The 144179-nt window shown below is 35.7% G+C and overlaps 2 protein-coding genes across 2 annotated transcripts in view; both read left to right on the top strand.

Moving 5' to 3' along the window:
* The window catches only part of LOC108671903 (homeobox protein Hox-B1), a 3246-nt gene extending 1917 nt beyond the window's left edge, over nt 1-1329 (top strand). The window contains exon 2 of the mRNA XM_018159499.2: nt 1-1329. This exon is cut by the window's left edge and continues 340 nt beyond it. Within this exon, the coding sequence (XP_018014988.2) occupies nt 1-1147 (1147 nt within the window). The 3' untranslated portion in view covers nt 1148-1329.
* Nucleotides 1330-47010: 45681 nt separating this feature from the next.
* LOC108671902 (homeotic protein proboscipedia) lies at nt 47011-110134 on the top strand. Its single transcript, XM_018159498.2, has 5 exons — nt 47011-48078; nt 85060-85128; nt 105537-105578; nt 107162-107313; nt 107903-110134. The coding sequence occupies exons 1-5, from the start codon at nt 47859-47861 to the stop codon at nt 109712-109714; spliced, it is 2295 nt and encodes a 764-aa protein (XP_018014987.2). The 5' UTR covers nt 47011-47858; the 3' UTR covers nt 109715-110134.
* The last annotated feature ends 34045 nt before the right edge of the window (nt 110135-144179 follow it).

Below are 144179 nucleotides of genomic sequence, written 5' to 3'. Positions count from 1 at the left end.
AATTTCTAACAACTCTCAATCTCCTTCACTGCCCAGTGAGTTATCTGCGTGCCGTTACTCCGCAGATATTCCTTTGACTTCAACTCCATCCAATACTTCAGCTGTTAATTCAACAATCGCAGTGGATTCAACGCAAATCACAAAAAATCCTAAGCTAAAGAATCAAAAGCGAAAAGATCCATCGACCCAAGCAGTTGGCTCGACAACAACAAAGCGCCAGCGAACTCAATACAGCACCTTCCAGTTAATTGAACTGGAAAAGGAATTTCACTACAATTCTTACTTATGCCGGCCTCGGAGGGCCGAATTGGCCAAGACTCTCAACCTGAGTGATAGACAAGTCAAAATTTGGTTTCAAAATAGAAGGATGAAGGAAAAGAAGACAAAAACGACACAGAAAAATTCCCCCGCCGTGAGTTTAAAAAAATCAAACGAAGTAGAAGGTGAGCGAAAAGTTGAGCATAGAGACTGCATGGCTCACTGTGGCCCGGAATCCGTACAATTTTTGAAGAAGGAGAAGAATTCGGATAGCAGTTTGATTCCAGATCATAATCACGCACAGACGAATCATGCTCAACAAAACATGCATGCAAGCTCTCTATCCCTGCAGCCTCCGCAACCATTTTATCATTTCGACCAACAACGTGGAGGCAATGGATACCTGGGTTTTTCACAGCAGTCTTACCACAGTCACGGATCTCATTACGAAAAATTTACTCATAAGTCAAATATGCGTTACGGGAATTGCCCTGACGAAGAACTGCATTTTAACCCTACTCATATGAGACCGTGTGCCGACGCTCGAAACTCTTACGGCCTTGCCGGTCCGGATTCACAAGAAAAATCGACGGAAATAAGACACACCACTTTTGATTCGTATTCTCGATATCAATATTCAAAGAATGATGCTGTCGGAGAGGCTTTTTCCTACGGCGGTCCTTTTGGATTTGTGTCTAACAATTGCTCATTGACGCTACCAAGTTGCATGGCCTCATCTCAAGACGGGCCGAACTATATTTCAAATCCTACGACATCGGTTCAATGGGCGCAAGATCTCCCTCAACACCAAGCGACTATTAAAACCAACTCAAAATCTGCTTCACACTCCCCTTCTCCGGTGAACGCGGAGAGCAGTCATTCTATCTAAGATACCTCATTTCCAGCAAATATTTTTTCCCGTGTACCAATTTCAAGTGTCTATCGGTAGCGACCGAACGAAACCATGCTCAATAAGTCTATTATTAATGATATTCAAAAATTTGCGCAACTTCTAGAATATCATTTTGACATATATTTCAAAACAATAATCATACTCTATAGAAGAAGGAAATTCAGAATATAAATGACCGTTCCGAAAAATATGGAATGAACTTAAAAAATATTTCTTTACCGAGTAAAACATCTCATTATTATCATAATATCATAATTACGATTCATTTTATCAAGAAGTTTCGACAATTTATTGGTTGGAATTTTGTTAGCTACTAAAATATTGATAAATATTAAAGATATTTTGCTAATAAATTGCGACCCAATTAGATGAGTGATGTGCAATATTACTGCTTTCAATAATTCCGCCATTGATGGAAAACACCCCGTTATTTCAACTGCACGACAATTAACATAAGAATAGCACATTCAGCTTCAGTTACAGATTAATGATTGTAAATATATGAGGTTAATCAGCCCTTATGCAGGTTAAAATTATATAATATCTCAAAAGAAACAGGGTAATATTATTATAGCTGTAATAATAACATTAAGCAGACATTTGCATATAAGGGTGTAAAGGTTGTGTATAAGTAGTAAGCAATTCAAGCTTGAATTCTATTCAGTATTGACTTATAAACTACAAGCCTAATTTTAATATATACAGCTTTTGCACATGAAGTAAAAATCACCGCGTGAAAAATAATTAAAAGTAAATCCTTAGCAGCAGAGCAACACCATTGTGCAACATGCATAAAATGAAATGGCATGATCCTAGTACTTCTCGAAAAATTCGAAGTTTGTCACACAACAGAAATAATGTGCAGAAAAAGCATTTATATTATGTGAAAAAAGCATTATAAATAAAATAATTGATGATTAAAATAATAAATTTGGAGTTGATATATCTACAACATTACCATTATTTCTGAACAAAAACAAAAACACTATTCATCATGCTGAATTCTCGTTCAACTTAACGAAATTCTATTATTTTTGTTACATGTACGAGATTGTATTTGATAATTAATGTATTTAGCGGCACAGCATGTCAACATTTCATGTATATTTTTTCATAAATTCCGTTGTAGAAAACCAATATGTTAACGTGTTTAAGCGTGTGTAATAATATATCTCAATTAACGATAAACTATTTTCAGTATCCTTCCGTCATAGGCAACTCAAAAATTTATTCGCGCTTAGGGCAAACGTTATCTATTTAAAGAAACCAATTTATTTATTAATGCATTGCGAATTTTTCCCTCTAAACCAAAACTTAATTCCATTTTCTACTCTCAATTTAATATAGTTGATCGAACTCGTGAACATAAATGAGTTGCCGTAGATTTTATCAACTTTAAAAATACCAGAATTACAAAGTTTTATATATTTACTCCCCACCACTGGACACAGATTCTGTATGAAAAATCGATATCTGTCTATTTCTTATACTTATACAGCAGTGAGTTTTGTGTATGATGTAGATGAAAAGTATGACAATTAATCACAAAATTTTCAATTTATGTAATAATGTTCGAATTGAATGCTTATCTATCCACAAGAAATATAATTTAAAAAATGCGTGATTTTTCAAAACGATGTATAATATTAAAAACAACCATTGTTAGGGCATAGGATATGATTGACCAGCAGTGGATTAAATAGTATTTCTTGTATAGTAAACTGCTTACTAGTATTTCTTGAAAACATGTTGTAATATAAAGAATCACTCATACGGCAACGGACACCAACACCCAGCAGTTCTTCTTTCCTCATTCGATGCAAAAAGTAAAAAAAACTCTTTTGTCCGGTAGAATTCGTACAGAAAAAGACAGAACACTGAGCCTTCCTCGCCCTCTGAGTGATCAGTCAGTAAGCATTGACATCCCCTGATCTGTGATCACTTACAAGAGTCGAGCTGAACACTTCACTGCCTGCGCACGGCGAGCGTTCAGATTAGTTTCATTGCTGATATTTATACAATGATAATAAATTAATTTTCCTTTATTAATACATTTCATTACCATTTAGCCCAACATGATCAATTTTTAAACAAGGCTTGTAATTCAGGGGTTATCCATGTCGAGGACATCACCGGCATTGAGTTAACGCAGGCGAAAATAACGCAGCCATTTAAAAGCAGCACAAATGGTCTAGAATGTACAATTTGGCGAACGAGTGGATTATTAAATCAAATAGTAGCAGATTGAACTTATTGGATTGACAATCGACGCAAATTGCTGAGTTTCAGACGTCATAGTCATTACATTAAATAAATGTAATAAATGAATTACATTCAAGCTTTCCAATGACTGCAGAACAGGAAAAAAAGTTTAGACAAAAAGTTTAGTATGAAATTTTCTTGAGGTTTTGCCGTCATTTTTGCGCTCAAGTCAAGGGAAGCAAATGGCGCGATAAGTTGTCCTGATTTCGACAAATATCTGCCAGTCGGCCGACCCAAATCAGCTCTTATGTAAATCAGACTCTATAACGGAGACCGGAGACGCTGCCATAATTCCTGTTGCTCTTATTTATTCTGAAGCTCTTAGAGGAGCCGTACGAAGCTCATGACTCTTAAGGAATCTTGAGGAAATAACAAAAATTATATCCAGTTATCTCACTTTGATACCTGCTGGCTTGAGTTGAATTGTGCATGAGCTGTGACTCATTTTCAAAATAATTAAAACAAATGTAATCGTTTAAATAAATTGAAAAGGGCATAATGAGTTAATTTAAACTTAGTTTTCAGATGGAAACAAAAATTTCACAATAATATTTACTCAGGTCTATCAGCAAAATATTTTATTTTTGTGTTAAAAATAGTATTTAGGCAACATCTAGGCTCAGTTCTTGAAGCCAAATTGCAATTTATATGCGCACAAGCGGCGCATAAAGAGCGTAGGCAAACAGCAGCGTTTACGGCGGCAGTCACATCAGCAGCTTTACTGTTATTGTATCCCGAATTGGCAGCTATAGAAACCCTAATAGAAATCCTGAAGCAAGTCTCAGTTAATTTTTTCTCGGTAATTGTTTTTCATTTAGATAGATGTCAAAAATGGGGGCCAGTTAAACGGTTAAACATTGTAAAAAAATGCATATTCATGAATAAAAAAGCCCCAATAAAATGCCCTAATTTTTCATCTTAAAATTTTATGGTCAATTTGACAGTTGCTTCCACGTGTATTGGACACCGAGAGCTTGGTCAAGCTTGCCGTCCTGGACATATCTTAACTCAATGCTTTCTGCAATTGTCCAATTTTGAAAAAGTTATTTCCTTGGATTGTTTCCCTAGAAAGTGGTCAAGTTGGTTTGATGCTCAAAGTAAGTATAAAATGTATCCAGCAATGTTCAAATAGCATTACAAGTAATAATTTAATTTTCTGACAAGCTTAAAAAACTTTTTATAAAAATACTGGTATTTTAATCTATTTACATCCAGTCAATATTTAACAATAATAACTCAGCTAAATAACGAGACGTAATTTTTCACATGCTGGTTATCCAAGTTAGTTTATGATAGTGCAAGAGAATACAGGTAATCGTACCACAGGATGAAAATACGTCAAATTTCCATGATGTTGAAACTGAGACTCTTGCTTCAAAGCCCCTAAAAAAATGAAATCCGTTCAAACTTCCAGCAATATCTCACAAACACAAAGATAACGACAATGTCACTTGTAATTTCGTCATAGTTAGATTAGAAAAACTTTACTTGATCCAGAAGAAAGGGGAGAAGGAAAGTCGGCGTGGACGGGGGCAGCTCATTTTTGCCCATCCATCAGCTCTCTCTGAGGCCAGCATCGACAGTACACGACTCCCCATCAATAAATATCTGCTCTTCTTGACAAAAACCACGACCGATTGAAGGCGTTCAGCCAGCCGAGAGGTGTTCACAATTTGGTAGGGAGAAGGAAAGCTTGTGAGTTTGTATACTTACAGAAAGAATGACGGTTATTAATGGCATCAGTAGCCATGCTGCGGGGTAACGCTTGTGGATATTAAACCTCGGGAACATAACTGTGGCAAATAATGGTGCAGGTTATACTGAACTCGCGAATTTATACAGAGGGAAATTGAAAGACACGTTTTCATTGCCGTAGACTTTTATATTATTTACGTTGCCTATCAGGAACATTGTTTTTTCTCACGAACTCTTGTATGGTAAATTTTTACTCTTTGTGTCTCCATTAATTCATAATTATTTCTGTAGGCTACGTTCCTATTGTATAATATTTTCGCTTCTAGCGACCAAACAAAAAATATATTCATCGTACAGGAAAATGGCAATGATTGATAATTTCATGACACATGATATATACCTCCCAAACATCAATGCTTATTGGACCCGACGTAACATTATCTTTGCAAACTCCATGTATTTGAAGGCTGGTTTTGCTGAGCGAACGGCCGGCGGTTTTTTTCTTTGTTTTGAGCAGAAGTCATGGAGGCTTCAGGCAGCTGCGCCTGACAGCCCGGTGATCGATTGCAATCAATGCTGAGCTGGGCACAATAGTCTCTTCCAAACAGTTGTGAAGCCATTGTCGGGAAACCTATGGAAATTTAGTACGTATACCCCTTCAGTGTGCGAGCAGATTGAGCTGCTTGCTCTTGGAGAACGAGCGGCAGTAGCTATGATTATCTTGAGATGAAACGAAGATGAAGGGAGGTAGCATCTTGTACTCGAGAAGGATTAAATTAACGAATTAGCATTTTTTTGTTCAGAACAGGTGAGAGTAAATGAGATTAGCATGTTAACTAATTAAGCAGTCAAAGTAGAATAACTTAATGTGTGTGTTTTATTGAATTTGGACATTAGCTGAAATAGCAATGAAAGATTCCCAAAACATCCGTTAAAAGTAGCTATTTGAAGGCTGTTAAGGAGAAATATAAACGAGTCTCTTTCAAAGTCATCTTGGTCAGACAAATCGTACATATTTACAATTCAGGTTACCAACATTGAAAACTTTTCTGTTTATTTGAATAGGCCCAAAAATTATTTCAATATTTAGGTGATGATTATTTTCAGGATCTCAGATGGACGGAAACATATTATAATGTTAAATTTATAGTTAAAAGTCATGTACTAATATTAATAAGTATAAATAAAAATACTTATAAGTCATGCACGATATCATTTGAAACGTGACATTAGTTTCGAGGAATGGCATTGGGGATATCCTTGCACACAAACTATCCCTCATTGTCCACCGATATCAAGTACCCATGATTATATCCGCATTGATTAAATAGGAAAATGTACAGTATCGATATCTATCCACACTTACAGCTTCTAAGAGGCAAGCAAACACTCATGCGAGTCCCTCTATGTAGCAGTTCAAGTTACAGCTTCCTGTGACACTCGAACCCCTGGTTCAGAGGACGAAAGCTCTCAAGCGCCCTCTTCGCAAACATGGTATGGCTCGTACATCATTTTTAGGCTGCATAATTACATCAAGTTGCTGCATAATTCTGCTTTAGTAGAGTAAATCAAAAATGCAATAATTTTTAGGCTGTGAACTCAATTGTGAATCTGTGAAATGCATTAGTGAATAATGATTGAGAGATGCTTCATTTTCTTACAGAGATATTAATTCATAACAAATTAATTCTTATTAATTCCTTAACTAATTCATTTCAGTAGTAATTACCCTAGTAATTAATTACCTTAACAAATTAATTTTGTTACGAATTAGAGATGTGCAGCCTTCGGGGTACATTTAGTCAATAATATTGAGTAACAGAAATATAATTGATTGTATAATTTGTAAGAGTTGCTGCCGGCTTAATTTGTCTGTGCTTCACCCCACGCTTCAAACGTTTTTTATATCATCGTTTATATTTATTATCGGGATTTTAACATATTTAATTTCACGGTATGTCTATTATTGCTGACAGGCAACATATATTTTTCAAGAATCATTGCATCGACTAATTTCTTGTCGTAAGTAAACGGTCTGACATCTATATGCCTGATCAAACATCGAATTCTAATTAACGCTACACAGCGTTGAAAAATATCTACAACTGCTCTCGATTAAATATGATTTATTATACATATTAATCACTAAGCAATTTATAGGTATAAAGGCTCTACTAGAATGAATTTAATATATAAGAAACGTCTGTAACGCTTTTTTGGTTAAACGGTTATCTTTTAAGAGGCTTAAATACTTATTTCCTATGGATAATCTACAGAAGATTTCATGAGTAAGAGTGCTAAATATCTCATAAAATATATAGACATATTATTACAAATTACATCAATGGTAAATCGATACGTCGATCCTTGACTAATACTTAAAAATCGAAATAATTTATTTATTCAAATAAAATCTCGATCTCGTTCTCAGAAGCATTCCTTGAAACATTTCATGCTCATAGTTAATTTAAACTTGTTTATGTTCTAAAGCTTGTCACTTGCCACCATAAAAAAACTATTCAAATAACGGCGTTATTAATAATATATCAACTCCATTATTATATCTTTCAATTTCGACTGTTTTGCTGTCAAATGACAAGAAAAATTTGTAAGATTGATTTTAAACATACCGAGATTGTAGGATGCAAAACTGAAATTGTACTGATCGAGGATTTATGAGCGGACTTAATTTTCTTTCATCCCTTCGTGAATGTAAAAGAATATTTGAATCTGCTACAAGGTGACTATATAAGTAATAATCATTTAATAGAATCTGTACTAATATATTATATATAATATATATGAATATAATATATATTAATAATAATTGTAGTATTTGCTCATTCCAGAATCATCAGTATAACATTCCACGATGACTCCAATGATTTAAGGAAGTTTCATCAAATTTAATCATAACTTTTACCTTCTACCTCTAAATATTTATGTAATTACACACTTAATAATTTGTTCTCAAAGATTAACTCAAATTTTCCACACTCAAACGCTCGTTCAACTTAAAACATCCGACGAATTTGATACACAGCATTTAGTTGAAATATCCCACGATTGGCATGTGAAGTATGAAAAGGACTGTTTAGCGACGCCCCAGCGTAGTTTTTTCGTTGAAAATCTTTGAAAAGCAATCATGGCCGTAGAAGGGGAGATGAGTGAGCGAGTCGCTGATTGGTCGCAGACTTGCACTTGATTGACAGCTGCCAGAGCCGATCTCGGTCGCGTAATGGGCGGCGAGCGATCTCCTCGAAACGTCGCTCCCGAAATTCCCAATCAACTAACGTATTATTGTTCAGTCCAGCTGCTTTGCAATATTAATGTATGTAGTCATCGGAAATTCGCTCCCAACATTTACAATCAACTAACGTTTTATTGTTCAGTCCAGTTGCTTTGCAATATTACCTTATGTAGTCAAAGTATGTACTCTTCGGAACGTCGCTCCCAACATTTCCAAGCAACTCATGTATTATTGTTCAGTCCAGCTGCGTTGCAATAGTAAAGCATGTATTCCGTTGACTATGAGGAAGCTGTTCAAAGGTGTAACGACGATAATAATTATTTCCGAATTATTAAAAAGTAACAGATAATTTGCCTGCCATTATATTATCATTATTTGCGTGAGGGATAAAATAATAATAAATAACATTGATGTCGGTTAATAATTACATTGATGTCGGTTCACATTTTTTGTTGTTTATGAGTCGTTCCGTGTTTGAATATCGTGAATTAGGTTGTTTTCATTATGCCTATAGTTATTATATATTATGATTCTTATATTATGCTGTCAATGAGTCCATTTTTCTTGATTTGCTTAACAACAGTATTTTAGATAACGCCACAGGGGGCAAAAATTTTACGAAATCATGAAAGGAAATATTTTCATAAAGCCACTACTTAGCAGAACATAAAATTTGTTCACATAAATAAAGTAATGTGAAATTTTATACCCATAATTAAGCAATATTATTGCCCTTTTGAGGTCTCGTTCTTCTTAAATGGACCTTGATGATAAAAAAGTGTATTTTGTCTCGTCGTTCTCAGATCTATCTTGATTTGTACGTAATTTCTGTTGATACTCCATTCGATGACGCCTTAATGAAAGCGTGGGTGCCAAGCAACCATTAGCAGAACCTTTATTGTTGTCGCAAATCCTTGATCGTGATCAGATCCACAAGAAGCGAGACTCGTTTTTTAGATGACAGATTTTTGCAATACTGCTTTCTTGCTTGTAGAAAACTAGTTATATTGAGAAAATACAATTGCAATCGCCAGATATCATTTTTTCTGTTTCTGCTGAATGCAGCGGTATGACAATATTCGATCTCGATTATTTAGAAATTTACGACATAAAAAGTTTTTGAGGCAAAACTGAAAAATTTAATCAACACGATTTTTCAAATTTATTTTATTTTATCAAACATGTTATGACACATTATAAATCAACCACGTATACACCAGTTAAAAATTTCCCGACCTGGAACAGTTTTCTCAATCCAGATTCAGCGTCCAATCTAAATCTAAATTCATGCCATTCGCAGTGATGTTACGATGTATTATCTCCCTAAACGATGCCGGGAATGCGATTGGACTCTTCGCGTTGATATCGCAAAGCACGGCGACGTTCCTCCAACCGCGGTTCTTGATGTTTGCCAATGTGCCATTCTATGGGAACCGCCGAGTGAAACTTACGAACTACCAGAGGAATGTTCTAAATAATGTCACTTCCCTTATCCATCATGCGCCAAAGTGCAAATAAGCAAAAGTTTTGCCGGTCCATTAGCATCCCAAGTTTAGGGTATTCGGGATCACGGGCTTAGATGCCGCCTTGATCTCTGGGCCGCCTCAGCCCCTTGCTTCGAGCTGATAAGGACGCCAAAGCCAACTTGGCGGGCCGTCGGAGCCTTCGATTTTACCACGAGCTGTGTTACAAGAGCAATTTTGTCCGATTGGTGTTCCTCATTCTGTAAATTTGAAAAGTTGCTACTCAATCCATGAGTAAAAATTTCAACTGGGTTTTGAACACGAAATGAATTTACTTCTTCCAAAAATTCTTATCTACGAATTACTTCCTGCAGAACTATTCTGAAAAGATCAGAATATGGTAATAAAGCCCAAGGCGAGTGATAGGATTTGGCATGGGCTACCCTAATGCAGCGTCAATTACGGCTTGAAGCTCCGATGCCACTCTGCTACTTGCAGTCTTTCTGATCCCGGTGAAAGTAGGAGGAAAGGTGAGACTGAATAAGGCAAAAAATTATTGTCAAGTGCATAAATGAAAATCCGTTACCTACACACGCATTTCAGCAGGTTCGAAGAAGACGAACGTATAAAAAATTTATGGCAAGTACGTAACTGAAAATCCGTTGCTTTCACACGCGGTTCTGCAGCCTCCCATATAAGATATTAAAAATGCCTTATTCGTTGAAAATTTAACGTGATACATTTTTGGCATTCTTCGTGATGACTGCTTTATGTTGCTTTCTTCATGGTGCATTTTTCTTGATGCTTACTTCATGATTCCTTCCTCATGGTGCCTCCTACATTTGAAGCCTTTTTCATAATGCCCCCTTCGTAGTGCTTCCATCAAGATGCCTTATTAATGTTGATTTATTTTTGACTCCATCATGATGCTTTTGGGTGCCCTCTCATTTTGCATATTTTTGCTCCATCGGGTATGTACTTATGTTACATTACATGTAATTTTATTCAGTAATTTTAGCTTTAATTCTTCCGATTAACCCGTTTAAGTTTGATGTAAATAAACACGTTTATCCGCTTCTTATGCATTGAAATCAGAAAGATTCGATTAGTATAGATGAGTATTTGAAAAAGAATATACATATCATCATAAATTGATTGATTGTTGTGAATAATATGGAATGTTATTGATATTATTATTATTATTATTATTATTATTATTATTATTATTATTATTATTATTATTATTATTATTATTATTGGCGGGCCGTCGGAGCCTTCGATTTTACCACGAGCTGTGTTACAAGAGCAATTTTGTCCGATTGGTGTTCCTCATTCTGTAAATTTGAAAAGTTGGTACTCAACCATGAAGAAAAATTTCAACTGGGTTTTGAACACGAACAGAATTTACTTCTTCCAAAAATTCTTATCTACGAATTACTTCCTGCAGAACTATTCTGAAAAGATCAGAATATGGTAATAAAGCCCAAGGCGAGTGATAGGATTTGGCATGGGCTACCCTAATGCAGCGTCAATTACGGCTTGAAGCTCCGATGCCACTCTGCTACTTGCAGTCTTTCTGATCCCGGTGAAAGTAGGAGGAAAGGTGAGACTGAATAAGGCAAAAAATTATTGTCAAGTGCATAAATGAAAATCCGTTACCTACACACGCATTTCAGCAGGTTCGAAGAAGACGAACGTATAAAAAATTTATGGCAAGTACGTAACTGAAAATCCGTTGCTTTCACACGCGGTTCTGCAGTCTCCCATAAGACATTAAAAATGCTTTATTCGTTGAACAATTAACGTGATACATTTTTGGCCTTCTTCGCGATGCCTGCTTTATATATGTTACTGTCTTCATGGTGCATTTTTTATGCTTACTTCATGATGCCTTTCTCATAGTGCTTCCTACACATGAAATCTCTTTCGTGATGCCTTCTTCGTAGTGCTTCCATTAAGATGCCTTATTCATATGTTGATTTATTTTTTATGCTTTTTTCTGACTCATTCATGATGCTTTTGGGCGCCCTTTCATTTTGCATATATTGCTCCATCGGGTATATAGTTATGTTACATTACATGTAATTTAAATCAGTTATTTTAGCTTTAATTCGTCCGATTAGCCCGTTTAAGTTTGATGTAAATACACAAGTTTAAACCGCTTCTTATGAATTGAAATCAAAAAGATTCAATTAGTCTAGATGAGTATTTGAGAAAGAATATATATAGTATTTAGGCTTGGAAAACTGGTTAAATAAAATAATTATTAATTGATTGATTATTGTGAATAATATTGTATGTTGTCATTATTATAAAATTCCTGTGATATTTGCACAAGTACAGAGTATTCGTCATCACCTGGAGGCTTCTGAATATAACTTAACCCAAATTCTAACTTGTAAACGAGAGTTTAACCTGCTTTCACAGAGAAAGTTCAACCTGTTTGCTACCACTCATACCTGGAGGAGAGCAAAGGACACTTGAACGCTCGTAAGGATACAATACAAGTAACCAGTGAAGCTGACAATTGGTGGCCAAAATAAAGTTAGCTTGTGCGGCCGAAATCCGAGAATTTTATTTATTCGTTCGCAATAAACAATCAAACAAAGGGAATATTTTCTGGAGTCAAAAATCCCCCAGCAATCCCTTAGAGGAGCAGTGGGATAAATTTCCAAGGCCCCAGACGAACAAAACCTCTGTGATGACATATTGGGAAGTTTTTTATTGTTGGACCTGAAAACCTTGGCCCTTTGTATAAAGTCCATCACGTAGCCGGTGAGCACGCAATTCTTGCTCTTATATTCTGGTAGCATAAGGCTTTGATCGGTGGCGCGCAAAGTTGTGGTTAGTGAGAACTGCTGCAGGAATTATTCCTGACATGCCAGTGACTATCTGCAAAGAAAACGCTAAGGAAGTATATCGATATGAGAGCAGGAATTTTCTTGCGCTCAACTGTCACGAGGCCATGAGTGTGGAAATCGTCGATGTCCTTTACACTTCTTTCTTGCAAGTACAGCCCTAATTTTGAGCAAGCAAATTCTAATTTTTACAAAGTTTGAAAAAAAACTTTCGATTACATGCTGGAAAAAAATGCATGTTCCCAGACGGTATGAAATTATTTTGCACATATATCTCGTTAGTGCAAATTATTAACAAAATGCATCGGACGTAAGTTTACTCCAAACGATTGTAGCATTATACTGTTTTCTGATATTTTCTTTGGAAAATGTTATTTAAAACACGTGCAATGTATTTCTTTTCATAATGTCCTTTTAAAGGAAATTTGAGATCAGATCTATAAATAAAATAGTATTCACTGATGGCCACTCAAATTACTTTCACAATATTAAAGTCATTAGGTTCGATACTTTTTACTGTATCAAATTATTTTCATTCGCCGTGTGGGCAATAATTCACATCACCGAAGCTTGCATCCACCGAGGCAAATAATTGCCTGCGCCGACGGACGCCTGACATTCTATTATAAACTTGGCTTTATTTTTTTTACCACTGAGATTGGGACACAAAATTCGATCCAGCAACTTTAAAGTCTTATTTTATGACGTCCGAAATAGCAAGAATCTGACAACTGTAGATTATCCCGATCCTTCATCGCATACAGAAGCGGAAACCAAGCTGTTCTCTCAAATTTGCTTACTGAGCATCTTTGTGACCCGAACAGGATTTCTTGGCGCGGAAACTTGACTGAGGAAGAGTCCTCGACAACAATTGTGGCAAAGAAAAAAGGAAGTGTTGCACCCAGTTGACAATAGGCGACCATGGAAGAAAAGAGAGGCCACCTTAAGATCTCTGACAGACGATTCTACGACTGAATATAACCCCCACATGGTCAAAAGAAGCTCAATGTTTGTGTCAGAAGAAGACTGTTTCACGGTGATTCGTTTCTGTCTATTATGAATTGTGTTGCAAGGAAATTTCTATTGCAAGGAAATTTCTGTCAGAATATGAATCAAGTATTGTTACGTCACGCAAGGATTGTTATAAATTTTTCTGATGAAAGATCGAGTTGAAGAAAATATGGGTCATATTGGTTTATTCCCATAATTTAAAATATTTGAGAATAATATTTTTCTTGCAAATTCATGAATATGAGCAAATTCTCTTGAACTGATGTGTTGATTTAGGAGTGTGCGACAACGCATTTCCATGTCAGATTTCTCAGTCGAAATTGTTTCAACGACGACGATATCCTCTGGACCATATCCTCGGAGAGGTACCGTTTTCTAGCATTTTTTTTAATTAAACCAGCATCATGGTTATCACGACCCTTCACGTACGGTTTATAATTAAGAGTGTTCAAAATTGGTGTCTGCAGAATAATTGTGTGCGAGGAGTCTGCACACCTCAAACAAACTGAATTAAGTGCATAATAACTTCATATTAACTTCTTACGATTATGATTTTCGACCGAAACCATAACCATTAGTTCATATCTCGTGCACATCACACATTTGTCATTTCTCACGAGTTATTCCGCAAGCAAACTTTTAAATCTATTCTGAATTCATGGAGAGTTTTTAAAAATTTGAGCGCCACTCTTTAAATTACTTTACTTACTGACCTTTTTATTAAATGTACTTAAACTATAAATTTGTAATTTAAATTACTTACATAATCACTGTAAACCCTTACAAATTTACTTCGGGGGATTGTTAATAGACTTCGGAGGGACTGCATAAGCTATCAGCCAGATATATTTTCAACTATAAAGACTCGAAAACATCAAGTATTTTTCAACGCAACTCGATGTCCAGATAATATTTCAAGTCAACGTCTCGGTTCACCGTAGACACGATATATAGCCCGACTTCATGTCGGGCTAGCCCGATCGTAGACACGATAGCCCGATAGGTCGGCAGCATGCACGCTACAAACATTGTGTGCCGGTGGCGGTAGCTGCTCTCGTTCAAATGCTAAACACTTATCGATAATCATTTACATATCGGCAGACGGGCGGTCTGTAGCATCACACAAACTGACGACCTCGCCGCTCCTGTGTGACGTCCTAGCTCGGTTTTGCTGCTTCAAAATTGGGATTTATTAATAACAGGAAAAGATCTTCTTCGACGTTTACCTTGAGCTATGAAAGATTATTGGTTTACCTCGAGCTGCTTCCTCACAAAATCATTTTTTAGTTGGAAAGCTGTAAAGTATATTCGTGTAAACAATGTCTTCAGAATTTTCAACCGTTGATCAGCGTCGGATGGAAATATTTTCCGTCTGTCATTTATTCATGACATCCGTAAGAGCTTAAACTAAAATGAACAAATGCAGTATTGAAAATGTCCTAAATATTGGCAACTGGCAATGAGAAGATTTTCTAACGGCATAATTTTTCCACATCCGCGGTAATTTTTACGTATAAATTTTATAAAAGGGCAATCACACATGTCATTAATCGTTATTAGATCTTGGGGATGAAATAAATTTTTGTAATGTTCAACATAAATAAAGTTGGAAATTCTTAGAAATTTGCTCACCTGCATCATTTTATCCTAAAAAAAGAATCATTGCATCCTAAAAAATTCACCCATTAAAACGTCCATGAAAACGTGAATATTAGAAATCTTGAACTACACTACGGTTTATTGTGCTTTCTGCTGAATCACAAGCATTGAAACACCTCAGTGAAAGTGTCATTATCGTAAAANCATGAAAACGTGAATATTAGAAATCTTGAACTACACTACGGTTTATTGTGCTTTCTGCTGAATCACAAGCATTCAAACATCTCAATGAAAGTGTCATTATCGTAAAAATTTTGTGAATGAGTCGTTAACTCACCATAAGTACAAATCACGAATGTATCGTAAAGCATCAACATGTGTTAAGCGAACTGCCACCAGATCGTTGAGGTAAATCCCACTGCACGCACAACGACTTCTTGTTGAAGTCGTAGAAATGGTAAATGAACACAAATGACGGAATATAAATGTTTATAGTTATGTCATTGGGGAGTTAAATTTTAACGGGTCCATATAGAGCTGAACTGATCTGCCAGTGATATGCAGTGAGACAGGAAACTACCGATATTTCAATGTTAAAATTGATGTGTCCCTTATTCTTCTTTGAACAGCTAAATGAAAATCTGAACCACCGATGATTTTGAACGTCATTGTAATGATTAATTTTTTTTTCAAAATGTTTACTCGTTTCACAATATTATTTGCATTGTATCATGTTTCCAAATTAACTATTGATAGCTAAATTAATGTTTATATTATAAATTGTCGGCTTTGACATTATTCATCATAACACATTGTTCACTTTATTGTATTAGTAAAGGTAATTTTTCCAGCACACAGTTAACAGGTAATTTTCTGAAAAAAGAAATTAACTTTTATGGCATAAATTGAAACGATTTTTAATTTAGTAGTCGATTATCTATTTACGTCAACGCTACACGTGCATTCACTGCATTTTTGAATTCTATCATTAACATAAAATTCAATTATATTGTAATTCACTAATTCTGCACTCATTGTAACTCACTAATTCACAGCATGTTTTGATTTAATCATCATTGATAATAGCATTTGTTCACATTTAGAGGTTCCCGGCATAAAATTCTCTCGAAATCTTGTAATTACTCTCACATGAGGCAGCTCAAGCCTCACAAGAAGGCCCCTCACATGATGTGGTGCGAGCCTCACAAGAAGTCCCCTCACATGGTGTGGTGCAAGCCTCACAAGAAGTAGATGTGGTGCAAGCCTCACAAGAAGTCAACTCACATGATGTGGTGCAAGCCTCACAAGAAGTCCCCTCACATGATGTGGTGCAAGCCTCACAAGAGCTCTCCTCACATGATGTGGTGCAAGCCTCGCAAGAAGTCCCCTCACATGATGTGGTGCAAGCCTCAAAAGAAGCCTCCTCACATGATGTGGTGCAAGCCTCACAAGAAGTCCCTTCACATGATGTGATGCAACCCTCACAAGAAGTCCCCTCACATGATGTGGTACGAGCCTCACAAGAAGTCCCTTCACATGATGTGGTACGAGCCTCACAAGAAGTTCTGTGAGGCAGACTCGCTCTTCATATATCAAAGTTCCCGCTGGCTTTCATAAACACGCTTTATGTTAATTGCAAGACTCTGAAATAATTAATGTTCTGCAACCTCGTGCGGTGTTAGCTTATAAATATAGAGTCCCACTATTTCCAATACTATTCAGCTACTCTAATTTTTTTCTTTTTGCCTGTTGTCATAGATTACTTAATTATTCACTTAGTATTTAAATTATTGTTTTAATTTTCACCTTTGTTTCAGTTTTCATTAGAATCAAGTTACGAATTTGCTCCACGAATCTTCTCGACGAACGTACTTCAACCCATAAACTAAATTGGAAAATTTAACTTGATCAACATTTATTTTTCAGTCTAAATTTAATATTTTACCTACGTCACTTTCACTGGATGCCACAACATCACCACAATTATGTTTATTTATGGATGGCCACACACACATCATATGGTTATTTATTTCATTTTTTACGAATTTTAACTTTAAGATTTAAAGTAATTCATTTTTAAGCGAGGTAACGGTCTCGATCGTCCTCGAATAAAATCATTTTACAATCATTGTAGAACAAGGTGTTAATAAAAGATATGTATTATATCTTGACATATATTTTGTTACATTCAACGATATTAAATTAAAATTCTTCCATACAAAAAATTAATGGGGACATTTTTTCTTCATAATCAATTATAATAATCTTTATAATAAATTGTACATAGATCATGATCCTGAGAAACTTTGCGAATTTCTTTCTTTATAATCAGTTGTACATAGATCATGATCCTGAGAAACTTTCCGAATTTCTAATTGCGATTTTCGACGTAACTATGACAAGAGTCGGATTAAATGAAACGTTGCTCCCGAGTATCCACAATTACTTAAATCTGTTTGGCAGCAACTCGTGACGTCCCGTTGCCCAGTCCAAAATATGGTCTCCTGAATAATGAACATCCTCGGCGACGGTCTATGGACAATTTTTGGCCCATCTCGTCGGTTCGATGGTAGTTAGTTTCCCCATCGATGACATCTTTATCAAAATATTAGAAGCCCACGACATGGTATCACAAGTAAAAGCCTCCGTATCATCCCCCTTCACGAGCAACAGCGTCGCATGGAATCCAGTGCTGTCGGCGCCTCCAGGTTCGAATTTGTGCTGGCCCCGTTGAGATTCTCTGATTTCCAGAGGATTCCTGAACAAGTGAACGGGAACGAAGGAAAGTCGCGTCAGAGAGCTTATAGGGTCGGTGTATCGAGACAGAAAGGAAACGCAGTCCCTCCCTTCTCTTCGGTGTCTCCGTTAAGAGGGAAAAAGGCATCAAGTTGTTCAATTTTGACCGGTCACGACTTTGTTTAAAGAAATTCATGGCCTGTTTTCAGCGAATTTTCTCATTTATGAAAAAATGCACTATTGTGCTCGCCATGTCTGTCTGTCCGTCCGTCTGTCTGTCCGTCCGTGACTTCACGCTTTCGTCGACGAGAAAATGCGCTCTCTGTCACTCACTGCAGTGCTAGCTGAGTTATATTTTTTAATCATACCAACTATATATACTTTCCATTTCCGAAAATGTAATTACCTACTGACTTGCGTTAAATTTTGGGAAATTTTTCAAAATAAATCTATGAAAAAATATGAGGAATGAATGAAAATTTATTTACATAGACTAGGAAGATTACAATTTCCACTAAAAAAATCCAGCGAGAACGGCTGAGTAGGATGAAGGAACAGGCCACTTATGCAAGGCACAAAAAAAAACAAGTCTTGAAATGAGGTGAAGATTTCTCTCTCACTCTCTGAGCAGCCCACCTAACGATCTATTGCCGCGCTTCTACCGTCATTGCTCGTGGTCTGATCTTCCATGGATCTCGTAGATCCAGGAATCGTCTGCATCTACACCTCGTATTGCTCTTAATATGCAGATTACACGGACCGTCGAAGAGCTCTAGTCCGCACTGGCTTCCATTACGTCTTCTTTGAAGCATAAATGCATGTGTCTTTGGGGCGAGCTGCGAGAGGGAGCTATGGAGCAGTCAGTTCATATGGTAAGCTATTTACTAGGTATAACTCATAAAATGAAGCGGCAGTGACTCGTAAAGTACAGTGGACGAGCTGCTAGCATATCCGGGTCTTGTTTCCAAGCTCCTATATCTCCGCGCCGGAGTTTCTCTAGCCGCTTCTAGCTCTTCGCTCGTCGCCAGAAACCAGAAGCGTATGCGGAAACCAACAACTTTATGGAGCGGTAAAAAAAAGTCGCAGAAGAAGAGCTAGAAGTTTTCCCAGTTCCATAAGAAGATGTTTCTGGAGGTTGGGGTTTTCTGTGGTTGGAGAGGCACAAGCTGTAAAGGGTGAATAATGGCATATTTTATTGGGTGTTCAGGACACGGAAAGGCTAGATGTCAAAACGTCAAATCTGCCCCATGAATGTTGATGTGCTTCTTACGGGTTAGTTTTGGAATATGCATTGCTGTTTGAAGAACACTTTGATGGCTGCATCGTACTTTTATTGTGCGGTGAACCATGAAAGACGAGCAGGCGGCTTTTAGAGACAGAATTTCGGACCTGTTTTGACGAGTGGCAGTAAAGTGTCGAAGCAACACGCATGAATTGGGAAAATTCGATGTTCAAGTTAAGCAAAATTCAACGGACGTAGATTTATCTCGACTTTTTTTAAATTTTATACCAAAATATTCGAGAAACGATTAAACAAGATATGATTAAATGTGCTAGGAGCTCCACGATCTTGATTTAATATATCGCCTAAAGTAACAAATGTTTCCATTCCATTATTCCTTTCCTAGAGTTAATAACAAGAATTTTATTTAAATCCACAAGCAAAGTAAGAAAATCCCAATGAACTGCAGGTCCTCCTGACCGAAAGCAACTCGAAGTCGCAGTCTCCGGGCTCACTAAAATCAGACTCTGAAAATATATGATCGTCTTTCGCGAGCCTTGCATGTTAGCATATCGACCTCGAAGATATTCGGCCTCTGCTTCGTTGGTTTTTGGTGTTTTCTCCTTGAATATTTTCCTTGGACTTGGAAAGAGGCAAGTCTTCCTTAAGGTCGTTCCGTCACAGCCCACTGTCGCAGAAGTCAAGAGGCAGAAGCGAAGGCGAATTCTTTTAGAAAAATCTTATGTTTATAGGAATGGTTTAAATTTAAGCAGAATTCAAAAAGTTAAATGTGAATAATCAGAGATTATTTTAATTTTTTCTTGTATTCATGAAATAATGAGCCAAGAAACGGGCACAATAAGTTTAAACTTTTAAGATTGGTCGCCATAATTTTGAGTACCAATCAAAATTTCATTGTTCTCTACCTACGTCGATCGTTACTCAAACGTTGAACTCACAGTCACAGAAATTAATCAAATTTGGCGGGTTCACTGAGATTATAGGTTTTAAAAATTATCAAAATAAATATTAATTAGTAATATAGTGGACATCATCCATCAATTTTAGGTCCTCATCCCTGGCATGAATGTCCACAGCGTTGAAACAGAGCCGATTTGGAGATCACAAACACTGGTCCGCTGGAGCACCGCGGCATATAAATGACTCCATCATCTCTACACATAGATGCGTGCACAGTTCTGCAGATTGATTTCTGCAGTCCCAACAAGAGCTATAGGTGAGAGTTTGCGTCTGCTTCTGAATATTCATGTGGCGGCTGACAGAACAGACAGCATTGTTATGAAATCCTGCGACTCGCGATTCAAACTATTGCTTCTCGCCAGCCATGCGCTGCACAGGCAAGCTCTGGGTTCACCGTTGTCCTGGTTTCTAGATATTCTGTTTGATTTTATTATTACTATATTTATTTTATCTTTCATTAAGAGTAAATTTTTCTAGTTCGAAGATGTTTGGTTTCAAATCAATGAAATTCTTTCTCTTGTTGATATAAAACGTTAGAGAACCCTAGGTATGTGTGCAGATTTTGATTAATTTTCTTCATTTCCTGCTATAATTAGAACATTTTACACGAACAATAAATTTGCTTTGCCCCCATGACGCTAATACATTTATCTATGGAATACCTGTACAATATCTTTCTATTGACCTTAATATATATTGAAATATTAAATCTTTATTTCTGCATATATTGTCTACCTAACAAAATGATCAAAATTGTTCAATATTTCATCAGAGTGGCATGGTAATTTAGGACCCGTGTGTGATTGGAAGAAAAACACACCTTGCATACTGCTAAGACAAATGCCATTTTATTCTAAAAATCACAAGTGCGGCTTCCGGAAACTTCTCCTGTGGCGGTCGAAATTTCTCCATAAAACGTGCTACTAAAATTAAAACTAAAACCGGAGCATGAAAAGTTCCGTCCCCTAAGAGGGAATTTCCTTTAATTTGCATAGATATTAAATTACCTGCGGCTGCCATAGAGGTGTGCGTGGCACAAACCATGCAAGCATCGAAATTATACCACCATACTTTAATTATATTGATTATTTATTAATTTTTTGAAGTAGGTATAGAATTCGCTGTCAATTGTTGTTGTGTCATATAAAAAAACTTACCAAGATAGAATAAGTTAGTGAAATTATTCAAGTACAAATTGCAAATGCCTTTGTATTATTTACCGATCGTCTATAGGTCAGGTTGCATTCAAATACTATCATTAACTAGAACTTAAATCCATTAGCCTTAAATTTTAATCTGGTTTACTGCAGAAAAATTGTAAATCGTTTAAATGATTTTTCTTCTACGTCACAGTTTGTTTATGACCAAAATTTTCAGAATAATTAATAACTTCTTAAATATTATACAGATTCTGCTTTACCATCAACACAATTTTATAATTAACTGTCAAATTACATGCATATATCACCAAACCATAGGCATATACATTAAATTTTACCAATAAATCATCCGTGCCCTAATCTTTCTTGCTAAAGCGTAATCGTTCTAACGAAAGTAAATTAGAAGAGCCTTGAGTCAATCAATATTTATGTGCGAATGATCAATGAATTGTAAATACAGGTAGAGTATAACTTTAATTCATACATATTCTTTCGATTCGAGAGTGAATCTGCCGTCAGCGACATATACGTATAAGCTGCCACTCGAACTGATATTGTACTTATGTAATCCACCGCTCTTGAATAAAAACAATCAATGATACCGATTAAAAGCATTATTTGTTATGTATTATATCTTTCTATAAAGTTCCTGTTCAGTTTTGTTGATGAAATATATCGTTTCTGATGGAGGTCAGAGAAAGGCGATGTGGCGACGAATCAAATGTCTCTAATGTTAGCCTATAAGTAAATAATGCAAAAAAAGATTGACTTTCTATTATTCCTAGACCATTAGATGTATTGACTTGCACTGACTTGGTTCAAGTCATTAGATGAACAGAAATTCTTACGTCACTTCATTCCAATCCCGAGACAGTGTTTACGAATAGAGACGAGCACGTCACACTAAATATTCACTAAATTATATTGTCAGATATTTTTGAACCGTACGAAACTGACTTTTTCCGTTCAATATCATTTACTCTATTAACTTACCATGATTTATTCTATGGCATTAAATCTCCTATTTTGAAATTTTGCTTTTAAAGGCAACATTATTTAGTGAGCCGAAAGCAATGCCCAAGTCAGCAATAAAAATATTTGGTGGGATGATATCACTGAAATTCCGACGCGCTTCGAGAAGCATGTAGAGTTGAATGTTCCCATGTCGCTCATACATTTTTTTGAAAGTGAAGCAATTCATCTACTCTGAATAACAAGTAATGGTATCAGTAGGTTACGGTAGAGGATTTCTCGGAACACTAAGAAGACAAATGTTTCGACCTAAGATTTGAATTTTATGATGAATAATTAATTTGATAATTACTGATTAACATTCGCCTAAGAAAGTTTTTACAAAAAGATTATGCATTTTTTCTCTGTTCAATCTCAATTTAAATCTATTGATATCATTAATGGTGGTGATTCTGTAAACATCACGGGATGGAGGTAGTCATTCAATTTGTTACATACATAATTTTAGCTTATGTTTTGCTCCCGATTTCCGGTATAATATTTTACAAATACATATTAGCTTCTCAAACATGCACCAACGACACTATTTCAAAAATAATAGAACCACGTAATAAAGTTAATATAGAAACACGCAATGAAGAAACACGCAACAGTTCCCCGTCTTCCTTGCAAATTTCATTCTTCAAAACAAAACTTAGTGAAATGCTAAAAATATTGAGGGCGTTAAGATATTATTTCGCTTATGAACCCCAGCTCCAGTCTTACGTATCCAAATCATATTTCTCATTAATTGATTTTGGAAAGAAACAATCATCTCATTGTGATTACAAATCATAGAATTCAGGTATTCACAAATGCATTTCAATCTCTAACATTCTTCGTTTACTTTGGCTATGGTTAGTTGAACATTTTAGCGGCATAAATACTCTACACGTCAATTTAAGCTTAGTGGCAGTGGTATTTAAGATTAAGGTTCTAAAACTTTAACTTAAAAACAGCGTGCGCTAAAAGAATTAAGTCCGTAACAGGACCTCATGTGTGATCGCCGTAGCTCACGCCAACATTTATCCGCGTATCAGATTTGGGCCACCCTTCGTTGGTCCGTGCAAGGAAGCAACCGTAAGAGGATCATGACTCTGAACTTTTACAAGAACAATTGTAATTCTGACAGATGACAGTCACACCTCGCTCTCGTGAGATTCTTGCGGCACTATTTCGATGGGAGCGATCCTGTTGTTGCGTACACTAAAGATGCTTATGAGGACACCGAGGCAAAGGCTTCACATGCAGAAATCTGCTTAGTGCGCGACTTCGTTCCAGAGCCTTGCACCTTGGACTCCCGTTGAGTGAAATGAAGGCATCTTGAGCTTTTACCAAAGAAAAGTCTTTCTTATCACAGGTACAGAGAATTCTATGGTATATTTTTGTATCAGAGTTGTTTTGAAAAATATAACTGGGCCGTTAATTCGTATGCGATTCACTTTAAAGTTCTGTACTTATATATGGAATGTTTAAAACTTTAATCCTTTACCTTCCTTGTTCATTACGACATTTTTAGAGCCCATCTCAATGTGATTTAAGTGGGTTATAATTTTTCACTATTTACTATGGTTTATTACAATTTGTCATACACATTATTTTACAACTACTGGTCGCGGTTTAAAAGTCAATCAAAATTGAGGATTGAAAAGAATCCGTCATAAAATTTCCCATTCACTACACAGAGGAGATAACAGGCAAAGGAATACTTAGTTCTACCATTGTCGGCATATCGGTACGAACCTTTAAAATTTTCAACGTAGCTACAAGTTTTTTCATTTCATTTAGTTTAACGGACGTGCTTATGAGTTTGTTCAAGTTTTTGGTTTCAGCGTCTAAGATTTATTGAGAAAATTCATAATAACTGTTACTATTGCGTGTTTTTATTATACTTTGCACTCAACTTTAGTGAAATGTGGATTTTACAATAATGATAAAATTGGATCGTAGTATAATTTAAGATTTCTTCACTATCATAAATTTAACATAATTCATGAAAAATTCTGAATTTTTCGCACTCTTCTTCACTACCTGACCTAAACTTTTAGCGTTTATGATTTATTTCCCGATTTTTAAATTGCGTTTTAACGTGTTATTTTATTTTTTTTAATATTATCACATTCTCTTACCTACTATTTTCACTAGTTTCAAAGGAATTTTCTTCTAATTCTCAGGAAACGTTCACGATCTGTCTCGGTTAATTGCAGTCACGATAGCCGCAGAAAGTCTGTGTCAGAAATGTTCTCTGCAGGCGAGATGCTCACGAATTACGATGTCCAACCAAGACTGGAAAATAGCGAGTCTTGTGCGTGGCGAGGCGTGTAGTGCATGTCAATCACTCGAGTAAACTGAGTAACCATGTTCACTGGTATTCTAATGGTAATTTCTACTTGTTTTCGTGAGCTGTCGAATTCAAAATTTGCTTTTATTTCCGATGCTTAGTTCAGTCATTTGTTCTACATCGAGAATTCCTGGCTTGCAGTGACTCTAATACTACCTTTATTTGTGGCGAGCCTAACTACCACAATATAAACGGTCACGAAATTAGTATTCATTCCATATGTTCTGAATAATTATCAACATTAAGAAAATGTCGTATATATAGGATAGATAAAATGGTAATTAAAAAACTATAATCATAATCAACTATCCCTAATAAAAACTCATATATATGAACCATGTGTTCCCTAGGCACATGTCCTAATTTCGGACTCAAGATTCGGAGCTTTTCTAAAATGCATATATAATCATCAATAAAATACTTGTATCAATCTAACACTAAATAAAGAATAGAACACATTATTGATAGAGTAATATGAATAATGATATTCATATCACCTAAAAAACACCACTATATCAACACAGAAGATCAACACACAATAAACTATCCGAATACTAAACACATAGCTCAGTGGTGGATAAATAAAGTACATTACATACATCCACGAGGTCACGTCAAAGGTGACTTAAAACACTAAATGAAAAGTTACGCTTATCCTAACTTTAATAAAAAACAATTGTTGCCCTACATTCCCTAACAACATTAAACGGGTTCACTTCTTTTATTACAACTTATAGTAATATATCTCTCTACACCTGATGATTAACAACTAAGAAGTCTGGCATCATCAAGTTTATATATTTTATTTTAACATTGAATTTTGTATTTTCGTTTGAATTGAGCTCACGAAATGACTCAAACTATTTAACCTAACCCATCCAATCTGACCAATCAAACTACTTAATCTTAATCAGTTTTCTAAATAGGTTATTACATCAATGCGATTGCGATCTGGAACAAAAAAATCACCCGTCGTCGTAATCTCGCTTAGAGCGTATCTAGGTATCCTGATTTTCCACGAAGCCTGGACGTTACGCAGGATTTTTTACAAGATCCCCACAAAAGCGTGAGCGAGAGCTGAGTGAATGCATGCCATTCCAGTGTCCCGAAACTTTGCTGCATCATGGCTGCTTGTAAGCGATGCCTCGAGGGACCTATAGTCATGCCTTTACTCCAGTGTTCTCGGACACTGAAGCTCCATTGAATCTTCGCTTCTGTTTATGGGCTTTTGAAGAGCGCACTGACGCGCAACACAACTGACTGACAACTTGTACGGTTCCAACGAAGCCACACCGGCCTGTTTGTCAAGGGCTCGGAGATGCTCTATGCTCGTGTCCACTAAAGCTGGAGCTCCTTTGATATTCGACTGCTATTTCGATTGATTATTTCACCTTGAAATTGAACTGAAATACAAGTACTATATTAATTTTAACAGGAAATACCATTTTATAAGTTGCCGTATCCTATCAGCTATTGTTTTCATGCCGATCTGTATCATAATTACCGAACATTAATCCATATTTTGTTGCGCAATCCCTTAATGCATCAGCATTGGGCTCGCTGCACATTTTTTTATTTCGATTAACTGATAAAAAGGCATGAATGGAAGAAAGTTGTTGAATTTTAGGATTTTTCTCAAAACTTTTCAAAATTACCTTCAATTCTTCACACAATTAAGCGACATGCTTTATTTAATACGCTGTCGGTTAGAAAATTCTTACACATACTGAATACTTTTCTTTTCTGTATTTCAAATAGAACTGAGTTTGAACAACTGGCCGTTATTTATTAAGTACATGATTATAAAGTTCTCGTACGAAGTAAGAAACTAAAATGCTTCCATTTATTTGTCGAATGCTTATACGTAAATAATTGACTTGGAGAGTGAATAGCGATTTGAAAGAAAATTATAACAATCTTGTAGTACTTTTATAGCTCTGCAAACATCTTATAACATGCATTGAAAATAAATCATGTAGAAATATTTAATGTAACATTGAAGAATTCCCTCAGCCCAGAACACCATGATCGATCATTTATATTACAATGCAAAAAAATATCACTGCCCACTGAATTATATTGATGATCAAGACCCCCTGAAAGGAACAAGTCATAACCCGATGATGGATCTCGCGACGTGGTAAATTGTAATCTACAGAATCAAGTAGCGTGAGTTTTTATTAAGAGTTATATTGAATATTTTTTCCTACATTTTATTTCATGCCGCGTCTCAACGACGTTGGTTGATTGACGAGATGGACTGAAATAGTCAAGCTCTGCGTGATATTGCTGAAGTTCTTGAATTTATTAGGGTTTCCTATTAACGAAACTTATTATTGAGACTGCAGTGCTGCCATGTACCGAAGTAAAAGATGGAAATGAATGTTAAAGAATTATAACAATTTGTATTCAGAAATAGTTTTGGTAGGTTACACTTTCACTCAAGCAAAATCGTGGCGAAGTTAAATTGAGATTTAAACTTAAATTATTGTGTTTAGACTCGCACTTTTTTTTCCTGCATGTCCAGGCAATAAACAACTGGAATAGAGTTAAGTAACTGCTAATTAAATTTCTCTAGTTAGATTGCTATATATTATGATTCGACCGACGCTAATGTTATTTAATCTAATAAGGCATGTTTCATTGATACCATTTATATAATAAAACTGAGAAATTCTGTGTCCAATCACCCGTCATCTTCAATTAAACCTACACGACCGCTAGATCGTTCTTTACAACGAATGTTTGGTACCTTCACTCAATGAATATCCTTTCAAAATCGAGTCGCGCAATCTTGTGGCGTAACTTGATTGGATTCTAATCGCTTTGAGACGCGCAGCTTTATAGAGTTGTCTTCTATTCGAATTGGATCAGATCATGGGAGTGCAGGGTCTAAATCGATATCTGAGCTCCGTTGTAGATAACTGCTGGCAAATTTTACCAAATTTCCTATTAAGTTTTATAGACCTCTTCAAAAGAACTCTATATATGATATAATGATATATTGTGATTGAAATAACTCTATATAATAATGTCGCAACTTTCACAAGCAGCGTTTTATTTTGCATGTGTATATATTGCTCCGTTGTAGATAATTGCTGTCAATGTTTGCCGAATCTCTTATTAAGGTTTTCTAGACCTCTTTAAAAATCACTCTTTATATAATTTAACAATATATTGTGATTAAAATGACTCTATATATGAATGTCGCAACTCTCAATAGCAGCGTTATTTATATGCATGTGTACATGATGCACAAAATTCTTCACAAGTTTGCTGCTTTTGTTGTTCATTTTAAAATGTGCGCGGTAATGAGCTTTAAAGTTTAATTCATAATTTAAAATAAAAAATTTGTTTGTAATTCAAAATTGAAAAACAAATATGACATTCTGTGCCTCACGATTGTAAGTTTCATTCTAGATTGGGAATGCGACCTTGATGTTTTATTCGAGTTCGGTTGCGGCAAATTTAGTCATTACATTATAAGTTGAACCAAAATTAAGATTCCAAGGAATGCTGGATAATGGTTTAAGTTAAAAAAAACAGAGGCTTTCCAATAATTACTTAACTTTATGACGTAATTAACCTATAATTAATCGAACAACCTATAGTTATGTTTATATAGTAGTGAGTTTTGTCATTTTATTTAGGAGTATGTTTCATTTACCGTTATTCATCTTTGAATATATTGCTATACTTAACTTTAATTTATTTTTACTTGTTCAATAATTAGGTTAATTACTGCCCAAAATAAGTTTCAATACATTTCCACTTCGCTGAAGCTTTGAATAGGAAGCGAGGGAGTTCCTAATAAGGTTTCCCCGAGTTCTCATCACTGGCTAAAGATGTTATCAGTTGGGATTGAAAAGCCTAGTTCGTCTAACTTTTCTGGGTCGAGGATGTCATTTGCAAGGCCTCTTTTGTGGAGGCTGAGTTTAGACAGCCTAAAATCTTCGGCGATAAAACCGACGGCAGCGCGTCATTCAAAGCATTCAAAAGTTTCAGAGCTGAAATTTTGACATGTGATTTTGCGGTGTCCATTAAGGTAGTGACGGTTAAAGAAGGGATCCAGCACCTCTTGGATTGTGGCAGATTACGAGCTGATCATCTTGAAATCTCACCGCCCACCAAATTGGTCGCAGGCTTCTTGTTGGACGCGTACATATGTGAATGTCCTTACACATCAGAGAAGGATGTGAGGATGCCAAAGTACTTATACGTACTACGGATCAGAATAACATTATTCATCTCTTACAGTTTCATGTATTCAAATTTCTTTTTTATTTTTTATGTAGTTTTTGAGAAGCGTAATGCATTATTGAGCTTTTAATAGCTAATATGTGACGTCAACGACCAATATATTCAGTCCAATAACGACTGAAGTCCAAAAATTTGCTTGTATTTCAATAGCCTCACACTGTCGAATTACATTGTCTAAAAAAATCAGCCGCGGTTTCATGCAAAATTGAACCATCTCCTCACTTTCTCCAAATATCATGATTATTTATGAATTAATATAAAATTAGCTTTTTCATACGATGCTGAAAACTATTTAACATCAGAAGTTTAAGCCGAGAAACCTACTTTAAGCCCTTACAATATGTTCTAATGTTCTTCCTATGTTCCCATTATGCTTTTCAGAAGTTAAATCGATGTCCTTACCACCAATTTCTAAGCCTGATGTAATTTATATTTTAAATCTTCATATAATAATAATAAATAAATTACTGCAGGACAACTAATTCGTTGAATTAATTCACGGGAAATATTACAAATAGTTTGTAATTGGAATTATTAGCTGATAATGTAAGTAAGAGTAAAAAATCATTTCGTTGCACAGCGACTATATTTTTACTGATATAGGATACTTTTTAACTGCAGTGATAAAAACGAATTTACTCGCAAATTAACCCATATTCGTTAGTGTTGCAAACGATCGATCAAATCTTAACTATTGAATCAGGCCGATTAAAAAAATTATTGAAATCAGGTGACTTGAAATTTTTAATTTACGTTTTTCGTACTATCACATTCACCAAAAAATGTGTGTGAGAAATTTATTTTCAAAAAATTTTTAGTTTTTCGATAAATTCTTATTCATAGGATAGTGACAAAAACAAAAATCGTTCAATTTAATGCGATCGCGCCAAAAAATATTTAAATCCAGTTGATTACATGTTATACGATGGTGACGGTAAGCGGTAGCAAAAGCGTTCTATACCGCAGCTGATGACCCGTAGGCACTCTTGGTAAACAGTGGCAGGGAGACCGCGTCGGCAGCCTTTATAGTGTCATGCCTGTCAAACATCCTCGATACAACATGACGTTTGACGAACCTGACCTGTCAAACATCCTCGATACAACATGACGTTTGACGAACCCGAATCGTTAAATATCCTCGCTACAACGGTACCTACTGTTTTCATTTCTTCATACATAATAATAATATAATTATGACATAAAGTCAAACATCCTCGATACAACATGACGTTTGGCGAACCTGAACTGTCAAACATCCTCGATACAACATGACGTTTGACGAACCTGAACCGTCAAACATCCTCGATACAACATGATGTTTGACGAACCTGAACCGTCAAACATCCTTAATACAACATGACGTTTGACGAACCCGAACCGTCAAACATCCTCGATACAACGGTACCTACTGTTTTCATTTCTTCATACATAATAATAATATAATTATGACATAAGAGTAAAATTATAGAAGTAAAAAAAGTTAAAAGTGCAAGACTTTATTTTATTGGAATTAAAGTTTAATCTCACTGTGCCTCATTCTTTCATCACCACAGACGTACAATAAAAACGTTCAAGAAAAGTTTACGAATGTTCCGAACTTACATTCATGAAAAAGTATTTTTATACATGTTAAAATTGAGTATATCAAACTGTCACTGAATTTATCATCATGAGTGATCTAACACTAATTTCCCACTCGTATAACAGACAAAACTTTTTACTGATACGAAGCGGTAAATATTCAGCCCTAAGATAATTCTTAAGAGCCAGTATTAAGAAATATAATCATGTACAGAGGCAGCAATAAATCTCAGAGATTGTTATACTACTGCTCCCCTTTTGGCGCTTGCTTTACTGCTTTTGTGGCGTGCTCGCAGAATGGCGTTATTTACGATTATTCACGACAATTTACGATAGCTTGCACCCTTTCCGAGTGTTGGTGGTGGATGCGTGGGAGAGAACAGCTTAGGGTAACTCTGGTCCGGAAAATTCTGAATACCTTATCCTCTATATGTACAGTCAGGTCTGGTATATATATTTCTATATATGTACCAGATGTGTGGCGATTTTTAGTTATTTTGTGAATTTATTTACGAAAAGCATGATATAAAGAAAGACTCTAAGACTACTCGTAATTATGCGCATACGTGTTTTTTATCATTATAACAACAGAGGTTCGTAACCAATTAATACCCAATAACATTTCCTGACCGAAATTTCCAATTCAGTCGGAAATTTACCCGCGTTGTTGAGAATAAACTTCAAGAAGCTCCTTAAGCAGGCCCCAAATATTGTGAGTTTTGCAAGCGTCAACGTGATTGCTGCAGATTTTGAAAGCTGCGCCATTTTTGTTGTTAGACTTGAAACGCTGTAACCATTTAGGAGTTTTTCCCACTAACTTGCGAGGCCATATACAACACCTGCCTCTTAACTCCTTCAGAAACGCAATTTTTCCCAGCGGGTTCGAAATTTGCGGTCATAGCTCACTCTATCCCTCGCATATCATCTATTTTACGGCAACCTTTCTGGTGAGTTCTTTACACCCTGGCAACCGGATTTGTTGTGCCGTGATTCAGGCTTGCATTTATACTACTCAAGAAGAAATCGTTTTGCGGCCCCATGAAAAATCGAAAATTTTGCAATTTCATGCTAATTGTAGAGGTAACAACGCAATCAGGTGATTGATGAATGAATTCAAGATTGGGGAATGAAAATTGATTTGCCGCATTTATTGCTGTTTATTTGTTCACGTCTGAAAAATTCAACATTTTTACAAAACATAGAACTTATGCAATGAAAAATCAATAATATTGTCAATGTAATCACAGGAACGACTTCAGGAGGTAAGAAGGTGCAAAAAGGCTCGTGATCAAAGTTGCGGTGAAAGAAATGAAGTACGTTTAACGGAACTGTACTCTCTAGCAGCATTTTTATAAAATTAACTTCATCTTTCAGTGGAAAGTTTTTGTAGCCGATGCAAGACTTCGCAATTAAATTATTTTATCAAAAGCACTTTTTATTTTCCTTTCGTATTTGGCTTGATTGAATGTATATAGATGCATTTCCAGGCACTTATCTGGTCATTCTATCAGCACAAAGCAAATTTCAGGCAAGAATTAAATAGAGTGATCATGCGATGTCGATGAAATAATACTACTTAAGTTTTGAATTTCAAGAAATGTCACGAATAGAAATTTTTACGGCGTTTCTGATGTCTCATCTGCATTGACAAATTTATTCGAAGCAATCCACGAGAAATCTATGTAATTTAGTAGGATGATTGGTTCGATTTTTCAATTTAGTTTTTTTTACAGTGAAATTTTGCTTCATTCATTATTCTATAAAAATATGTTGAGTGAAATTTTACTTGATTGTTATGTAGTATGATTTGCTGGGATGATTTTGTTCGATTTTTCTATAGAAACATGTAGAGTGAAATTTCACTTCATTGATATGTTGAGTGATTTAATGGGATGATTTGCTTCATTATTCTATATAAATATGTAGAGTGAAATTTCGCTTGATTGTTGCGCAGTATATATAAGATTTACAACCCAGTCCGAGCTCACGTGCTGGAAATGTAACCTTCTTCAACGGGTTAATTTTAATCCGAGTTCAGGGAAGTTAAAAAAATTGGTACTTGCCGAAGATTCAATGCAAAACTATCCGGAAAAAGACAACTCGCATAAAATATTGGACAGTGGCAGTGATTTGTAGCCTTAGGACCGTGATGAAGAGCAAGTAACTTTTGGAGGACATAAGCTGTAGTGAGCAACTTAGAAATCACATCATATCCACTAATCCAGTATACTGTAATGGTATAGACTCCAGTTCTAAAGAATATTTAGTAATCGAAATTGTTAAAGTAAAAAAAAATATTATTATTTTTGTAATACTCAATTATTCAGATTTTTATTCATAGCAAATTGGTTGATTCATAATTAGTAGGTTCCTATTTATGTGTAATCGGTAATTTTATGGTGTTCTGCACCGGTGTGCGATGATTATCGCGTCACTTATAGGTTTGTGAAAGAGGAGGGATACGAGCGGGAGAGGCCAGATAGCACCGGACAAGAGACGAATGAGGTAACCGTCATTCACGATAAGAATTGCCTTACTACGAACCAAAAATGTAACTCGTGTAAAGACAGACGGTGCTGAAGTGTCCTTTGATGACGTGAATTATTTCTTTGTAAATCTTCGTGCTGAATTACGAATCGAATCAACTCTATGTAAGATTGCACATCTTTGAATATTAAGAGAGCTTAATAGACGTAATTGGCCGCGGTGCTGATTCCGTTGAATCCCCATCACCCGTAACGGTCCCGGCTCATCAAATGAAATCATCGCGATTGTGGGAAGAGTGGAATATTTACTTGAAAATTTGTCATTGAAAGAAAACCGCATCTATACCTATTTGTCATTGTATGATTTAGCTGCTAGCATCTGAACCACTCTGGAGACGTCAAGATAACCCCTGTAAGTTAAATATAGCATTTGAGACGATTGCTGTATTATAAAGACAATTGCTGCAGGGTGTGGATCTTCCGTGTGATTGAATAGAACGATTATTGTTATTTATTATATTGAAATAATTATCTTTTATTGCAATAAATGTTTATTTACTGAGGCCTTACAATAACCTTTGGTTTCAGCGTATTTTGTTCATGATTATGACTTCAAAACTTGCACCATGATCACTTTCAGCCAGGCTGGTGTCAGATTATCTCGCCAACGCAATGTATAGTAGACTAACGATCATGGTCAGTACATGCTAGTGGTTCCCCGCTACAATACGAATTAATTTCTTGTCGATGCTATATGCTAGAGATAAGAGTAAGAATAAATTAATATGAATGATTACACGGCACTTATAGAGCACATTGTGTTAATTTTGCAAATATTTTTATAATTCTGCTTCACATTTAATTTTGGAGCACATGAAGAAGATTATAAGCTTATTCGCAACGATAAAGTATGAAAAAAAAAATTAAAATTAAATGAATTGAACTACTACGGCATACTACCACTCGGTTGTACTACGTACCACATCAATATTATTAATGCAGTTAATTGCTTGCATTTCGGTCAAGAATTTTTTTACGTTTATAAAATAAATGTTTGCTAAAAAAATATGCACTTTATTCAATGCCTTCAAAAAAGAGTGTGGCACCGAAAGCGATAGCTTGTCTTCAGTCAGCATGCAGGCAGCAGCCAAAAGGGTCTCGAAAATATCACCTCTTCATGAAGTCGGAAAACGGCCCTTCGACTCAAGCCGGTCTTCCCTAAACACAATAAAAGCCGCAATATTGCGGTTCTAAATCTGAAAGTTTAATGCCGCCTCTCACATTTCTATTTGCATAAGACAAAGAAAAGAGCGACTTTCGAGAGATACATAACCTGCTGCCGCGCTCCTGTGATTTGGCGTCGTACGTTTGGATGTTATGATGTTTCTTTTGTCGAGGAAGAAATGACCTTTTTTAGATTCCTGGCGATGTTTGCAAGCCTTAAACATCCTTTAGTTTATTTGTGGTCCTATTAATCTTTTGAAGTTATTCGTTTGTGATATCGAAGTGTTTTTCTAACAGTGAAAACCACTAGATTACAACTCTACCTTTATTGTTCTTAAGCGAAAATATGTGAACTTGTTAACTTATTGGCAATTGTAAATTGTAATGTCCTTTGTAAGGATTAAGTCATTTATGTTACAAAATAGCGTGTATCTCGACATTACGGTAGTAACTGTATCGCGGACCGGAACTTACTATAGGGACGAGTTATTTTAGGTATTGAGGGGTTGTTGACTTTCGGAAGTCCTCGTCGGAAGTCTCCTTCTGATCGATTTCTTATTTGTACATATTGATTACTGCTGCTGTAATAAAGTATTATATGGGAGTGCGTGATCTATCTCCTATGTACTATGTGCCTAAGCGGAGGTGGAGAACCCAAATGAAGCACTACAACTCTAGAGCAGCCTTTCTTTGTTAATAATTCATATCTTATAGTCTAATTATTCTCTGAAAAGGAATTCCACTTAATGTGAAACAGTGGTAAAATTTACAGGCAAATTTTTTAAATAAAGTCCACCGGCCAAGTGAAACATTTATGTAATTAAACATTTTTTCAATTTTTTCATATGTGAATAATCTATTAACGAAATTAAGGTCCTAATACCCACATCCCCGTGTATTTACTTATCAGGGAGGAGTACAAACCATCAGATATAACGGCAGTGTTCTTCGGGATCTGTCTAGAGAACTTACGATAGTGGGCTTAAGCTCTTTCAATAAGTCCATTTTCAGTCGGAGTGCGCGATAAATAGGCAGAAAGTTCGGAAAAAATCGATGAGCCGATCGCGTGCGATGCCCCAATACTGTCGCGCCGGGCGTGCGCAAGAAACTTATCAATATGCAGTCGGTCACGACTTTTACAGCCGCTAACTGATAAGAAGGCGGGCCCAAAATCATAGGCTTTGATTAGTAGCAGAGGAAGATCGAGATGCTGCGTTCAACAGCCCTGGACATGGCGCATAATAAACCTTTCCTCCACTTAGGGCGGTGGACTAAAAATTCGTTCGCTCTCTGGCCCTCCATCGAAGTTTGTGATGAAGGAGGATGGTCGCATTGCAAGGGAGAAGGCAGTTATTATCGTCCAGATGCTCAAATGATTTAGGGTACACTAAATTAATGGCTTGACGAGGTGACAAACTACACGTTTCATTTTTGTTATTACCGCTATTATTTTTTCCTGTAATTAAGCACTGAAGACAATAATATTAATTATATATTTTTAGTTTATTATAACAACGACAGGCTTTCAGGGACTTATAATCATTTATTTTGGATGCAATAGATCAAAAACAAATTCGCATGGAAACACTTTACGATAAAGGATGCAATTTTTGAAAAAAAAATTTCATCAAGTATGGAGCTTCGGTGGATATTTTTAAACTGGAGGTAGGAGAAATTTCTGCGTTCTCTTTATATAAGACACAATTCAAAAATTGTTACGGTTCCATTGAGAAGATCACGGAAGGTCCTGTTGTTCCGATGATGCTTAGAAACCTTATCCTGAAAATTTGTTGCGACATCTAGGCAAAAATATTGAAAAAAATTTACGGATTCAATACACTGGTCGATACAAATTATAATATCTGGACCCAGGAGTGTCAAGGAGAAAGAACCTGCGTTTTTATTTATTATTTATTTTTTTTTTTTTTGTTGGAGGCGGGTGCTTCTCTGCCACTGTACTTGACGCGAGTGGCCGCCTGCGTACCTTACGGCAGACATTATCTTGGCTCCGCTCTACTAATTATAAGACCAATATTTAAATATTCCCTATACTTTACTTCCTTCTTAAGGAAATTCGCCATCACCAGCAATAATTGGCATTTTTGGAAAATATGCGTATTTTATGATGTCTTGAGGCGAGGTCTTCGAGCACCGCCAAAAATACGATGTGATTTCCCTTGAAACTTCCGAGCCATTTAATTTACAAAAATTCAATTTTTCTTATATTTTAAATTGTTGTATTGATTGAAGACAGTACATATGAGTTCATTGAACGTGTCTGTATATTAGGCATTATACGAAACCAAAAGGATCAAGCAAAATGTGCTGAAGTTCAATTCTTCGACATGACCTCTTATTGAATATTATATTATCGTAGAATTTTAGAATTTTGTTGGTTCAATTGAATGGACCGAATAGATGACAGGGCCCTTACGAAATAAAATGGCGCGACGTCTTTGGTGAATTGAAATATCATAGCAAAATACAGAGTGCAAGCCAAAACTACGATAACAAAAATACTATCGAAAGAAAAATGTCAATTACTCGGAGATTATAAGCTCATCAGAAAATGTTATTGCCCTCTTTCCAGTTATCAAATGTCACTGAAATGTGTGTAATAATTTGTTTCTTTCAATCACATGAATAAATAGAAAAAAACTATATACATATAAGCATTAAAAATTAAGAATACGATAAAATCTTGAAAAAGCATAAGGTTGAATCGTCGTCCTTGAAGGTTCAGTATAAGAGTCCCATGCCTTGTTCACCTTCTTGCGAGCTTGAGGGGAGATCGCCAGAGGGGCGGCGGGCTCCTGTCTCCAGATATATTGCCGCGAGTAGAGGGCCTTAACTGCTCTCTAGTTTGCATTTTAGTTCTTGGGACGCTAAATATATGCGAGCGCTGTTTTTAGATTTTTCCTGTCAACCATACGAGTTTTGCTTCGCGGACCCGCGCTACAAACATGGGCCAGGAGTCGGCAGCGGTCCGATACAGATACAGACCTGCTGAGTTTGTTGCGTTGGTGGCGCAGTTCAGGCAGAGTTTGTTGCGGTGGTGGTGCAGTTCAGGCAGAGTTTGTTGCGGTGGTGGTGCAGTTCAGGCAGAGTTTGTTGCGGTGGTGGTGCAGTTCAGGCAGAGTTTGTTGCGGTGGTGGCGCAGTTCAGGCAGAGTTTGTTGCGGTGGTGGCGCAGTTCAGGCAGAGTTTGTTGCGGTGGTGGCGCAGTTCAGGCAGAGTTTGTTGCGGTGGTGGCGCAGTTCAGGCAGAGTTTGTTGCGGTGGTGGCGCAGTTCAGGCAGAGTTTGTTGCGGTGGTGGCGCAGTTCAGGCAGAGTTTGTTGCGGTGGTGGCGCAGTTCAGGCAGAGTTTGTTGCGGTGGTGGCGCAGTTCAGGCAGAGTTTGTTGCGGTGGTGGCGCAGTTCAGGCAGAGTTTGTTGCGGTGGTGGCGCAGTTCAGGCAGAGTTTGTTGCGGTGGTGGCGCAGTTCAGGCAGAGTTTGTTGCGGTGGTGGCGCAGTTCAGGCAGAGTTTGTTGCGGTGGTGGCGCAGTTCAGGCAGAGTTTGTTGCGGTGGTGGCGCAGTTCAGGCAGAGTTTGTTGCGGTGGTGGCGCAGTTCAGGCAGAGTTTGTTGCGGTGGTGGCGCAGTTCAGGCAGAGTTTGTTGCGGTGGTGGCGCAGTTCAGGCAGAGTTTGTTGCGGTGGTGGCGCAGTTCAGGCAGAGTTTGTTGCGGTGGTGGCGCAGTTCAGGCAGAGTTTGTTGCGGTGGTGGCGCAGTTCAGGCAGAGTTTGTTGCGGTGGTGGCGCAGTTCAGGCAGAGTTTGTTGCGTTGGTGGCGCAGTTCAGGCAGCGTTTGTTGCGGTTGGGGCGCAGTTCAGGCAGAGTTTGTTGCGTTGGTGGCGCAGTTCAGGCAGCGTTTGTTGCGGTGGTGGCGTAGTTCAGACAGAGTTTGTTGCGTTGGTGGCGCAGTTCAGGCACAGTTTGTAGGCTGAGGATTTTAGCAGTAATCTTTCAAAAACTTTAAATATTACTTTTTTGTAATTGAATTCTTCACTCAATGACAACTTACAACATAGTTCATCGACTTCTGAATGAATGACTAAAATAAACAATTTCAACATCGGTAAATTCCCAAAATTGTAGTTTAAGGATTACCATCCCTAAATTTGTGATTAGAAAATTGCATCATCAATTTTACGACTCGGCAATTCGGACGTAAACGCTATAGTATTTTAATTTTTAGGAGATTTTTGCGTTTTGAATGAAAATCGTTAAATGAAATTTCGAACGACTTTGACATAATCCAAAGTCTTTGGTGCATTACAATTTATTTATGCAAATACAGGCTGCATTGCATACAAATAACTTAGTCAGATCCCTCCTGACCATAGAGTCGCTGATCATCGTTGTCGCATCAGGTGGCAGGTCAGGCCGGAGGCTTCCTTCTTCAACTTACATACAAATTGCGGTCAACTTTATTAGCCCAGGTAGGCTTTCTACGTGTCTATTTCAAGTCTTCGATAATATATGTGACTATGTAATATACGTGTAGGTATGTGACTGTTCTCAATGTTAAATATGTCATTTGATGCTTATTGAATTTATTTGTCCTCCTTCGTTTGGTCGCATTTATTTCCGATTTCAAAAATTATTACACATCTTTAGGAGTCCAGCATTCGTGGTGAATTTTCTGCTAGAATTTCTATATATGTTCTTACTGAAAGGTAATAAAACATCTGCTTGATCAGAAATGAAACGACAGAGACAGTACTTCTCAAATAGTGGCATTTATTTAACTGAGAGCTTGCTTCTACATGAAAGATTAACAGTTATTGAGGTTCAATAATATCCCAATGTCGTAGATTAAACGTTATTATATTTTTATGTATTAGACTTTTAGTAAATAAATGTATTGTCAATTTTGAATTAATCAGTGTTGGAATTTTAATAATAAATTAGAGTGTATTGAAACTGTGGTCAGAGATTGTAGATAGGAAAATAAAAGCAGTAAGAACGTGGACGTGAAGAATAAAAAAGCGTCACTTGTCATGTGAAACGTAGCTCCTTGAACTGAAGACTTTTAATTACCCGCATAAGTTTCTCGAGTGTGAACATGTACTACGTGTCTCATTTAATGCAGCAAGTCTGTAATAATGTGGTTTATGTGCAATAAAGTATTTAAATAAGGCTGTTGCTTTCACCTGTTAACGGAACCTGCCACTATACCCACAACAAATTAACCAAACGTAACATGCTTTTCTTATCAAATCCGGTCCTGATTAATGAAGCGAAATGTTTGGGTGCAGTCGATCAAAAAATTAGTGTTAATAAAAAATCTGATTATAGTACAGTTATGCTGGATGGACTGAATAAAAATTTTGCTCAGAAAGCGTTAGTTTTATCATTTCATGTTCAGACTAATTTAACCTTCATAAATATTAATCCCTGATTTTTGCATTGAAATGCACTAGAAATTCCCGAACTCGAGTAATTTTCACACAGTTTAATTGCCGTGCCAGATTTTTGACAGCAGTTAATTTTAATAATGTAATTGAATGGACTCAATTTCTTTGTAATTTCTTAATTTGCATCCGTAATGCAATAAGTTTACACTGAAATAAGGTGCAGCACGTTTCATGTATGAAATAATTTGCTGTAGTAATCATAATCGCAGCCACAACGCACCTGCGCCCCGGGCTCTAAACAAAAGTAAACACCGAAGTTGCCCCACCGACGTGTATATTCTATGAAGATTGCAAAGCCCGTGTAATCTTGAAAGTTTTCGCGGGATAAAGTCGCTCGTATCCCACACCTAATTATCATCTTAGGTATGAAGTTGTGATCAAAACTTTGCAATACGTATAAAAATTTAGTGTGCCAATTAAAGGATTTGTATGCCAGCTGGGCAAGAGAGTTATCGTGCACGAGCGTTCGCTGAATCTCCTCTTTCGAATACGAATTTCGAAAGTCAGCGAAAGACTAGGATTTACTTCGCTCGTGTAAGATAACTCATATAATAACTTTGTCCATATAAGTCTGGAAGTGAGGTTCTTAATAAAAGTTCCAGGGAAGAATAAAAATTATAGCTAATTCCCTTGCCCGCGTTTGAAATGGATTAGTTCGGTATTAACGACAGAAGATAAAAAAATTGTTTTCAAAAATATTTCTTGTTTCTGTAACACTCGCGTAATTGGTGGATTGGAGCGCAGGATGATAAGGTTTGCTTTGAAATGTGAAACTTACGTGTAAGTATATTTTTAAATACATATGTCAAATACAATACAAATACATAGTTAAAAATTCTACTGATTCGGCAAACTGGCTGCCGATTCCATAGAATCGGCTATTCCGCAATTTTGACACGACATCTCCATCATTGGTTTGCTTAAATCGCGAGTTCAACAAGAGTTGAACATCAAATAAAACTCCAGGTAAATTCTCCATATCTTCAATGAACAACTTTTCATTTAAACTATGGTGAATTTCGTTTTTTTTTATATTTATAAAAGTAAAGACGCTCTTCGCAACTCCATTAGTTAGTTGGCTTCCATTACAGAGTGAGGTTTGCAGCACACTCTCTCGGCAGAAAAATACTCCTCTAGGAAACTGCAATCGGGAGAAGCGTGAAGCCGGCCTGATACTTCACCTCGATTGCTGCCACCTTGGGAATTGTGTGGAGGCTCTGGAAACTTTAATGGATAGCTGAAATTATAGTTACAATGCCAGTTCGATTTGAAAAATCTTAATTGGAATAGCAATATTTTGCAATTCGCTATCATATGTTACAATGAATTGGGTGCCGACACAGCAGATATATCTTAATGATTATTACGCTTAATGATCATGATCATATTACAATTACCTCTCACGAGACTGACAAAATACCAACCAAAGTTAAGCTCATGCCACGCTATTTCACATCTTAAAATTAAAATATTGGCTTTAACATTAAAATAAATTGATTTTAACTCTAATAATATTCTAAATCAAGTAATTTTTAGGATTTTGAGGGGTATATGAATGAAATAAATTATAAGCACAATAATAGATAATTATTTTTTATTTTTTTGACCATTATTTATGTAAAAGTTGAAATCTAGAGTCTAAATCGAAACTGCAGTCTCGAATAAGTCCGATCGGGCGAGTCAAAAACCCGTTCAGTTATCGTTTTAGTTCGGAGATCACACGTGTCCTCTTCTTAAATTCACTGCGAAAATTTTTTCTTGCGACATATAACAAAGAAACATGTAAATGATGACACTTCTGATGTATTCTTATAACTTGTATATTTTAGCTCATAAAAACGTATGCAAAATCATAGCTTTTATAATACAGGATCTAAAATGACCATATTTGGTTTACGTTGAAACGCATCCAAATGATACTTGTCTCACGGTGCGTGCAGCGAAGGCTTTAAAGTCTAAGACATTATCCGCCCGCCATTGCTATTAAATCTCCCCTTCTGCGCTGAAATGTTTGATTGACAGCCGAGGAGGAGTTAACTCGTTCCCCTGAGTGCAAATGATTTGCTTTTCGCACCCTTTTTTGCGCTCGTGGTGACGACATGTTGGAATTTTTTAGTTCGTTCTAAAACGTGTAGCTTCATACCAGACAAGAACCTTAATTATTTCATGATAAAATATTTAAATTACCTAAATAAATATCCTGATTATTTGAGTAGATTTGTAGAATTTGTAAAAATTATTATTTGAATTATTTGAATTATTTGTAAAAATTTGTAGATTTTTAAGTATTTTGCTTATTCTGCGTATTAACTTTAAAATTATAACTAAAATTTCATACGGTCGGTAATTATAGTTTTAAATGCAGCCGTTTGCCTTAGTTCACGCTATCATTTACTTTGCATAAATCTGTAACGTATCTCTAATCTTCTTCCGCCATGTTATAGCGGCTCTCTTTTCAGAGAACCAATTTTCTGATCCTCATCAGCGAATTTTTTTTACGCCATGGATGTATTCTCATCGAGCCAATGATTGACACTTGGAAAAAGGGTGAATGGTGAAGCTAGAGCGATGTTCACGCTGGCGCTCTTTGAATCGCATTGCATTGTGACTGTATACTCGCTATATATGAGCTTAGATTCACGCTGAGATTAGCTACGTTGAAAGGAAATAAAACATTGGCTGATAGTTAAACGTACTCACGTGAAAATTACTTGTTCCGTAAAACAATTTCAGAAGAGAAGCGTTAAATTTTTCGCTGTCTGCTCAAAAATATGTATTTATATGATGAACTCTTATATATAGGCTGAAACAACTTCATAAAAAATAAACACTAAGAAATGTCATTTTATAATAAATTTCAAAATCTATTGTTACTAAATTTATAATAAATTCCAAAATCTACGCCAAGCCAATAAATTAACTAATTTGCCTGTTTAATTAAATTGCGAAAAAATTGAATAATTTCCATGTACGTCAAATAATGGCAAACAACGGCTAACTTTTTCTTTCTTAGACTCCAATATATATTAAAGCTTTCTCTGTATTAATTTCTTGTGTATTTGCCTTGAATGCACTTACTGTACGTCTCATGATTGCCTATTATAGCTTCGCGGAAAGTTATATGTCTATCATCCAACTACGTACTTTGCTTGTAATCCCGTGCACCTGACCAAAATGAAAATCAGAATAATTATGAAAAATTATTTGTATTAATATTAATTAATAATTATTCTCTGTTCATATTTTTGACTTCACATATTTTTCACATATATATGAATGTATTTCATTGCTAATCGCTTTCCATGTTCGTGCATATGCATGTTCCATCCATAATAAAAATAATATTACTGATAATCAGGAACTAATGTTACCTCATTCATCAAAACCCTGTTAGCCATGCTGAAAAAATCCCTTCATCTCTAACGAAAATTGTGAACACTTTATCAATTGGCAACGTAGAACCGCAAAATGTTATCGTTGGCAAAAAATCGAACGAATTCCGTTATGAATATTACAGTAGTTAAAGCCGATGAATAACAAACTTGCTTGCTCGAACTTATAATAAAGTAAGTTTATTGCACTCAACTATCGCATGAATGAGAAGAGTTTTATTTATGAATTCAGTTGTGCAGACGATCATTGAACGTACTGCATGAATGACGAAGAATTTTTACACGTCAAATTTTGAATTCACCTTCAATTATACTCATAATTGTAGTCTACCCACAAATTTTCCATTATACATAAATAATGACAATAGTTATTGTCCTTAATGAAAAAGATTAAAAAAACGATGATTTTGTTAATTATACTTAATAATGATTAGTTATTTACTATTCTTACAATTTCCTTAGCAATGAATTGTTTTCCAATTTTTAACCTCATTGCGAATAACTTGCTCTTGTTGCAAAACAAATGTAAAAATCTATCATAGATTTCTCCATGTTATGCACAAACTATATTAGAATAATATTTAATCAAATATATGTACGTTCTTTTGATTGTTCAATAATACTCAAACAAATACTTCAAGAAAGTATTCCTAAAAATCCAGCACGTGCACCCCACTAAAAGTGCAAGTCATTTGCGAAAATTAACTCTGCCCTGAAATCATAAGAAGTTTGCCATGCGATTTATATGCCAAATCCCACTCCTAATTTACGGAGACCTATAATAATGCTTGGCCATAACCTGCGATGCAAATGAGAAGAGGAATCAATCCCGAGTAGAAAATGATCACAAACATTTGAGAAGCTGTCAAAAGGCTCTTTGTAAGTGCCTCACGAGCCTAACTGTCCTTAATTTCCGTCTAAATAAATATCTTGGCTTCATAACTTATGAGGCCATGTTGGTATAATAGCTACCTGCGAAGGGTTAAGCGAGTTTTATGACCGTTAGATATTTGCGTACAGGGTCGATCGAAATGCTGCGAGCAGCAACGCGATATGTAATTGTGCGTACAGTTATAGAAATTAACCTGATTTTGATTAATATCTCGTCAGTTTACTCCTCAAAACCAGGTAAAAGTTCATGCTAGCAAAGATATATGTGTAAGCACTTCAATTCGGTGGAAGTATTTGATGTATCTCAGAATTCGAATTTGCTAAGTAAATTTTTTATTTGGTTATATATTATGTGCAGTAAATAGTATATTTCGTTGGTGAATTGTGCTTCGTTATGACGTGGAGAATGTTGATTAGTATTCACTAACGAGAATTAGTATATAATGAACGATTTATTGATGCTTACTTCCTAGTTTGTAGGTACAGAAATTGGAAAAAATTCCAAACATCTGACAAGAATTTCATAATAGGAATAAGTGTTATTTTCTGTGAAATTGAATGTGTTTTGATTACTCGTCTTCTATCTGACAATTTTTTCGCTCATCATACATCAATATATCTTAATCCTAAATATTAATCTGCATAAAACTCACTTAAAATTCTGTGAATAAAAAAAGGAAATCCATGTGCTATCAATGAGCACCAGTCGTTTTGATAGAGTGCCTATACCATTCGTAACAGGAAATGTCATAAAAAGGAAGTTTTGATAGAGATATATGCTATTTTGAACTAACATTTCATAAAAAGGAAAATTCTCATTATACGATGCTGCAGATAAACCCAACTAAAGAACTGCTTTATAATTTTTCCGTCTCTCACTGCTCGATCGGGCCCGTGGAACCAATAGATCGAAGCCTCGGCAACTCACTGTTTACGAAGACGTGATGCCGACGTGTTCTAATCCAGTGAGTGTTAGCATAAGACAGTTAAATTTGCGTGCCCCGGCGCATGTCGGAGGCAGACTTCGCCTATACCACGTACCGTCAATATAGATTGCAAGACCAATCCTTATATTTGCCAATGGAAATGACAGAATTCCCGGCACGATGTGTTGGCATCTTTTATTTGGTTCTCACTTTGATAGTTCAGACGATACGAGTGACCGAACCTGCGTAGCTGGAGTTTGGTTGATGAGTTCCGTATGAAATTTGTTATAAATTTCTCCCAATTAATTTTAATTTTGAGCTTTAACTTTTATTCGGATATTCTATTTCCCAATATTTCGAGAGAATGTTTTTATTATTGTTTACTAATTCCTTTGATGATCTACAGATGTTTCGGGGACATATCAATAACTTTGAAGCGGATGCTATAGCAAAGTATTCATAGTCTACTAGCATTCCTTGTTAATACGGTGAATAATAGGTAATCGGAACTCTTTATTTCTGCAGAATGGAGAGAAATGTCTGAATGAAAGTCTTAAATGTATGCTGACAGTATTAAGCCTAATGAAAGTTAAAAAAATCGCTGCATTAAAAAATAATTTTCATGAGCTCTTCAGAAAGCTATTCAAATTAAAAATTCAGGAAAATATGATCCGAGAGATATTTTTACTTCGTACATGGGCTGAATCTAATTATATCCATTGTAAGCTTAGTAGATGCATACATCAGAGAGGTCGTTTTTATTCAAGTTAGTTATTATTCTCATCTTCCAGATAACTATATTGAAGCGCAGAGTAATAGAGGAACCAATTTATTAGAGACAAAATGCAAATAAAGGAAAATTGTTCATTGAAAAGCTTCAACTATCCGCAAGAGTTAATGGGATTGTATCTACATCTACTCTGAAAACTGCATGACCGAACCATTTGATTATTTTACGATAATAATAATAATAATAGTAATAATAATAATAATAATTTTTAAAAATATGATAAAAAATGCCTTGCTTATATTTCAGGCTATTGTGTGCATAAAAATAAGCACAAGAAGTCATTTGATACTTAACATTTGATACTTAAAGCATTATTAGAGTTTTCTTCCCAGAATTAAGCACTTTTTCTTCTTTAAAGGTGCCATTACTGTTGTAGCGCACGCGTTTCATAGACCATATGTAGATCCTGCTGAAAAATATTTCTGGCATGGATCAACACATGCAGTCTTATGACATTTCCATAAAATTCATGTCGCCCATCAGGTGAAAATATACTCATGACTAAGGGACTCCAGCAAAAATATTTCTCATGGTTCGTTGTTACGCGCAAAATTTTAGCAAGAAACAGTACGCTCCTCTGTTACATGAAAATTCGTAACTTTATATACCGCGTATCGCGTTTAGGAACCCGTGTATCTTGAATACGAACATACAACATCCCTGTTCAGGGCATATACCATGTACAGCGATGCATGCTTGGAGTACAAAGGGTAAAATGCCGTGAACAGGGATGTGGATCAGGAATACGCAGAATATAACATCACTTTTTACGGCGTACCGTGAACAACGGTACATAGGGTAATACAAAAGGTATAATATTCCTGTTCACAGCGCAGTCTCGCACCGTTTTTATCAAGTATAGTGCATGCGTGCCTTGAGTACGCAGGTTAGAACATCCCTGTACCGTGTTGCGTCCCGAGTAAGGGTTAATCGGAAGCGCCGAGGTCCACTTTCACGAAGGAGGGACAAACCAGCGTGCGGCTGGAAGCGGCAGTTGCAGCTCAACCTGCCCCGCGGTAGCAGCGCGCCGGTCTCGCGTTCACCTCTGGAAGGCGTCGCGCACTGCATGGAAAGCCACGCGCGACTTCATCGCGGCACTGCCAGAAGCGCGTCAAATTTACCCCGATAATTTCGAAAGTATTTGAACGAGAGACGGACTATGATTCGATAAAAGTAAACGATTTTTGGAGTTTGTTGATGTTATAAAGTATTTTCGTTGACGAGTTTAAAGTAAGATACGAGTGAACAAAGCTAGGAACAAGCAGTCTGGATGCAGCCGTCAGGTGCATTCAGTTCTCTGAGACCACACGTTCAGAGCCGTGTTATTAGTGAAGAATATTTTATTTACAAATTGAAAACGAAAAATTTTCAGTAAAGTTCTAATAATAAAGTCACGGAGCGGTCGCGTTTTTGCAAGATTGAGTCAATTAAAGTCGTAACAATATTTTTATTACTAACTCAATAATACAATATCCGGCTCGGTGTGGTTATGAACTAAGTTTTAATCAGTATTTTGAAAATTTCTATTTGCCTTAAGTACTTGATAAAAATTACTATCAAGAAGTAACAGAAATGCGATCAAGTACCAGGCATGTGAAAAATACTGTGAAAATGAACAATATTGTTGTTAGATATTTATTAAACCACAGAAACCGTGAATTCAGCTTCATGTTATTTCAAATGTCGTACATGCTTACCCGTAAACATTAATTTATTAAATTTCTTCACGGCTCAAAAATGTTTAAGTCATAAAAATAATATGTTGGCGACCAAGCTTTTAAGAGATTCCTTACACAAATTTTTGATTGGCGGTCTGTTTTACTTGATGTATCGCTAATCGAAAAATATGCCACGATATCTCATTCATTAATTTTCTGATAAATTAAACGTGGAGACAAGAAGCTGACAACAGAAACTGAGAAAGGCTGATTTCGAATTTTATCTAAAAACTCAATTTCATAGCATTCAAAATGAACTCTTTAACCCTACCTGAACACATAAACACTCAAGAATGAACACATGAATTATCAAACATTTATGATCGGAACATCCGTTTGGATGGAGTGTGAACTAGGCAACGTACAGGCATGAGATGGAATCTTGCGTCTCTCAACATTACGTTCCCTCAATGGGTGAATACGTCGTACCTCACGCAGTGCATGTCACCCAAGACATGGGTGGTGCTGGTGGTGGGTGTCATCCACACGAGGGAACCATGGGGGCATACCTGGATGGCCTGGCACCCGGCATGGGTGTCCCGGAATATCCGTGGATGAAGGAAAAGAAGCCTGTCAGGAAGCCTCCTCATCCAGGTAAGCTCTAGGATCGGATGAAAATTTTATTTCTTAAGCTATTTGGGAAATTTTTAGTTAAATTTTATAGTTTTATTACCCATTGATTGACGTTGAAGCTGTTGATTGAAAATGTCAATTTCTTAGTTTTTTTTTAATGACACGAGACATTGGTTTTCAATATATCATAGCCCCCGGATTTATCAAATAGCTTTATTTACTTAGAATTCTATGGTAAAACAATCCCAAGGTAGTCCTTCGTTATCCTGTGACTTAGCAATCAATGATCTTCTTGCTGTTCTCCTTCCACAACATAATAGAAGTCATCAGAATAAGAAAGGCCCCGGACAATTATGATCCTTATTTCAGGCAAAAAGTTAGTTTAATAATTTCTATTTTTTTTTTTTTGAACGAGTTGATTGCATTAGTATTACAGATGTGAATTAGTCATGTTAATTCCTCATTACTTGTATTCCGATGCATTTCAAGCAATAATAAGTTCCGTCGTTTACATGTAGAACAAAAAACTTTTTCTCAAATTTTTGTTCGTCGTAAGTCGATGATTTACTTGAGTGTTCTTACTGCGAATTAAACCTCAACATTTATTCGTCAATTCACATAAAATCTTAGTATGATTATATGAAAAATTATTGAACCTGCTATGAATCAATGAAATTACACTTATACCCTTATCCAGGAAATCGAACTGAATTTCCCATTTCTTTAGCTGCGGTCAAATTAATAAAAGCAATTCTCGGTTATTTCATTTCACTTGTTAAAATTTCGATCGAAATCTAGATCCTAGATTTAGATTGAAATTTTTACCTACATTCGAGGTAAGAAAATTTTACCCAGAATTTTCACGAATAAAATTTATCAAATCCAGTTCTGAATTGGGCACATTATTAGGGTAAAGAAGCTCCTATGGATTCAAATAGCATCGACAGATTTTTTAGAGAGAATTGTGCCTCTAAAAAATTAATTAAATAGTTCAATGTTGGTATAAATGTATGAGCTAAACTTCCATAATTCAGAAAGTTAAGTAATAAAGCTCATTGCTTTTCTAAATTTATCCTTAATACAGATAGAAGTTACTTATGAAAATCTTTGCCAGACTGCTTCATTGCACTCAAGATATTTTGATGAAACCCTACAAATGCCTGGTCCAATAAATAATATTGGGAATATATTGAGCAAAATCGTTTATTTGGGCATGTCAGAAAAGAGTACCTGGTCCAACCCCAAATAATGCCCAGTAAATTGACAAGTGTTTCATCAGCGAATGCACAGAGCAAAACAAATTAGTATGTTATGCCAAACTGCAAACTTACTACATTTGTGTCTAGACTCTACTGACATATTTTTGATGCATTGATACCGAGTAAAAATGATTCCCGAAAGATATAATACTTTTACTTGATCGTCATGTATAAGAAGATTCAATCAAATTTTGTCTTCGCCTGAATCAATTCAGAACTTATGTTTGTTTTATATGTTACGTTGGATCATTCGAACTGAATACATAGCGTGAGAATTCAGCCTCGAAGATATTAGTGTGTCCGAACTATCCTACTTCAGAACACTGAACTTATTTACGCTCGTATTTATGAGTAGTATGAGTGTTTTACTCATATCGTCACTCATATCGTCACCCTCTGCAATTAATTAGGAAAAACAGTTTCTGACGTGATCTTCCATTAATACAATCTTTAGAGTTTTCGCGTAACCCGAATCGTATTTAATCTAAAATTAACAATATCTCTGCATTACAATACAGAGATAAACCGAAGAAACGTACTAATTTGAAAGTAAACGTACGTACCTCGCTTGAAAACTATCAATTAGATGTATGCAAATATTCAGAAGGACAAAGAACTTTCCAATAATAATCTCCTTATTCGAAAAACAAATTAAAATTCCTGTTCACAATTACTTGTTTGAATAAGAAGATATATAATAGACTTGTGATATAATAGGCTCATTTTCTCTGTGTAAGGTTGGTTCGAGCAGCAGGCTGATTCAGAGGAACTGGTTTCAGTGCTTCGAAATTTTCAAGTGTTTCAAAATACTACAAGCTTGTCTTTTTTTTCTTTTGAATTGCTACTTATGGGGAGGAATAATGGGTTCTAGAAAAGAACTTAATATAACAATCAAATATAATAAAAATAAACGCAAGATCAAAACATATTTAAGTCACATCGGCAGACTAACAAATAGCCATTCCTGTTAGGCCGACGGTAATTTTAAAGTAGAACCGTCACATCACTCGATGTGCCCGACTCAAATCTCTCACTATATTCTTCAGAACAGGATGCATTCCGTATTTTCTTCGGCTCGCATTATTATGTTAGTCTCTGCTTTGTATATAATTATAATATGTTTTTACTACTGCTTTTCACTTAGTTATTTTAATTGAATACTGTCAAAAAATTAAAATTGTAATTGCATATTTCATTTTTTTGCTCTAAATGTTTAGTTTAAAAAAAACCTCGTTGCCGAAGCGAATACAAAAACGTCTGTCACTCTGTTACATGAAGACTTATTAATTACAGAGAAGAAAAATCGATTTTTTTAATTGAAGAATGAAGAAGATTACTTAGAAACACTTTTTTAAACTCGCCTCATACATTTTCATCGGAAGGACACGTTGTCTCTCGGGAAGTGGCGTAAACATGACTATTGTACCTAAAATCGATTCACATTATAAAGATTCTTGATAAGCTAATTATTTACATTTCCAGGCAACCAAAATATATTTTTTGAACTTTTAAAGCCATCTAATTGTAGGAATTTTCCCATTGAATCTTTCGTATAAATCGTTCCCTCGAAAATTTTCAAATTGATCCAAAGTTCGGTACGGGAAATAATTTGCTTTTCAAGGGAGAATTTCATTTGATTATTTTTCTGTTTTTCGCTCCGGGATTTGACTCTTAATTAAAGGTAGGTGGCATCAGCAATAGATAAGCCTGGATTGTGACGGGCACACCATTAGTTAACACGATAAGCTGTCCCCACCATCACTCATTCAAATCTCATTCTCTCCCTGGCTCCTGCAAGCTGCCTTCACTTGCCACGCTCCGACTGCACTCAATTAAATGACTTAAATAAGAATAACCAACACATGAGAAATAAAGGCAGATGATTAAATAATTCTACAATTTTAATATAACTGAAGAAATAATTATAGTTTTACCGCCGAATAGCTCAGATTTATACAGATGATAAATAAGTCAGAAAAAATTATGAAAACGTAGCTGAAGCTTTTTGTTATTTTATAAAAAATACACTATGAAGCTTTAGCAAGCGATTTCTACGTAATCTTACATTTTGCATGCGCTGACATCATTACATGAACCATGTAATAACATTATTGATCTATTCCCGGTTGAAAGCTAACTGCTTAATGAAAGCAAACTGCTTGAGGTGAACCGTTAAGTGAATGCAAGCTCTATCACTAACACTACAATAGAGTGAAGCCAAGAGTGCAGCTCTCATACTAGCATAGTGATATCAGGAGTGTAAACCCTCACACTAATACTACAATTGAGTGAGGCCAAAAGGGTCGCTCACGTCACACCAACGCTACAGTAGGATAAGGTAAGAGTGTAGCCCTGGCACTAACACTACAATAGAGTGAGGTCAATAGAGCAAGCAATCAAACAAACTCTACAATAGAGTGATGTCAGGAGTGCAAGCTCCCACACTAACACTACAATAGCGTGATGTCATGAGTGCAAGCTCTCACACCAACACTACAATAGCGTGATGTCAGAGGGCAAGCTCTCACACTCACACTACAATAGCGTGATGTCATGAGTGCAAGCTCTCACACTAACACTACAATAGCGTGATGTCAGGAGTGCAAGCTCTCACACCAACACTACAGTAGCGTGATGTCAAGAGTGCAAGCCCTCACACTAACACTACAATAGTGTGATGTCAAGAGTGCAAGCTCTCACACCAACACTACAATAGAGTGATGTCAGAAGTGCAAACTCCCACTAACACTACAATAGAGTGAGGTAAAAAGCACAAGCAAGCTTTCACACTAATACTACAATAGAATGATGTCAGGAGTGTAAGCTTTCACACTAACACTACAATAGAGTGATGTCAGGAGTGTAAGCTCTCAGCACGTCTTTTCGACCACAGAGGAGCGTCCTGATTAACCTACACACTCAAAATATAGCAGCTACTAGCGGCAGCAATCGGACGTGTTATTGATTTCATTTATACTATCTTAGCATGGAGTAATGTTACATATAAAATATATAATAAAATTAAAATCCCCTCATTGTTCGCTGCATTTTCATATTGAAGTTAGGAGGGTTCACATTTTAAGTATATTCTCACATGTAATTCTTTTACTCTTCTTAAACTCCTCGCGTGATGAGGAAAATATCGAATTACAGATTATAAAGTTACCACTCAGCAAATCTGAACCTGGGGACAATTTATTTCAATTGCGGAAAGCGCTTACTTAATGATTTATTTTTTTCATTTGGGCAACTGTAAGGCAACATGACATGCAATTATCGAATTTTATTGAACATTGTTTACTTGGTCCAAATTTTGTTCTGGTACAATGTTTGTTGGTGACAATCCACCAATCACAATAGATGTAATTTGATATTAAAAATTAACGATTATCCACCTCATTCTCACTAATTTATCAGTTTTAAAAGGCTCAAATTTTACCTCCTAAGGATAAGTAAGCCCATGCAACGACAACCGCCGTTGAGTAAAGAGAGCACAGAGCTTCATTTGTCTCCGCGAGCATCACCGCTCTTAAATCTCCACTTGTCTCCAAGACAAGTCAGTTTTGGTCGATAATCTCGTAATTCCGCGCGCGCCTAGCAGAGGGTCGAGACTTTTCCCTCGATCGGACCGTCGACTGTTGATCAGCTGAGCGAATAATAGTAGATAGGCCCCTAGAGGGCGACACTTGAGAAGCTAGACGGGATCGCACACTTCGGATTTCGGGAGTTTGGTGTATCCGAGATAAAGCTCTTGCCCGCGCGTTGAAAGTCGATCCTTTATTGCTTGATCTCGGGGTCGGGAGTAGATGGTTTAGCTGGAGACTCTGAAAATTTTCCAAGTACACATTGCTGAGGATTCGCTAATGAACGATTGGAAATAAATTTATAGAGGACTAGAAATGTACTAAGAATTTCAGGCTTAGAACTAAATAAAATCGTAAGGTACTTACGATCGGTACAAAAATAACGGCTCGATGACTGCATTGGTCTATAATTAACGGCAAACTGAAATGGATTAGAAATCGTTCTTATTAGTTTTTGCCTAAAATATTATTTAATATGTCCTCGTACATGCATTTTTAGAGCATGGTGGATTTTGGACAATTGCTTCAAAAGATGAACATGGATTATGTGAACTTTTTCAGCATAATAGATCGAAAATTGTAACAGTAAGCTCGCAAACATTCAGACAAATGAAAATATCGTGATAGTTTTCTCCCAACTCTGATCTTTTACAATTCTGATCGCTTTTAATTTCTTCGTAGAAAACAATAATAATAATTTAATATTTTATTGCATTCCGGTTACACGAATAAGGAATATACTATTAATATCCGTATTTTTTATTGAAAGTAAAATGTGCATAAACTTTGTTTATAATCTCTACCATACTATTCCATTAGTGCATGTAGAAAATGTTCTAGACATTTAAATGCCTGTCTTATGTGCAGCAAACACCACGAGCCAGTTAGAACTGTAGAACAAGAGTGAAGACAAAAGTCGTGGCTTTGCAGAAGTTTACTCTTGAAAGTTTAGCCCTGACTTTTTTACCGGTTTTGTTATGTGCAAAGTCTTCAGCTGATCGAGTGGCCACCTCTAGTCTACTCACTAAACTATGAGTGAAAATCATGCAAGCCTTTCTGTAGCGAATAATTGTCGCTTCTATTATGAATGGACTTTAAAGTTCGTCTAAGTTCATTTATTCTTTAAACCCCAAGCTGGTGCAGAGCCAACGAGTGAATTCAGATGAATCGAAAAAACTTTTTCCAGCTAGGCACTTTGCTATCGTTCACTGAATTATCAGGGTTTGGAATACCTCTATTTAACGATGATATATTTTATAACATTATTTTTAATATGTATTCATTTTTTTTAATACACATTCATTTTTTTAATACATATTCATTATTTTTAATACATAATCATTATTTAATTATAGGTACATGCGAAGTATGATGAAGTTATATTGAGTTTTTATGCAGTAGATTTTACTGATGCACTTTAAGCCAAAAAATGCGCGAATTTTTAATCCCATTCGTGGAATTTAAAGTTCAAAGACAAAAGGCGCTAGTCTTCCATCACGCCGGCCTTCCACAAGACGCCGTCTTTGAAAACCAACCAGGGGTGAACACAAAAACTTCTATAGACGACAATAAAGTGGCTTTCATCCTTCCTTTCCATATGCAGCAAAAGGCATTGAATGCACAGAAAACGAACCTCAGATAAAGGTAAATTTATCACTTTAAATAAGTTCAAAATAAGACAGGAATTTGCCTGCAATATATGAAGTTACCGTAGCTAACTAGGAATAAGAAAAAATATAAATTTTATTGACGACGAGAAGCGGATATTTTTTAAAAGAAACTTTCGTACAGGCATGTACGGTATTTACTTTCTATTGTATGATAATTAGAATTGCGTATTATCCCTCCCGTGAGACGTGTTATTTTCGGCAGTGCATATAATTACTCATGTGAAAATATAGGACAAACGTTTTACAAGAACACTTTCTGATGATGTCTATAGCTTTGAATTCAAAATTTCTTCTATACTTAAGATAAAGAAAATTTATTCATGAAGAAGAAATTAAAGCCCATAGGTATGTATCGTCTCAACGAGTGGCGAAAAAGATATTTTAGTTTATCTTGCTCATATTTCATGCACGGAAATCAAACGGGAATTTTAATTTTAGCGCAAAAGTCACCTTACTTATTAACGCAGGATGATTTTCTTTGTAAATGGTCTTGTGAAAGCATCTTAAGCCTCGTAAATTAAAAAAAATCGAAGCGATTTTGACAAGTCTCATGACGACAATTTTTGTTTAATTTGAGGCGATGTGATCGTCATGGTCGACAATGGCCAATTTTGTTCATGAAGTTCCAATCATAAGCGACGTTCTATCATCTAGTCTGATTATTCCTAATTATTTGCCATATAATTAATCCGCAAGAAGCTCCTTCCGAGAGAGGAGGCAATTGCCATACAGGAAGTCCTTAAGATTGCTTCAATTTCTTGCCGTGATTTTCGAGCGTGTGATTAGTATTCTTATATATAACGAAGATTTTTATAAATTGCAGATTTTTACATTAAATCTAATTGATGATAGTTTTTTCCGATTAAAGTACTTTTAAAATGTACGGTTATTAAAACTATGTATTTATAGAGAGATGGAAATAATTCGAAGAAATTATCACTTGTTCGCATAAAAATTCTAATTTGAGGCTAAAATTGCTGTGAAATTATGTAATAAATAATTTTATAGCATTTCTGAAAGATATTAAATCAGTTACACGGTTTATCCTCAAAATGATTCCGAAATTGAATTATAACATACCTTTTTTATAAAAATATAATATCATCTGTCACTTGAAAAGAGGTAATTCTAAAAAAATAGTCTGATTTTTAATTAAATATTATTGTTAATGACAAATTTCACATTATATACTTAATACCATGGTCATTGTCTCCGTAAATTGAAATTAAATTACTTCTAAATTATTCTGCATTTCATTACTGTTCTGTCTATGTAAGGGATATCGAATTTTCTTACTCAGAAGACGACTCGGCATTCGTCGTATAAAGCAAGAATTTCGTTGGTGCAAATTTTCATTATGGGTTTTGAAAGATCAATTTGATTATAAGAAATTAAACCAGACTTTGAGAGTGAGAACTTTCAACTGGAAGAATAAGAAGTTCAAGTAGTCACACTCGTTCAATGAACTTTATTCATAATTTATTTCTCGACCAATCATCAGGTTATTTCCAGAGGCAAAATGATTATTTATCAATGACAGTTTTTAGTAGCAATATTACTATGCCGTTCTAAACTATATAAGCTATATAGTTTTTTTTATAGTTTACAAAGTTAACTACATAAACTATTGAGTTTACTAAACAAACAATCATAAGAACTTAGACATTCATTCTGTATGATTCGTATTAACCGGCCAAAAATTTGTGTTTATCTCTTTCAATGTCCAGAAGATATATTCATATGCCGCTAACACTTACAACTTCCATGTACGAAAAAAACTTTTTGTGGACTTTGCAAAAAAAATTCTGTAAAGAAACGACTCAACTTTTGGCGCTTATGCATCGCATTCACGCATGATTGCATTTACTAGTGAAATAATAAATTTCAAGTGAGTACCTAAGCAAGCCTCATTTCGTAGAAAATGGGAAGCCTATTGAGTGAAACTGACGTGTTTAACGAAATGTTTAGGCGTTATTATTATTTACAGTTTCAAAAAATCGTTTTTTTTTTTTTGTTATATTTCATTATTACATATTATACGTCAAAAACATAGAATGTTTAATATATTAAACATTATATGCTCATAATGATAGAGGTTTTAATTTAATTACTATTACATATAATTTCATTAAAACATTACTTTTCGAAATTTTCAACTGGAATCCATGCAGACTCATGTCCTCGGTGCTGTTCTATTCCGTCACATTCCTACGCAAAGATCAGCGTACGTATTCGCTCTATCTCGCTCCTGGAAAACAAGTCCTGGAAAGCAAGCCGTACAGGCACAAGAAAAGAAACGATACCTCATAGGATGCACGGCCTGGAGGCAGCGGTCGTCGATACAGAGCTATTAGTTATCACAGCAATGGGGCGGCGGAAGGAACCTCGTGATAGATAAGAGATTATACGACTCTTGGGCGGTGCCGACTGTGGGATACGCGTGCTACACCAGCAACCGATGTTTATGCGTAGATGTGTCGTATATTATAGGGTAACATAGATGTATGTGATATGTATCTAAATATGTTTATTCTATGTCAATATAACTATTCTATGAATAATATCTATCATTCAAATAAACCGAATTAGGAACAAGCGAGTTAATTCTTTATTCTACACCAACAACCGATGTTTGATGAGTAGATATGTCTGCTCATTAATGTAATAAATTATTATTACATGTAATAATGTAATAAAGCAAAATCTACCGCAAGAATAGGTAGGGACGAAATCTGTACAAGCGTGACACTCATAGCATCAAGTTCACAAAGCTTTAATTTGAGGACTGCAACTACTCCAAAATTAAATCAAAATAACTATTGCGAACAAAAAATTTTTAGCAGCGATACGTAAATCTGCTCGGCTGAAATGATCGAAGCCGTTTATTTTCATTATAATGTTGTTCATCATAATTCATTCTGTTGTTAATTTATGTAACTTCCATACCATGTTAATGGTAGGTAACAAATACATGTGAAATTTTTTATTCTATGTTTTCTCAGAATACTACACTAAAGAGAAATTTTTTACTTGGACGAAGGGGAATAATTCTCTCGTACAAATAATACAGTGCAATCAAGACGACAGCGCAATTTTTCATTTTCTGAATTTATTAAGAAATTTCTGAGCTTTATATGGTAAAGACTTTCGCCAATAAATCGGCCATTTCCGTGCCTTAGCCGCTGCTCCTAATTGCTCGCCTTTAAGCCATGAAAAAAAATTCAGGCGAGAACTCGAGATAAAAACTCCGTACCGGGAGGAAGACCTGACACTTGATGAAATTCAGCAAGAAATTCAAACGAAGGGGAGATATTTTCTTCGCTTACTAAATTTATGGCAACGCTCCTTCTTTGCGTCTGGTTCTATACTCAGCATTCAAAGAATTAAAAATGAGCCCAGATTTATGTATATACTTTTGAATGCGCAGAAAACGAGTATAGTTTGTTTTAAGGATTACATTTACATGATATAGTTTTTTGCATTGATTCGGCAAATTCAATTCAGTCCTATACTTTTGAAAGCGCAGAAAACTAGTACAGTTTGTTTTAAAGATTACATGATATAATTTTTTGCATTGATTCGGATAAATTTAACTCAGTCCTACTTCACTTATCAAGCCACCGGTTCTCAGAAGATGCCATTCCGCACTTGAAATTTTAAAATGGGTCATTCGTCATCAATCATTGTTCTTTCATCACATAAAACCGTTCCGATTCGAGTTGAAAACGGCGTTACTTTTTCAAGCTAGTCATAATTTTCCAATAATTTAATGCACTCATTGATTCGATAGTACATTGTTATCCTGTTAATTGTCAATATGACTTATGCACCAACTTAAAAGAGAGCATTATTGCGGGAATACATAATTAACCTATCAAACTGGTATTTAATATCGTTACGAACAACTCTTGCCAAAATTTGATTTATTTACAAGCGTTTAAAGCACGTCAACATTTCCCAGTCACATGAACTTATGTTAATTTCGCATGCGTATCAACATCGCCCCAAATTTCTGTTCATATCTGGGCACGAAATGGGAGAAAAGGATCACACGTTGCACTCTGCATATATTCTAACGGCTCAGGACCTAATCTCAATTATAACAAAGATAGACAGAAGCTGAATGAAAGAGGAATAAAAAGACGCATTTGGTAGCGAATGTCGGACTAGCGGCCACGGCGATGATTAATGAGTTTCGGATTGGCCCAGGGACGCCGGCAGCGAGCGCAGATAAAGAGCGGCTCAGATAACGGCGGCCACAGAACACAGCTGGAGGACAGTGTCAGCGGCCGCAGAACACAGCTGGAGGACAGTGTCAGCGGCCGCAGAACACAGCTGGAGGACTGTCAGTGGCCGCAGAACACGGCTGGAGGACAGTGTCAGCTGCCGCAGAACACAGCTGGAGGACAGTGTCAGCGGCCGCAGAACACAGCTGGAGGACAGTGTCAGCGGCCACAGAACACAGCTGGAGGACAGTGTCAGCGGCCGAGGACAGTGTCAGCGGCCGCAGAACACAGCCGGAGGACAGTGCCAGCGGCCGCAGAACACAGCTGGAGGACAGTGTCAGTGGCCACAGAACACAGCTGGAGGACAGTGTCAGCGGCCGCAGAACACAGCTGGAGGACAGTGTCAGCGGCCGCAGAACACAGCTGGAGGACAGTGACGGTGGACGCAGAACACAGCTGGAGGACAGTGTCAGTGGCCACAGAACACAGCTGGAGGACAGTGTCAGTGGCCACAGAACACAGCTGGAGGACAGTGTCAGCGGCCGCAGAACACGGCTGGAGGACAGTGTCAGCGGCCGCAGAACACAGCTGGAGGACAGTGACAGCGGCCGCAGAACACAGCTGGAGGACAGTGTCGGTGACCGCTGAACACAGCTGGAGGACAAGCTGGAGGACAGTGTCAGCGGCCGCAGAACACAGCCGGAGGACAGTGCCAGTGGCCACAGAACACAGCTGGAGAACAGTGACAGCGGCCGCAGAACACAGCTGGAGGACAGTGTCAGTGGCCGCAGAACACAGCTGGAGGACAAGCTGGAGGACAGTGTCAGCGGCCGCAGAACACAGCCGGAGGACAGTGCCGGCCGCAGAACACAGCTGGAAGACAGTGTCAGCGGCCACAGAACACAGCTGGTGGACAGTGTCAGCGGCCGCAGAACACAGCTGGAGGACAGTGTCGCCAGGCCACAGAACACAGCTGGAGGACAGTGTCGGTGGCCGCTGAACACAGCTGGAGGACAGCGACGGCAGCCACAGAACACAGCTGGAGGACAGTGTCACTAAACACGACCTTCACATACGCCTTCAGAAGCAAAAAATCGAACGAGTTACCTACGGAGCATAAGAGACGATGATGGAGTTACAATATTAGAACAATGGAACGACCACAAATGAAGTATTTGATAAACAAATGCATTCTACAACGAGCCACCGTGAGATCACTGACATTGGCACAAACAATTAAAGTTAAATTGAAAATTTCTATCGATAGCGGCACAATTCGTATGCAGGAAGAATATTATTGTTATATGCTTATATTTGCAATGTCATTTATCCGATTAATATGATGTGGCTTAGTAATAGCAACAACGACGTAAAACAGTGACGAAATCAGAGCCAAAATACGTGACTCAAGATTAAAATACCAACCATTAATTATATTGTAAACTGAAAACCATTAGTTGGGAAACTGCATTCAGCTACTATTTATCAAGTGATTTTATTTCAGAACCCCTCTCCTGAATTGCATTAGCATCAAAGACCAATAACTCCGTGTGAAATTCTATTAAATTGAATGACTCGACTGTAGGATATAGAGATTCTTCCTGAGAACCTACAAGATGGACCATGGAATATTATACATTATAACTCATCATCAGGTAATGAGTTAGCCAATACTGCAAGTACTGAATTGGCTAATAATCACATTATAACCCATCATCAGGTTATTTATCGAGGCTGCAGATACAGAGTTCTAGCTCGCAGCCCGCAGCACCCTCTATCACTACGTACACAATAATTTTTCAGTAAAAACTTGGTGCAATGTCTTTTTACATGTATTAGATTACACAAAATGTACCAACAAACAGTTGGAAAATTTGTGATGGATCATAACATGTTTAAACGCCAATGGAATTGCTTTTATGTATAAATTAATTAAATTGAAATTCCAATTTTTTATTTGGTTGTGCCTGAAGCATTGATTTTCACCAAGATGATAAAAATTGGTAGCTTTAGATTAGATATTAAAACGATATTATGATATGTAGATTCCATTCCATACTTTGTAAAATGTGACCATTATGAGCGACTAATGCCTGAAGATAATTTGAATGAATTCAGAAAGAACGAATATGTAAAATAACTTCGAAAGAACGTTTATTGCGATCATTTTATTGTAACTTACTTATAAATAAGTAGATACTTTAATGGATAATAAGATATAATCTCTAATAATAATTAAAAATCTCTAACATAATTAAATAGATATACTAATAAATTTGGATACTCCGTTGATCAAAAAACTTTTTTTAATAGAAGCCTGTTGGAAAAACAATCGCTGAGTTCAATTTCCATCTGGTAATTTTTTGAAAATCGTTTAAAATATTTTACCATATTTTCTCCTAATTTGAATATTCCTCCAAAATACAATGAAAATTTAGAATAGTGTTCGTTGAATATCTACGTCAGGGATCAAATAAAATTTAAAATATAAATGATGCTTTATGTTGAAAATATCCTTCGTCCATATTATGATATAATGTGCTATGAACAGCCACTGATTCAGTGATATTTAAATTCAGATATTTTTTATCATCACTGATCCTAAATAATTTCTGCATCAATTTTATTATTTCATCAACTTCAGAGATTGTATTCGGCAAATAGTTTCTTATATAAAAATCAACGTTTATCAGGAGTAATGTTTGCCTGGAATCTACCGGGATAAAATAGAACTAAGCCAATGTTTGCGTCCCGAAATTCTAAACCCCGACGACGCTGAGGCAAATGGCCAAAATATTGCCAAAATCGATGGTAGTTTTGCAGCTCAGGGAACAGTTAGAGAGAGAACTGAAGGAGGGCTGGAGGCAGGCTGGACCCAAGCTCCAGAAGACGTCTTTTGACTTCTGGACAAATCGGTTTTTTCTTTGGAAACTTTAGAGTATATGTATGTGATGGAGTATTTCGTGTCAAATAGTTTATTTTTCGGTTAGTTTTTTTAAATCATTACTCTGAGAGGAATGTATAAACAAGCGACCCGTGTGTAAGTCCCCTGCAATAATAATACGAAACGCTGTACGTTGGATTATTTGGATCATTTTCCAAGACTTGTTTCGCTGGATGATTAATATTGGAAATCCAAATTCGTTTACGGCGCCACAAAGCGAATGACCTTAGTTATTGGATACCTTCGATGAAGGGTGTTCATTAAGGTTTATATTCTCCGAAAGCAGGATTCAAATTGTCAAATTAATTAATTTCCATTTCTTATTGTACCATTCACGTGTGAGATTTTAATCTGAGTTTGCACCAATTAATTATACTAAGAACAAGTTATTTTAGAGAATCTAATACATTACAACCTTGTTTTTTCTTGAGTATCTGAATTCGAATAACGTCAGTCGAGTTACTAGGTTAACCTTAAAGTCAAGGGAAGGTTAACTGTGGTAAAAAATGAAAGGTTAACTGTGGAAAAAAATGAATGGTTAACTGTGGTAAAAAAAATCCCAGAACAATTAAATCCGAGTTTTAAAAACGCAGACGCTTTACCCCGCCGCCCACTCCGGGCCGTTAATTAGAGGAAAGTTGATGAAAGTACTTAAAGAAGACCCCATTAATTCTGTTCAATTTCGAACAAAGTCTCAAACATGCTTCGCGAACAGTTGATAAATTTTTACAAAGTGTACTGAATGGGAACTAAAGTGACGGAGGAAACAAGATATCGAATATAAGGAACTATAAAGTGCCACAAACAGTGACGGAAGTTTCCATTTTCGACGAAAAGCGTAGACATAACCCCGGCTATTGACTTCCGAATCACATTGTGGGATAAATTCAAAACAAAAGTTGTGCCCAAATCTTCTGCTCCTATGTTCTGATCTCAATGAAATTATATTACGCCATAGGCTAGGCCACAATCGTGTAAGGAAGTACAAAAATTTATGGAAATATAAAAATAAAAATATTGGACAAGGATCGATAAGTTAGTCAACTAAACAAAAATATTATGTGCTACAGGAAAATTGTATATTTCAATCTTGGATATTTGATTTACCACTTAGTTTTGGTCTAATTCTAAAAAAAATGTGTCTCGATAGTAGCTGAATGATTGAATTATATTAGAAATTTCATCATGACCATAATGATTTAAATGAAAATGAATTACAATGATTTCCATAAAATATTTTTGCGCGGTATTATTGTCGCTCTTCGTTGTCGCATCACGATAGATTATTTTTATGACCCCCTTTTATAGTTTACTTAATGGTATCATTGACCTCAGATTTACCAATTTAACCGTGAACCAGGGAATTAGGTGCAAGAACTGAACTGATCATGTGGCTTGTTATCATATCATTATTTGGCCTCAAAAAATGATAAGACCACCGGAAATGTGGGAAAAGGAAATATTTGCTCTGAAGGCTGTGGCTGCTGAACGTTTGCTGGGACGATGAATACGCACATTTGGAAGGGTCACGGACAAAAGACGTGCCGCATAATAGATGAAATAAAAACTTTGAAATAAATGATAGATGGAATAAAAACGCTCAGCTGCGTCCATGGCAGAGCGCTTGACTCGCTAGCAAAAGCGATTAAATCCTGTGTTCTCACAAAGAGGTGCCACTGTAAATGGGCGGCTAAAATTACAATAACTTCCCGAAAGAGGCATCTTTATAGGACAGACCAGCATGAAAACCTCCAAGCAAGGCCCAGTCTAATTCCTACATTTCATTCAAGATTGGGTGGTGTTTCTTCTTATTACTGGCGCCGAGTTTTGCCGAGATTTTTATTGCTCTCTTCATGTTTTATTCGCAGAGGGGAGCTCCTGAAACATTTTTCCAGTACTTCTTCCTCACTTTTCTCGCTATTTATTATCCTCTCGCATCGCAGTTATTTTATAGAAGAGATACATTTTTTACCGTTGTTTACACCAGCCTTTGAAACCTGGCACGGAATATTCAACTTTCTTTTGGGGTTTTCCAAGCAGATTCATTTGCATGTGAAAAAAAAATCCGGGAAAAAATTCTGCAACAAGTTCTAAGGGTCCCATATATTCCAATGTATTTTACAGAAACTTTCTTTGATTTTGTTTTGCGATTTACTGTCATCTTTGGAATATTTTTGCTGATTTTTGATGTGAATGTGATGATCGTCTCAAATGAATCATATATGGGACCCGACATTTTCAATTAAATTATCTTTTGGTATCGAATGCTGCTGTTATCTCGAAGTAAAATTGCCTACGTAAAATAACCTTTGCATGAAAGGCCAAATAAGTCAACTCAAATTTTCTTACGTTGAAGCTCACACAACATTTTCAATTGATGAACAATTTTTTTTATAGTGTTTGGTCATTAGTCTTTACGAAATCACATGCTGCGATCAACCTCCATCAAAAAATAATTTCGTCTCTCAAGCTTTCCCATGAATGGGTGGTCGTTGACACGAGTGCTGACAAGAAGATCGTAGTTCCTACATGGATGTCGAGGTTCCTACACGGAGGTCGGAGTTCCTACGGAGCTCAGAAAGTCAGGACTCCAAAGCCGCTTACGTGTCGGCAACGTGTAAAACTCCTCCCCTTGGCTGTCGCGCGTGCGCCCACGCTTGTTTTCGTGCGGGTTGCCGCCACGTTGTTGCTTCGAAGCTCGTATGATGCAACACTAAAGCCACGGACACCAAACTTTGACTTGATATTCAATGTACCAATTATAATCAAGCTGTAATACGACCAGCAGGTATCGGTTGTGCTTGGTGTTAATTAAGAATGAAATAACTGAGCCAGCATTACTGACTTATCTGTTGATTTTTTACAGCTAAAATCACTTTGCAATAAAACGGGAGAGAGATTGAAATTAATAAACTAAAAATTATTTATGATGTCTAGTAATTAATTATTCAAATTATTAACGATAATTTAAGTTACTTATAAACACCTGGAGTCACAAGTAATTGTTCAAAGTCTGAATTCCATACTAGAGATTTATAAACTCGCTCCTTTCGGTCAAAATAACGAATAACTTATTACTGAGAATCCGAGAATCGAGAATTCAAGGATACGCAATTTATCATTGTTCATAAGATGTTGAAACCAAATCAATAAAAATTAATGTTACAAGATTTTTGCCAAGTGCTAAGGTAATTTTGCGACGACAGCGGAATCCAATAGTCAGATTGCATGCAAATTCATTTTCTCCATATATAAACTTGGATTAACTCAATATATTATATAGTAGGAGCTTCTATGATTAGCATCAGCATCGTTCTGATAACAGAAAACGGCGGAAAATATTTTAATTTTCACATAAAATCAAGAATATTTATTTGGTGTATCGTTGATAAGTAAATTATGTGTATATTGTCTATTTAGCAACTTTTTTCATGTTCTAATTAGTTATAAAAAATATTTTCTAAACAAATTTTTCTTAATTTTATTGGCTCGCGATCAAAAGTTTGTTTGAAACGTATGGGAGTCAGTTCACTTGGATTTCTTCCTTTAAGTCTGGGTAGCGACAAATCCGATAACTTCTTCAATCCAATCTCCATTTCGGTCGGTAACTAATCTTTGTACAGACTTATAACAACAGCGAAATTATTAACCTCTTCTAATTGATGTATCCTCGTGATTGCTGACAAGTTTATTGAAAGAACGTGAGCTCAGAACCAATGCTGAAAGATTGTTTGTTATTTACAAGACATTAAGTGAGTGTTACTGAGATGGAATGACTCCCTCGCCGCCATGGCACAAGCAGGTCACGTAAATTAGGAGCCAGTTGGAAACTACTGACTTCGGCCCAATCAAAATTGGATAAAATTCATCTTAATTTCTAAATAAAAATGAATAATAATAATTATAATTTTACTAAAATAAAAATGAATAATTTGATAAATGTGGTCTATATATATTACGGTTTTTTATGGTCTATATACGGTTTTTACGATATTCATTACTGCCATTTACGATCAAGAAACTCGATGAAACGATGTTGCCCGTACGTAATATTCGAAAAAAAATTATTTTTGATATACACGTCTTGACAGTTTTTCCCAGCAGTTGCCAATAGTAAAAAAAATGTATAAATGTATTTGAGGTTCTGCCTAGAGATGCACACTGCATTAGATGCTGTAAGCATTTTTTGAAATTAAAAATAATTTAAAAACAACTTTTAATTAATAAATATATTTGAAAACGAAGTTCGATGGTCACAATTATTAATGAACAACAGCATCCATATAGGATTGAAAATGAAGTAAGCGGGACGAATATCAAGCCGTTATGAAAGTTGCTACAAGTCTCAGAAGAAGCTTCAAGAAACAATCTAGAAACTTGTAAGCGACGGATGAACGGCTGCTTTGCATCTGCGTTCAAATCCTTTTGAAAGCTTTCGGGATAATTTACGTTGTTTTGGGATGGCTTGAAGGAGTAAAATATGGCCCCTCTTTTGAAATGAGAGGTGCACTTTCTAGGGAGAACTTTGAGAGCAATTCATAATGCTATTTTCCCTGCAAGGCGAAACTCTCAGATATCCTTCCAGAGCTGGAAATGTTACTCGTCTTGAATGTTCTCACATTGTTTTAACGTCCGTCTCTGAAAAGGGAATGTGTCAAGCTTAAGAAGATTTATTCTTTTCCAATTAGGGATGAACGAGAAGAATGTAGGTAAGCTAACACTTTCTGTTTTCTTCAAACTGAAACACCATGCAGCTTTGTTTGGGAGCGTAAATCTCATTCCACAACGGGACCACGGTGGTGATTTTATTTGCCTGAAAAAAATGATTGCTTAACCTCTGGGAAATGATTAGCTGGTGAATTAGTTTTTAAACATTTTGCTGTTATTGAATAAGCATAATACCTTCGTTTTTTGTCATAAACAGCTAACGTAGATATAAGCATAAAACCGTTGTTTTTTTGTCATAAACAGCTAACGTAGAAATAAGCATAAAACCGTTGTTTTTTGTCATAAACAGCTAACGTAGAAATAAGCATAAAACCGTTGTTTTTGTCATAAACAGCTAACGTAGAAATATGCATAAAACCGTTGTTTTTTGTCATAAACAGCTAACGTTGAAATAAGCATAAAACCGTTGCTTTTTTATCATTAACAGCTAACGTAGAAATAAGCATAAAGCCGTTGTTTTTTTTCATAAACAGCTAACGTAGAAATATGCATAAAACCGTTGTTTTTTTGTCATAAACAGCTAACGTAGAAATAAGCATAAAACCGTTGTTTTTTTGTCATAAACAGCTAACGTAGAAATATGCATAAAACCGTTGTTTTTGTCATAAACAGCTAACGTAGATATAAGCATAAAACCTTTGTTTCTTGTCATAAACAGCTAACGTAGATATAAGCATAAAACCGTTGTTTTTTGTCATTAACAGCTAACGTAGAAATATGCATAAAACCGTTGTTTTTTGTCATAAACAGCTAACGTAGAAATAAGCATAAAACCGTTGTTTTTGTCATAAACAGCTAAAGTAGAAATAAGCATAAAACCGTTGTTTTTTGTCGTAAACAGCTAACGTAGAAAAAGACTGCAGGATTTGGATGATGTGCTGGCACCTACCGCTAGAGAATTTTTAGAATACGTGACAAGGTTTGAGCTCTATTGAGGTACTCCAAAGTATGGGATCATTATTAAGATGGGTTGTTACTATTTGCAACATCGCACTTGCTGGCATCCATACTTTCCAGAATTAGTCCAAAAAATCATTATCTTTTAATTAATATCGATTTAATTTTGAAAATTTGTATCGGCATTTTATCAATGTTCTTTACTGCAAACAAATTTATTTACTCTAGATTTGTCTCATTGTCTCAGGATTTTTTCACTCTCTTCCACTCACAGTTCAAAATATTATAATAAAAATAATATATCAGGAGTGTGCTTATTTCTCGGTTAAGTACTAATCCACAGCAATGAGTTGCATTTCACAAGATCTGACCGTCGTGAAGCTCAATTGAATTAATGTAAGTTTTATAGAATACAATTTTCTTAAACTGTTGTGTTTTTTTTATGAGAGACGCTTGAACCCAAAATAAAAATTATCTTCGATGTGTCTTCGGCCATGATTATTTCCTGAGGTTAGTTGACAATTTTTGAGTGTAGTAATATAAATATTGTTTAAACGATCTAGTATAACTACCAAATTTTTACCATGATTGTAATGATTGTAATTAAATATTAGAGCGTTATTCCCTCAAGTTCCCTTCATAGAGCAGCAGCATGCATGGGAAGGAGAACCACAAATTTTCGTTGAATATAAAAGTTTAATATGCACCAAATTTAACTATACTGTATTTATTATACTACGATAGATTTCTAAGTTGAATCGTATCAACCATATGGCCTTCATTACATCTAAAAAAACTTGTAGCTCGTGTCTTGAATGCGTTCATAGAAGTGCAAGTCGTTTATCATTTGACGTCATTCAAAATTTCATAACACAGCTTTGAAGAGCTCAACTGCTCCCAAAACTCTCCCCACGAGACGTCCTTTATTCAGTTTTGATAAATAACAGCTAGGGACGCCTTGTAACACGCGGGGCTGAAGCCCGTCACTGTAATGCAGTGTCACTGCCAAGACCACTCAGAAAAAAAACGTGTCACATTGTCAAAATAGTCACGCGGTGACTACGGGTAGCACGGATGCGCCTTTTTGGTAGCACGGATGCGCTTAAAACAAAATTTTGCCGATTTTAAATTTTCGCCGAGTTTTGGCAGACCAAGTGATGAAAAAGGCCTGCCGTTATTTATTATATTATATTATTAGTTTTAGCTGGTATTTACAGCGGAAAAAGCAAGTTTCGTTTAAGGCCACAGAGTATTTCTTATAAGCAATTTCCCTGTTGCTTTCTTACAAAATATAACGGTATTTGTCAGCAAAAATAGCTTTCATTAGAGGATAATTTTTGCACACCTATACCAACAGCTTAAAATTTACATTTATGAATAAGACGACAAAATTCAAATTAGGCTTCAAAATTATTTTAGAAGAAAGAATTATTTCAATTAACAGGCATATAAAAGGTATATACTGAATTTATTGGTTCTGAAGGAATACTTCTGAACGTATATTTTCAGTTTTTAAAATGATCATTTTGTCTATATTTTGTCTATATTTTCAAAATATAGACGAAATGTTTTTTCAATTTAAAAAAAATTCAAAATTTGTTTTTTTTTTATTTTCAAAAAAAAATATTTCTGAAAATATTTTGTCTATAAAATTATATTTCACTCATAATCCAGCCATAGTTTCTAATTGGGGTGATCAGGACAGGTGTCCGCCTCGGCTGAGACTCAGCGGCGGCTGAAGTGAAGCGAGTTTAATTTTAAGGCCGCGCGTGTGGCGATGAAGGGAGGAGGCTGAGGCTGATGTGTCACCGCCTCTACACGCTCTAAATGATCGATGATCCACTCGCTCCACTCACTCTCCGCTCCAATCGCTCGAATCACTCTCCGCTCCACTCACTCTCCGCTCCATTCACTCGCCGTTCCACTCACTCTCAGCTAGACTCAATCTCCGTTCCACTCACTCTCCGTTCCACTCACTCGCCGCTCCACTCACTCTCCGCTCGATTCACTCTCCGCTCCACTCACTCTCCGCTCCACTCACTCTCTGCTCCACTCACTCTCCACTCCACTCACTCTCCACTCCACTCACTCTCCACTCCACTCTCTATAAAGGATCCACACTCTACACTCGGTTCCCTCTCTCCCCTCTCTCACAACTGATGCACAGGAGCCATTGCTTCGCTTTCGGCGCTATCTAGCAATAAAATAACGGAAGATCTTCAATTAATTTTTGACATGATTCATTTCGTCAATATTTGATAATGAGTAAATTTCACCCGCCATATATAAATATGCATTATATATATACAGAGCATATGTAGAATACCATACGTCTAGTAGAGAGTAAATATAGTACCGTTTGGGTCTTGAGCGCTAAAGATGCCCGATTTTTTAAAGGAGTTTGTCCTCAATGGAGCATTGGCTCGGCCAAGCGTCACCTACAATCCAGTTTAAGGGAAGTTTTGCATAAAAGTTCAGAGCGCAATACTCTAATTAGAGCCTTAAATCACAGCACAACAGCCAGCAATACTAGGGGTGAGAAGTGAGCATCTAGGGTGAGAGAGTGAGCATCTGGGGTGAGAGAGTGAGCATCTAGGGTGAGAAGTGACCGTCTCGTTCAGTTTTATTAATTTCCTTTACTATAGAAAATATTCGTGCTCTCCTTACATAAGTGTTTTCAAACGAATTTTCATTAAATATTGTTGTTACTTAAAAACTGTCGCATAGTGCAACAAAATAGATGGGGAAAAATTCTGGAGATCGTAATATATACATATTAACCAAAGATACCTCTTAGAACTTAAACAAATATTTTTGGCGCTTTAAATTGCATTTGATAGATATAATATAAAAATAATATACTTTGTATAATTCACATGCACGTTTGTTCTTGCTTAGTTATGAATAGCTTAAATATATTAACAAATGTCAAAATTTGCTTTTAAAGGCGATACCGGTGGTGTGAACCTATCATTAATCTCGTTCTTGTTGTGAACGACAGTTCCGAAAATTCGAAACACAGGAACAAACAAATCATCATATTTAGTGATTAATAAGCGACAATCATCAATGTCATCGTAAAATATCGCAATCCCTTCCTTTTAAATAAAGTTGCATTTTAATCCGTATTAGCCATACCCCTTATTCTACTATTGCACGTTTGGTAGCTGCAATAATATTATACCCAATATAAATTAGGCAAAGAAGAATTTTAGCGCTGCTTCAGTAAGTAATTTAACGTTGAAACCTCAGTAATTGATTTAACATAATAACTCTTACCTCAATCGTTAATTGCTTCACACTCATTCTGCTGGTTCAGATTGTGAACAAAGAGTGTTATCTCAAAAAGTGTCTAAATGAGTGCCTCAAAGAGTATCTCAAAGAGTGTCTCAAAGAGTGTCGCAAAGAGAGTCTCAAAGAGTGTCTCAAAGTGTCTCAAATAGTGTTTCAAAAGTGTCTCAAAGAGTATCGCAAAGAGTGTCTCAAATAGTGTCTCAAAGAGTGTCTCAAAGAGTGTCTCAAAGAGTGTCTCAAAGAGTGTCTCAAAGAGTGTCTCAAAAGTGTCTCAAAGAGTGTCATACATGAGTGTTATCTCAACCGTTATTTGCTTCACACTCATTCTGACGGTTCAGATTGTCGAACAAAGCTCAAATTTGAACGGTTGGGCAGCTCGCTTTATTTATGCCGCTCACTCGGCCCATTCGTCATCCTAGAATCAATTATTCTGGGAATCTTTCATGCAGGGAGCAACGCTCGGTGGCCGCGTGGTGGACGATCTACCATTGCACCACCTGTTGCTCTGCGGCGGTCACTCGGAGTGTTCTAAATTCTGTTGAATTTAAATAACTCAAATTTTAAGCAAACCAAATTGTGGTGCCTAATTTGCCTGCTGGTTTTTTTAATATTAATAATTATCACAATGGACACAGCACAGCCACAAAATTCCAATCGCTTCAAAACTAGATCATCGAGACGGCATATTGAAAATGAATATTTAAATAGAATGGTTTTTGTTATCATTGGAAGTTTTCACGTGAAATTAACTAGGTGCTGTTGAACTTGAATTTGAAATCAGCTCACAGCAAATTTTAAATGATGCTATAAATCAAAACCGACATTAACACAAAAGCACGCTAGTTTTATCACTGAAAATTCAATAGCAAAATTCACAGCAAGCGGCGGCAGACTCCAAATGCAAACCAGGCATCAGTGAAACCTCTTGAACATGTGCGGCGAGCAAGCCAGTCATTCGGCAGGTCATAATGAAACAGAATAGAACTGGTGTGATGCCTCTTGAATGTGCCCTTGAGAAGAGGTAAACTAGCCAAGTCAACAAGCTAAGAGTGCTTTAACAAGTGCTTTGTGGACGGCCTGCTCGCAAGTCCTTATTGAACAAACACTTCAAAAGTGCTCCTCGCAGGCGAGTTGGGCGACCGCTTCTTGTTTCTCGGCCTCCCGCTAACACCAAGAATTGGCTTAGCTTTAAGATTCGTAGAAGATGAAGAGTAATTCAATTGTGTCGGCCGTCACGGTGCGACTTCGAGGTGCTTCCCATGACGAGTTCTTGAAAGCTTGGCGAAGAGTTTAAACCATTGCTGAACTTTTAAACTGAATCAATGGAATCTGTAACGTTTTTTGGAAATTTTTTTCACGCGTGCAATGCTCCTTTCAGGGTTCAAATAAGATTATTTTGAGTTAAATCCGCATTAAATTATATAAAATTGTTTGCAATTTTTGCATGTTTGAGTTGATTAAAGTCATTCAAGTTTATATTATATTTAATTTGTGCTATAGTTTTTCGCCTTAACGTATCATACGTACCACAGTCGCTTTCGTTCATCTTATTTAATGCAATCAGGCATTTTACCCCATAATTTTCTATTGAAATTACTACGGATCAATATGCACATCGTACAGGTTTTTAACCTATTTTACGTTTCTATTATTCATGATGAGAAATTTCTGTAATTGTAAACAATGTACACTGTGCTGCGTACCTACTGCTTAATGTAAAAAATATGCGTTTGAAAGTTTGAAAATTTATTTTTAAATACAACACTTCTGAAGAAGCCAACGTCTCCGATGTTACGCAAGTACGATGAATTTCTTATTTCTTTTTTAATATCAGAAATAAATATTTTTCTCATTTTTTTAATTAAAAAAACAATTTTTAAAATTATTCTTTTTGTCAATTGATTCATGCATTATCTCCGACTTTATGCAAGTGTGCAAAATTTCAGATCGATTGGACAGGTAGAAGTGTGTTAAATATCGATTATAAGATTTGTAGCAGACAGAAAAACAAACAAACAATTAAACAAACAACAAGAAGTGAAGTTAAAGAGATATGTTGTAAAAATGAAAGTTAAATATGATAATGCCTTTAGATGGCAGCTTATAATGTGATATTATTTGACTGATAATTTTTGAACAAGAAGGCATTCTGTTAATTTTTGCGATATCATGAAATATATTTTCATTCATTTTTGCGATATGATTGCTTTACTTGCAAGGGTATATTATATTATATATGTCGGAGGTGTAACGCCATTATTTTCTAAAAAAAACATGCTGATTTTCAAGTAAAATCAATGAACAAACACTATATGACAATTTATTGAATAATTATAATATGAATATTTCTTTCCTGCCCAGTGGAAAAATTTAAAAAAAAAATTTGCACTTAATTCAGGAGCGAAATTAAGATTTTATTGGTCAGGAAAATACACATTTTGACTGAGAGGAAATAGTTCTCGATCTCTGCCACTCTGCCCACAACAAACATTTAGATAATTCAGGTGTCCAGCATCGTAAAATTTTACCGATAGGATTTGATTACTCAATAACATAATGCTGGATTCGTCCATAATTTCTGAAGAAGTAGATGCAATTTAATTTCTGAACGAATAAAAACAAGGAAAGTTTTGTTTTCAAAAATAACTTGCTGCCTCCTTGACCATCGCGTATCGATTAAAAGAAACGACCTACAATCCAGTCCTAAGTCTATATCGTCGGAAATTGGAAAAAATGTTGCGGAAATTTCACCAATACTCACCTATAGAAGCTAGCATTGTCTGACAGGAAAGTGTCACTGTGTGATCTTTGAAGCGTGCACACCTCCACACTCCGCTTTGAACAGACTCTCGTATGTTTAGTTTTCAATTAGTGGAGCAAACATCGTGTCGGGACTGCGGTTGGAAGCGGCGTCCAGACTAAAACTTGGTAAACCCGGCCATGGAAAAACGAAACTATGGCAACCGCGGCGTGGACCTTGCTAGTTCGAGACAATCTTACTGATTCGCGTCACATCATTCGATTAGATCAATGAATATCTTCATGATCAACCTTGAATAGCTTTCAGCAGTTTTCTTATTTTTAGGTTTCATTCAGTAATAAGAGATAGAACAAACTGATATGCTTCTTTAACTCTTCAATGGTATATTCAGATTGACGTGTGTTTGACTTCGGAACTATGTAGGTACACAGAGAGAAAATGTTTTCCAGAGCAACTTGAAGGTATTTGACTATGAACCAATTTAATTTATACTAAATTTTTCTAAAAGCTAAAACTGCGTGTCTTAATTACACACATACTGCAATGAATAATAGTTTTCATTCTGGCCCAGAAACGAGAAGATTGGCAATGAAGAAGCTCGGAAACAGAAAATTTAAAATTTATCAAAACAAAATAAATGAAACTTGTTTCTTAGATGGATCACGATCTCATTAATTCGTCACCAGCTACGAAATTTGGGAATTGCTTCTAGTATATTCAATATTATTTTAAAACGCAAATCACCAACTAAACGATTAGTATGGCAAGAGCCATACTAATACTAGAATAGCCAACTAAAAGATTAGTATGGTCTCAGCAAGAATTTTTAAACTTCGTATCCGTACATTTTCATAGGTGATTAACAAAAATTTTTCTTTACTGCTGCTGATTATAAGCAGTACAATATGGTTCAAGCCATCCCGCATTATGATCTCAGCCAACTTAATTCAAATCTTACTATATATTACTTGGAAATTGCAGTTGTTCTCTGATAATTCTCGATTTCAGAAATTCATAAAGGAAGCATAAATTAATTAGTAAACAGCACTAAAAAATCACGTATCAATTTGATCTCACTAAAATCAATATCAGTCCAATTCCTACGAGCCAAGAATAAATGCAAACTACCATTTTTTTATTTTAGATACAAAAAAACATAAGACGATGAAAATATACGCATCTTTCTCTGCCACGAAAGTACGATGAAAATATACACTTTTATCTCTGCCACTAAGGTAAGATGAAAATATACGCTTACATCTTTGTTATAAAAGCAAGATGAAAATACACACTTTCATCTTTGCCATGAAGGTAAGATGAAAATATACACTTTTATCTCTGCCACTAAGGTAAGATGAAAATATACACTTACATCTTTGCCATGAAGGTAAGATGAAAATATAAACTTTTATCTCTGCCACCAAGGTAAGATGAAAATATACACTTATATCTTTGATAAGAAGGTAAATGAAAATATACACTTTTATCTCTGCCACGAAGGTTAGATGAGAATATACTCTTTTATTTCAGTCTACTGGTGTACATAAAGGTGACGAGTTTTCGATCCGCACTGACTGGTTAGGCCTTGTGTCAGGCTGGCTGGACGAGAGCAAATTTGCTTCGCTCAACTTGAGGCCAACTGACCAATGGATTGCCTGGCTCTGCAACTGCTACACTAGCGTCCAGAAGATATAGTAGCTATCAAGTCTATTCGTCTCCTATAACAGAAAGGGAATATTTTCTGAAGACTGCATATCCTGGAAGTGTTTAAGGTGGAATTGGAAAATAGCTCGTGATAAATGAGCCAGGTTCAAATACTGGGTTGTGTCTGCTACAGGAGCACTCTTGGAAAAATGAATACGGAATTTTGTTATTTTTTATTTTGACGGCAACTCTGCATTGTTGTAAAGGGTATAATTAGTGATACGTTTTAATTGTTTTGCAGAAACATTCACACCTAATTAATTAATTATTTATATTCTAATGATAATTAATTTTTTAACGCTTTTTTGGCACTATAGGGCGTCTCACCGATATTGGATTTTAAGTTCAAACTCAAGTATTCTAAAAAGTGTATCTAGTCTGAATTTCTCAAGGTCGTTCATTTTGAAATCATTCATCGAGTATGAATTTACTCAAGTCTAAGCTTTTTTTGTAATTTTATATACGTCAACTCAAGATAATTCTATTCCTAAATGATTTGTCCTTGATATAAGTTGTACTAAGAAATAAAATAATTAAATTTAGAGTGTAGTGTAGGAGCACATATGTAATTGAGCTTTCCGTACAAGCTGCACGGCTGTTATCAAATCATATATGAAATCATCGGTGGGTTATAAGTGGCGTGCTATATTCCTTATATAAATCTTCAGTTCATAAATGTTCAGGAAATTTCAATATTTCTTGCTATACACTGACATAGGCTGCCGCATTTCATTTCCTTAGCTGATCCAAAAAGCTGATTTGCAGCTGATCCTTAGCTGATTTGCAGTGACCGGCGTTTTGGTGCCGCCTTCTGGAGGATGATAGAGCAGCAGCTTCTGGACAAAACGCTATTGAACATTTGCTCTTCTGCATTTGCTCCTTTCATGTTTAGTTTGTCAGAAAATTCTATCGTATTTTTTTTATTTCCTAAAGAATACTGAAAAAAAAATATGCGCTGAGTTTGCAGCTGAGTTTGTGCGCCCGCTGAGTTTGCAGCTGAGTTTGTGCGCCCGCTGAGTTTGGATTCGCACATCTATCAATATTTCTTGCTATACACTGACAGGCTGCCGCATTTCATTTCCTTAGCTGATCCAAAAAGCCAGATTTGCAGTGACCGGCGTTTTGGTGCCGCCTTCTGGAGGATGATCGAGCAGCAGCTTCTGGACAAAACGCTATTGAACATTTTCTCTTCTGCATTTGCTCCTTTTTTGTTTAGTTCTTCTGAAAATTCTATCACATTTTTTTTATTTCTTAAAGAATACTGAAAAAAATATGCGCCCGCTGAATTTGGATTTGCACATTTTTTTGTGCTCCTCCAATTTCCGTTTGAAGTTTCTAGTAAAACTTAATTCAAAAAACTGACTATTGCTGTAGAATAATCATAATTATTATTTTATATGCCCCGTAATACTCGTATAATTTCAATTTCTCAGCAATGATGAAGCATTACAATTTTTATATTCCCTTTAAATTCTAGGTAACGAGGATCACAGCTCTTCATGGCTGATTTTCAACAATATCTTAATATTATAATTATAAATCGTTAATAATAAATACTTTCGTATAATTTTTGATAACTTTGATAGCCAGCCAGAGGAGCGAATTGGTGGTGGCTATTCAGGTCCTGAATCTAAGCTAATATACAGTATTTCCAGATTCGAAATTTATCAGAGCATTTGATCATCTCAAGAGATAAATCTTAGTAGAAACTCTTATATTCCGTAGTATATTTGTACCCATACAAATATAACTGCAATGGTCAGCAAGACAATATTATTGGTCCGCAAGTCCAATAATATTCTTATATATCTGCTCATCACGGCAAGGTTTAAAGCTCTATATTATTCAGCGGGATGCATGAACGGATGACAATCTGGAATACATTGACAGCCCATGCTATAGTTCTATATATTCATTGATACTCACTTGACAATCTTCTATTTCTCATTCTAATCGATAATGTTCAATTCGATTACGACCCCAGTCATAGTCTGCATTAATCTCGTCTTTAATTGTATGAAATACATGTTGTTTAATTATCGTCTCGTCTTTGTAGTATAAAATACATGTTGTTTAATTATTTTGATGTTGATACCAACTCCGGAATTAGTTTTGTATCCCAATCTTCAGTAGACAACGAAGACAATGTTGCATTACTTGTTTGTCGGATTCTAAAGCGCGCCAAGATTGAACTTTGACAGCAACGAGCTGGCTGCAGCAGCAGCAACCGCTGTCGACAGCCTGGCATGATGGATGGATCGTCGGGATCCATACAAATGTCTATCACAGGAACACACAGCACAGATGCTACCATCACACCGACTCGCTGCCAGGCCCATACGGCCTTCTCGGACACTTTTTTGCTACATTTGCCCCCCTTTTCAAGATGAAATGCATGGAGTTCGTTGAGGTCTTTTTTCAGAATTTCACCCGTCGTCACTGGATCAAATACTTGGATAATATTTTATTACTGACATCTTATAACAACTTTACGCACATTATTTAAACACATTCAGGTACAATTCGGCTTTTGGTGGGGGGTTTGATTTTATTGCTCTCTCGTGAGAAATAAGGGTTCTATTATTTATTTTGCTGTTTACGAGTATTGTTCTTCACTGTGAACTCGTTTCTTAGTTGATAACACATAGGAAAGAAATATTCAATAGAAATGGTTTGGCTTGAAGCCAAACCATTTGCATCAAATCATTAGGGTCATAAATATTACATATAATTCAGACATCAAGATCATCATCAAAAACCTCGATTGTTTAATAATTGTTAGTTTCGCTATTAGATCAACTTCATGGCCGTTAAATTGTCCTGACAATAGTCAGACCTCGTTCGCGTATTAAAAACCGTTTAAGCGGGACCCTTCCATTAGACCAACTGAGTCTCAACATTTTATATTTTGTGTTGTACTGGATTTGATGTAGTCACGACCAGTCTCATGCATTCTAGGACCAATTTTTTGCGAAAACAGCTTTCATTGTATTCAGTTTCAGAATTTTGACATGAATCGCGTCCCGTATCTCTTCCATCACGACGGTACAGAAAAAACACGGAGAAGCTCGAGCACTTCATCATGAGAGGGAAGTCTTGCCATAGCAGGAAGCTCGCTCATTGACATGAGGTTTGGACGAGTCCTTTAGAGGCCGGAGGGTCATGATCGATGGCAACTTACTGCTCCAGGGGTGCCTGCCGTTCTGCCCGAATATAGTAGCGATTACACTCCTGATAATGCCGCTTAATTCAGGCAATGGATTAACGGAATTAAATAACCAGAAATAATCGTTAATTCCAGTCGCGCTAGCTCACTAGACCTGGTCAGGATAGCTCAGCCGGGAACAAGTAAAAAGAGCGTCAGAGGAAGTTGATGTCACTGCATCGTATCTAATGGTGGGAGATACGAGATACTAGATTAACCCTCTTATCTTCAATGCTTCGATAATTTATGTAAATAAATTCAAGTAACTGATGAACTGATTAATTTCATCTATTAGGTGACATATTCCGTCGTCCCAAAAAATATTCACGATACAAATTTCAAATTTTCATTTTCCTGCAATCAATTAAAATGTTGATAAACTATTTTTTTGTTGAAAAAATATTCCATCAATACATTTAGTATCTGATGAGCCGGGGAAAACTCTCTATGTACGAGGAAATCTCGCGCTTCGAATCAAAGGATTATATGAGAACATTTCTTTTCCTTTTTCTGGTGGGTATTTTCGCTTATGAAAAGTGGTCTTGAAGTTATAAGATGAAGTTCTAAGTCAAATAAAAAACTTACACCCCAAAAATTCTTTTTATTTTGCTAATTGTTTTCTGTGATTATTTAATGTGCCACATCGGTTTATTAAAGTGCTATTCAGCCATATTATGCACCACACTTTATATATATGTGTAATTCAGTCACAGTTATATTAATGTGTAATTCAGCCACCTTGTGCATCACACTTTATATTCAAGTGTAATTCAGCCACATTGTGCACTAAACTTTATATTTGAGTGTTCTTTTTTATTCAGTATATATTATATTCAGTCACATTATGCACTACACTTTCATTTTAAGTGTAATTCAGTCACATTGTGCGACGTGCAGATGTATTTATGTGTATAATTCAGCCGCATTGTGCGTCGCACAGTTATGTTAATGTGTAATTCATCCACATTGTGCACCACACTTTGGATTTAAATGTTAATCAGTCTCAACGATGTGGTGCGATGTCACATTTGCCAAGCACCAATTCCTCAGAGATTCTGGACTTGGCGCACAAGAAGCGACACAAAAAAAGTCAACAAGGAGTGCGCCTAAATCTGAACTCGTCCGATATATTATTTGCTTGCATGCGAATCAAATGATATATTGGCCTGGAGACCTGACGATTATATAGTGTCGTTTTCCTGTATATATTTCCATTTGATTTTAGATAGCGTCAAAAGAAAGCGTTTCGCTTGACGAAAAGAAGCCGTGATGACCTATAAACTCCTCGATTCAGTATCTTCATTACTTGTTAAATATTTATGATACTTCAAAAATTTTTTCATGAGATAAATGATCACCTTACCATAATTTCATACCTCACTGCTAAGTGCATCTCCTCCAACAAAAGATTTTTAAAACTATAAATGCATCTAAGAATTCTCATAGCTTCCATTTTGTTTACTTCAAGATATTCCCTATGTTATCATTCCGAAGTTCCAAGCCGTGTTAATCGATCACGCCTCTCAGCTTCTAAGAAAATTAGCGGACGTTTAAGACGTGCGCTGGTGTTTTTGTAGGACGTCTTCCACGTGTCGTTTTTGCCTAAGAATAATCTACCTAGAAGCCAAGATGCGAGAGCAACAATACTCTGAACTTGGGCTGGCAAATGGAATTGCTTTACCGACACTCGGGCTGGGTGGAACAAACTTTCGGATGAAGAATGAAAATCCAGAAAAAAAAATTCTTGTATGTTGGCAGCTCGAGATTCGAATAAAATAATATTAAGTTTCCTCTGATTCGTTACATTAATGTTCATTTTAACATAATATAATGTGGCTTCGGATTCATTACGCTAATGGTTCATTTAGCATAATAAAATGTAGCTTCTAATTCATTACTTGGATGTTTTCTTCTGTCATAATATAATGTTACATCTGTTAAATTACCTCAATGTTCCGTTTAGCATATATAATGTTACATTTGACTCAGTGCCTCAAAGTTTTGTTTAGCATAACATAATGTTACATCTAATTCATTACGTCGATGTTTCTTTTATCATAATACAGTGTTACATCTGATTCATTACCTCATTATTTCGCTTATCATAATATGTAATGTTGCTTCTATTTTATTAGGTCAATGCCTTTTGCTCGTAAGGTTAATGTATGCAATTATGATTATTGCTAGCCTTAGCTCCGATCTTCTGAATCATCATGGAGAGTTGATTTTAAGTGAGTCATGGAAGCGTTCAGAATTATTAATCGTAATTAATTTTCTTGATTACGAGTGAAAATTGAATGCAACATTTTCAGTCGTTATGTCAATGAATCAAGATAAAAGAGCGATGACCAAGCGAATCAATAAGCAATTGCCTTATTTCAGTGCAATTATGCATGTCAAAGTGTTTCAGCGTATAATCCGTTGAAACTCAGATTTAAGACTTAAAATACATTTCCAAGCTTATTGATGTAAATTCCATGTAGAAAACAAAATATTCATGATAGTAACCTTGCAATAACCTGGGAATACTTGGTCTCCAAGCCACGTGATAATGGGAGGTTTCATCTCTTCCATCCGCTAACTATATTTTTTTGCTTCATTAGTCTCTCAAAATAGTTTAATTTCTCAAAATGTATCTACAATATTTTGACGAGATGCTATTAAACATCTATATGTGACCTGTTAGCTTGGATAAGCTCTCCCCTTTAAGCGAAATCTCTTGCTGGAAGTGTCTCAGCCGCGTGCATTTGACTGCAAGTCACAGACTCAAAGTTTTGAGCAAGAAGTTCTCTTTGGAAGCTCCTCGATTTCTAGTGCAGTTTGGCCAGGCTGCCGAAATCGTCCGTTTGGTGGCAGATTGATACTGTCGCCGCTGAAGATAGAGCATCGGGTGGCCGCCCCAACTTTGTTCGCTTTCTCAGGGAGTGATCGTCCAAGTACAGTTCCAGCTAAAGGACTTTCTAGGAATGGGTCAGTGAAGAACAACACTAGTTCGACTTATAAATAAACCTTGTGTTTGCTGATGCTACAAATGAAACTGAATGTACATGAAACAAAATAATCGTTGTAACGAAAAAATTTATAAAAAAACATACAGTATGTAGCCCATTTAATATCACCATAGTGGAGTGACACCTCTCGAAATAAATTACAATTCGTGATATGAAACTAAAGTATTTAAAGTGAGAAAGCAAACGAACTCACTTCTTGTTTAAGTTTCATTGCTACTTCTCTTCTTTTTGTTTTGTCATTTCCTTTTCCATTCAGGTGTGTATTTCAGGTATGTATTTCCTATAAAAACGGCGACGTTTAATTCAATTTTTGATGTGAATTTTCAACTCGTTACGGCACCCATATTCCGACGTGATAATAATGACCGTTACTGCGCGGTTATCATCTACCACATACCTTATCATCACCCAATTACCTTGTCATCTATCGTTTAATAAATCATCCATTGTCCACTTTATCATCTATCATTTACCTTATCATCTATCGTCTACCTTATCATCTATCATCTACCTAATCATCTATCATCTACCTTGTCATTTATCGTATACCATATCATCTATCGTCAACCTTATCATCTATCATCTACCTTATCATCTATCATCTAACTTATCATCTATCATATACCTAATCATCTATCATCTAACTTATCATCTATCATCTAGCTTATCATCTATCATGTAGCTTATCATCTATCATCGCCCTTATCATCTATCGTATACCATATCATCTATCGTCAATCTTATCATTTATCGTTCACCCTATCATCTATCACACCTTATCATCTATCGTTCACACTATCATTTATTGTTCACCCTATCATCTATCGTCAACCTTATCATCTATCATCGACCTCATCATCTATCGTATACCATATCATCTATCGTCAATCTTATCATTTATCGTTCACCCTATCATCTATCGCACCTTATCATCTATCGTTCACACTATCATTTATTGTTCACCCTATCATCCATCGTCTACCTTATCATCTATCGTCTACCTTATCATCTATCGTTCACTCTATGATCTATCGTTCACTCTATCATTTATCGTCAACCTTATCACCTATTGTTTACCTTTCATCTATCGTTCACTCTATCATTTATCATAAACATATTCATCTATAGTTTACCTTATCATAAGCTTTCAAGAGGCTGTTTCTCGGCCTCACCCCGGGATTTCTTTGTGTGCACCGATGAAGCCTTCGATCGTAAGCGACGCTTCATAGGACGCTGTAATTTCTGCTATCAATGCAAAAATTTACCTTAACTCTGTGGTACCGCGTTCAAAATCAGCGCCAGCTTGAAAGTATAAATAAAATGTAACCGAATTTGATCACCAATTTTTTTTGCAAGTTTCTTGTGGATATGAGATGTAAATTTTTATATGATAATATTTTTTAATGGTTTTCATGGAAATTTCAGTAAGATAAATCATGAGCAGTCGTTTAATGGCTGCCTTTTAAAATTTAGATCGCACAGACGAGTGAATACGATATTATGATGTTTTTGCGTCCATCAAGAATTTGAATTTTTTAAACAAAGTTGCATATGTAGCATATCAATCGCCAATTATTTTCCTCAAAATAACCTATTTCATATGCAAATGAAAAGGTATATTTTAATGCTTCTTCACACGAAATTTTACTCATATGAATTTTGACGTATTCGATCACCTTTGTAGTTAAGGTATTGAAAAATATCTACTATCCTACAGGAATCCTTGAATTTTGTGTTCAACAAAAAGTTATAAATTTCTAATAACGTGTAATAAATTAATAATCTCAAATGATAGCTTATGATCAGACGATATTTTACATTGATAATATACTTTGGAACTACAAAGAACTGACGCTTTTCTAAAAAGTACACTGCAGTCCCTGATGTGGGATTCCTGATGAGAGCTCTCGATAAGCGGAGTTGTGTGCTAAATGGGGCGAGTGTCTCCGTAGAGTTGCTAACGTGATGAGCACCGTTGGCTGGAACACGGGGCAAAATATTATTCTCGTATATCAAGCTTCTTCTGAAATTTGACCATGTAATCCTCAACAAAGCAAAAGCTCTTATCATAATGCCGCCGAAAAATGCTTTTCGACTTTCATTTATTTTAATTTCTCGTTTAATATAAATTAAATTACCCGAATCGATTGAAACGAATCGATTTGCAGGAAACTTTCTGACTCACTTTTTTTTAAATGTAACAAAGAAAATTATGTATTGAACATAACATCAACAACAAGTTCTAATTAGATAAGCAGCTCCGATTAATATTGATGTAAGTATAAAGTTTTTTATGAAGAATATGATGAATTTACGATGAATTTTTACGATTAAACTTCATTCTTTCTTTTTTGTCATCAATCAGTTATAAAAGTTTGTGTTTTTTGCGACGCAAGGTTTTTTTATTCAATTGAGTGGAGGTAGACTGATTATGTCATACATGATCTCCGAAAGAAGCGGCTATACTTTAACAATTTATAACATTATTGGTTACACCAGGTTTAATGCATGAATAAATTTAAAAGACCGCATACCGCAAAATATTTCAGAACTAAAACTTTTCGTAGAAACACTACAGAAAACACAACCCTACGCATCGCACATAGTTCCACATTACCAGTTAGTCATTTTGGTTAAAATAATTTTATTTCTGATACTCGATTGGTAAATTTTCTTTCCATGTGACTTATAATTGGTTTCGATGATCCCTGCCTATTCCTGCATCCTTTTGGTAGACTTGAGCCTGATGGATGGAAGTAGATACGGTAGAGTCACACGGAAATGCTGTGCTGATAAATGCGGTGGTCTTTAACAGAAGTACACTCAATGGTCATCTATACCAGGGCAAGCATGAACTCTGTTAATTATCTTATACCATATTAGCGAAAGCCTTGTTTAATAAATTCATATCGTGTCGTGAATGGCCTCTCACATATATACCCTCCCACATTGATCAGGTACGTACTCCTTAGATATTTAGCCTTAATAATTGTTCATTCATCTAGATCATTTGATTGTTTAAACGGTCATTTGAGTTCAAAGGCGAGAAAATGTCACTAAAATTCTCTGCATCTCCATTTGGTGCATTTGCAACGGGAATATACTGGATTATCCCGTTTTTTAATATATTCTTTCAACCATGTTCTGCCATCTTATGGGAGTACATCTTTATCTCAATTCTGTAAATAAATTTGTAAAATCTCAATTTACTCTTTTAACGGTATAGCATCTCAAGGGTGATTTGTTATACTATGTTATTCCATCTTATTTGCTCTTTCTCTATATATTTTACCATTTTTGAAAACGACATGTTGAACCATTACGATTAATTTTTTAAATTGTTTGATACTTTCAAAAGGCCATCTCGGTATATCATGTTAAGCGTTAATATTTAACCTTTTCTAAGTATTTCATACAATTTTAAATGTATGATGTACCTTCTCTTTTGACTTTTTTATTTATCACAAATCATCCAGCAGTGCATTCCAGCTTTGTTCTTAAACTATCGGTTATGACCATCATGGCGTAGGCCATCTCGGTTACGCGTTATTATTTAACCCTTTCTAATTTTATCATAATTTTTAATTGTAAACTGTACCTTCACATTTTACTTTTTTATTTATCTCAAATTATCCAGAGGTGCATTCCAGCATTTATCTCCAATTATGTTTGACCATCACAAGCATGAGGCCGTGAGCGGTGCTGTCACAGTGACGCAGACTTCTGTTTTACAGGCGCCGAGGTGCGACGAGGCCGGCCTCCGCAGGCAACGCTCGCCATGCTCGAGGGTGAGGGAATATACCGAATATCTGTAATCTATATGTTTGTATAGATATATCTATAGATTGTATAAATATCCGTATGTACAGATATTTATCCGTATGTACAGATATTTGTATGCACAGATATTCCGCCGTAAATGTATATACTCTATACAAAATATATGGCCGAATATCTGTGCATATTACAACCTAATATACGAGTAATATGGCTAATTTCAAAGCACATTTCGGCCGAAAATCTGTGCAAATTAGTGCCGAATATATCTCAAATTTCAGTACACATTTCAGCACAATTTATGCCGAATATCAGAACCCATATCAGCTGAACATATGTCGAATAGCAGTTTACATTATAGCTAAATATATGCGAAATTTTAGTACCCACTTTAATGCGATTATCTGATCGCTATAAACAGCCGAATATCAGTGCGCATTATTAGAGCCCAATATGTCGAATTTCAGAACACATTACAGCTCAATATTTGGCAAATATCAGTTGATATTTCGGCCGATTGTCTTTACACATTATAGGCGAATATCAGTGGTCATGCGTTAAAGTTAACAGCAAACTTATAAACCAAACGCTTTCTATGGTGCAAAATCATCTGCACTTTGATTCTTCAAAACTTGAAATAAAAAGGAAATTTAGACTGCTACAAAATTTAGATAAATTTAAAGGATAGGACTGTAGGAGAGGTAACAAATACAATTTCATTTCCATTCTAAAATAAATATATTTAAGTAGACAGACAATTGATTGATTGTGTTGATATTTATGATGACCCGAACATAACTGATAATCTGAACTATTGCATTAGAATTTTTGAATGAGAAATCAAGTGAGTATTTTGTTTCAATTTATCAGTTTGCTTTTTTCACACGGAGGTGTTTCCTACTAATTTTGACAAAAGAGAAGGAGTTAAACTGTAAACTGTTAAAATGTGACTGTAGGAGTTAAAGTTTGTGGCACGAAGAGCCACAAACTTTAATATATATTCATGACAGAAATGACAGAAATGTGTGGACGTTTGTTACAGAGGGGCTGTGAAACTTGAGACAGAAGCATGAGAACGTTTGTGACAAAAGGACGTGGTTGTTTGCGACACGAGGATGAGAATTTTTGTGAAAGAAAGATATTGATTGTTACACATAAGTCAGGATGTTGTAAAATAAGTGCGAAGACAGTTGCGGCAAAAAAATGGCAACTTTTGTGGCCAAAGAGGTTGGGCGTTAGTGATATGAGGACGAAAAGTTCACGACAAAAGAAAAAGTTTCGTGGTAGGTGAGGAGGGAGAGTCAAGTAGTGAAGGGCTTCTATCTTCCAATTATTTGTCTCATCATTCAATTCTCTCTTCATACTTAGTGGAACGATTCACTTTTTATGGTTTAACGGAACGCGCTTCTTGGTAATTCACTGTTTCTAGCTTACAACATAAATTTTCCTACATAATACAATACGTTCTAAAAATACGTTCACGAAAAATTCTCTCAGTTCCCACTCTTTCGCAATATCCGACCTAACCCGCGAATCTCCTTGCATCTCCCCTCACTCTAGTATATTTTGCAACCCTTTGTTCCCCTTTTCCCCTCTGCCCCTCTGAGGATGTCCGAGGGCTGCGACGCGCGATGCACCGCCATCGCAAAATGGCCACTCTGATTAACCCAATATCGATACTCCTGTATTTTTTATAATTCTTCCTACGAGATTGTTTATTTCCCAGCCTCCATAACAGCCACCAACACCAATCAGTTCTTCATGCGATTTCAAACTTCAAAATAAGCAGGAATTGCCGATAGGGTAGATCCTGAAACTTTCTTTGCTCTCACCCTTGCACAATAATCTATTTGCATTACTTTTTTTAATTATAATTGAGCAATTTATACATAAGCAAACATGCAAAAAGCATTCCATCAAGGCTTTCTACTTGGTTTAATCTTGGTTTTTCCCCGCTTTCTCCAAATCAATATGGAAAGATTACGTACATCATTCGAGGTGCACATTTCATTCCTAACCTAAATTCGACCTCAAAAATATGCAACTTTATGTTTGAAATTAATTTTGCTGCGCCATGATATCGCTGAAGCTTTTAAAATAATTTCGCACCAAACCCTTCATTCCGTATACGGAATAATTAAAAGATTTGAAAGACTCGTTACAGGATGTAAAGAGCCGTTACATGATGTAAAAGATTTGCAGAAAAATAAAATATTATTTGAAAAATACATATAAAAATGTTAGCGTTCCACTTGGGTCCTATAAGTGCTGAACGAAATTTTACTCTTGTCTTCTATCGTGGAAAATTTTTTCAATGCAAGCTAATGCTGGCGGTATGGATAGTTGGTACTGATTTAGAAAATAATATATGCGAAGTCAGAGATACGTAGTATGACTTCATTTGATTTTGAATAAATCATGGCAATAATTGATTTGTAATTTAGTTTAAAATTTGGTTCGTCTAAGCCATTTTAAATATAGTACAGAAATTACTGTTATGTCTTGATAAAAATGCTGAAATTGTATTCTATTACTAGACGGTGACTAGTGAATTTTGCATGCTCTCAATGTAGTTGAGAAAATTCAGGCATGAATCTCAAGAAATGTATCTTTTCACCACATTTGTTTTATGCATTTTACTGTATCAGCATATTACTATTATTATTATTACTATCGGGCTATTGCATTTGCTTGATATTTTTAAAACAATAAAATTTATTCAGAATTACCACTACATATCAATTTCTGCACAAACCCTGAATCAGCACACCGAGATTGATGGTTCGGTCATAGCGATGAGTTGAATGCAGGTCGACAGTTCCCAGCAACTGGTCTGGAAAAAGTTCTGCCTTATTTGTGCACCACTCAATCATGGGGCATCACATCCATCCCACGCAATTGATAAGCTCATCCAGCAACATTAAGCTGGCATCCAAGACTTGACTGAGTGCTGCTGTATGACGCTTGACTGAGTGCTGCTGTATGACGCTTGACTGAGTGCTGCTGTAAGACAATCTCGGCCGCAGCAGGGAATGCCGAGCCGGTATTCTTGATACTCGAATGCTGGCAAGAGATTTTAGAATGGGATGAAGTTCTCGGGATAATATTGTTATTGTAGTTATTTATCGTGGAGTCTGGTATGGAATTTTTGAACCGCGTGGTAAAGGCTCGATGCTATATTTATTTCCAAACAGACCAGAAGGCGATCACGCTTTTGGAATAATATTGTCATTATTTATTTTTTGTATGCAATAATAATAATATTGGAATAATATTATCATCACCCTCTAGAAAGACTAGGGGTGATGAAGTTTTCTTTAGTCTGATAAATACTGAATGCGATTCTCACTCCTATGGCTATCGAGAAAGTGATGAACGCCTCCTGTACAATTACACAAACTGTGCACAATGCTGCGGAGCTGGGGGCCGAAGATTTGATGTATATCCGGACAATAAAATATCATTCATGAATAGCCGTGCCCGGCGATGCCAGGCAATGTAAAATATTTATAGATATATTTTCTCATTTTAAAAATTTATATAGCAAGAATTTCTTGATAGTCTTTCGAAAATTTCCTTCTGAACATTTTTTATCGAATATTTCAAGCGACAAACCAGTATGTCGCATTAACTTCATTTGGTCTGCGTGTCATGAAGTTACAGAACAACCACATGAAAAAGTTCAAGAAGAAATATATAAATAAGCGGTATATAGGATTTTAAATATATAAGAAATATATAAATTAAGAAATAAGAAATATATAAATAAGCAGTAAATAAGATTTGGATAATAATGATTGAGATGGTCAACATCAGGATAGGCGAGTTATAGAGCAGCAAAATAGAATCAAGTGTAATATAGGTTGCTTGTGTTTGAGATACGCGATACTCGTGGTGGTAATCAGCAGGACTTAGATAGGCTGAATAGTCACCATGAATGTCATGCATAATATTTGGATATTCAAAAATTATGATATAATACTAAAGCTTAGTACAATTAAGAAACTAAAATAAAAAATATATTGTGAGAAGTCTGGTTAAGAAGCAAATTAAGTTAAAACGTAAATTCGACCCATAAATCTTGAGTATTGCGTGCACAAACTTCATCAATGAGAGAACGTCCAATGGGCTACATATACAACTTGTGCTTGATTGAAAAAGGTTCCCGATTGTTATTTGATTATTGTCACGCGAACGATTTTAACTTTGACAACTCATTTGATACTTCCTTCAAATTTATTTATTCTTTCATATTTATATCAATGTGAAGATATCCAAAAGAAAATTAACGAATTTCAGGTATTGTTTTTCTAATGATTTTCCTTGGTACATGGCAATGTTCCTAATATCTGTTTGTTATCAATCATGTGTGCCAAAAGTGACAACTATAGAACAACAATTTAAACAGAGCAATGATATAAATAACATTTACTTCTCATGATGAAAGTTCCACTGAACTGGGAAACAATGCAAAAAGTTTTCAATATATATGTGAATAATAATCATTACAGCAGTAAAAAATGTTGGACAATATTATATCATAAGTCTTTTATTTATACGCAATTTTCACAATATATTTTCTGATTAAACTCATGTATAATCATGAGTAACAAAACACCAGGAATACGTTTTTAAATTAAACACAATTCTCACTATAGACACTACTGTCAAAATGCGTAATTGTGACTTTGTGAGTATACACACCGCAGAATGTGTAGGGAATAAAACTACTATGACATTGAGCAGACGTTTATCCTGCCACCTGAGACAAGCTCGCAACCAGACAAAGTCTCAAAGCATTACAATCGAACAACTTCATCTCAAGATCCGCGGTGATTTCAATAGGCTCCGTGACCCTCATGTCAAAGTCAAACTCAACAACGAAACCGTCACTCGCACTGTGCTGTATACCCACCAGCATCGTCATCTAGCAGTGGCCTGACATCATCCGACCGACGATACCCCTTATCTGTACACATTTTACTCCAGCTATCCATCTCATAACTGCCTGATTTTCTGAACTCTGAGATTGTTTCTGAGTTATTTTCACGGTTCAAAATTTTCGTGATATTGTGGTGTATTTTCGAAGTGTATTTTCGTGGTGTATCATGCACTTATTCCCACCAAAATTTTAGTTTTCAATGCTTCCTATAACTTGAAAATGAATGTTTTTGCATTCGAAACATCGTTAATTAATTAAAATTACTCCCGTGGACCTTCATTTTGATCAATCAACGTTTGATCAATCAAATAATATTGCTCGATCCTGAAAATCTAAATCAATGAATTCTCTGTTCATTAACAACCCATGTTTTAAAAGCTAATTCTGCCTTCTAATACCCACTTCCTTTCGTTTTTTATATGATTTAAAAATCACTATTTATTCGTTTGCCTCCGTAGCCACGTACGTTCTCAATTATTCATCCCATTTGATGAGCACATGCACAACATAATTTTTGGAAAATATGACATTAAAATAAAAATAATTGTCATATAATTTAATGATTTTCTTTTATGAAAGTTTTGATCGACATTCTTCCTGTTTTAACTTTTTCAGCGGTTAATTAAGTTTCTATTTCGAGGCAGTGCAATATAAGAACATTGGGATAAATGCGGACAGTGGAGATGTTTAAGCTCGGAATGATCACAGCAGCAATGATTAAATTTCTGTTGAATCTCGAGATTTTCTCGTCTGCTCTCCAATTTTTTCTCGAAATGAATTCATGTTGATGTAACATAATAATTAATGAACGAGACGAATTTTCCGTGGTCTGACAATGTTTAAGTTGCCCTTTAATTTTTTATGATTCTGCACTTAATTATAAAGTATAGAGCGAAAAAATGTTTATAATTTTATACCTAACAACTCCGTGAATGACACAAAAAAATTGTAACGATTCACTTGATGATATCATATATTAATTTTGACAATGAAATAATCTAGTTACATACAGGAAAATATTTTAACTATGTAAGAACTAGTTAAAGTGTGGGGTTTAGCTTGACTTCTATTTTGCATACATTCAGTTCATATTATCACGTAGGAAAAATGATAGGAACATTCTCTTGCAACCAGTTACAACTTCAGTTCAGTTAGACTGAAAAGCTGAAACTTCATTTTGCATACAAGATTTTCCATCTAAAAATCGCGGCCAGAGCCGCCAGTATCACGGCGATATCAGCGACAAAGAGATTCCCCCTCCAAATCCGCGGCTCTGGAACATGTCGCTCCGCGGCGACAACATTTAATAAAGTTGTAGCACCTGCACTCTCTGCCTCACTCTGCCTGGCTCTGTCATTCTCTGCCTCTCTCTGCCTGGCTCTGTCATTCTCTGCCTCTCTACCTGCCTGGCTCTGTCATTCTCTGCCTCTCTACCTGCCTGGCTCTATCATTCTCTGCCTCTCTCTGCCTGTCTCTGTCATTCTCTGCCTCTCTCNAATATATTGATGAATGCCAGATTCTAATAATTTATCACGATTTGAATAAATACTTTCGAGAGAATTATCACTAGAGATGTCCAACGGAACCACCCTTTTGCCTATATTTTTCAATTAATAATATTTTGCCATAAATATCAAGAGGTATTATTTTTCCATAAACAACATGTGATAATATTTTTTCCCCATAAACAAAAAAATATTACAGACCAAGCTAAAGACAAATAAATCTAAAATAAATTTAGAACGCAAGCCTCGAACTTGGTTCTATTCTGCATGAAAAAGTTTAATAGTCCAACTCAGGTGCCAGCAAACCACAAGAATTAATGTACTTATTTTTTATGAATCCTTGTTTTTTTTTAAGAATAAAGATATAAAAACAACCCGGTAATGCAGCACATGAACTCAAACAATTACCGCTCATTACAAGCGAAAAATATACCGTAAGTTGTTTAAGTTCACGCACCATGAACGATTCAAGGTTTAGCATCAAAAACGGCCAATTTGTATACAATATTACACAGGAGCACGAAAAAGAGCGCACATGAAGAGTTATTGAACTTGAGACAGAATATTTCAATGAGGATTGTGTCTGATACTTGGAACTTCTGTTTCTACGAAGTCTGCTTTGTTTTAAAAAGTGAAAAAGTGCAGTGCAAAGCTCATTTAAAGAAGCTAGGTACTTACTATTCGTTCACTTTCGCATTGTTTTCTATCATTTTCTTTATTGCATATAATTACTAACATTATAAATAGAATAATTTCTCATTCTCTTTATAACTTTAATAAAAGACAATAACATTAAAAATGGAAAAGTTTTCACAAAAAAAGCGCAGTGTAGACAACAAAATAATGATTAGCTATAATAGCACTTTCATGATAACGTTGCATGAAATTCAACTAAATCTTGGATAAATTTTGTAACATTTTTTCGACTTAGAAATATAGAATCATTACTCATCACTCTACAGTGCGAGCAATTCACTGCGCAGTGTGAGCAATTCATTGCACAGTGCGAGCAATTCACTGCACAGTGCGAGCAATTCACTGCACGGTGCGAGCAATTCACTGCGCAGTGGTTTTACAATACAATTGCAGAGGCGCAAGCGGTGTCTGCCATTCGAGAGAATCCCAAATATTTCTACAAATATGCCCGGTCAAAGGACAAAATCAGTGCCTCAGTGGGGCCTCTGAAAAATAACGATGTCCTTGTTGGAGACGACCAGGGAGCAATTCACTGCGCAGTGTGAGCAATTCACTGCACAGTGCAAGCAACTCACTGCACAGTGCAAGCAATTCACTGCACAGTGCGAGCAATTCACTGCACAGTGCAAGCAATTCACTGCACAGTGCAAGCAATTCACTGCACAGTGCAAGCAATTCACTGCACAGTGCAAGCAATTCACTGCACAGTGCGAGCAATTCACTGCACAGTGCGAGCAANATCTAGCAACATTAAGCTGGCATCCAAGACTTGACTGAGTGCTGCTGTATGACGCTTGACTGAGTGCTGCTGTAAGACGCTTGACTGAGTGCTGCTGTAAGACAATCTCGGCCGCAGCAGGGAATGCCGAGCCGGTATTCTTGATACTCGAATGCTGGCAAGAGATTTTAGAATGGGATGAAGTTCTCGGGATAATATTGTTATTGTAGTTATTTATCGTGGAGTCTGGTATGGAATTCATGAACCGCGTGGTAAAGGCTCGATGCTATATTTATTTCCAAAAAGACCAGTAGGCGATCACGCTTTTGGAATAATATTGTCATTATTTATTTTTTGTATGCAATAATAATAATATTGGAATAATATTATCATCACCCCCTAGAAAGACTAGGGGGTGATGAAGTTTTCTTTAGTCTGATAAATACTGAATGCGATTCTCACTCCTTTGACTATCCAGAAAGTGATGAAAGCCTCTTGTATAATTACACAAACTCTGCACAATGCTGCGAAGCTGGGAGCCGAAGATTTGATGTACAGTATATCCGGACAATAAAATATCATTCATGAATAGCCGTGCCCGGCGATGCCAGACAATGTAAAATATTTATAGATATATTTTCTCATTTTAAAAATTTATATAGCAAGAATTTCTTGATAGTCTTTCGAAAATTTCCTTCTGAACATTTTTTATCGAATATTTCAAGCGACAAACCAGTATGTCGCATTAACTTCATTTGGTCTGCGTGTCATGAAGTTACAGAACAACCACATGAAAAAGTTCAAGAAGAAATATATAAATAAGCGGTATATAGGATTTTAAATATATAAGAAATATATAAATTAAGAAATAAGAAATATATAAATAAGCAGTAAATAAGATTTGGATAATAATGATTGAGATGGTCAACATCAGGATAGGCGAGTTATAGAGCAGCAAAATAGAATCAAGTGTAATATAGGTTGCTTGTGTTTGAGATACGCGATACTCGTGGTGGTAATCAGCAGGACTTAGATAGGCTGAATAGTCACCATGAATGTCATGCATAATATTTGGATATTCAAAAATTATGATATAATACTAAAGCTTAGTACGATTAAGAAACTAAAATAAAAAATATATTGTGAGAAGTCTGGTTAAGAAGCAAATTAAGTTAAAACGTAAATTCGACCCATAAATCTTGAGTATTGCGTGCACAAACTTCATCAATGAGAGAACGTCCAATGGGCTACATATACAACTTGTGCTTGATTGAAAAAGGTTCCCGATTGTTATTTGATTATTGTCACGCGAACGATTTTAACTTTGACAACTCATTTGATACTTCCTTCAAATTTATTTATTCTTTCATATTTATATCAATGTGAAGATCGCCAAAAGAAAATTAACTAATTTCAGGTATTGTTTTTCTAATGATTTTCCTTGGTACATGGCAATGTTCCTAATATCTGTTTGTTATCAATCATGTGTGCCAAAAGTGACAACTATAGAACAACAATTTAACCAAATTTAACCAACAATTTAACCAAACCAAAAGTCTTCAATTTCTGCACAATTCTCACAATATATTCTCTGATTAAACTCATGTAGAATCATGAGTAACAAAACACCAGGAATACGTTTTTAAATTTAACACAATTCTCACCATAGACACTACAGTCAAAATGCGTAATTGTGACTTTGTGAGTATACACACCGCAGAATGTGTAGGGAATACAGAGGAGTAATCTCGAGTATGACGGCTTATCGTTTAGCTGTCATGGGGTATCGCGCGGTAGGCATCCGGTTACACGGAACCAATAGGAAGCTCCGAAATTGTTCTCGAAGTCCATCTTCGTTGCTGGGCCGAGCGATCGATCGAGCAGGATAAACTTCCGGCCCAAAAACGACGGCCGGTCTTCTTTGGACCCTGCAACCCAAAAAAACCTGAATGAGAAAGACGTCGAAAAAAACTAGAAAAATAGAAGAAAAAAAAAGAAAAAATATGTGCGATGGATATACGTCACCTCAGAGACGCGACAGACGCTCCGAAAGAAGATAAATAGAAATTCAAGTTTCGGACTAGGTATAAGCGAACGCAGGAATGTGTTACTCGAAATTCCCGATTTCTTCAAAACGAAATTAATACATAAATATGTTGGAAATTCAGAAGCCTCGCTGTCCCAGGACGTAATTCATTTTTATTAAACTGGGATCGCACAAAAATTTCCGAGAAACTATTTTAAAATTGGCAAATTACCAATTAAAATAAATAACTTACCTCACCACAAGTAATTCGCTGTGATATCAAATTATATAAATCAGTTCACTAAAAAATCAATAGTTGCTTGGAAAATCAAACTGCAAAAGATCTTACACATTTTCCATATGTAATTTTGATCACCCCAATCGTAACTTCAACTAGAACAAAATAGTGGCTAATGAATCCTACATAGAATGATTGACTTTCCTATAATTGATATTCTACGAGAGATGTATGTGTTGTCGATGTATTTTCATTGTAAATGCATTCAGCTTCCCATCCTGAAAGCTATATGGATGATACAATTCAAAACACAGTTTGTACAAGTTTTGAAATAGCTAACAATGTAGAGTAGCATATTGCTATCAATGAAGACAGCATTCGCTGACAGCAACTTTAATGTATCAAAGTAAATCGTGAATATTAATGGTGAGAATCAAAATTATGTCTAAATTTCTTGGATAGAAAATGTAAAGCTCCGGAGAGAATACTCGTTTCTAATTATCTGCACGTTCAAATATCAATAGTTTAATTAATTTTAAGATGTTGACTAGGACTAGGCTCTTTCCCGCAATTTTTCTCTTGAGAGCAGATATATAAATTTCTAATAAGTATTTCTGTTTGCAAAGTATACTCCTTTCGTTATAAACGCAATATATACGTTATTCCTTACTTTTTCATTATTTGGACTACATTGAAGTAATATGAGTTACTACTTCGACATTGAGCAGCCGTTCATCATGCTGCATATGAAACAAGTTCGCAACCACATCAGATAAAAAGTATATTACAAACTTGGGTAACTTCATATCAAGATCCGTGATGAATTCAACAGGCTGCGTGAAATCCTTGTCAACGTCAAACACAACTAAACTGTCACTTGCACTGTGCTGGATGAACCCACCAGCATGGGTTCATCCACTTTTTTATATAATTTAGTACCTAATAGCTCCGTAAATGACGCAGAAAAATTTTAATTATTCATTTGATGCAGTGGTATATTAATTTAGAAAATGAAGTAATCTGGTTTCATACAGGAAAATATTTCAATGAAAAACTAGTTAGAGTGTCAGGTTTATCTTGAATTCTATCTTGCATACATTCAGTTCATTTTATCACGTAGGAAAATGAAAGGAAAATTCTCTTGCAACCACTTAGAACTTCAGTTCAGTCATCTTGCAGCGGTCCGACATGATCTGACCGACGATAGCTGAAGCCCTCATCTCCATGCATTGGACTCCAGCTATCCATATCACAACTGCCGGATTTTCTGAACCCTGAGATTGTTCCGGAGTTATTTTTACGGTTCCAAATTTTCTTGTATCATATTTACGTGTATCATGTACTTATTTCCACCAAAATTTCAGTGTTTAATGCTTCCTATTACTTGAAAATGAATGTTGCTACATTCGAAACATCGTTAATAAATTAATATTAATTCCTTAAACCTACATTTAATCAACCAACGTCATCTGAAAAATATTGTTCGATCAGGAAAATTAAATCAATTAATTTTCTGTTCATTAACCACCCGTGTTTAAACAAGCAAATTTTGTCATATAACTTCCTTTTACAAAATATAAAATAGCTATTTAAAAAAATTAAAATAGCTATTTTATTTATCCCATTTAAATCCCATTTAATGGGCACACACATAATTTTGGGAAAATATAAGATATGATTAAAAAAATTCTTATGATGTGAATCACGTAGGAAAATGAAAGGTCTCTTGCAACCAGTTAGAACTTCAGTTCAGTTAGACTGAAAAGCTGAAACTTCATTTTGCATACAAGATTTTCCATCTAAAAATCGCGGCCAGAGCCGCCAGTATCACGGCGACTCACTGTAGCCATACAAAATTTCTAAACCTCGATAGTTTTCTGTCTGCCTCTGTAGCATAATTTTTCGGTTTCTCTCGTACCCGTTCTTTCTTTTTTCCTCTCTCAAACTCAAACGGGTTTGAGTTTGAGTTCTCTCTATTCTCGAAGAAACCCTTTTTTTCTGTCTAAAATCCACCATTCATTATTTCTTTCTTTCTTCTCACTTTCACTCTTTTTGGCTCTTTTCATCTCTTTCTATCCATCTCCCTCTCCATCTCAGTCCCTCTCTTCCCACTCAATAATCCCCACTCTAGCCGCTCCCTCCAGTGAAGGAAAAACCAACTCCCCATATCCCTCTGCTCCTCAGAAACAAAATGGCGCTCCAGTAACGGACTTGCCGAGCCATTCTCTGCCCCGTATCACTGCTACGGCTTTGTTTACAAAGAGAAAACATACACAAGATGATTTCTGAAAGCAAAATTATATTACATTTAGAAATTACATGAAATATTTTTCGGAACTGAAATAAAAACCAGTAGAATTAAAATAGTTGCAAATCAATTTGTTGCATTCTGTCATGATCAAATTATTTGAAATTAATTTCTCTTCGTCAGAAAACAGGATTACCAGAGGTTGAAATTAATTAACGCAATACGATATAATTTGCTTCATATGTGACGTTGATGATATTAATTGATCTTTGAATGCCTCTATTTTCATATTATGAAAACTTTGTGTAAGTTTCACAGCATATATAATTATTGTGTGCAGGAATTTTTGTGAATTTTACAAGAATATTCTAAATGATGGACCCAATTTAATGAATTCGTAGTTATTTGAGTATGATTTCAAAATGAATAATTCATTCACCAACTGAAAGAAAAAGATTCATATTTTCCCACATATTTTTTTTTTTTTTGCATATTCACAAGTTTTCAAAATGTCCCCAATGTGCTGCACGGATGTCCGAAACTGTTTGAATCAGTATCATCCTGAGGGTAGGATACATGAGAGTAGGATATAACATCCTGGGTAGGATGCAAGAACCGTATCACTGCTACGGTGCACTCAGTAACGGATGATATGTTTTTTCGTGTGTAGGACGAGTTTGACGACCGTTTAGATATTTGCCATGCATATTGATCATTTATAAATATGTCAAAAAAATCTTCGAATCTTTTTCGTTCCATTGGTGTATAAATTACTCATTTTAAATTCATACGCAAATAAGAACTCATCCAATAATTTGGGTCCATCACCTAGAATAATTCAGTATTGCATGGAGTAATGTGCAGTTATCTCACCTTTCTTAGATTTAAAGCTTGTGACCTATAGCTGCAAAACAATTTTTAATAAAGTAGTCAAATTATGAGTCATGTAAGAATTAAATTCCTAATGAATTATACATTGGAAATAGACGAATTAAAAATGACATACAAATTTTAACTGTTCCAGCAGAATAGACAGTATCGCCAAGATTTTGCTCTATTTTGTTATCATTGCCGTATAAGTCATGTTTTGAGACCTCTACTAGTTTTTTTCACTAAACTTAGAAGGGAAGTGTGACCGAACGTTGTTTAAGTTACGAATAAAACCTCACAGTTAATTTTAATTTGAGGTGATACAATGGCATCACGTATATTTTTATGACAATGAATTTTTCAATTGTCAAAGGCCATGAGTTTGAAGGGGGTTCGTCAAAGGCCATGAGTTTGAATATCAAGTTAGCAAAATTACAAATAACATGTGAGGCAAAAATTAAAAAAACTGTTCATGAATGTGTTGTTCTCACGCTCACTTTTGAACAGATCGGCTTAGTTAATGTTATGAGATTGGTAAATTAATGCAATCGTGGTATGTATGTCATCTCTCGCGTCTCATTGAATTCTTTGTTGCAAGCCCTATAGGCAAACGGATTAAAAATAAGATCATGTTTACTATGTATAGGGTATAGCTGCAACATCTGCAATATATAAAATAAAGATTTATACATTTTATACAATAATGCTCGCTATATTTTTCTTATTAATTATATTTTATTATTTTAAAATTTTACAATTTTGTTTTACAATTTTATGCTAATTAATATCATATAAAAGTAGAGGTGTTATATTTTGTAACTTTATTTAAAATTAGTTATTTAAAATAATAATTATTTTAAATTATTATTTGCACTGCTCTCCAATTTGCAAGAGAACAGTGCAAGCAATTCACTGCACAGTGCAAGCAATTCACTGCACAGTGCAAGCAATTCACTGCACAGTGCAAGCAATTCACTGCACAGTGCGAGCAATTCACTGCACAGTGCGAGCAACTCACTGCACAGTGCGAGCAACTCACTGCACAGTGCGAGCAACTCTTTGCGCAGTGCAAGCAATTCACTGCACAGTGCGAGCAATTCACTACACAGTGCTTGTCTCTTATACACATCTAGATGTGTATAAGAGACAGATGCAGTTTAGCTTACTTCAATTTTTTAACTGAATAAATTATCGTGCATCAAATGAAAATTTTAATCGTTTGAGAATTTTTTTCATATTCAGAGTTTTTCGGTTCGAAACTCAATTTAGTTTTGGCTGCTTAGCAACCTTTGGACAAAATAATAAACACTTGGTTCATTTGTCACTTATTCTGTCAGTACTAACCATTAATATAAGTGGTAAAACCGAGTCTAATTAAAAATGATATCAGAAGAAAAAAATACTAATTTCTTTAAAAGCGCATTTTTTTAACCAAATAAAAGTTTTTTAGAACTGAAAGTTTAGAAGAAACCTTCCTGAAACAAGTTATTTTAAGAAACCTTCCTTTGAAATAGGTAATCAATGAGTGCAGAAATGTCGCCTAATGACGACATGTTTAGTTTTCATTTGTCTGGTCTATGACACACTCTATATAGAGGCGACAAAATATCAATTTATATTCACATCCATCCATTAATATTGAATTTACATATATAAATAATAAATAAAGTAAGGTCTATAATGCATATATTATACAAAATATAATGAAATAATTTTATTTTTATTCATTCAGAATTTTGCCGTCCGCCCAACTTTATCCGTTAACCAATCAGGTTCACTCAAAATGCTTCACTTGAGGCGCGAAAGATTCTATTAATATTTCTTGTCTCAGTTTAGCCTGGAGTTTTTATTGCCAAAGGAGGAGTCGAAACTTTCGTACAAATTTCAAAGTTTTCCTTTGCTAGTTTTTCTTGACGAGATCGTCTCGGCAGCGCCACTGGAATGTTCTTCATTACTTTCCTCTGGAGCTGTGGACCCTGGGAGCTTTATTGTACACTAACACAATTTTATTGCAATTAATAAAAATTAATGTAACAATTTAATATAAAAAAATCCAAATAATTTTTCTTTATCATATAAAAAATATTTGCCAGGGAAAGACTCGACAATTAACAGAACGCATTGGTTTGGACTGTCTAATTATTTTCATTCATTTGTCCTATTCCTATTTCTATAGTTATTCGCATTGCCAACCGCTTATGTTGCGCACAAGCTACACGATAAACACAGAACATTGCTTCCGAACTTCGACTTTGAAACTCGCGTTCAGAGTTTGGGTCAAAAATCCAAACATATGTTGCCTATACAATCATCACAGCCTTCTATAAGCGCGAAGTTATGATTTACATTAAACTATTTTTTTTTATTTCTGAGCATTTTAGATGTTTTGACGAATTACTTAAAAATAAATAACAACCTAAATATTACAATTAAAATTTTATTATTGCTTGTAAAATTAGTAATTAATTGTTCACAAATTTAAACTTATTAAATTAATTATAATTAAAAAATTGAGATTGCCATACATTAAATCTCAGATTTTTGCAATCGAATAAGCTCAACAATTTATTTATCTGCAAGGGTGCAAAATTTGAAGTTTTTATTGCGGCCAGTGCTACTCTTTAGGCTAGGAGCTATTATAATATAATATTCACGTATATATTAGGCAACTCCTGTAAAATATATTGATGAATGCCAGATTCTAGTAATTTATCACGATTTGAATAAATACTTTCGAGAGAATTATCACTAGAGATGTCCAACGGAACCACCCTTTTGCCTATATTTTTCAATTAATAATATTTTGCCATAAATATCAAGAGGTATTATTTTTCCATAAACAACATGTGATAATATTTTTTCCCCATAAACAAAAAAATATTACAGACCAAGCTAAAGACAAATAAATCTAAAATAAATTTAGAACGCAAGCCTCGAACTTGGTTCTATTCTGCATGAAAAAGTTTAATAGTCTAACTCAAGAGCCAGCAAATCACAAGAATTAATGTACTTATTTTTTTATGAATCCTTGGTTTCTTTTTAAGAATAAAGATATAAAAACAACACGGTAATGCAGCACATGAACTCAAACAATTACCGCTCATTACAAGCGAAAAATATACCGTAAGTTGTTTAAGTTCACGCACCATGAACGATTCAAGGTTTAGCATCAAAAACGGCCAATTTGTATACAATATTACACAGGAGCACGAAAAAGAGCGCACATGAAGCGTTATTGAACTTGAGACAGAATATTTCAATGAGGATTGTGTCTTGCTACTTGGAACTGCTGTTTCTACGAAGTCTGCTCTGTTTGAAATAAGTGAAAAAGTTCAGTGAAAAGCTCATTTAAAGAAGCAAGGGACTTATTATTCATTCACTTTCGTATTGTTACCTATCATTTTCTTTATTGCATATAATTACTAACATTATAAATAGAATAATTTCTCATTCTCTTTATAACTTTAATAAAAGACAATAACATTAAAAATGGAAAAATTTGCAAAAAAAAAGGAAAAATTTGCAAAAAAAAACGCAGTGTAGTAAACAAAATAATGATTAGCTATAATAGCACTTTCATGGTAACAGTGCATGAAAATCAACTAAAGCTTGGATAAATTTTGTAACATTTTTTTGAACTTAGAAATGTAGATTCATTACTCATCACTGCCCAGTGCGAACAATTCACTGCACAGTGCGAGCAATTCACTGCATAGTGCGAGCTATTCACTGCACAGTGCGAGCAATTCACTGCACAGTGCGAGCAATTCACTGCACANTGTGAACCCCGGTTTCGTTACATCGAATATTTTGTTCGCAAACCATGCATTAAATATAAACCTCCCTATTTAGCGCATTTTCTCATTTATGGAAAAAAATGCACTTTTGTGCTCGCCATGCCCGTCTGTCTGTCCGTCCGTCCGTCTGTCCGTCCGTCCGTGACCTCAAGTTTTCGTCGACGAGAAAATGCGCTCTCTGTCACTCACTGCAGTGAGTACTGAGTTATATTTTTTCTTATTGCTCCCCCTTTACCAACACCTTTCGATTGACATACACTATTTTCTCTTATGAACTATCTATTCACATATATACCACTCTCTACATCAAATGCCTTTGGATCACACCTTTGTAATACAAAAATTTGCTCAACTGACAAGCCTGTCATGAATTTGAACTCCCACATGGCATGAGAGATTTTATAACATATATGAACATACAAAAAGTATACCTAAGGCTATATATGCTTAGGAACGCTATCCATGTGATAAATAACGGATATTATTACACTTCCTACCTATTTTTGATCTTATATTATGCTTGTTTGTTTGAATGTTCGAGACAGGTAAAAATGTGTTTTAAAAAAGATTATTCCAAATTCCTTTTAAAAACAAAATTCCATAATTTTATTCTTACCCAAACTTAATTTTATGTTTATTATATAGGTTTTATTAGTGCTACACGTATTAAGCTTACTTTTTCAGTGACCTACTGTCTGAAGTTTTTTTTTTTGGGTAGCTAGTATAATAGTATGAATTTGTTGACATTATGCTTATTTTCTTGTCATTATCTCATTATCAATTAATAGAATCTTGTACCGCCTTTTTCGCCTGTCCAATTGTCACCCGCGGAAGCTGTTTGGCTTCTATGGGCAATCACTAGAATATCTTTTAGTCACTTTTCTGATCCTTTTGTTAATTTGTTACGTGCTGTGTACTCCTATGTGAATAAAGAAAAAGTAATTGAAAACATGTTTATAGCTTTTCAAACGAGTATTCATAATGCTGCTAAGCGCGACACGTTATCCATGTATGATTATCTAAAAACTAGTTTTTCGCAAGGTGTGGGAAAATGTAGCTGCAAAATTATTTTCTATGTCGTACAGGTTAACATCTAGCTTCCAGTTTCCTGAATTCTAGAATCAAAGTTTTCTTCGACTTTTACAAACTGTAAGTTTTTGACAAACAAAAAACGCGCTTGTGGCATATATCGAAATTGGTCGTAAAAAAGTGGTTCATTGTAAGGAACATCACAGATGTTGTTTAATACAATTACAGTAGAAGCGTCATTATGTTTCTTTTTGCTTTATGTCACCGATAAAGTGATACGTGATTCCATGAATTTTAAGGCATACAAGTTTAACGGAATTTCCCTATAGATTTTTGAAAGATAATTTTTCTTCTCCGGTTAAGCTGAAAACGATTGCTCAAAAGTTGATTTCTCAAATCGTATATTAAACAACCTCCTATAATCGAACAATTTTTGTTGGATAATTATTAAATTTACCTTTTCAAACGATATTTATTTACCAAATTACTCCAACAAGTTACATTGCTTAACCTGAAATCAGTAGATTTAAATTTTGCAACAGATTTATCAAACTTTGTTCCTCCTTAAAGAAAAAAAGGGACAATTTTCGTGGCAAATTTCGAACACACGAGCCGACGACGACGATCTTGCTCGTGTGTTTGGCAAGCAGCCTCTGCTCACCCCATACGGAGCACTTGATAAGTTATTCATTTTTGACAGAGAGTCTGATCGTAAAACAGTTGAGACTTGAGGGAACACCACTAAAGTCAGCGTTTATGGGTGATACGCAGCGCAGGTCGCGCCTCTGGTCGAGTTTTGATTGTTCGCGCTCTATCGCTCGGCGGGCGTCGCTCAACTACATCTGCCTGCAAAATTCTGCGACACTTTTTCCACGTAACATATTATTTTAATGTTAAGTTTGAAGGCAACGTGAAAAAAACATCAATTACGTCTGACTGCAAAATTCTGCGTAACTTTTTCCACGCTGCATATTATTTTAATATATAGTTTGAGGGCTACATGAAAAAAATACCATCAACTACATCTTCCTGCACAATTATACGACACTTATTCCACGTAACATTTTATTTTAATGTAAATTCTGAGGGCTACATGAAAAAATAACATCAACTACATCTGCCTGCAAAATTCTGTGACACTTTTTCCACGTAACATATTCTTTTAAAATAAAAATTTAATGCCACGTGACAAAATAAATTACCTCAACTTCATCTGCCTGCAAAATTCAGCGAAGAATTTTAGCCGCTCCAACTTATTTTAATTTAAGGTTGAAAGTCACGTGGCAATAGAAATTTGTTTTAGTGTTTAAGGTAATTTTCCAAGTGATTTTGATAGCTTCTGCAAGATTGTCCTTATTCATATTCAGCATTGCATAAAAAAATTCTAGATAGATCTGTGGACATAGACAAATATGAATATGGTACTATATCCCTTCAAGGTTTCTTTATTGAATAAGAAGATTAAAGCACTAAAGTCAATCCAAATTTGCCACTTCATATTGCCTCTTAAAGCTACTTTACTATAAATGATTAATATTTTAGAAAACTGGATCTACGTGGCGATGTACTTCATGAAACGAAAAATTTCATCCTGGAAATTTGACTTTTTCCGCGTGCAAAAAGAAATAGTGTTTCTATGGGGATATTCTGTCGCCGCTGCTGCTCTGCTTCCTGTCCGATCAGGATGAACTTCGGAACATGGTTTTACGAGCCACTTATCGAGGGCGTAAGAACGTTCGCTAAAGCAGGAGATGTTATAAGTTTTTGAGACCTTCTCAGTTCATAAAACATTCTTTGATTGGGCGACAAGACCCTAACTTAAGACATAAAACTTCGACTCCCTTTCTTGCGAATGACTGTGGTGAATGAATTTTATCAGTTTATCAGTGTTAGTGTAACATATTTGGATTTCAATAGTAACTTTTTGCTATTTAATGTCCAAATTCTTTTATCGTGCCTGATTTACAATGAAATTTTTTGGTCATTTCGCTTTCATCAAAGAAATTTTATAGGAGGTATTCATACTTTTTTTAGAGGAAACGACCAAGCTATAGTTTTTGATGCATCACGCTCTGCGTTATAAAAAAATATATATAAAGGACAATGCTATTTTTAGTTATTATTCAGGTTATTCAGATATAAATCTATCAGTAATCTTTTAATTCATTTAAAATTTGACCGCATCTTCCCGTCGAGTATTCAATATGGTTTTTTCCAATTAAAGAATACGGTTTAACTTTTTTTACTTCGGTTTTTCAATCAATTCTTTAATTAATTTAACTCAATTTTAATTGATGTATCGATCAAGAAAAAACAAAGTATCTCATTGTTCATTCTATATTCCTGACAGATGTGTCACCAGGCGTTCCCTCGCAGCGTCAGTACTCTAGCAGTAAGTACGAACTCAATTATTATCAAGTAATATTATTTCTCACTAAATCCTCTGTATAGTTTTCAATGAATTTTTTTAATTTTTCATTTATAGTACGAACTACATTATTATCAAGTAATATTATTTCTCAGTGAATCCTCGCTAGTTTTCAATTAATTTGTTCTACTTTTTACTTAATTTTCCAATTTTATTACAAACTGCCTGCGGTACACTATAAAATTCAAAGAATCCTGATGCATCCTGATGGATCCTGATCCTAGATGCATATTAGTTCAGTGATACATGGTTTGCTTTTTTTCACTAGCGCTAATTCGCGAATCACAATGGAAGATGATCTTAATATATGAAATAATTAAACCAGATAGTTGCGAATTATTTAATACAAATACAATAAAAACAATACAAAATTAGTTTACCAAATAGACCGTATTTCAAAATCAGATTAATGCCGAGTTCTTTCCATTTTACTATTACAAAAATTTGTGAGTAATGTGATTCATATAAAAACTTACACATTATCGAGGGAATGGAAACTGCCTAATAGGCCGCGACCTCGAATTTAAGGGCGTGCGGATGATTACGTTTGATGCAAAACGTTACGTTTTGTGCTAACATTCAACATAACGGGTTTGAATTCGGGAATTTATGGGCATAACACGAGCCACGTTGTTTTAATTGAAAAACTTATACTGTATGGTATCTTACGGTTATACATGATTAAGGTATGATGAATGAGTAATAACGATAGCACAGTGAAAAATTGGTTAAAAAAATTCGCTTGTGCGGAAAATTTCATTACCAATGTAAGATTAGAACGAAATAAATATATATAAATCTTTTGATTTTCCAATGATAGTTTTTCAGTCTGGTCTATAATCTATAATCTACCAGTAAATTATTCTTAAATTTGCCCACTTAATTCACTGTCTGCTAAGAATGGACTATGATTATACTTCTCAATTGAATTCAATAAATAATAAAATGCGTTAACGTGACTCCTTATATATTTGCACCGCATCTTTCGATAACGGCTTATCTCGGCAAGAGCCGGGGTACTCAGATTATAGTTCTTAATTAAATTAATTTAATTATTCCTACATTCATCAACGTGCTTCATAATTTGCGCAGGATCTTCCAAAACGGCTTGGCTTGCCTCGGCAGGATATTGAATATATGGATAATTTTGCTGAAATGAATTCAAGTATTCTTACAATTATGAACGTAATGCGTCTTCGCAAATGTTGAATGTTAGAAGGAAAAGCTTGGTAAAAGATGAGGCTTAATGCAGTTATAAGCGTCATTATGTATACGCAGGATCTTTAGAAAACGGATTGGCTTGTTTGGCAGGAGATTGGTTATTTAGATGATTTTGCTCAATTGAATTCAAGTATTCCTGCTATTATCAACGTAAAGCATTATTTGCGCAGGATCTTTCTAAAGCGGTTGGGCTTGCCTTGGCAGGAGATTGTTTATTTGGTTGATTTTGCTCAAATGAATTCAGGTATTCCTGCAATTATTTATAATTTTGCTCAAATGAATTTAAGTATTCCTACAAATATCAACGTAACACTTTATTTGTGCAGGATCTTCCGAGAACGGTCTGCCCCGACGCCTGCGTACAGCCTACACCAACACGCAGCTGCTTGAGCTCGAGAAGGAGTTTCACTTCAACAAATACTTGTGCCGGCCACGCAGGATAGAGATCGCCGCGTCGCTCGACCTCACCGAGAGACAGGTTCACATTGCGATGCAACTTGGAAAATTTATTCATGTATTCAGAATATATAATGTTTGTACAATATAATCGATTCACCAAGATGTTTATCTCTATTCGAATTTCTCTACATAGATGCTTGCTTTAAATTAAAGGTTCTGATGCCTTTTCTCTACATAGATGCTTCAATACATCCGTACACTTTTGTACCGAGAATTTTCTAGAACTGCTTTTCGGTACACTTTTGTACCGAAAATTTTCTACGACTGTGAGTAATTTTTCCATGCAGTTAAAACTGTTTTAATGACTTGCAATATTTCAAAGACATTAACTGTAAGTCAAGCATGCCATATGATGGAAGATAAGATTGTTATTTGTGGAGGAGCTCGAATTTTATACCTACAACCATGGTTGAATTAATACTATTCAACCATGCCTACAACAATGTCCGCAGTTTATTAATGCATAAAAATAATTCAGAAGCTGTTATTTTCAGGGAATGAAGCAGTTATAGTTGAGTTGAAACTCAGTACTGTTTCTTGAAGTTTTTTCTTTTGATAATAACACTTAAGTGTAGAGAGTTGCGTGCTAAGTCAAATTTTATTCACAGGTTAAAGTCTGGTTCCAAAATCGCCGTATGAAGCACAAGCGGCAAGTTCTGACGAAACCAGACGACGGACCAGACAAGAAGAACTCTGGTGACATCACTCGACGATCCGAAGATTCTTCAAATAACAACAACAACAACTCGAAGTCTTCTCCCTCTTCTCCGGACAGCATGTGCTCGTCAGACGTGAAGAAAGAGGAGAGCAATGACAGCATGAATACCACATCCTCTATGACCCCAAACCTGCTCACAAATGGGGCTATTCTTTCCCTCACGGGGCCTGGGTCCCTAGGTGTCCCCGGGGTGTTAAACACTCCTCCCAGCAGCGCCCCTTGCAGCTCTTCCTTGGAGTCACTCAACGTGAAAGCTGAGGAAGGGAACCTAAGGCTGGCGCAGATTTCAGGTCCGTTTTCTTTGGAGACGGCGTCTATGAAAGAGAACCTTAGTCCTCGCAGTTCCCCTCTTCCTCCACCTCCCCCAGCCTCATCCCCGGCTGCTCCCTCGTCCGCGTCCACCTCCCCAGCTTCCTCTAGACCGAACCAACGCACTCCAAATCCCCAATCAGTTTCATCCAATTCTCGGGCACCGTGTTACAATAATGCTCCCCCTAATATAGGCAGAGGTTCTCAACGAAACGTAAGTTACACAGCTTCTTACACGGTCGACAGCCCTCTGGGCAGAGGCTACAGTGCATCAAGCATGGGCTACAGAAACACCTGGGGAAATTCCGAGCAGAAATGGACCACAAGAGGAACCCCTCCGCAATATATGGCGTCTGCGGGGTCACCGCGCCATGGTACGCCTAACAATTACGACTATTCCACCATGCAGCCTCATCAGCAGGGCAGGGGCACCAGCGTTCAGCAACAACCGCAGCAACATCAGCAGATGTACAGCAATAGTTTCTACTCTATGGAGGAGTATAATTACAACAGACAGTACTATAATAACAATCTGATGTGTCCGGAAGGGTATAATTACACTTACCCAAACGGAATGTATTGCGGCAACGTGTACAATAATTGTTCGGACGCGCAACAGTATTACGACCAGCAGCAGTACGCGTTGTCTCAAGGGTACGATCCAGAAAAAGCGGGTATGGTTGGCAGTCCAGGAAGCCTACCACAAAACGGTACCTCAGTTCAGCCGCATGCTCAAGGAGTCCCGCAGGCGAGCATGAACCCATACTATGGTTGTTCTCCTGGTGCCCAGTGCGGACAAGACCTCTCCAGCTACCATGACTACCACGCCAACATGCCCATGCAACACGAATCCGATATCAATTTCGCAAGCTTTAATTTCTTCGAGCAAGGAGGAGGACCTAATGGAACTGGCGCTAATTCTACCGTTTCAACTTTGCCTGCTGGTGCGAACCCTGGAGTAGTTGCAACAAACGTTGTGGGCGTTAATCCAGGTGTTACAGGGCCTGGCGTTATCACTGGAGGTGTAATTATTGGGCCAAACACAGCGTTAGTTCCGGAATCTTCAGTGATACCGTCATCAGTTAACATGATACCTACAAGAAACAATTGTGTAAATACCATCTCTGGCGGAACAGGATGCGTTGTAGGTAATAATGGAGGTAATTGTGCAAGCATCGTGGCCAGCCCCACAACTCAGCCTCCTTCGGGTAACCCGAGTGGTATAGGTAGTAACACTGGTACCAACTCAAGTAATATTATTAATGGTACAGTTAGTGGTGCAAATTCAAACTCACCCCCAAACGTGCCCAGCGAGAACAGCAATTCTTCAGACTTTAATTTCCTTTCAAATCTAGCTAATGATTTTGCGCCTGAATATTATCAGCTTAGCTAACGCATTTTCCTGGGGAAATGGGCAAAGAAATGTATATGCGGACTTTCCATCTGAGAAACCTTGGGAGCTGCCAACCGAATAATTTTGCTAAATTACTTTATTGATTTGCATAAACACCCTAGCAAAATTATTATCGGAAAAAATGTGAAAGAATGTACAGATCTGCATCATCGACGCCACCTAAATCTGAAAATATTTAAGCGCTTACTATATTTTTGAACTATACTCCTAATTTGGTAAAACAAGAGACTATTTCTTTTTATCATTGGTATAACTTCAATGAAAAATCAATATATAGCCTCTCAGTGTTATTAGCTTCCTTGTGCAGACCTTTTGGGATTTTGATTTGCACCATCGAAAAACCATTTTCATTGGCTACCATCAAAAACTATTTTCATTGGCTATCTTCAAAAACCATTTTCATTGCTACCATCAAAAACCATTTGCATTGGCTANTCAACCTTGAAACAATTTCTTAAATGGTTTCATTTGTAAAAAGAAAAACCACATTGTTAATTTTTTTTCATTTGCCTTCATAATCCAGTAATTATTTTGACCATTCGATCTATCTGCATTTAAGCTTTCTAAACTGCGGCAGTGCACACCTAATATTATTAGTGAATAGACCCCTTAACGAACCTGTGTGTATTAGATCCGATGGTGCTGTAGGTATTTGTTCAAATTTAAGCTCTTAAACTGTTCATATGACTGTATGCATTTTATTTGTGCTTATTTATTCCGAATTAAAATATCACAAATACAAATTGTCGACTTGTTTACGGGTGAACAGTTTCCACGTTTCCGGCAAACATTTGGTAACTTTCATACGTCATGAATTTCTGTTCTAATTTGCTAATTTTTAATCTTATTGACTGACGAAAGTAAACATAAGCGCGAACATTCAGTAATGATTGAAGTAATGTTTTTACCCATTGTAGGAAAGAAGAGAGGCCCTGCATTTTTTAGCTCCAAATGTTACGCATTTACTAACATAAGAACAGCATTTTTTTTCATTTATATCTTGTTTCTTAACAGTAATTAATTAATAGAATTTATTGCGGAAATTTCAACCAACTGTACAATTTTCTTAAAAAAATCATTAACTTTGCTTGTGACACGATCAGTTTTGTTTCGATTTTTGTTGTGTTTCACTCCTGTAAATATCAGTGGAAAATTCGCTATTCGTTGTATAAATAGCTAGTCTGTCCTGTCTGTATATGTATGAGATTATTGTAAGCGATATTGGCTGTTAGAACAGCTCTGTACAAATCCCCGAGAATACATAATATATGATGAATTACGGGATAATGTGAACCGATTGATGTTTTATCGATGTAGGAAATACGGGAAAACTTTAATCGAAAGCAAGAATGCACATATGTTGCTTTAATAATTACTTCGATGGGTTGTTTGACATGGGCAGTGAAAATTTGGTCATAATTTTTGCCACCTCTCGACGCTTGAAATTACGTAAATTACCTTGAATATTGAGAAAATTTGGAACGTCTACGTGCGATCAACAGGATAATTATGTAAGAAAATCGAAATTATTAATATTCAATGAAGTATTCGATATTTTCTCCAATCTTTTCGAAGAGAAATGAATTGGCGGTAACACGCTGTATTGAAATTTGTATGGATTGGATGTATCTTACACCTATTTATTTCTGTCCCAGTTTATTGAAATATCAAGTTGAAAAATAATTTTTCTAATTACCAACTGTAAACGCAATCATAACTCGCAGAAATTTAAGTAAATTCACACAAATTCAACAGTTATAATAACTAAAGATACTTAATTTATTTACATATAATAACTGGAGATACGAGTAGTGTGAACTGTTCACAATTAATTTGAGAGAAATCTAATATTATGACTAGTTGCACTGCATCGTTAAGTGGAATTGCTTAAGTTAACAGCATTCTATATCAGTTGTTGCATATTGGTAATTAGAAGAGAACTTGAAGCCCAAAATAGATGAAAATGCAACCATTACAGTTCTTTCGAATCAACAATTATTTATCAATGTGTTCTGGGAGGAAGCAGTGGAGTTATTCATATCAACAGAATACAATTGCAGAAAGGTACCAACTTTTTTTTAATTATACGTATGCTAAGGAAGCAAAGTTTCTTGAAATTTCCTGAAAAAGTAGATATGGAAGTGGTGGCTGTATCCATATCAGTAGTGCGTTCCATGTTTTCACGTATGCGATGACAGAGATGCACTTCAGTATTGTTCGATCATTGAATATAGAGAGATCCTAAAGCTGTTTTATTTTAGTCCTTTATCGGAAAATTCGATTACATAAAACAGCAACAGTAATTATACGAAAGGTACGGAGCTGGAACTAATTAAGCTATGATTTTTGTTTTCTTTATATCCCTTTTCATTGGGAATCTAGTATGGATACCAATTTTTCTGAAAAACATGAATCTTTCATTTGAATTCCGAGAGTTTAAACTGTTTAACACCTGTAACTCGCAAATTTTGATGCACAAGAGATTGGTAAAATAATTTCATTTTCTGGGCCTCTCAACTTCAACACTGTAAATTTCTTTACAGTGATTAAAAAAATATTGGCTGTAAGTGTCTTTAGCAGCCAAGTAACTTTTTTAATCGTGAGTAAAATTTGGCCCATTAACCCGGTGCCAACATTCTTCCAATGTCATTAATAATAATATTTCAAAAATACGTTCACGATGTAATGAAAGCTCGTCATGAATTGCCTTATTCGTCGTAATAAAATAGACTATCAACAATATATGATTATTATTTATTTCTATATTCAAGCAAATTTTTTGACGCGCTGAAATTATTTTTGACATTTTATCGTTTTTAGCGCATTTTCTCATTTATGAAAAAAATGCACTATTGAGCTCGCCATGTCCGTCTGTCCGTCCGTCTGTCCGTCCGTCTGTCCGTCCGTCTGTCTATCCATCTGTCTGTCCGTCCGTGATTTCACGTTTTCGTCGACGGGAAAATGCGCTCTCTGTCACTCACTGCACTTAGTACTGAGTTATATTTTTCATAAAATTATTTTAATTAATTTTTTATGCTCTGTAAATCTTTTCAGGCAGATTATTTACTACTTCCTCTCTGAGGCCAGAGTTACTTAAATCTATCAACTAATTACCGTGGACTTTCTGTTTCAAGGTTCTTCGTGAAACAGGCGAAATCACAAAGCACGAATAATAATAGAATCAAACTCAGCTAGAATAGAAGAGATAAATTTGCGTGAGAGTGTATGCAATATTTAGAAATAATTATTATGAATGCATTCATGCTGCTCGATCATGTCGTTAAAATGAATCTCAACGTCTGTATAAAATAAAAGACCAATATTGAAATTAATTATATTCAAAAAGGCTGTCTTGAACTCAACCTTACCTAATCAAATACCAGAAGCATGACAAAATAATGCTTATTGCTAGAGTTTTTATGTGCCGACGTACCGAAGCAAGCGAGTAGAAGGGAAATTCATTGTAGTTTAGAATTAAAGTTTGACCGGTTAATGAACAAAATTGAATGCCACGTGACATGATTAAAAAATATAACTCAGTATTCACTGCAGTGAGTGAAAGAGAACGCATTTTCTCGTCGACGAGAACGTGTTCACTGACGGACAGACAGACAGACGGACGGACGGACATGACAAGCATAATAGTTAATTTTTTCCATAAATGAGAAAATGTGCTAAAAAGTCACCGTAAACGAATTGAATTAACTGTCATTAATTGCATACATAAATAGTTGACCTAAACTTACATCTTGTCGCTTATTAGTACAGCTACCGATTTGTAATAATTGGAATTGTCCTACAGTAGCTAATTTTTTGGTACGAGCGGCACGAACTGAAATCCAAAATGTATTTTTGGAGAAACCCAGAGCTACAACTGCCTCAATTCATAGCATTTGTATCCTACTAGTTCCATGTGATATTTCAATCGAAATATAAAACTTTCGAATTCGACAAAAATGCTGATATAATGGCCATTTATTTATGTTATTGTTCTGTGATGGGTTAAAGGATATATTTGCTTAATATTCATCAAGTGACCCAAGTTCCAATATCTACAGTAATAACTTTTAATGTCCATATCTACAAGGGAGAAAAGCCCCCTAGGATTTATCATAACAGAGACGTTGTTTACCAGAACTTCTATTGGAAAGAATTATAAACTAAAATTCTACGAGACAAATGAAGAAATTATCTCTAATAAATGTATAAATTTTTTAGCATTATCATACATTTACTAATTCCATTTCAAAGATCAGTGAATTTTTCATACATCTATTACTAATTAGAAAAGTTCAAATGTGCAGTAAAAAACATGCAACTATCTTGACATGTTTCTTAAGCATGACGTAATATTATATCGTAAACACAAATTCAGTGCAATAATTTTTTTTAACCATTACACACGTTTCGTACGTGCGGACAGATTCCTGTTTGAAAATAGATTTAAAGCTCGTCGTCAAGCGGTGAATTAAAGAACTTCTAAGCATAACATCATTCTACAATGATAAAATTTCACACGCTCTTCGCATACGCAGATTTATACCACGCGCCAAACAATTGCAAAATAACAAATGTAGAACTGGTTGAGACAGCTTTGCGACAGCTTAGAATCTTCAAATGGAAATTCAAAGTTAGAGATACCCGTGTATTCGTTGACTGAGTTAACATTTTACATTTCTAAAGCAGCGATAATAATTAAAGACGCTCCATTATAACGGTAAATGCCTGTTTATAGAGCTTCAGTCAGTAATATTTGTCAGTAATGAAAAGTCTTTAACGAAATATCGATTCTGAACCCCCCTGATGTCACTTTAACAAATGAGTATCTAGATGTGTGGACATCCCTTTTTGTCTAATTTTTTTAACTAGTCATATGGTTCCAGTTGCATTCATAGTACAAAATTTTATTCATCTTGCTCTTAATAAAAGAAAGTTGAAAATTGCATAATCCGCGCACAGCACGTGGCGCCACCTCGCTGTGATCCCGCCAACTACTTTTATGAAGTTTTCTATCGCAGTCCTCGGTTCAAAATCAGTCCTCAGAAAACGATACATTTTCATTTGAGGAGGGACTGAAGTTTATTTTATTCTAGATCGTAAAAAATTCTTGAATAAAAATGTTTATTTAGCTTATCCCTAATGCAACTACAAATTAATTTGCGGTTTTGAACAAGTTTATAATATTATGGATTTGTTTTGCAAATAATTGAAACTGCTAATTTTCTGCGGTGGCTGCATCTTCAAAACGCACCAGCGATGCAACATTTTAGTCGATATTAAAAATTTAACACATAGTCCGAATATTTACAGAGGTCTCAAAATAGGTAGAGAATGAACGGTGATACGACTTTGTCCCTGAAATTAACTTTTGCGCGAGCATTGGGACTGATTACTTTCTTATTTGAAATCATCTAAATCTGCAGTCTAAAAATAATTGTGATTTGTCACTAGCCATTTCGATCCATAACATAAGCATAAAAAACATTCTTCCATATAAACCACAAAAACGCCATTCCAAGCTAATTTATTTGCCAAACTCATGTTCACTCAATCATTCTTTGAAGGCGTTCTACCGCTATTTTTAATATCAATAAAATCACATTGAATTCATTTGTACAGCTGTACGTACTAGAAGAATCTTTAACCAAACATCAAGTCACTTGAATGTTTTTCTGGATAATTCAAGGCAAAGGTAAGGATTCCGTGCAAAGAGTTACCTGAGAAATTATTTTAATACATTAATACTGTTTTTAATCAATTTTATAACCAAATTTTGGGGCATTCATAACTAATGCCACAAAACGAGTTATTCCATTGAACTGGCGACAAATATACATGTTAGGACTTATTTATCAACTGCCAAGGCTCTGTACAAATCATAGTTGCCCACAGGGTTGCTAGATGGTCTTTTTCCCGGATTTTTTCGGACAAATTACGCGATTTAGTTTTTTTTTTCAATTGCGTTGGTTGGCTAAAATTTATGATGGTGGTACTCAATACATAAATTTTGAAAAGTTTAAAAAAATTTAATTTTATACCGAAACCTAAAAATATACTGGTATATATGAGAAGCTATTACAGTATATTATATTATATATATTAGCAGTTCATGTCTATAAAGAGCTCAATGACCTCCATCATTATATGATGGATCATCCAAGGAACAAATTAAGGCAAGTCACGGCATTATCGCCATGTCAAAACACTCGTTATGTCTAATGGCTTTCCGTAGCACAGAAATACAAGGATGTTGTGCTACACTTCGTCGTTATTAGGAGTCTCTCCCCTTCAGTTGGGAATTGTTCATGAAATGTATTGTTTTCCGAGAGCACTGAAATGATGAAAGAAACACTGTGTTTTCTTGCGACAAAAACTTCTGTTTTATTGTTATGGACTCACTTTATGATTGCGCTTGATACTTTTCATCTAACTCATGATAAAATAGTTAAAGCAGATTTATTCCATTTATTGATGCACCCTAGACATAATTTTATGTTTCCTTTATTTTAATTATTTTTATCGAAGATATACCTGCTTCTATTAATTGTATGCTTTTTTCGACGCACGATATTATTAATGGTTCTCTTGAAACCTACATTTTAGTGCTGCTTTTTATATTTCAAAACCTAGATAGTGTATGAACATTCATAGCTTTGAACTTTCAGCAATGTATAAACACAATATAAATATATAAACACAAGCACATTGTGTACTATCATTTATTTATTATTTGCTAACTAAATGCAATCTGGAAACATCTCCCTTTCCTCAAATATTATATTCTTACCTATAATTACTGGTATTGAGAGCTAAAACATTGAAAATTCAAAACCTCTTCAATGAATGAAGAATGTAATCCTTACTGAATGGAAATGCATAAATAAATGAAACCATCTCTCTAAGTTTTATTAATGTCACATATTTGAGTTGTTCACCTCTTCTCTATTGACTTTCTACGATGAGGTTATACTGACTGATGAATGCTTGTTTTGTATTCATTGAAATAAGTCATTTTTTCCTAAATAAAATTACAAAATCATTTTCGGTTTAGATCTTGAAACTTTCTTAGTTCAACCTTTAATACGAAACATATGCGAACTATCATTCATGATTCATCGAATGAAAAATTGTCATGTTTCATCACACTGAAACTATCAGCCTCCAAACAATCTAATTTGCAACATAATTTGGTGAATACATCAGACCCCAGAATTGGTTTTAATTAATGCCGGAATTTATTAATGGTTACTGAAAATTTCCTAAAATCTTGGATTTGCCAAGATTCATTGCAGAGACGCTGCTGATGAATCATTCATCAATTAACTATTTTTTATGACGAACAATCTGGTGAGATAAATAATAAAAAAAAAATAGGAAGATTCAGTTTGAGCGTTTCCAAAGTATAGCGTCCGCATTCCGTGGACTTTATTGCCTAGTTACAGTTAACTAACAAAAGCTCACGCAATTTCTGTCGAACAAAAAGAATTTCCTCTGCCAATTATTTTAACTCTACACTCAATTCGTGGACTTACTTGAGTATCGGGTGTGCTCCGTTCGACTCGTAAATTTGTATTCATATCCTAATCGTTGGTGATGTTAATACATTTAATAATTATTTTTCGTGAGTGAAATAAACATCGCAAAAATTATGGCTGATTTCTATCAAATAAGCCATAAGTTTCTGTCACGTTAGATTAGTACAGCAGTAATGATCCGTAACATCCTTAAAATATTATGAGTTTGATCCACACTTTTGTTCATGTATAAAAGTAATAACTTACTTTCTTTTGTCCTTTTTCCTATGCATGTGATCTAAAAACTCAATTCCAAGCCCAATTAAGCATCAGAATTATAAGGTAAGTTCTGTACAAATTTCAAATCATTTACCGCCTTCTGTTTTGGTTCGTATTTTTCAAGTCATTTCAATTAAAGAAATAGAGTTGAAAACGCCTACTAAAAACCCACGTACGTGTTTTTTTAAAAAACTCTGATAAATTATCATGACTTTATAAGTTTATTATGAGTATTTTTTGAAATGGTTCAAAATGAGCATATTACCCCAAGAAAGAGATTAGTTTATGGCCGAGTAGCCTGAGAAGACTTGAGTGACAAGAGAAGCCAGTAATGAAAAACCTATACCTCATGAATATATTTTATATCCGCCTGCAAATCATGACTGTCCATGTCTCTTGAACGTATTTACATAAAACAGAAAATTTTATATTGCTTATTACGTGCCTTCCAGATTTGCAATGATCCCAAGTTGAAAGGACGCCTAAAATGTCTGAAATTTAGGATGTGCTCATTGCAGCATCGTGTGACATAATAACCTAACTTGACTGTCAGGACTCTACTATCAACTATTGACTGATGGATTCATCCATCATAATTTAATACTGCAAGTGTTGAACCTCGCAATTGTTTTATTTAATCAGATGTCACTAAATCGATTCAGTACTTAGCATACTACCAAAGTAGGTAACAAATGGTTCTATATTTTGAGTATTTTTTTTACCGTGATAATAGAGATGCAGTAATTATACTAATGGAGTTCTCGCCACCTTGTCATTTAGTTCATGGAGGTCCAGCATGAATTTAACGAGCAGTGATGCATATTTAGTTTTTATTGTGAACCAATAGCTTTTATTACGAAGCTCCTATTCATAGTCTCAATCTCTGTGTCAATCTGAATCACGATCGAAACGATTTACGAATAAAATTAATTTTCTGTAGTTCAGTTAAAAAAAACAAATTTCATCTCGTTACGCGTATCATTAGAAATCCTTTCCCATCCATGTAAATATTTCTGATAACCAAATTTTGTAAATATTTCAGTCATTCTTTGGTGCTGTTAAATATTAAAATTTTCGAGAACATCCCTATTTATCAATAACTATTTCTCAACCACTGACGGGGTGATGGAAACGACTAAATTTTTTTGTCGAGCTAGGTGTCGACTATATAAAAAATGTAAAATTTAATTCAACATTTTCATTTTTCACAACAACCGTTTCCTCTGCTATCAACAGAGCTGTGGCTAACAAAAATTCAGTTCAAGCTAGCGATGCGATAGAATCGCTTATCTACTGATCCATTCGAGGTAAGCGTGATATTTTTTAGACAAGTTTGTTCTTAGACAAAATTATAAACGGAGCTCAACAGAAATAATGCGATCACAAGAAGATTCCGTTACGATTTAACCCCAGAAAACATGTGAATTTCTCTGTGTAATAAATGAATGAAAGCAACATTGCTTCTCAAGCTAAGAATGAAAGTAAAATGTAACGAAGAGCGCTGCTGTTCAATAATAGGAAAAACTCAATTTAACCCGAGGATACTAAGGGTTCATCGCTTTATGAGCGAAGAATAATAGAAACTTACAACGAAGAGTGCTGCTGTGCAGCAATATTAAGGCACTCGCTTTAATCTCAAGAAAGATGTGAATATACTACTGTAGTAAACTAAGGATAATGAAATAGCTTTCTAAGCGAAGAATAACAGCAACGTATAACGTGGATCGCTGCTGTTCAGTAATATAAAGAACTCGATTAAACCTCAAGCAACATGTTAATATCCATCTATAATGAATTATGGATAAATTCGGCGAAAATTGCATTGTAAGCGAAGAATAACAGCAACGTATAACGTGGATCGCTGCTGTTCAGTAATATTAAGGCACTCGCTTTAATCTCAAGAAACATCTGAATATACAACTTCAATAAACTAAGGATAACAAAATTGTTATCTAAGCGAAGAATAACAGCAACGTATAACGTGGATCGCTGCTGTTCAGTAATATTAAGGAATTTGCTTTAATCTCATGAAACATGTGAATAAACAACTGTAGTAAACTAATGACAATAAAATTGTTATCTAAGCGAAGAATAAGAGTAACGTATAACGTGGATCGCTGCTGTTCAGTAATAGGAAGAAACTCGCTTTAATCTCAAGAAACGTGAATATACAACTGTAATAAACTAAGGATAACAAAATTGTTTTCTAAGCGAAGAATAACAGCAACGTATAACGCGGATCGCTGCTGTTCAGTAATAGGAAGAAACTCGGCTCGGGCGCGGCGGTGGGAAGGCCGAAACCCCGACGCCCGGCGCTTCCCGGTGCCACGGCCGGTGATGGATCGGCGCTGGTGAAAGAGACACAAAATTGGATACACTGAGGGAAACTAGAGTGGCAGAGCTTGGCCTCTCGGATCAGCGCAGCAGGCCCACTCACAATGAGATTTCGGTTGGAGGCTGCGAAGTTGCACTCCAGAATGTATATATGCAATGAACATTATGAAATCGGTCTTGAAAATTTTTTAGTTAAGTGGACCAAAAATTTTTGTCCTTATAGTTCTATGTTTCAGAATTTTCTCAGCATATTACTAGATTAAAATCAAAGAGGGATACTGATATACTAGAAATTGTGAACGTTGTTTTGTAGATCAAATTTATATTTAATTTTCACATATTTCATAAGCAGCAAATAATTCCTTCGAAATAAACTTTTATTATCTATCTCATATGCAATTAAAGCCACGGAATTCATACATCGAGCACATTAAGACATTAGCCACAATATTTTAGTCAGAAAAAGTCAAAAATCACTCTGCAAAAAAATATTTCTGCTGGTATTAAAATATTTAGGGACAAAAGACGACCCACCAAATTCTACACATAAATTTTCAAACGAATGTGAATAAAAATATGGAAATCGATTCTTTTCATCTAATGAGTTAACAATGGATAACAACAAAATGTACTTGAAACTATTGGGAAATGGACATTGCGAGTATTAGAATAATTTTTCGCATGACCTTTCAAGCTCATGGCTTGTTAAAGTTGTGGGGAATCGTTTAACATTTTATGGTACATCAAGCTGTGAACTGTGAAATGAGCTAGAACATATCATAAGCGCAGATTTACTTATGAAATTTAACGACGTTCTGACCAAAACTTTTAAGATCATAATGAAGCAGAAGAACGAATTCGGCCAAGAAACCGCTGATCTTGACTCACGAACGTAAAAGGCTATAAGCACGATGCTCTCGTGTCATGAACAATTATTACAATAGACACGCAGATCACGAATCAATAACGTATAAACCTTCAAATTGTTAACCAAACAAACAGGCTTTGAATAATTTACTGATGAAACCGCAGATCGTCAAACATAAACAAGCAGATGCTGACGCTTGAACTTTTGAACACGCATATTAGTAGCTGTAAACGAACACATTTTGACTCATGAACGTGGAAACACGCAGATCGGGACTCACAAACATAGATAAAGGCCACAACAGAAGAAAGAAACTCTGGGTTTGTTACAAGGCAGCGACTGGGCGCAAAAGGCCGCTGTTTCGGGGGCGGATGCAGCGTCGGTCTCCCTGCTCGGCGTATGATGGATCTGTTCGAGCGATGATCGCCGGAACTCTAGGCCTATAGTTCCACTCTAGGCCTACACAAATAATGAACAAAAACCAGGAATTTTGTCTATTGAGCAGTTCCCGAAAATTAGACATAAATTGGAATCTGCCTAATAGACAAAATTCCAGGTAAAGGCATGTAGTATTGGACACATATGATGTTGTAATTCACGAAACCAAAAGTTATGAATGAGATTTGTAATTGTAGATTAGTCAAAAGTAAGGAGAATGTCGACATTATCGTAGTGTGCACAACAGACATGAGAATGGTTTTACTTTAAAACTACAAAAAGAGCAAATGTAACTGGCAAAATTAGACAAACTGTTTTTTCGGCGTTAGATTAACAAATGCAAAAGCTTAGGTTTTTGCGACAATTGTGCACGGGAAAATGATTTTCAAGGCGTTACCACGTATGCAATCCACAAGTTTAAGACGAAGTTTTACGTTTGAATCTTTTGCTTCATGTTGACTCTTTGGACAGGACGTTGCCTCTCCGTGATGTTTGAATGGAATCTTCAACAGTATCTTTGCATAAATAAATTGTGATGAAGAGACAAACTTTTTCAGTAGTTATTGACAATGTTCGAGCAATGGAAGAGTTAGTGTTCGTATCATTACCGTTCATAGCGTTAATGTTTGTAGCGCTGCTGTTTGCAGTGCTCTACTGTTCCCCTTCCCACTCTAAGAAACTCATTTCTGACGTGACCGTATACGATGTCTTTAGCAGTTGCTTATTATTATATTTTAATAATAATCATCGTAAGATAAAAAATCATATAATGTAAGCCGTCACATGTTATATGTCTACATGAAAATGGAAAAACCTCCATTACGCGAGACAAATTTCCTGCACATGAAGTCGATCAGTGATTAGAGTCGGAAAAACATACGGAAGTTGACAGTTAAAAAAATCTTCTAACTTCCTGTCGAGTGAACGAAGAATATAAACGTTACCACGTATGCAATCCACAAGTTTAAGACGAAGTTTTACGTTTGAATCTTTTGCTTCATGTTGACTCTTTGGACAGGACGTTGCCTCTCCGTGATGTTTGAATGGAATTTTCAACAATATCTTTGCATAAATAATTTGTGATGAAGAGACAAATTTTTTCAGTAGTTATTGACAACATTCAAGCAATGGAAGAGTTAGTGTTCGTATCATTACAGTTCATAGCGTTAATGTTTGTAGCGCTGCAGTTTGCATTGCTATACTGTTCCCCTTTCCACTCTAAGAAATTCATTTCTGACATGACCGCATCCGATGTCTTTAGCAGTTGCTGATATATTTTAATTATAATCATCGTAAGATTAAAGAAATTTTTTCATATAATGTAAGCCGTCACATTTTATTTGTCTACATGAAAATGGAAAAAGCTTCATTACGCGAGACAAATTTCCTGCTCATGAAGTCGATCAGTGATTAGAGTCGGAAAAACATACGGAAGTTGACAGTTAAAAAAATCTTCTAACTTCCTGTCGAGTGAACGAAGAATATAAAAACTTTTATCATTAACGTGATCGTAACCGTCTTGAAATGACGTGCTCATGATGTCATTGATAATGACGAAAATATAACAAATACACAGTATACAAATATGGCTACAAACATACTGTGTATAACAATAGCCATGAAGCAGATACCGCACTTCATTAGACTAAGAACGAGAATTTCCTAAGAATTTACTTCACTGATATATTGGATTTCATAATCAAGACTTAGTCATACAATGACTGATTCTTGTTATATGATTTTTTGGAATATTTTTCCCTAAATTTTATTAGCCTTGAATCTCTGTAGCCGATGGCTTCATTTACTTCCACTTAACGCTATCATCAACTGAATTTTTGGCCATCAATACCGATTCCTCAACTGAATCAACAAAATCTGTAGTGTATCGTATGTAAATAATACTCTGAGTAATTAACTAGGCTGAATTCATATCAAAATAAACATTATGTGCCAAAATGGATATTTTATAAAGATGCTTATAATAATCAACTTGTATTGAATATGGATGAATTTTGATTTTCCACGGCGGAGTCATAAATATAGCTTCAACCTTTTACTGATTCTCAAAAACTACGCTACGAATATTCCAAACATTTTCAACATTTTCATCTTCAGATTATGAAATATTTTTGGGATCGTGCGTGCTGTTCAACTATATTGCTGTAGGCAGCAGCACACTCAGCACCCAGCAGCAGCACACTCAGCACCCAGCAGCAGCATACTCAGCACCAGGCAGCAGCACCCTCAGCACCCAGCAGCAGCACACTCAGCACACTCAGCAGCTGTGGAGGCCCTCTAGGTGATCAGTTTGCGCCGTGACATGAGCGGCTGCGACGTCGCTCACCAGAAGCCGGCGCTGCACTTCTCGTCCTGCCGTGCAAAATTTCCTTATAAACTGAAAATTACCAACAAATTTTAATCCAATGAAATGTAATCCTGGGATATTATAGCTACATTTCAATACTGTGAAAATTTATTTTCAATTTATATATTTCTAATTCTATTTCAAATCTAGAATTAAGGTTGCTTCGGTGATAATACTTTCGTGATTTAGATCATTTGCAGCCAAACTGCAGAGTTCTAGGTCTTCTGTTATGATCCGATTAGCCTGTACATAGTAGAAAGATTTTTTACCAGTTCAATATGGCACCGAGAATGTCAAATCTAAGGAGATATAAGAGAGACATTTTAGAGTCTTCTCTCGAAATTAGAGTTCTTGTTATGAAACTGCTTGAATCAATCTAAGTTCTATTAAACTTTTAGACAACTTGCCAGCAGGCAGAAATATTAATAACGCTAACTGCATAAGTGTTTACTTCCTTTTAATGATGATGCAATCAGAGTCATGAATGCACTAGTTAAACATCCCAATATGTATATTAAACTTCGATTTTTAAACTCATGACAGCTTGATTACAGATTATTGGTTGTTAATAATATTTTTTCTCTAATGAACATAGACTTAAATTTTGCTCGTGATCATACGAGTATAAATTAAAAAGTAATCGTTCATGATCATTTTGAATTTATAACAGTGCAGTATCACTCTGTAAATGTACTGGGAAACTCTTTCGCACTTACAGAGAATAAGCGCGCTTGGTGTCATTTGTTGACCGCAAACTTTGTTATATTTCGCACCGTATTTTGAAATGGATTTTTTCTAGCACTTGCGGTTGCCTTGCGCAAACGTCCAGGAGCTTTGCCTCTATGAGACTCAAAGACTTGGCTCTTCTGGTCCAGTGATTTGTGTTTGGTGATGTTGCGAGGTGTTTACATTCCCCAACTGCTGGGTCATGCCTCCCACGCTCAACGGAGAATGTCCCCACACTAGCTGCCCCTCTTTAAAAAAAATTGCCAAAAAATGTCACCTCGCTCTGACCCTCTTAAAAAACTCGCCAGAGAATGTTCCTTCACTAACGGCCCCTCTTTAAAAAAATTGCCAAATATTGTCCCCTCACTAGCTGCCCCTCTTTAAAAAATTTGCCAAATATTGTCACCTCACTAGCTGCCCCTCTTTAAAAAAATTGCCAAATATTGTCACCTCACTAGCTGCCCCTCTTTAAAAAAATTGCCAAATAATGTCCCCTCACTAGCTGCCCCTCTATTAAAAAGTAGCCAAATAATGTCCTCTCACTAGCTGCCCTCTTCAAAAAATTGCCAGAAATTTTCCCCTCACTAGCTGCCCTTCTTTAAAAAAATTGCCAAAAAATGTCACCTCACTAGCTGCCCCTCTTTAAAAATATTGCCAAATAATGTCCCCTCACTAGCAGCTCCTCTTTAAAAAAATCGTTAGAGAATGTCTCCTCACTAGCTGCCCCTCTTTAAAAAAATAGCTCCTGGATCCACTATGAACGAAGGAAATTGCGGCGAAAAAAATGTGCTCCTGGAACTAAGAAAAAATGCGACGGAATAAATTATTTGATGGCCAATATTTTCCGTGAACAAACTTGTTAATAATGATTTGGCCAAGCATTGTACTCGCTTCCCTTTTGACACGAGGTGTAAATCAACAGTACAATTATTACTTAATATTCTCCTGAATATATTACATATAGATTTCAATGCAATAATATCCTAATCACGGAAATTGAAATTATTGGTTCCAAAAGATTATATTCTTAAAGATTCATACAAACTTGGTTCAATAATTTAAATCTTATACCAATTGTGAGTGTCTATGTTTATCCGAATGCCCTCAGACTCACTAATCCACAAATAATCGACACCAAAGATTACGCATCTTTACTATCGGTACATTGTTTTATTGCCAAAGATATACTATTGCTCGTTCGTTTCATTGTCTTGAACTTTCTAGCTGTCCGTAGTACACCATAACCGTTCAATCTTAGGCACTGTGATGCTAAGCTTCAAGTTCTACGATGAATAATTGTATCGGTAGACACTAATTTTCTTGTCTCCCCATGGATCGTGAATTTTCTTCTGAAACCTTATTTTTACTTAAACCACTTTATTTTTACTTAAACCAAACACGTTTTAATGAAGGGCTCTACCCTAAATATACAAATTTCTTACTTACAGTATTAGTATACTTATACTTTCCTAACTGGAGCGTGTGTTCCTCAAAATGCAGAATTTAACGTTGTCGCTTATACTAATATCGTTAGTGAGCAAAATCTACAGCATTACGTTGCTGGTAAATTAATTTATTATTTTGTCCTGCATATTACACAGAATTCGGAGGATCATTTACCCTGTCACACATTATACGCATCTAGACATTTCTCCCACACTGTGTGTACATTTTTCATTGAAAATTTCTGGCCATGCAAGCGGGCCATTTACACCAATTTAACAAACTACAATGTACTAATGGGATAAATATTGCATTAAAATCTGCGGCGTTTGTGTAATTCATTTTAAATTTTTATGATGAATAATCTTGAAACTACAACCAATATCACCCAACATTATATTGCCCAACATCATCTAGATTACAAGTTCGAAGTGATCATGCTTGTATCTACGACTTTTAGTTGATAAGATTACGTTGATCAAATTCCCTCTTACTGCAAGAAATTCAATAATTCAAGAACTCTGAGGGATGATTTCAGGAACTTTTCAAATCCCATCAATCGAAGAAGCGTTCGCCGGCCTCAACAAAATCTACTTTTTCTCGGGCAGCCTTTATTTCATGGGGCAAATTCTCCCTGATGCGGCATCAGTGTCCCTTTATTTGAAAGAAACAGTCAGGCATTTTTTTGAGCCTTAAGACCGTTGAACGATGCTTGTTTGTTCTTCATAGCCCAGTTAATTGTGCTAGTTGTTTGAGGAGTAAGTGAACTTAGCGCAGCAAGTGAATGTAGCCAGGAGTCGGTTCGTGTTTGATGGAGGCCAAAGTCAAACAGGGACAAACACTGACGGAGTTAAACACGATACACATCTAACACCGGCTCGTATGCTCACCACACAACCAAGATGGCACCCTGTAATGAATCACGTGTGTACTCACAAACACACACGGCGACAAAAAAAAGATCTGATGTGTTAGGCAACAGATGTGTGCTTCGTCCAACATCGTCCTGGCCTACGAATAGCTTTAAATAAATCTCTACAGTACACCATTTGTTATATTGTTCTTAGTTTGCATGAATGTTGATCAAAAAGTAGGTGTTTTGGCGTGTTTTGACGTACAAAAAGTAATTGACGTGGATATACATTTAAATCTGCAGCGATTCCAATATATGTTGATTCACATGACCTCTAAGGGGCATAGGCGAATCATGGCTATGACCAATCAACACGAGCATAAAAAGTAATGATTGTCTGCAAATCATAATTAATTAGTCATAATAATTGCATTAGTCAATAAATACTACTTTCTATTTACCGAATACTATTTTAGCAATGAAATTTTAGTTGCCATCAATGTTTAGTCGCTCCGAGATTCGTCGCATTTTCGTACCAGCAGCTAAATCAATGAATGCAAGTATTCCACATTCAGTGCGGCTGCCGTCAAATTTATGACTCACTTTCACAAATTCCGTACCGTAAATAACGTTACAAAATTTCTTAATTCCATCAAAATAGAAAATGTAATTTCTATACCGCTATCTTATCTTCTGTTCTTCAAGGTCTTACAAATTGGAATCCCAGTTCATCGCATTGCATCAAAACTTCATGTGCATTAATTGAGTAGACGCCTTTTCATATTATTTTGGGTGATTATACGCGTATCAGATTACCGTCTTGCCTTAGCCTTTAAAATTGTAAGCCATCATTAAATTCATGGTATTCTCTCTTCCATTATGCTTTGTCCATTAATTTACTTGATTGGTTTAAGATCTATGGGGATATTATATAATCATACATTTATAACATTTTACGATATTTTATTATTGATAGATACTGATAAGTTATTGCTATAATCTCACAGAACCTGTTGAAATAATCACAACGCCTGCCTTCGAATGATTAAAACATCAACATTGAAAACCAATTAGGAGTTTCGGTTCACTGCATGCCAAGCGAAATTTTATTAAATAAGTTTTTAGTGAGTTAGTTTCTCAGTGTTAACGCAGACAACTTTCTACTCGGCAAATAGGAGATGATGAGTACTTTTAGTTATTCAAGAAAAACGACCCATCCGTATCAAAAGGTTAAATTCGTTTACCAGCGAAATAATTTTTTTTTAATTTACCAGCTAAAATAATTTCATGTAACTTAAGTTTATTATCCTTAGTATTTTCTCTTCCCTGAAACATCCCTGAATTTTCAGGAGCATCAATTCAAACAAACAACATTCGTGCAGCTAAAGAAATTCTTTGTTTTGATACCGGCTTCATCTAAGGTTTAATTAAGAGGAAGGTCGTAATTAGCTGTCTTGGAGAGCTCGCAGCCACGAACGCTATCGGCAGCGACAGCCCCGAAGAGATCGATCAGGCCTGTGTGGCGCGCCACAATTGCTTCTGTTCTTCGGCTCAATTTTTTCCTCCAATATCAGTCTAGGTAACAAGAACTCAGACGAGTCTCTGCGAGTAATAATTCAGGAAAATTGGTAAACCACTTGAATATATCTGTGAGATGATAGTAAAAGATTCTTGCCATGGCGCACCACAATTGCTTCTGTTCTTCGGCACAATTTTTCCCCTCGAGTTCAGTCGAGGTAACAAGAACTCAGTCGAGTCTCTGAGTGTAAAAATTCAGGAAAATTTGTAAACCACTTGAATATATCTGAGTTCAGCGAGGTAAAGGATTCTTGTCATTGCGCAGCGCAATGGTTGCTATTCTTCGATATAATTTTTTTCTCCGAGATCAGTCGAGGTAACAAGAACTCAGGCGAGTCTTTGAGTGTAATTATTCAGTAAATCGAGGTAACAAGAACTCAGACGAGTCTCTGAGTGTAATAATTAAGGAAAATTAGCAAAACCACTTGAATATATCTGAGTTATAAGATTAGGAAGACATGAGTAAGGAATTCATGTCATTGCATGGATCATTGATGTGTCATGACAGCATCGGCTTTTTATTAGCCATGCTGTCTCTCTTTTAATCCAATAATTAAACTTGGATTAACATCTTAGCTGAAGATATCTTTCATGCCTGGTTTCCCATCCACACAAAGTTATTTTCACTCGGACTAGAATAAATTTAAAGGTTTGAAATCTAATTTTTTGAACAAATGATTTTTCCTCATCGCAGTTTTTTGCCCGCGTCCTGAATTTAATCTTTACAATTTATTTTTTCACGAAAATTTTCATCTTACCTTATATTGTTATTTGATATCATGATAATTCAATGACAGATTACCTGTAAAAAATCCAAGTAAAAATATTCAATCTGAACACAATATAGTTGAGCCTGTTATCGGGTAATCACACTATTTATGTGCGTATCTTCTGATAGATTTTTCGATTTAGTTTCCAGCTCATTGTATCATTTTTCGAATGTGAATAAGAGAACCAAATCATAGAATTCAGTCTCTGCACAATTAATTACTGTTCCCCTTCTACTGCATCGTGAATAGCCCTCGCACCTGGGCCAGCGAAGGTCTAATTTAATTAGCAAGCTGAGGTCGTCGTCGAGCGTTCCTAATAAATTGGATGGAGTCAACGCGTGACACATACAAGCCGTCGCGTGAGGCAGACTCTTGTGAATAATTCTTGGATCTATTCCCAGTATCTGCTGGAGTTTAGAGGGTTCGAAACTCATGGAAGGCAAAAAAGTTTTGTTTGCCGATCCATCGACGAATATGGATCTTCAAGATATAATAAATATACTGGAAATAAGAGAAGAGAAGATTAATTCAAAGTTCATGCAGAATACTAGGTGAAAATGAAAATTTAGAATTACCTGGATATTTAAAGGTTATTTTGACGATCCCTGCATGCCATATATACGTGCTCATGGAATACCCTTCATGTGCGGGCGAACCTAACTATTGAAAGTATCACTGACATCAAATAAGCTCATGATTTATACGGAATAAGTAAAAATCTCAGATACCAAGTCGGTATTTAAACACGTTGAATGAAGAAGGCTATTTTGAATTCAATACTGTTTGAGCTGGTGTGTATTTTTTATTTTTATTTTATTTTATTTATTATTATTTATTATTTATTTTTTATTCTATTTTTTTATTTTATTTATTTATTTTGTTGCCATATTTTATGGCAACAGCCACTCAGTTGCAAGAAAGTGTGAACAAGACGAAGGTTAAGGTAACCTACGTGCACACAAGTAGGAATTTATACTCCATTGAACATTCAAAAGGATTTTAGCATTTATAATTTGCCAGTGGCTTTCGTAAGTTATTTAATGATCTAAATATTACTTAGGAATTGCTTTAATTGTATTACATATTTGCGTTATTCATAGTCAACCAAGCTTCAACATGATCTACAAAAGAACAATGGCTCTGCTGCAAAAATTCAACGGTTGTAAAATCGTCGAATTCTAAATCAAAAATCATAAAATAACGACAAGAGAATTTCCTAAAAAAACTTCGAGAATTTTTTTGCACCTGAAACGCAAATTGATTATTGACATTGGTATACCTCCAACATTATTATATTATACGTATTTTTTATACCTCTAACAATTTAACAACATTATGCCTCTAAAATAATATACTAATATACCCTTAATATTATTCGCGTTCAGCCGCTATAAATCGTGAATATTCTCCTCGTAATTTATTTTTCCGTCGACACAACGTACAGGTAATGAAATCTTCCTGTACACTTTAAATTCGTGCCTCTTTGGAATCTATCCAAGCATTGGGTTTCCTTAACAATGAAAGAAGGAAAATATTTCTCTATAGAGGTTAATTACATGAACTAAAAACAAGCTTTGAAAATTCTTTGATGCTACCGAGCTTATTATTTGAAATGGCTATGACCTGGTGATACTCATCATGATATTACGTTTATCTATATTAAAATCAAGTTATTAGAAACCTCCAAGGCTAGCTAGTAATCTGTTTCAAGAGATATAGAGTAGAGTAACAATATATAATTGTAAATTGGGACCACATCAATCAAATTGTTGAAGATTAAAAGTAGTTGAAGATTAAGAAGTTCGAGCTTGTAGGACTTTAAAAAGCTACTGGGTTTTGCGCTTATAATAGCACATGAATGATCGCGCTGAATTTCTATCTAATTTGGAAAGACGAAAGCTTCGTAGTCAAATGATGGCAGAATTTTTTCTTCAAAAATGTTACACAAGACTTTCAAATGTTGAACTTAAACAATTAATTGCTCATTATTTTTGTGATACAACAATTAAATATAATTTAATCCAGTTTAAGGAGAGGAAAACATGAACTTCACCAAGCAATTTACAATCTTTGATGCTCATAATCCCGAACGCTTGAGGTGGTAAAATTCATTCGATGCCCAATAAGTTCCTGAAGTTTGTTCTCTGAAACTCTCAACTCCAATGAATGTAGCGAACCTCCCAGTTGATTCTTACATGATGGATGACCTGAGTGTTCCGAATCATGATGGATAACACCAAGGATAGCTAAGATCTTGATGGATAACGAGGATAGCTAGTCTGGATGATGGATAAGTACAGGGGACGTGTTCGCACCAAGACCAATTCAATTTCACCCTGATGCAGTGGGTGTTAAAAGCTGGCCTAAGTCAACTTTAGTAGGACGATGGAGATGAGTTTCCTATAAGGACGACAACTCAAGCTTGCAGTTTAGAATTTGCCATCCACCATAGCCTGCGTTCAAAATATTACTTAGTGCATATAATTATCTTGAATGATATGTACATATATTAGCGTACTTTATAAAGATCACATTTCTAATTTTATCAAACCTCCCTAATTTGATATTAATTTAATCTATTAATATAAACCATTTGCATTAGATAATGGGACACGGTGCAATTTCGAATCTTCAAGCTGGAATAGAATTATTCTATCAATATTTTCCTTGAAGACATGTTAACTAATGGATTCTCCAGAGTGATCTTCATTTCTGCAACAACATATAAAATAACTTAATTAGAAACAGGAGTCTGGTTTCGTTATTCATGAATTATAGAACGTATTTTAGTTTTCAAATTGATTGATTCCCGGAGATCCAGAATCGAGCAGACTCAAATTGGATTCAGCCAAATTGTTCAGAAAAATTACTGCCATTAACCGCTAAACTTTGAAAGTTAGTAAACATATTCTACTTATTCCATGACTTGAGAATGATAATGAAACGTAAGTTTTTTGCTGCATGTTTGAATGCCATTCCGCCCGTCATCAAGCAATATGTCTCTTCTCTATTTACTTATTTCTTTAACTAAATGTAGTTGCTCCATAATAAAATTACCGTATATAAAACATGAAGCTTCTCTATACCTTTATTGAAAAGGTAAAGAAGCTCAAAAATACAAAAAAAATATAACTCAGTACTCACAGCAGTGAGTGACAGAGCGCATTTTCTCGTCGACGAAAACTTGAGGCCACGGACAGACGGACGGACGGACAGACAGACAGACGGACATGGCGAGCACTATAGTGCATTTTTTCCATAAATGAGAAAATGCGCTAAAAAGAAGCTTTATTTTGTATTTTTTCTTTCTTTAATAACTATAAAAATCAATCGTTTAGATATACAGTAAATATCCGATCACCAAAGAATTGAAACTTTAGTTCTCGCAGCTTGAAACGAAATTAAAAGTTGTTCATTCCACAATTGATTCATTTCACATACTCTTCGATCATGTCCATTCATCGTAATATTGCCTTCCGTCCTCGCTCGTTCTTCTTAAGTCCCAGTGCCTTATTTCCTGACTGGCAGGCGGCCGAGCTTCAAATGAAAGACAATCTAAGCATTGTAGCAACAGCCAGTCGGCGCACACATGGCCGATCCATCACCCGCCTGGACGGCTCTGCTGTTTAGTGAACGCGGCGACGACACTCGGACGCCGAGAAATTCGGCCCCGAATTGGCCATGCCCGGTCCCCGCATGTGGTTCATGTTGCCGGCCCGTCCCAACGGCCAAAAATTGGGCCCCGACTTGGCCATGCCCGGTCCCCGCATGTGGTTCATGTGGCCAGCCCGTCCACCCGACTTGGCCGTGCCCGGTCCCCGCATGTAGTTCATGTGGCAAGCACGTACCAACAGCCACAAATTCGGCCCCGACTTGGCCGTGCCCGGTCCCCGCATGTAGTTCATGTGGCAAGCACGTACCAACAGCCACAAATTCAGCCCCGACTTGGCCGTGCCCGGTCCCCGCATGTGGTTCATGTGGCAAGCACGTACCAACGGCCACAAATTCGGCCCCGACTTGGCCGTGCCCGGTCCCTGCATGCTTGCAGGGACCGGGCTGCATGCTTGCAGGGACCCGTCTTGTCCGTGCCCGGTCCCCGCATAAAGTTCATATGGTCAGCTCGTAGCAACGGCCGCATATTCAGCTCCCACTTGGCCATGCCCGGTCCGAGAATATTGTTCATGTGACCGGATCGTACTAACGGCAAATATTTTGCTCTGACTTGACCGTGCCTGGACCCTGAATGCGGCTCACGTAGTCGACTCACGGCCACATGACCAACGGGCAAATATCAAGGTCCAATATTCGAATATGTATTGAATAATTTTAGAGAATTTCGTGTAATGAATGCAATATTCATAAAAGTGTGCCTATTGGTTGCGTTAGCCCTACCCAGGGTCCGTATGCGGCCGGCTAACAGCTATGCACCAACTGGCAAATATGAGGAATTAAATTTACATTAGAGAATTCTATGTATTTAATAAAATTTTGTTACAGCGAGAGTTTTGGTTTATTTCGTGATGAGTGACCAAGTTTTGTTTTATTTTAGTTTTGGTTTATTTCGTGATGAGCATTCGAATACATCGAATTTCATACATTTGATCGCTCTTTGTGGCCGTAATTGTTGGCATTTATGCTCAAAGTACGAAAAGAATACTTTGGTTTATAGATTAATTTATAAATATGATCATACTGGAGGCTACGCCAAATGTTGATGAGCTTTTTTAGGTTTAATTTATTTTAGGAAAAATTAATTCGCAAAGAGAAGGCTTAAGTTAAAATCTGTGAATGTAGTTTTTTATCCGCCTAATTGGAGTTAAATAGACTTAATATTAATTATAACCCACAGCAGCGATAGAAATAAATGTTTTATCAGCATACAAAGACTTTACACAGATTTAGATTCAAATGAATTTTATAAATGTTCATTTTTTTCATATTCGTACGGAGTTATTCATTTCTGTTTGATTCTCCCAGCATATTACTAAGTAAACGCATTATAGTTATTATTACGGTTATATTTTTCATGCCAGAATACGCAATGTAAGCGGTGCAGTTTAATGTTATGCACTTTTTATTGATATAGTATGCAAGGCATTTGTGTCGTGAGCATAGTGTGGTAGAAGCTGTTATTTATTGAAAGTTCAATAAGAGACCAGAAAATGCATTTTATGCTTTTTAATATACAGTATAATCTGAATTTATGATGTTTTAATTATACTGAAACTGATAATGTTATAACTAATGAATAATACATATGTTACAATTAGTTATATTATATAATTATAATATATTACATTATATATATTATAATATAATCATTTTTAGCCGTTAAGTCGCATACCAACAGGGTTGAGAGCTGAACGCATTTTTCTTAACCAACAAACTTCAAGCCAGGAACATACACTCATGATGGATTGATCTAATTGACGGCCGCTTGATTAAGGGATTAAAGCGAGTGTAGTCATTGTGCGGGCATGGCATGTTTGAAATGCAGAATTTCATGCAATGCGTCTAAACAAAATGCGCTCTAAGATGCTCAATAATGCAATAATAACTCGAGCGAGTCCACGAATTTATGACAAATGACATATTCATCAATTATCCATGGATGACAAGCTTCAAATCTGGAATTCGTAATTCAATTAGAGTCTTGTAAAAATATTCCGTCGAACGAGATCGGAATTTGATTTCAGCCAATCATTCAATTTTAGAATTCCTAAAAATATTTTTGCACACAAAAATTTCCGTCCTAAAAGATTGATTGTTTTCCGTCCTGAAAGATTGACACTCGAGATGCAGCAATCGTTAATCTGGATTAAGCCAACCTGATTACCAGGATATTTGTGGGACAGTTAGGCATAAATAATCTTATTTCCATGTTCAATTGACAAACATCAATTTACTTTTTGTCCCGTCAAAAAGAAGAATTATTGGAATTTAAGACAGAGGCTGTTGTTTCACCTGATAATAATTGTTTCCATTATATTTTTATTTGAATTACTTTACACGATGCAGCGCGCTCGATTGTAAGTTAACTAAGTGACAAAGAACTTAAGTTTTGTTTTTAATAAATAAGCTGTACATTCAAATTAAACTTTCTATTTACTTACTTTATTTCCCTAAGTTGCAGAATTCATATACGACTGCCTAGTCAATGAGTATATCAATGAGGTATAATATTATTATGAATTAAGAGAGAGTTTCTATTCAAAGACCTAAAACGATTATTAAATTCAATACAAATGTTCAATCCATCTTCATATAACGCACTCTTTGGGGTCCGTTTTTACTTCATAAAAAAACGAACATTACATGAAGTTTTTTCGTCAGTTTGGCCCCGTGTCAAAGTGCCCTGAACTGATGGATTACTACACAGTACAGCTTTTTTACCTCATCTCAATAGCTATTCAATTCGCATTTAATTTCAGTTACATGTAATAAGGCTTGGTAATGGCATAATGTCGCTTTTATTCCCAATATGAATCTAACTTAAATTTAATTTTTTTATACACCTATTCATTTTCTTTAAACAATTGGTGACTACTTAAGCCTGCGTTATTTAATTTATTGTTTTCCCATCGTCAAAGTAATTTTATAATGAGGAGACAGACAGGAATTATTTAATAAACTTTGATATTATTTTGCTACAAAAGGCGGAACAGCTGGCGCTACATTCAAACCTGCTAGAAATTTAATACTGCAATTTTTTCTGAAAATTTGAGCTTATTTTGTAAGAATTTATCGCTCCTGAGCACAATTTTTTAGTTCGAATTACATAGGTAGCGAAAATCATAGACTTATTTACGTATTAATTTGTTATGAATTCAGCCTCAGTTTATATTATGAGACTTTGGAAATGGAAAACTTCACCTAAAATTATTAAACTATGTCTTGTCTCACCTTTGAACCGAACTACAGCATCACAACACCACTCAAGATCGATCAGGCCTGTGTGGCGCGCCACAATTGCTTCTGTTCTTCGGCACAATTTTTTCCTTTGAGATCAGTCGAGGTAACAAGAACTCAGATGAGTCTTTGAGTGTAATTATTCAGTAAATCGAGGTAACAAGAACTGAGACAAGTCTTTGAGGTAATAATTCAAGAAAATTGGTAAATCACTTGAATATATCTGTGGTATGATAGTAAAAGATTCTTGCCATGGCGCACCACAATTGCTTCTGTTCTTCGGCACAATTTTTTCCTTCGAGTTCAGTAGAGGTAACAAGAACTCAGACAAGTCTCTGAGTGTAATAATTCAAGAAAATTGGTAAACCACTTAAATATATCTGTGGTATGATAGTAAAAGATTCTTGCCATGACGCACCACAATTGCTTCTGTTCTTCGGCACAATTTTTTCCTTCGAGTTCAGTCGAGGTAACAAGAACTCAGTCGAGTCTCTGAGTGTAAAAATTCAGGAAAATTGGTAAACCACTTGAATATATCTGTGGTATGATAGTAAAAGATTCTTGCCATGGCGCACCACAATTGCTTCTGTTCTTCGGCACGATTTTTTCCTCCAATATCAGGCGAGGTAACAAGAACTCAGACAAGTCTCTGAGTGTAATAATTCAAGAAAATTGGTAAACCACTTGAATATATCTGAGTTATGATAGTAAAGGATTCTTGCCATTGCGCAGCGCAATTGTTACTATTCTTCGATATACTTTTTTTCTCCGAGATCAGTCGAGGTAACAAGAACTCAGACGAGTCTCTGAGTGTAATTATTCAATAAAATTGGTAAAACACTTGAATATACCTTATTTATAAGATTAGTATGGCATGAGTAAGGAATTTATGTCATTGCATTGATCATTGATAAGTCCAGCCGGCATCGGCTATTAATATTTAGCAGTGCTGTCTCTCCTTTAATCCAATAGTTCAAGTTGAATTAACATCTTAGCTGAAGATATTTTTCATGCCTGGTTTTACATCCACATATGGTTATTTTGACTCGGACTAGAATAAATTTAAAGGTTTGAAATCTAATTTTTTGAACAAATGATTTTTCCTCATCGCAGTTTTTTGCCCGCGTGTTAAATTTAATAAGTTTTATTACCTGTTGCCAAAATTAAAATAGACTTTCCATAGCTACCAGGACGACCCTTGCACTCTGGAAACTCTGTACAGAACCTCTGCTCAGAACAGAACCATTGCTAATAAAACAAATGGATTTTCTCTGCCAGCCTATCGAGATTTCAAGCCACTGCCAGCATTGGCTGGACCTCTAACAGCGGCAATAGAACCATTTCCAACATTGAATGCATTTTTGCCAGCACTATCATGACATTTGAAAAGCAGTGTTGCTTTTCCTCTCATCATGTGCAAGGTCTCTATCTGCATTGCCAGAGCATTTCTCAGCAATACCATGCAGATCAGCATATATGTTTTGCATCTCTGTCAAAACGTAGCCAGCACTGTAGTGTGTGTCTCTGTCAGTACTGTCAGGAATTTAACCATTCATTGATTCCTGTCAGTAATGTGTGGTCTCCGTTGTTATTGACGGGATTACTGCCAGAATTGCTGCCAGAGCCGTTGTCACTAAAGCTATCATTCCAGCGCTGCTCATGGATGTGTTTCGCAAAATCAATTAACAAGATTTTAAATTTTTGTATTTTCTACAATAGGATTTTTGTAAATACGGGTATTTTTTAAATTTAATTTGTGCATCACTATATTTCCTATGATATTTTTAGATCTTTACTCCCAATTTTTTTAAACTGCATACTAAGGAACGAAAACAAACTGATGACAATAAATTTACGTAAAACTTATGTAAAAAATGAATGCTGTTTTCTGCGGGCTTATACATTATACGAACCCAAATCGCATTTCAGGTTACGTGATTTAGCTGAATTTGAAAAAGTGGATACAATAGAAAAAGTTTGCCGACTCCCAGTTAGACAACAAGATTTATTTATTCGGCTTTATCCTCAGATTTCTACATAAATTGCCTGCGCTGAGTCGGCTTTGTTTTAGAGTGTATTTGCACGCAGGCTTAAATAACGAAACTTTTCTGAGGGAGAACATAGCACGTCTGTTCAGCCAAGCGATTAAACAGAATAAAGATCTTGCGGCACTTCCATGAATTGTTTTAACGTAAATAATGAATGAATTTTTCACTACACTGATGCTTACAAATTTACAGCGTAAATAGCTTAAAATAAAACGAGGACTTTCTCCACAAAATTTGCCCTAAGAAAATTAGTAAAAGCTTCTCCTTATTTACACACATGCAGATTCATTACATTTGTTTTCTTCAAAAGAAATTTAAACAGCTGCATGTAAAAACGTCTTTATTGAAGTCATAAAATTAGAAATTCCGTAACCTATAAGTAGAACTCCACGAATAAAAAAATAAATAAATAAAACGATAGTTTGAATTTTCATGGACATTTCACCGTTTTGACGGACTGTAACATCATAAATTTAAGTTCTATTATTAAAATAATTTCAAACCCTCTCTTATATTTTCGGTCAAAAATTTTCCAGTTCGTATACATAAATTCTCGTCATTCGAGGCTAAAATTTTGGCACTATACGAGCGCTGGTGATAAAATATTCTATAAATGTATATTGAATGATTTAATATTGTGTAAGATGAATACTTGACGTTCATTTGCATCGTACAATGAAGTTCACCTGCAAGTCATTCATGAAGTGTAGTGCAGTAATGCAACCTTGTCTCTAAGTTTATGCGAGGAGTTACTGTATAAGGAAAGAGTTACTCTAACCTAAAACCTAAATGTTCTGCAGGACCAAAATTCAGTGTATGAGTATTAATGTCACTCGATTGCTCGAATCGCAAATTCTCTAAAAATCTAAAAGCTAAGAAAATTCCACTAAATTTATTGGGAATTTTTATGGAATTTTTTTTGTTTTGAATTTTCAGTATATGGATGCAAGAATTCATTGATTTTATTTTACAACAGCAGTTACGACCAGGCCCCACAATCAATAACAACCGACGACTTCAACAAAAACAATACAAAAATATGAACCGAAAATAACAAACAGAATTTTTCTATAGCACAGCAGAAAGTTTTACGTCAAATAACCCAGCAGCAGATATCACCCAGACACTGCACTGCTGTGTACATAGGAGGCAGTTCGTATACATAAATTCTCGTCATTCGAGGCTAAAATTTTGGCACTATACGAGCGCTGGTGATAAAATATTCTATAAATGTATATTGAATGATTTAATATTGTGTAAGATGAATACTTGACGTTCATTTGCATCGTACAATGAAGTTCACCTGCAAGTCATTCATGAAGTGTAGTGCAGTAATGCAACCTTGTCTCTAAGTTTATGCGAGGAGTTACTGTATAAGGAAAGAGTTACTCTAACCTAAAACCTAAATGTTCTGCAGGACCAAAATTCAGTGTATGAGTATTAATGTCACTCGATTGCTCGAATCGCAAATTCTCTAAAAATCTAAAAGCTAAGAAAATTCCACTAAATTTATTGGGAATTTTTATGGAATTTTTTTTGTTTTGAATTTTCAGTATATGGATGCAAGAATTCATTGATTTTATTTTACAACAGCAGTTACGACCAGGCCCCACAATCAATAACAACCGACGACTTCAACAAAAACAATACAAAAATATGAACCGAAAATAACAAACAGAATTTTTCTATAGCACAGCAGAAAGTTTTACGTCAAATAACCCAGCAGCAGATATCACCCAGACACTGCACTGTGTGTACATAGGAGGCGTGATCTAATTTTAGCAAGAACTAACGACGGCTGAGATGACTGGCACGAAAGCCGGAATCATTACTAATCAAGCCAGACAAGCTGTCAGATGGGAGGCCAAATCATGGAGTTAATGCTGTTTGTTCCCTTGTACTCCTCGAGGCTCTCAGTGATTTGCAAGAAAATAACGAGTACAAGCGATCAGCTATTTGTAGTTACCCCACACGAGCTCCAAACAAATGCATGCCGATTTCCTTTCTGTATTGACGTAACTAATTTTATTCGCAAAATGTATATAATCTTTTTATTCGCAATTTATTATATTATAAATATATTAAGTACCAGAAGACAATAATGTTTGTTGATGCCTATTGAACTTCACAATAGAAGTACACATATTGTATTGCTTGCAACGATTTACCATCATAATGCAGCCAATACTTCCAGTTTACGAACAATCTTCCATGTCATGAAAAATGAACATCAAATGCTATCGAAAATCACTGAGCTGGTTTTGTGTCCATTCCGATAATTTTATTGGTATGATTCTTCCATAAAAACATCCTTGTTATATTTATATGTTTATTTTTTTTATTTAATCAATGCATTTTTGTGTGAATTCGATTTTCTTCCATCCATATGCCAATTAAATCCTAAAGATTCACACACTTCTGTCAATGATAATTCAATTTTTGTCGGAAATTTAAATGTTTATGTCGCGAAAATGATATTTAATTGATTTAATTTACCATACATTTCAGCCATGTTCAAAACGCTCTTCATAGAATAGAATAACCGTCATAAATTAGAAAGTATAGCTTTTAGTTATTTTCTATTGCCTTCAAGATGCAAAAAATAGATTCAACAACATTCTTTTACAACTCCCACACTGCATGGTTCTATGCTATTAAATTAACTACGAAAGAAATTATTAGTGGGAACATCATGATTAACCGCAAACAGCACATCACAAGCGAAAACCTTCAATCATAAAAATCTTGCCTACTTTGATAGCATATAATAATAAAATAAAATTAAATATTGCAAATACCTTCTAATTACTCTGTACGATATTCCAGAAGTTATTCATGCAGAGATCCAAGCTGGAGTTTTCACATTTATGGCCAGATTTCCTGAATAAAGTCAAGTGTCTGTCAAAACGTTAATGCTCACTCAAGCGAATGTCAATATTGACGTTTCCCCTTGTGTCCTAAAACCACTCGTAACTGAATCCCATTGAAGCGCAGGTAGTCTGAATAGATAATTGGACTTCCAATAGAGCTCTTGAAACTTCTTTTAGCACTTGTCTTTTGTGGTCACATCGTCTATTGACGACGTGCACTCGCATGAAGCCGTCAAGCTGTTATTCAAAGCGTTATATTCACGTCACAGTGTGGGGACTGAGGACACAGACATGGCGCGAGCCTCGCATCCGTAAAGGAATTTGAATTGCGTTTTTTTACTATATGGTGTTCATAAAGTGACGTAAGTGATTATGTTATAGTTTTTTTAGAAATATTGGGGTTATTTTATGGCCCGAGTATTGTCTTCATGAGAGGCACAGGATTTTGTACAGCAGATATCCGTTTTTCTTAAGACTCAAAGACTGCGTCAATTTTCGAGCATTCTGATGATAATAATTTAGTAAAAAAATCCTGATTAATCACGCATTTCCTGTAAAATATGATAAACCAAACATACATGATGAAGATGGGCATAAAACCCTGTCAGTGAGGGGTGGCCAAAATTCATGCTATTTTTCATAAAATGTCTCCCGCTTTTCGTGAAATGAAAATCCAATCAACATCCTCTTATCTTTTTGTATTTAGTTTTTTCATCGACTGTCGTAAAGAAGGCATTGAAATCCTTAAAATTATTGTCCGAAACCGCAACCGAATAAACAAATTATCAAGAAGATGAAATTGTTATTGAAAATTTTAGTACTGTTTCAGAAGAATTTGCTCACAAAAACTAAGTGGTCATTTTATCAATATATGTATATTGCATGGCTATTGCATATACACATGCGTATGTACAGTATATATGCATACCTAGCATGGTCACCTAATGGCAACATAATTCGGTCAATCATCCAATTGTGTCACTACGTAGTTGGGTAGCGGGCGCCCGCTGGTGTCTGGTAGCAGCGGTGTTATAGTGACGGGCGATAGGATCGTGTTGTGACATCTTCATTATCTTGCCTGCCACACTATAACGTCCAGACCTACACGGCACAATACTGGCCTGTGACAGTCACTCTCTCACAGCCTCGCCAAATTGTTCAGGTGAAAATTTTCCACCCTATAAAAGAATTTTTAAAATATTAAATTCAATTAAAACTCAAATTAAGGGCGCTCACATCTTACCAACGATCACGTTTGATTATAATCCGTTCAATAAACATGCAAAAAAGATAGAGATATTTCAAACAATAATGAATAGATAAAGTTTTGTGCTATATACGTTTTAATTTATTTCGCTGTAGTAATTAAGTTTGGAAATTATATATACTCGTATTTAATAAACTAATTATAATACAGTGAAAAATAATGGACATCATTTTTTTCGCATTCCCCGTTCTGCACGATGCGCTCAACATTTTGGCAAACTATATTGAAATGGCCACTTGCCAACCAAATCATGCGGTAACTCTGGGAATTAGTAATCGTGTCGAGTATTAACCATGTCATGTGGTAACCAAGTCATGTGGTAACCAAATCATGTGGTAACCAAGTCATGTGGTAACCAAGTCATGCGGTAACCAAGTCATGTGGTAACCAAGTCATGTGGTAACCAAGTCAGTGGTAACCAAGTCATGTGGTAACCAAGTCATGTGAGAACCAAGTCATGTGGTAACCAAGTCATGTGGCAACCAAGTCATTTGATAACCAAGTCATGTGGTAACCAAGTCATGTCGTAACCAAGTCATGTGGTAACCAAGTCATCTGGTAACCAAGTCATGTGGTAACCAAGTCATGTGGCAACCAAGTCATTTGATAACCAAGTGGTAACCAAGTCATGTCGTAACCAAGTCATGTGGTAACCAAGTCATTTGATAACCAAGTCATGTGGTAACCAAGTCATGTCGTAACCAAGTCATATGGTAACCAAGTCATGTAGTAACCAAGTCATGTGGTAACCAAGTCATGTGGTAACCATGTCATGTGGTAACCATGTCATGTGGTAACATGTCATGTGGTCCCTCATTCAAGTGTACATTGGATGTAATGAGCTAACGCCCAACAATTAAAATAAATACATTAGTGAAGATTATGTCAGATTAACGTCCATCATATCGGTAATGTGCCATCATGACCAGCTCTCGTGCAGGCGGATCGTTTTGTCCACTGAACGTTTTGTGTGTTATTGATATGATTGAAGTGGGTTTATTCTTATTTTTTTTAATTGAAACTGTTTTTGTACTGGAAACTATGTTCCTTTGAGCGATTTATTTTTTACAGTTTCTCATTGGAAGTGCGTAATTATATGGCCGGAAATAGCAATGTGTGTATTTTTTATTCATATTATTGCGTTTGCCCACAATGTAAATAAATTTGATCCAATTTTTTCAGTTATTGAAGTGAACACAGGCTACAAATTTGAATATATACACATTATTTAATTCTTTCAATTAGCCATTCATTTAATTAAAAACCTTTCTGTTATTGAAGCCTGATAAAAAATTTTGAGGTCGCCAACATTGTTTTATCACAAAGAGAAATAAATCTTAAAAAGTTAATGAGTTTCACTCACGAACGTCACTGGTTGGCAACAATTATACGCTGTCGACTGCGGTTACTATCATCCTACGCACGTTAAACTTGGCACCAAACTTAAAGTGATAAAAATAAAAATTTGAAAAAAATTAGCACAAGAAAAATTAAACCTCGGAGAGAAAAATAAAACAGAGAATCCTGCAAATTGAAATTATGAGAGAATAATATGACAAATAAGACAGCAAACTATAGGCTTATATTGGAAAAAAATTCATGAAACAGTCCACTTTACGAGTGATCTGGAATTTCATAACAATTTCTTTAATTTTTAAATTCATGCGCGTGAGATACATGAAGGAAGTTAAAATTGAATCGGAAATATTCAGACAATATCCTTGAGTAACATTTACTCGGCAATAGAAAGTGATGGGGGCGATGAGAGAAAAAGAGAGATAGTTTAAATAGAAGAGAGAGGAAGAGAGCGACAGCACCAGGACCTTGACGTTGACTGATCGAGTTGTTTGCTTCGTGCATCGCTGGCGTGACAAAGCTACAATACTGCTACGGCTGCTGCTGCAGCAGCTACAATACTGCTACGCTTGCTGCTGCTACGAATACTGCTACAGTTGCTGCTGCAGCAGCTACAATACTGCTACAGTTGCTGCTGCAGTAGCTACAATACTGCTACGGCTGCTGCTGCAGCAGCTACAATACTGCTACGCTTGCTGCTGCTACGATACTATGCTACAGTTGCTGCTGCAGTAGCTACAAGACTGCTACAGTTGCTGCTGCAGTAGCTAAAAGACTGCTACGGCTGCTGCTGCAGCAGCTACAATACTGCTACGCTTGCTGCTGC

Source organism: Hyalella azteca, unplaced genomic scaffold (genome assembly GCF_000764305.2).
Source record: "Hyalella azteca isolate HAZT.00-mixed unplaced genomic scaffold, Hazt_2.0.2 contig8696, whole genome shotgun sequence".
Lineage (NCBI taxonomy): Eukaryota > Metazoa > Arthropoda > Malacostraca > Amphipoda > Hyalellidae > Hyalella > Hyalella azteca.
This window is presented reverse-complemented; position numbering and strand designations above follow the sequence as displayed.

Coding starts and splice junctions, on each gene's coding strand:
- LOC108671902 (XM_018159498.2), top strand. CDS start 47,859: ATGGAATCTTGCGTCTCTCAACATTACGTTCCCTCAATGGGTGAATAC. Junction 48,079..85,059: donor CAGGAAGCCTCCTCATCCAG/GTAAGCTCTAGG, acceptor ACAGTGACGCAG/ACTTCTGTTTTACAGGCGCC. Junction 85,129..105,536: donor AACGCTCGCCATGCTCGAGG/GTGAGGGAATAT, acceptor TATTCCTGACAG/ATGTGTCACCAGGCGTTCCC.